Source organism: Pholcus phalangioides, unplaced genomic scaffold, assembly GCF_987345545.1.
Source record: "Pholcus phalangioides strain wild (caught in Gottingen) unplaced genomic scaffold, Ppha-v1.0 ptg000027l_1, whole genome shotgun sequence".
In the NCBI taxonomy this organism is placed as follows: Eukaryota; Metazoa; Arthropoda; class Arachnida; order Araneae; family Pholcidae; genus Pholcus; species Pholcus phalangioides.
In genome coordinates, this window is record NW_028301617.1 from 710,123 (window position 1) to 854,301 (window position 144,179).

Consider the following 144,179-nt stretch of genomic DNA (forward strand, 5'->3'; position numbering starts at 1 on the left):
TTCCGAGTTCACACCTTGGCATCAAATCCAGGAAAAATATCTGTTTCCTTGATAAAATCGATTATATTCGTTCGTTCATTCGATGTGGGTGGGGGAGGTGGGTGAGAGAAGAGATTCGGTTATCACTGTGTAGGAAATTGTGAATTAAGGAGCGTTTATAAAATGCTGAAGTAACAATTGTACAATAATTTGCAAATTTTATTTTTAATTTGTAAATTGTTACATACTCAGAAGTATGGCTAAAAGTTATGGCTAAATATGGTTGAAAGTATGGCTTAAAACAGTGCAGTGCAGCTTAAAACAATATACAATGGAACTTGAATAATTCAAATTTTAGGAATTTCCCGTGAGTTTTCTATTCAATTTATAGCTGAAATCACCTGTTTAATTCGATTTTTTCCCTAATATTTTGAATACAGTCCCGGCGGAAACCAGATGATTTTTCTTTGCGAGTTCACCTCAGCATAATATCCAGAAAATATCTGTAATCTTCATCTCCACAAATAACCAGTCTTTCAATGAATCTTGTATTGTGAAGAAGGACATTTCTATATGCATGTGTCCATCTGGTTGGCCTATGTCATTCACGAGCTATTAGTTGATTGTTAAAGCCGTCCATGTACGGTGTCTTTTATACGCTCCAAGGTTGAAATGTTCCATCTGCTTCCACAGCCTAGATGGTAGAGCACTCGTCCGGCAAGCGTGAGACCGGGGGTCGAGTCCCCGTGGGGGCAGTGATGAATTTTCTTCCTTGTAATCTTCATCTCCACAAATAGCCAGTCTTTCAATGAATCTTGTACAGGAAATATCTGTTTTCTTGACTTCGTCAAATGTTTGTACTTGGGTAGAAGTGATTGTTTACGGATTCACATGCTTAATTTCGAAAATCTTAACGATATCTCATTATAATGAGAGCCATTAGTCTGCACACTCGAGGATCCCGGGCCGTGCCAACACATTCTATATCAGAAAGACTCCGCGAAGCTTTGACGTCACTGAAGTCGTCCATTAGTTCGACGAAATCTTTACCTTTTTTACAGTATATCCAGACTAAAGGTGTGAATGGATGTCTTCAGTGACGTCACGAGCTTCGCGCGGAGGTTTTCTACTATAGAAGGTGTTGGCCGTGCCAGAGTGAGCCCATGCTTCAAGGGGGGTTGGAGTACACAAATTTTCCAAAAACACATTTTCCATTTTTTTAAAATGTTCAAATATTATGACATTTTCTGCGTCTAACTGTGTTTGCAATTTTTATTCTACCGGTACTAAAAATATTTTTAAAATATTTTAATATAAACTGCTGGCAGGCGTTAAACATGCTAATGTTTTTCACTGAAATGCCAATGTTTTTCATGTTTTTCACTAAAATGCTTTTTTTCTCAAAACTAAGTTTCTTGTTGGATAAGGAACATTTTTTCGAACACCACCCCTTCAAATGTCTTGAAACTTTGTGTGTCTCTCAACACTACGGCGCTACATACTTTAACACGAGGATGTTTTGTCAAAATTTGTGGTCGGCTGAAGTTGGTTTTCTGTGGTTCCCAACTTCAAGGTGCGAATGCGAGCCGATCTCCCCGTTAAAAAGTCTCGCCACAGAGAGCAACAGTCCTACAACGATAAATCATTCAATCATAACACTTCACTCATAGTTAGAAAAAAACTGGTGGCAGATGGCAGCACTACACATAACAAGCATTACAGAGAAACAAAAAAAAACTTCACGTCAGGTTTCACAACACGTCACGCACATTCCCGCATGTACCAATTCGTTGGGGGTTCCACGGGGGAGGTGTGGGCGGGGTGCATGTGTGGTGTAGCAGTAGTAGGTAGGGCCTCAAAAAATGGCTCGGGGATCCATGATGTTCTTAACTCAGCCACCTCGCTGGGCAATTTGCCTGTTGTGGCGTTGTATTTGTATTTGTATTTAAAAAACTTATATGGCACAAAATGTGGGTAAATTTTGGTGATTTTTGAAAAAGCTGCATGTTGCTAAAGTTAAAATTCAAGAAAACAATAACCTACAATTAAAATCCTAATAGCTTGTGTTAAAGTGTGTGTAACACCATAGTGTTGAGAGACACACAAAGTTTCAAGACATTTTGAATGAGTGGTTGTTCGAAAAAATTTTCCTTAGGGGCTCGTATTACGTCATCATCGATGGGGGGGGGGGGGGAAAGGGGGTTTCCGATTTGCTGACTTTTGATGACTGGGGGAGGGGGGGGGGTTTGGAAAATGCTTACGTCATCAACCACACTTTATGAAAATATGAGTTGGATTCAGGGGGGCAGAGCTGATGACGAAATTTTGCTGAGGGGGGGGGGGGGGAGGGGGGCCAGCGTTTTGCTGACTTTTGCTGACAGGGGGTCAAAAATGGCTAAAAATTTGCTTTACTTGAATGGCCCCTTATTTAAAAAAAACTTAGTTTTGAGAGAAACCGCATTTTAGTGAAAAACATTAGCACGTGCAATGCCTGCCACCAATTTATGTTAAAATATTTAAAAAATATTTCTAGTACGGGGGGGGGGGTGGAATAAAAACTTGAAAACAGTTAGACGCAGAAAATTTCATGATATTTAAAAATGTGTTTTTTTTTAAATTTGCGTGAACCAACTCCCTGATGGTACTGATGGAGGGTCGGGGGGAAGAATGCTTTCAGTTCAAAAAGAACGAAATAAATGTTTTTGTATGGCTCTGTACCGTCTCTTTCAACCACGCAAAACACCAGAGGCAAAAATGCTTTCGATCCACTTTAATAAAGAAAAAATATACATACTGAAAATAAAGAGGAACAATGTTCTTAAGGCCGCTACACACCACTCTGACGTGACATGGGACCACGTCACGTCAGAGTGGTGTGTAGCGGCCTTCAGTCGCAGCTTGTTTTTAGGCTGGGCACACACACCGGTTAGACACGACAAGACAAGATAGTTTTAGATAAGCTTAGTCGTTTTTGTTCACATTGATTTGTATGACGAAACGTTTCAATTTGTCTCTGTGTGCGCTGTACCATAGAGATAAACGTGAACAACAGTGACTGAGCTTGTCTAAAGCCATTTTGTTTTGTCGTGTCTAACCGGTGTGCGCCCAGCCTTAGACTCCTGAAAAAATTTGTTTTATGGACTGAAAGCGTCCTTTCCCAGGCCCTTCGAATGGAAATCACACATTTACAAATGAAATAGTTTTCGCGATCGTTTACGTTTAAACAAACATTGGTTGCAACAACTACCTATAGTAGGGTCGGCTTTCTGTGAAAATTCTCATCGAAAGCAAAGGAGAACATGAATACATGTCGCACTCCTCAGTGCCGTCTTAACGCATGGGCCCACCCGGTCACGGCCCGGGGGCCTCAAGAAAAGAGGGATCTTACAAAAATGAGAACCGCTTAGAATTTTCGAGAATTTGCCAAGTAGGGCCTCAGGAAAATCACTTGGTCCGGGGGCCCCCCATGATGCTCTTAAGACAGCCTGCCGGTCAAAGCAAAGATAATGCATACCAACACCAATGTCTCAGATCACTTGGTTGCGTCTAAATGGGATTGGAGGGGGGGGGGGAAGCTTTCCGATGATAATTAATACTGAGTGTTGGAAAATTTTAAAAAGAGCAATTCTTTTGGAGTTCTCAATGCTCGAAATATTCACGTTTTATAGATTATGGCTTCTGAAATTCACTAATAAACTTAAAACTATACTAAAATAGGCATTTATGGCAAAAAAATTATGACCGAAAATTTCAAAAAAGGCAGTTTTACCAAAAGAGTTTGAAATAGGAAGAAAAGGCATTTATGGCATTTTGCCTGAACTTCCGGCTCTAGAGATGACTAATACAGAACCCGGGAAGAAGCAAGAATAAAGTGGGAATTTCCACGGTTCTAATACACAGTTTTTGTTGTCAAAAAGGAAGATGACTCAAATCGTGATAATGAATTTCGGATCAAGAAGCAGCAATTTCATTCAGCGTAGTTCCCTACGAGAAAAGCCCACAAACTGAACTGAATGGCAAGCTCACTTCTTTCTTCAGAGCATAAGGAGACATCAAAAACAAAGTACCTAGAATGAAGCAGACGACAGCAGAATTTTTCGTTCACGACAGCTCCCTACGATCCAAGCCCACAAACTGAACTGAATGACAAGTTCAGTTCTTTCTTCGGAGTGTAAAGAGCCGTCAAAAACAAAGAACCTAGAAATGAAGCAGACGACAGGTGAAATGAGAATTTCCACTCTATTTGATTTCGTGTGATACAACTCAAGGAGGTTATAATAATACTACGGAGGTGACATCACGCACGAAAATTAAAGCTGTTGTGGCAACCCTATGGGCTGACACCCAGTAAGCCCAAACATAAACCGCTCTTTTCTCTATACTTAACATGTGTTTTGCCGAATCGAATTCTTTATTATAAAATATTAATAACTAAATATACTTAAGCACCATGACTGTTTGATGCGTCTTCAGGTAATCTACATGGTCCAATAACAGTGCCGTCCTAAGGCATGGGCCCACCCGGGCACGGGGCCTAAAGAGAAAAATGGCCTCACAAAAATGATAACTGGTTGAAATTTACGAGAATTTGCCTGGTAGGGCCTCAGAAAAATCATTTGGCCCGGAGGCCCATGATGCTCTTAAGACGGCCCCGGCACTCCTTACAAAATACATTAAAAAGCAAAAATTTACATCTACAGCGATGATGGAAGTCGGTACCTCTATTGATAGCTAGCCACATTGTCTTCAGGGCCACGACCAGGAGGGGGGAGGGGCTTAGATGAATCTTTTCCCCCCAGACCAGAGAGAGCGATGATCGGCTTGTTGATCACACACTGATCGAAAGTTGGTACTACAGTACGCAATGCCATCAAAATCGAAAGCCCGCTGCAGAACAATCCGTAACAATGATAATATCAGTCGAGATTGAAATCGGATCAGCATAGATAGTGAGGCTTAGCGATGACATCTTGTAGGAGCGCGATCTATCTGCAGTCAGCTCAAGTGAATAGATCTCTTATTGCGCAGTGATTCTCTGGGATCCAACCTGTGCAAATGAGGGATTTAAGTATACAATACCATCAAAATCGAAAGCCCTTCACAGAATAATCCATGAAAATGATGATGAGTCAAGATTAAAATTCGATCAGCGTGGATTGTGGGATTTATCGATGGCATCGGAAGGCCTATCTGCGGTCGGCTCAGAGTTCAAACGAGTAGATTCCTTTCCATCGTCGAGCTCTGCGGACCTTAACGCAATAAAAGATAATAACATTGTAATTAAATCTGTACTTTCTTTATTTGATCACATCATTGACCTCGTGTAACAACGTCCCAGAAATCCCCGTTCGTCAGCTGAAGAAGGAAACAGCCCAGAAGCTCCATCTATATTTAATTGAAGACACAAATGACGGATCACAGACAAGTTTCCCCCGTTGAAAATAACGAGTCAATATCTGAACGTCACATTGCTCGAAAAGTTCATCTATTGACACGTTCGATCCATTTAAACGTTTCTGTTCTGGATGAACACCTTTTTTTTTTTTTTTTTGAAAAGAAACAAGCAAACAGGCGGGGAGAGAGACGACAACAATAAGAAAGACATCGATTCTGCGGAATCATTCTTCTTTTTTTTTTTCTTTCCCGTAATAATAGCAATGGTAATAGTAATCGCCTTCGGCAGTGTCACACTCACACGGTTAATGGTAATAACGGGAAAAAGAAAGAACCATCTTCATATTCAGCCTTAAAGGTTGTTATTATACGGTCTTCACTCAGGTCACCATTTCTTTCTTTAATCCCAACACACCTTAAGGCTAACCTGATAGATCTTTTAATGGGAGAAGAGTCTGATGGTTGTGTGTTATACGTAGTAAAAGGTGGATCCTCTTTTTTTGCCGTTGGAAACAGCCTTGACATCGCTTTTCTTACTCCTATGGTGTGTGTGTGTGTTCGCGTGGTTTTTTTTTTTTTTTTTTTGCTGATGGACCGGCTTTTCTTGAACTTGGAGAAGGAAAAGAAAATGAGGGGAATAAAGTATGTGTAAGGGAATTTCTTGTTTCTTTTTCGGTATGGGGCTGGTATCCGTTAGGTTAGTTTAGGTGTAAGGAGTTACTTGACGCATGTCTCGTCGTTACTCTAACCTAATATGCACGATGAGGTGTGGAATACTTTACACTGGGTGAGTGTTAATTTGCGTATTTTATAATTATTGCATTTTGGTTGATTTTAGACTATATACTAATTAGCTTTTTTTGAGAATGGGAACCGCCGGTGTTTTAGCTGTATAGAGGCAAAAGGATATTTTTAATCCATTTCTCCAAGCTCTACATCGAAAAAGTCAAGTCAATCATGCGGTGTGATATATCTTCGTTTTCATCTGTGCTGTCATATACGCCGTCGTTTCTTTCGAGGAGGATGTCGTCTCCAGGTTCCGTCCGTTACTGATACGTACGACACTTTTTTTTTTAAGGGATTTCATGGTGATTTTGGTGGAAACAACGCTTCGTATGGCGCACTAGGCCAATGCCGGGTTTCTTTAAGGCACCGCTTTTTTGCTTTTTCGTCATTTTCGAAACGCATCTCCATTCGGTTTAGAAGTTCTTTGAATAATCTTTAAAACACTGTTGATACTCATATATATATATAAAAGGCTGTAAAATCGACGAATTAGTCCAGAGGGTGTCAAAGCCAACGACGTTTTTGATTTTTTTTTGCCTTGGCAAATTTTTCCATGCAATATCATTCGGCTCTTTGTAGGGGCGATCATACCTATCACCCCCCACTCCCCGGAGTCGTGCCTGAGCGAAGGCAGACATCTTCAGCTACGAATGATGCAGAGATTGGTCCAGATTCAAATGGAGGAGAGGCAGTCAATCTTCGGATCCAAATGGAGCGGAGACAGATATCTTCAGCTGTGAATAGAGCGAAAACAGACACCTTCAGCTGTGAATGGAGCGAAGGCAGACATATTCAGCTGTGCTTAGCGAAGGCAGACATATTCAGCTGTGCTTAGCGAAGGCAGACATATTCAACTGTGAATGGAGCGGAGGCAGGCATATTCAGTTTCGAATGGCGTGAACGCAGGCATCTTAAGCTGCCTTTCGAATGGCGTGAACGCAGGCATGTTAAGCTGCGAATGGAATGGAGGCAGACATCTTCAGCTGTGAATGGAGCGGAGGCAGACATCTTCAGCTGCGAGTGGAGCGAAGCCAAGTGAATCTAGGGTGATTTGTCGGAGAAGCGATTTATTGCGTAGGTGCATTGGATCATCCCGTATTTTACGAGACAGACAAATTTCGCCCATATAAATAAACTCTTGGAAGGGGCAATCACCCCCATCGACCCCCCCACCCCTGGATCCGCGATTGTTTCCATGTGCTTAGAGAATTTATATCATGAGGTCTTTAAATTTGAACCGAACTTCAGTTTCTGTTTGAAGTCTTTTCTTCCATTACTAACACTTAGCCTGCGTCATAAGCTAATGGGCTCAGGTTTGGAAAGTTTCGAAAAATAACCTCGCTTTTTTTGGATATGAGGATGCAGCATCACGTTTTGCCTTTTATGGTAACCAACCTTTGAAGTTCCAGGACAACAGTTTCAGTTTCAACTTAAGATACTGTAAATAGATTCAAGATATGTGGAAACCGGAACATCCCGGAGCCCAAGGTTAACAAATTTCATTAATTTAATATTTAAGAGTAATGGGCTTAAAAGATGGCGTTGTTGAGCTGAATTAAGATTGATTCGCCTGGCAGTCGAGTGGTTAGGGAACTAGCTTCTCACGGTGCAGGTCTGGGTTCGAATCCCGGTTCGGGCATGGATGTTTACTAACACTAACAAATTCCCTGGACGGATCATGCTGATCCCTTGGGAATACGTGAGGATCACGTTATTATTATTATTATTATTCTCCAGTTCCGCAGCACATATTTTTAAAAAATGGCGTCAAACAGTGCTCTTAATATCAGAGAGCAGCAAGCCTACAACGGTACAACTCTTCAATCATTACACTTCACTCGTAGCTCGAAAAAATAGATGGCAGCCAGGCGGCACTATAAAAAGCATTACACGGAAACAAACTTCATGTTAGTTTCACTACATGTACACGCGCATTCCAGCATGCACCAATTCGTTGGAAGTTCCGCAGGGAAATATGGACGAGGTGCGTGTGTAGTGTTAAGTGGTAGTAGTCAGGGCCGCAACTAGATGCTTGATCATTCAGGGCAAGCGCGCATTTTGACGCTCCCTCGTAGTGTTGAAGGAGAGGTTTCAGAATGAAATTTGCGCCCTCTCGGGTCTAGCGCTCGGGGCACGAGACCCACCTGCTCCCCCCTAGTTTCGGCCCTGGTAGTAGTAGTCCTCTCTTTATTCAAAAGACTCATTGGTCTGATGTCAGGTTTGCATATTTCTGTTTAGGGGCGGCTCGGGAAAAAAAAAATCTCTACCCGTGACGGACATATTTTTGACAACTCAGATTTGACATCCCTCCTAGTGCGGTGCCCCGCGCGGCCGCACGGGTCGCATGGTCCAGTTTTTGAATGCACATTTTTTGAGCCGCGGTGTTTCGTTATTTTGAATCTAGTTGGTCGGAGCAGGGCAGTCTTAGGAGCATTGGGGGGGGGGGGGCCCTAGCCAACTGATTTTCCCTCCCTGGTAAACTCTCGAGAATGTCAACCAGTTATAATTTTTGTGAAGGCCTTCTTCTCTTGAGGCCCCCCCCCCGGGCCGTGCCATGCGTTAAGACGGCACTGGGTCGGAATTGAAGTGTCTTGAAGGTGAAGAACCTAACAAGTTACTTTCCACGTCTGTGACTACCAAAAAATATCCATAGTGAGAGATTTGATGAGAAAATTGGCTTAACAAACACAAAAAAAAAATAGACATTGACTATTGACTACATTGACAACCATCGGCAGGAATGAATTTTTACACTCTAATATCATTTTCTGCAAGTCGATGGGTGCCAAAACTTTCCGAATCGAAGGACCGGTAAAAAACGAGGTGAGGGTGGATTCATGTAATTCATGGGAATGAAATTTTTTTTGAAAAGGGTGCTTTGAAACGTGTCCGGAGCATCATCGCGGTTAAAAAAACTCAAATGCATCCATAAGATCCATTGACAATAAAAGTAGTTCCGAGTTTGGCTCTTTCCGAACGACGAGGAACCTAAGAAAGCCAATTGCTTTAGAAGCCTAGGCCGGTAAAGGTCCCCTACACGCACACACACTCGGTTATACTTGACAGGTATGCCTATACAGGTATAACTGAACGTGTGTAGGGGCCATCAGGAACACTTGTGAAGTTTTTGTTTTTTTTTTAGACCTGAACGGAATGGTTCCTTCATTCCGCGTGTAAGTAAAAATCTAGGGAATAAGTTTTTTCCACCCCATAAAAGAGTGATCCTAATCAGGGTCATGTTTACGAGTTCGGAGGCTCTCCCCCTGAACCTTTTTGGAGGCCGCCCCCTTTTCTACTTCTCATTCGTTTCTGTAAGAAATGCATTTTTTCGTGATAAAACACTGAATGGAATTTCACTATAAATTACTATCAGGATTACAGAAATGTCGAGAAAAACTCTTTGGCGTTTCAAGACAATTTTTCGCGGTACTTTTATCATTGTGAGACTTTTTTTTTGTTTTGCGGTACATTCAAATTACATTTGTTTCGAATATTTTCCAACGACACACTCTCTTTCAAGATTTAAAAAATTTTACCAATGACATTCTCGAAATTCTCAAATTTCATTTCAGGCATATTTAGCCTGTGTGTCTAGTAGGAGGGGGGGGGGGGAGGTTTAAATGGTTTTACACCCACTCTCGACATTTTTAGATCTTTTCTAAAGCATCCTCAGCATTTCAAGATCTTTTCCAAGGTATTTTCAGGATTTCAAGACCTTTTTCAAGGGCATCAGCGTTTCAATATCCCTTCCAATACATCCACAGTATTTCAAAAGATCCTTTCCAAGGCTTAATCAACATTTAAACCTGTTTCGGTCGGTGGACTCGGCATAGTACTGCATCAGGAAACAACGTTACTTCATTGTTGCAACGACCCCTTACGATAATAGGAAGGACCCCCCCCCCCTTCCCCCGTGAATTCGGCTTCTTAGCAGAACTCATAAGCCATACAAAAACTGCGAAGGGACCTTTGTAGGGATGGCGCTATGAAGTACGTACGAACTGTACCACCGAAAGTGCCGGGAAAAACCTCTGGACCACTGAGGTTCAAGATCTTTTCAAGGCATCCTCAGCATTGGAAGATATTTTTCGAGGTATCCTCAGCATTTTAAGATCTTTCCCAAGGCATCCTCATTATTTCAAGATCTTTTCCAAGTCATCCAGAGCATTTCAAGATTTTTTTCGAGGTATCCTCGGCATTTCAAGATCTTTTTTCGAGGCATCCTTAGGATTTCAAGATCTTTTCAAGTCATTCTCAGCATTTCAAGATATTTTCCAAGGCATCCTCAGCATTGGAAGATATTTTTCGAGGTATCCTCAGAATTTCAAGATCTCTTCCAAGGCATCCTCATTATTTCAAGATCTTTCCCAAAGCATCCTCTTTATTTCAAGATCTTTTCCAAGTCATCCAGAGCATTTCAAGATTTCTTTTCGAGGTATCCTCGGCATTTCAAGATCTTTTTTCGAGGCATCCTCAGATTTTCACGATCTTTTCGAGGTATCATCAGCATTTCGAGATCTTTCCCAAGGCATCCTCGTCATTTCAAGATCTTTTTTAATGACTCTCTCGAGATTTGCGAATTTTTTTACGATATTCAGCTTTTCAAGATTTTTAGCTCCCAGGTTTCGGGTTTTTAATGTCGGTATTCTGTTAGTGTTATCATATATTTTTCGATAGCATTCTCAAATTTCTTTCATGGCCCTCTCTGGGTTCTCTTCGAGTTTTCTCCCCGGCTCACTCTTAGTTCTCCTAAGATTTTTTTCTTTTGATGCAGTTACTGGCGTGCCAAAAAATGTTTTTTCTCTGTGAATCAGAGACTTGCTGTTCATTTATTTAACTGTTGCAATTTTTCAGGGATTTCTAACGAACCGGTATAATGTTGTAGCTACAGCGGGAATTCACTTAACTCTCATGTTCGTGGAAATCTTGGGGCACTTTGGTGGCCCTCCTCGCCACAGTGCGGGAGTGCATAGTCGGTGGGTGAGTGAGTGCCTTGTTCACTGACTCAAGCATTTGCTTGCCCACTCATTCACTTTCTCACCAACTTTCTTGCTCGCTCAATTACTTGCTCACTAACTTGCTAACGGACTCGCTCATCGCTGACTTGTTGACTGACTGTAACTCGCTCATTCACTCATTCACTAGTTCTTTGACTCGGTCACTCAGTTACTTGCTCAATCTCTCCCTCAATTGTTCCTTAACTCAGTCACTAACCCTATCTCTCGGTTGGGAACAGTTGTCGGGGGAAATTTCCGTTCGGTGAATCTTTCGAGATAAATTAATTAATTGTTTGTCGAATTGGTGATTTTTCCGTGAATCAGTGCAAATAGGGTCTAAACCAGAGTCTTCCGAACTTATATTTGTATCATCATCTCCCTTCCCTCAACGGCGGCTCCAGAGTTATGCGACCTCCCTTCCTTCAGGGTGGCTACACCAGTTGGAGGGATGCCAAATCAGGGGTAAGAATAAATTTTTCTTGGATAAATTTAGAAATATGTTTTGTCGGTAAAATTAAAACTACGAATGTAAATTTTATGGAATAATTTACAGAGGAAATCTGTTATTTTTTTTTACGAAGGGGCATGGCCTATAGCAAATTTGCGTCTTCTGAGCCATTTTACTTGTGCGGTGTATCCGCACAATCATCCAGAGGGTCACCGAAAAGGTATGTCTCGAGCCCCCCCCCCCCATTCCCAGAAATAAAATTTTCCCATTGCTCTCCTTTCTAAACAAACCTATAAGATTTCATACAGAACTTTTACCGCCCTCATTCCCCCTCCCCGCAAGGGGACGATATTGCCAACTTTGAGAAACACTGGTCTAAACTGCTAACATTTCAAAATATTGATAAACTTGAAGTATTGCCCGAGGGTCACTGAAAAGGTTACCCAATATAATGTCGTTTCTTGTACTAGGGGTTCTGGAAATATTTTCATCGATTCTACAAATACAGTTAAACTCAGTTATACACAATATCGAAGATTCAGCAAAATTTTGTCGTTATAACCGAGGTTGACGTTTTTGAGACTCTTTTTTGACGAAAAATTTTCACCAGATTAAATCAAATAGTGTGTATGAAGTTTTTATTTCTTTATGTTTAGTGTGACCATATAGGATCGGAAAAAAAAACGGGGAATACGGGACATCGTCGACTCTTGCCAAACATGTTGCCAAATGTCGGCGATTTGCCAAAGATTGCTTATAAATAGCCCTTGGCGAGAGATACAGTGCTACAGCAAATCTGCTAAAACTTTCTCATGGGAAGGAAATAAACATGGCAAATATTGAAGATGAATATTTATTCCTCATGTTAATCGTAACGCAATTTATAAATCATGCAAATTGTCTTCATTCCTAATCATTGGAATTGCTTCGGAAAACGTTTTTTTTTGGTGGAAACACAAAAGTGAAGAAAAATTTGTCGTTATATAAGATGTGGTTGCTTTTCATCAACGTTATAAGCAAGGTACATTGACATTATCACCGATGGGAATCGGTCCATTATTAAACCAAACACGCCCCCCCACCCCATGTTGATATTCCTGAGGAACTTCTAACGTATAAGGGACGCGCTGGACAGCGATGGGAATCAGTTCGGACCAACAACTATTGATGTTGCATCAGAAGTGCCGTCACAACAATGCTCGTTATAACTAGGGTGACCATACGTCCTGTATATCCCCGGACAGTCCCGGTATTTTCTGTATTTTTGGCCGTCCCTACTTTTCGGCAAAAGTGTCCCGGTTTTTCCCCGTATTTTACACGAAGTTTACTCGAATTGTTATTCTTTATTGAAGTTAAAGATTGAAATTATTTTTCAACTCATAAATTATATTGTGATAATTACAACTATAAATGAGAATATTAATCTTTCACATTTGTCTTGGAGAACGTATCGTTTTTCGTGGAATTCATTTTAATCCACTGCACTTTTCAGTAATGCTTCATTTCCCCGCCATTGTGATTTTTTTTGTAATTTCAACAATATTTGGCAACTTTGTTCGGATTTGGCGTTATTTTTGGCAATAATTAGCGATGTCCCATATTTGGAATTCCAATTTCCCGTATTTCTCTCGAGGAAATATTGTCACCCTAGTTATAACCGAGTTAGACTGTTCTTATCTCGAGTGGCTTTCTAGAATTCTTTAATATGGTTTACGACATTTTGTGGTTCTTCTTGAAACGGGAGAGAAAAAGATGGTGACCACTATGTGCTACTATAAGACCTGCCATACATTAATTTTTTTTCTTAACGAATAAGTTGAAACATAAACTTCACAATGGTGTCTCGAAGCCGGACTTCTCAAGCCCTAATTCACTTCTAAAGAATACTTTACAATACGGTATATTCGTATACGAGTTTGCATTTCCGTGATGTTTGGAGATTTCCAAAGAAACGCGTTGACCCACCAAATGGTCATGACATTAAATAGGTCAGCTCTGACCACAAGTCTCATCTTCGAAATTAATGGAAGCTGGAAAAAAAAAATTAATGGGGGGGAAAAAAAGACCAAACCGCAAATCTCCCGAGTTTTATTTTGCTTAATAACATTACGGAAGATTTAAGAGAAATGAATAGGCTCTATTTTTCTATTGCTGAACAGGATGCTCGACGCCAAGAAAGAAAACCGATTGGCACTTTTATGCATTGTTCGGCGGCTGAACTTGACCGGTTCATCCACGGGTAAGGGGCGGATAGGAGGAATCAGAAATGATACTTGAGGTCAATCAATCAATGGAGATTGTACGAATGTTCTCAATGTTCATAATAGCGAACGTCCATCAAAAAACTGTCTCGAATCAATGTCTGATTCTTCAGGCGGATTCCGTGAGAACATATCAAAAATGATGGCTATTTACTGGAAAAACACAATCATGATTCTCAATGCTCAATCAAAGCCTAGACGTGATGCTCTTATTATACAATTCCATCGAGAGGTTAAACCGTGTATGTGTATTGATCTGGAGCTGCTCGAAATTGACATTTTGATGGATTAACGTCAATTCGACCATGAATCCCATTTATTTACACACTCGCGGGTACATCCCGATGTATTGGCAACCTTTAAGACAGACGGAATTGATCCCAGCGCATGCACAGTTCTAGTCGGCTGAAGTCCCTGACGATAATTACCCAAGTGATAAGCTCCACAGCTGGCATAAAGTGAACCAACATCGTGGGGGCCTATTGGTACAGTATATTATCCAGGTATGTATGATGGACCTATATCCAGGGTCTTGTTGTAAAATCTTTAAGCTAGCGTTTGAAGGAGTTTTGCCGAGATTCGTTGACGTCTTGAAGGAAACGTCTTCTCAATTGTCTATTACGAAATCTACAGAGCATTGTTGACGTTTTAACAGATTCTGTTCAATTAAAATTTGCAGTTCTCTTGTCCTTGTTTGACGACATTGCCACTAGAGGTCCTATTGATGGTTTCTTATATTCTGATGATTTTAGGAACGTCTCCCCCTCAAACTTTTATTCCGTATTTAACGACAATGCCACTTGAGCTCCATTGACATCTCGACTTATTCTGATAATTTGGTAACGTCTCCTGAAGTTAAGTTTCTATTCCGAGTTTAATGGCATTGCTGCTTGAGCTCTGTTGACGTGGTGACAGAAACACGCTCTCAACTATTTATTCTGCGTTTAGGTACGGACATTCTCTAAAGAGTTTCGCTTACACTTAACATCTTGATAGATATGGTAAAATATCTCAACTATCTAATCGCTTGTAACGACACTGCGAAAAGAGTTTCGTTAACGTTTAACCAGATTTCGGTCATTTAACTACTAGGACGTAATATTGCGTCCGAACGCCAAAGAAATAAATTGAAAAAGTTCTCTCTGTTTTCTTTCCTCTATCCTCATCACTGCGAAGCTTTTCTGCAACCCTACACAAAAAAAGTAGGTCTTTTTTTTGCAGAAATAAACACGAAATACATATAAAAGACAGAACAAAAACCACATAGAAAGAACAACACATGAACACAATAGTCATATTGGGCCCCAAAGGACATATATACCTCCATAATGTATCCTTCTACTGTATACATCTAAGGGTGAAAGAGAACAGGTTGGTGAGAGTGAAAAGAGAAATCTATACTTCGTGTGCCTACTCTATTATCTGTAAGTATTACAGATAAGGGAGAGGGAGAGATAAGAGTATAATAGATAAGTACACATGTATCTCTCTTATACTTATGTCTTATACTTATGTCTTATACTGTTTCCCTCTTTCATTTGTTTTTTTCCCCTTATTTTTCTACTTTTTCTTTCCTTCCTTTTTCTAACATGCGGTTAGGTTAGGACAAGGTTACCATATTTATCACCGATTCGTCAAATAGAGGACCAACCGAATTTTTTGCCAATCGCTTGCAAGCGAAGCGGTTAAAAATGTTTCTTAAACTATCTATTCCATATTTGATGGCGTTGCTCGAGCTTCATTACGTCTTGATAGAAACGTCCTCTCAATCATCTATTCCGCAATTGAAGCAACATCGTTGACGTTCAAATGGATTCTGGTCATTTTAAAATATATCTGCGCCCCCCCCCCTCTTCATTTGACGACATTGTCGCTAGAGCTTCGTCGACGTCTCGGCGTAGTCTGGTAATTTTAAAACGTCCCCTGAAGCTTCTAATCTGTATTTAACGACATTGCTGTTTGAGCTCCTTGACATGTTGGAACATTTTTTGAACTATTTATTTCCCATTCACGGGCATTGAGCTCTGCTCAGATACTAGACGACTTCTAGTTTCTCAAAAACATCTCCTGAACCATCAATTCCACGTGTAACCACACTGATACGAGAGTTACGTTGATGCCTTGGTGGATTTCGGTCATTCACAAATATTCTTTCTACCATCTCTCCCATATTTAACACCCATATTTGATACTGTTGCTCAAGCATCGTTGATGTCTCGGCAGAACAATATCCTCTCAACCATTTATTTTGCATTTATCGGCATTGCTAAAAGTGCTCTGCTCAAAATCAATATCTCGACAGTTTTAAGCTATTCGAAGTTCTTTCAGCCATCCATTCCGCATGTAACGACACTGCCACGACAGCTCCGTTGACATCTTGGTAGATTCCGTCATTTATAATCTCGTTCCTACAATCATTATTAAACACTAGGGATACGTAAATTTCGCAAAAAAACATTAAAGAATCAAATTTTTTCGCATTTATTCGCAAGAAAAAAAAAAAATCAGAATCAGAAAAATTCGCATTTTTTCACAAAAAAAATTAAATAAATAAATAAAATAATTAAAAAAATAGCATATCATAGGCTCTCGGCTAAAATGATGAAACGGCTAAAAACTCTGAAGCCTATCCCCCAACCTTGCTAGAAATGCTTACTTTCGATAATTTGAACCAGATCTCATTTTCATGAGCCCCCCCCCCCCCCTCTGCACTTGAGGTTTCTGGGCCGTACTCGGTCGGACCCATGCATTAAGACGGCACTGGTTCGAGGGAGGTCATGTGTAAAGTCAATTTATTTTAACTCTTTTCTGCTGCTGTGTCTTCAGCAGAATATCATGCCGTTCATCAGTTCCAACATACAGTAGAGTCTCGTTTATCCGACCTTCCGTATTATCCGACGCCATACTTCTAAAAAAAAGAAAAAAGAGAGAGAGAGAGAGAGACCAAGCACCAACTGTTGAGCTTCTCAGAATTTCACAACCCGACGGAGTTAGGGCTCTAGAAACTGCGATTAAATACATTGAGCAACAAGAACAAGCTACAGGAATCGACATAATGATGCTGCAAAGATGGCAAGATTTGGCAGCGAAAGAAACGGCACTCGGAAGGAGAAAGCAGACCACGATCAAAAATTTGTTTAAATCATCACAGGACTGAGCTTTTTCAAGTACTATATTTAACCTCAAAATATTCTGTAACTGCAAGTTAATTTTCTCACTTTTTCTGTTGTTTTGCTGTAAACATGATTATTAGGTTTCGTAATGTGCAAAATTATAACACAGTTTGACGTTTAGTAGGCTGTCCCTGAACACCTCCGTATTATCCGACGTTCTACCTGCCCGTTTATATCGGATAAGACAAACACTACTGCACTCATTTGTCAATTTTTTGTCCTCGTAAAAATGCCCTTGAAATTTGAGCCCCAAAGATTTCTTACTCCACAAAACATGTGCGAATGGAAAGTTTGATCCTTTCGAAATTGCCGATTAGCATAATTTTCCTACAGAACTCGGAAACGAAAGTCAACTGAACCCGTATTTTAGCAGCTAGAATTTCATTGTCAAAACTTATTTTTAAGAAACTTATGCTGGACTAATCGTCTTCATATTTATTGAGAAAAGCAGCAAATATATGATATTCGCTCAGATGAATGACACCATTCAACCACGAATTCTGCCTGGTTACTTACAGGCGTCGGGAAGAATTTGGCTACCAGTAATAGCCTACTTATACAGTGATACTTTTTTGGTTGCTTAAAATACGCACTGTTCATTATTCTTGAGTGCAAAAAAAGTAATTTTCGTCTTGGCCGCAACAGAATTAAATTCTTTGAATTCTTTAAAATTATCGAGATTTCGCAGAAAAGTAGTAGAAATTCCAATTTTTGCATTTACTCGTCAAAATTGGCAAATTTCGCATTTATCGCATTTATTTCGCGAATTTCGCATTAATCGCGGTTATTTCGCGAATTTCGCATTTATAGCGGTTATTCCGTGAATTTCGCATTTATCCAGCACCTTCTAGAGATAGAGGGCCTCCGCACTCTGCTTGTGACGTCAGCAAGTAGTCCATTTTCCCTGAGAATATTCAGGGAAAAAAATTCCCTGCTCTCATCGTTGTGCGGAAAAGAAATGATCGGGCTCAGAATTGGCGATTTCTATGCCCCACATCCAATCACTCTGCGGTATTTGTGAGCCAATCAAGAAGAAACGAAATAGGATGCTGCGTTTCAAAAATGTGGCAAACTTGCTGGGTTGTCTGAATGACGTTTATGGCAATCAGTGCGGAGGCCTTCTATCTCTAGGAGGTGCTGATTTATAGCGGTTATTTCTCAAATATGAAATTTACGTATCTCTATTGAACACCCATATTTGACACTTTTTGTTTAAGCATCGATGACGTGTTGGCAGAAATATTCCTGTCATCCATTTATTCTGCATTTACGAACATTGCTATGGAAGCTTTGCTTACAATCATCTTGAAAGTTTTTAGCTATCGAAAGTTCTTTCAGCCATCTATGTATTCCGCATGTAACGATACTACTACAAGACATCCGTTGACGTCTTCGAGGATTCCATTCATTAGAAAAGTTCCCCTTCAACAATCTATTTCATTTATAACGACACTTTTGCTTGAGCATCGTTGACGTCTTGACTGAAACATTTTTCAATCATTTATTACGCTTGCTACGAGAGTCATGCAGACGTCCTGACAGACTTTTGTCATTCAAAATCATTTTCTAAGCCCCCCGTCATGGCCCCCACATCCTGAAGCAGAGCCCCTAGGCTGAGATCTTTTACGGGCCCCCTGACCAGACTTTCGGCCCCCCCCCTTTTATGATGAATTTATAGCGTGAAAAAACAAAAAAATGATTAAAATCACACCGGGCCCCAGGGCTGGAGCCTTGTCAGCCCACCCCTTGTGAGGGCCATGTCCCCCGTATTTCATATTTAACATTGTTGCTGGAGTTCCGTTAAAGATTTGACAGTTCTGATCATTTCAAGCTCCCCAAGCATTTCTTTTACATTTAGCGGCATTGCTAGAGTTCCGTTGAGATCTTGGTAGATTCTAGTCATTCAGAGACGGCCTTTTTGAACCATCTATTCCGCCTTCAATGACATTGCTAAGAGAATTCCATTAAAACGTCTAAGGGGCCGTTCAAGTATTACGTAAGGAAATTTTTAGCCATTTTTGACCCCCCTCCCTTGTCAGCAAAAGTCAGCAAAACGCTGACCCCCTCCCCTCCCCCCTCTTGTCAGCAAAATTTCGTCATCAGCTCTGCCCCTCTGAATCCTAACGCATATTGGTGGGATCAGAGACGTACACAGGGGGAGGGGCATAGGGAGTCTCGGACTCCCCCCCCCCGACGATTGAAAATTTATGTAATTCTTAAAATTACAGATGTAAATAAAAGTTCTCGCCCTGAAAACACACCCTCTAAGTCATATATAGTGAATCGCATAAAGGCTCTTGGTCCGCGGACCAAATATGGCCCTGGGGGTTATCTGATGCGGCCTGCCCTCTTCAAACTTAATTTTGTAAAAATGAGCACATTTACAGATCACTTAAGTATCCCGTGGTACAATTGCAGAACATTTAAGCTTCCCGTGGCATATTTTCAGATCACTTAAATGACCCGGGACACAGTTCCAGAAAATTTAAGCGATCCGTGATAAATTTAGAGATCCTTTGAGTGACATGTGACGTAGTTTTAGAGCACTTAAGCTTCCCTCAGTGCGGTTCTACACCACTCAAGTTACCCGCGGCACATTCTCAGATTATTTAAGTGATGCGTGGCACAGTTCCAGAGCACTTAAGCTGCCCGGACACATTTCCAGAGTACTTAAGCGGCCTGGAAACATTTCTAGATCATTTGGATCCGCGAAACATTTAGAGATCACTAAAGTGGCTCTGTAGGGCACTTATCAATAGGGGGGGGGGGATGTTATTTCATGTGCCCACAAACTATCGAAAACGGTTTTTCACGTTTTTGGCGCAACGAGTGAGCCATTAAAAATATTTCATATTTTCATAAAGGGTTGTTGATGACGTAAGCATTATCCAAACCCCCCCCCCCCTTGTCATCAAAAGTCAGAAACCCCCTCCCCCCATCGATGATGACGTAATACTTGAACGGCTCCTAATATCGCCATTTTTTGGAGAATGTATTCATAACCCAATCCGTCAGAGATCCGCTGTAAAAGTCTTACAAGCTAGTTTCGAATTCGTTAAAGCATTTACCAGGTTCTTTACCGAACGAACGGCGATGCTGTCAAAAAAGCTCGCTTTCCTCGATAAACATCTCAAAGGTGTCAAGTGCCTCCAAGCGTTCCCTGTTATACGTCGTCACCACGTAACATTATCAATCACTTTGGAGTAATTAAATGACGTAAAAACTAATCTTTTGAAAATTCACAACACGTTCTCTGGATGCGTTGAAGAGTCCAATCAGAGACGACTATGGAGGTAAAACAAAGTAGAAATCGTTCGACATTCGGGACATGATTTAATTGATCTGCTCTCTAAAAAGATTTCATTAATATATCCTATTATATTCACGAAACATTTATAAATATCCATTTATTTCCGCAGGCGCTGTGAAGTAATGAGCCGATACCAGCGATGAAGAAAAGGCACACGGAGATCAGTCACACTATCGTTGTTTCTTCGTGTCTGGTGGTACAGCTCCTGGTGACGACGAACTATGCGAACGCGGAGAGTCTGTACCTCATTGGCACCACCACTTCGACGAGCCCCTTGTCGAACGCGACGTACGAGTCCAAGGCACCGGTTAAAGTTCCTGGAGGCAACACCCTCCGCAATTCGAGCCACGAGACTGTCCACGGATCGAGTCTCACAGAAGAACAAAGTCACCGGGACATTGTCGAACCTTACAACGTCCACAAAGTGTCATTCAACTTGACGGTTTACGTCGACAGAAAACCAAACAATGGCAGCGAAGATGGCAACCCGTACGACGTGTCTTTATTCGACGGTCACGAGATCATACATCGGGGTTACGTGCCGAAACCCCACGAACTATCCATATATGCGGACGAACTTTCAATGGCTGGTAGCCAAGACGTCCCGGTTAGAGTGAGGCTGGAGCAAGACAATGATACTGCAACTCAAACAGTTGTGGATCTAGAGCATAGAAACGAGTCGTACAGTAGAGAAGACAAATATCCTGATGGACCCTTGGATGAGGGCAGTGATGTACTGAGAATCACGAGTGAAGTGCTGGTTCGCTTGAAGTCGGAGAAGGAAGGCGCTACCAGCCGTTCGGAAGGGGATCAACCCCAGCACCGAGCCGGGAAGTATCTGTCATTGTTCAAGACATTCCACGGCGACAAAGACAAAGATAAAGACAAGATAACATTCCACGATCCCTACCACGAGAAAGTTTTCAAGTTCGTCAAGAGCCTGGTCGAAGACGCCGCCTGGGAGCAGCTGTTCATGCGCATGGTGAGGATGGTCGTCGACGAGTTCGTCGACAAGATCATCCAGCACCTGTTTTCCAAGCACAAGGAAAGGTCCCTGGACGACATCGGTTTCGTGTCGCTTCCAGGTGCCTCCGACCGGGCCGTCGTGCCACTGTCCATCTTGCCCATAACCCAGATTGTGAGGATGAAACGGTCAGAAGCCGCCTCTGAGCGACGCATGTCCAGGATAGGGCAGAGATTCCCGAGGTTCATTTCGGCCGTTTCTGAGATGATGTCTGAGATTGAGAACAACCCCAACCTTGATCTCCAGCGAATCCTTGGAAAAGGGACATTGCAAAATCTCGTTGGTGCCAATCAAGTTGGAGAACGGATCCTTACCTTAGAAGATAATCCTGTCGAAGAGTCGGAGATGGCTCCACGTGATGTAAGAGTTGATAGGTCAGAACTAACTAATGACATTGCTGTTTTGAATGCGATGGTTCTGAAGCGTCTACGGAGTTTACTATCTGCAAAATTGGGAAACGGTGTGGCGGATTCGCACAATTCTGAACTGACTGATTCAAAGACAGATAGACATAAGACAGATAGTAAGACTGAAGATAAGACAGGTGTCATGCAGAGAAATACAGTCAGTGACGTCGAAATACAAGAAAGATCGACGTCTCCTGAATCAGGAGAAAAATATACAGCGTCTCACCCGGAGGACCATCCCATACGCGAAATGTTGAGAAGCGTTCTAGGGCATTACGCATCTTCCTACATGATAGCTCACGCGTTGGCCGGGAACGTCACGAACGTGTCGCCAGATCCCGAGGCGGGTTTACACGCCATCCGAGACCATGTCCACCGACGATTCGCGAGGTCGTTGAAGCTGCACAACAACCACCGTTCGCGCGAGAACCGGAACGGATCGAACGGCTCGTCGGACTTCTTCGAGGACGTCATCAGCGACGGCAACTTCGTTGACAACCACCGCCGAAGGGCCAACAAGGGACCGGCCTCTACTTCCCTCGGTGGGAAACTCTGGTACGACGCCGCTCCTCCGAAGCCACCGAATCAGTTGAGGAGGAACGAGTGCAGCCTGAGAAGCGTTTGCAATGCCGGTCGCCTACTGTCCAGGTTGCCTTCTGTTCACGAGGTCACTAAGCAACTCAAGTAAGTATGCGATTCCTGCCATTCCGTCTACCCAAAACCATTATTCGGGTCTGAACCCGCTTACAACGAGCAGTGTCTCAGAAGAACCCTACCAACACAGTGATTCCCTAGCCATTCATGCTTCAAATGCTTCTTGCAAATGTGTCGAAAAGCCTTAAAAAATATGCAAATATGCACTTAAAATGCAAAAATATGCACTTAAAAATGCAAAAATATGCACTTAAAAATGCAAAAATATGCACTTAAAAATGCAAAAATATGCAAATATGCACTTAAAATTCAAAAATATGCAAATATGCACTAAAAAATGCAAAAATATGCACTAAAAATGCAAAAATATGCACTTAAAATTCAAAAATGTGCACTAAAAATATGCAAATATGCACTTAAAATGCAAAAATATGCACTAAAAATATGCAAATATGCACTTAAAAAGGCAAAATATGCACTAAAAATATGCAAAATATGCACTAAAAATATGCAAATATGCACTTAAAAAGGCAAAATATGCACTAAAAATATGCAAATATGTACAAAAAATGAGAAAATATGCATAAAAAAAATTACCATGTAAAAAAAAGCAGATGTGTTTTTAAAATGCAACTTTTCTATTTCTTCGTGCATATGTATTCATTTACAAAAAAAAAAAATATTTTTTTTGTAAATGATAAATTTTGTAAAAAATTTTTAAATTTATATATATATATATATATATATATATATATAGTTGAATCCCGTTATAACGAACTCCAAGAGACAGAAGAAATCACTTCGTTAAAAGGAAATTTCGCTATAAAGGAATTCCAACTCTTTGCACATTGTTCCTGTGCAAACTTGTCTGGGGGAGTTAGAAAAGTGTTCGTTAAAACGAGATTTTCGCCATAACAGTATTCGTTAAAACGGGTTTCGACTGTATATATATATACCACATATTCAGGCATTTTTTAATTTTCAGTTTGTTGTAGCTGCTCGCACAATAACGAAAATACCAGTAACAAAAGAATTTCGACACTATTTCTATAAAAATTTCAACACTTTGACATATCTCTAGAAATAGCCTTACAATAAAACGCTAAATATTCGTAAAATACTTTACAAATATGTATTTAATTCACTAAATTTCACCTGCGGCAAAAAATACCGATGTTATGAAAATATTATGAACAATATTTATTTGAAAAATTATAAAAGAAATCGAGTGAGAGCTTAAATAAGCCTTCAAAAATATGCACTTATACTGAAAATTCTTTGATTTTATGCATTTATATGCATTTAATGCCAAAATATGCAAATTCTTATAATCCGGGCTCTATTGATCTTTATGTATTAATAATATTAAGTTTATTAATGATTTACACATTTCGCACAGTTTCAATGTGATTTGTCTGCTGCTTATGGCATGAGCGGATCTGGAGAGCGCTATTGGGAGGAGGGATTTTACAAAAAAAAATAAATAAAAATAATAATAAATAAATAAAATGAGTTAGTCACACACTGTGAATAAGGTGACCATACGTCCCGTATTTTCCAGGATAGAAAAATCTTTCGAAACCACAAAATTATTTTGAATAGATCGATTCATAACATAATAAGTAGTAAACACACGGACGCACTGTATGCACCTTCCCTCAAAAAATTAATTGAAGGTAAACAAATTGTGCCACATTTTAGCAAAAAAAGTGTTGATTTGGCTAAAAAAAAATTTCAAACAGATCTATCTCGTTTGGCTAACACTTTACAAATCTGGTGATAAATTTGCCAAAATAGGAAACGAAGCGGATACGTAAGTTATACGTAATATCAACGTTATAATATCACACTACATGGAGAGAAAAAAACGCCAATCGCGTGAAGGAAGAAGGCAGAGCTTGGCTTCTATAATGGGATTGAATATTTCAGTTAATTTTCAAGAAGTGACAACCCGCTGTTGGCGGAGAAATGTACTTTCGTTCGCAGTTTGGCGCATAACTGACGGTTAGAAAAATGACACGTCACAAAATTTCAAAACCTTATAACTCACTTGATATTCGTCCGATCCAAAAACGGAAAACACTTTTCCGTATTATTTTTTCACAAGGAATCACGTGTATAGTTATTGGGCGGTCGATAGTTGCCACCCTGTGTATAATATATTTTCAATATTTATTTTTTTTTATAGCATAACGTAATGCACACACGCGTAAAAAGTGTGTGTGTGTGCCCCCTTAAAATTCGAAAAGGCTACCATAGCCTTAGAAATGGCTTTTCACAGTGGAAATGCGTAGGAGGCTTTCATATCTTTAGAAATAAGTTAGAGATTCTTTTATTCGTAGATGTGAGTAGGAGGCATACTTACCGTCTCTAAGATTATGCACACGCAAAATACATAGAGAGTGAGGTTACCTTCTTGAAATCCATATAGGTCTTTCATATTCTTAGAACTGCTTAAATGGCTCCCGTATCCCTAGGAATGCACGGGAGTCTTCTATATCCTCCGAGAAATGCGTACGCCTAGAAAATAGATAACGTGTGCGTACTATCTCATAATTCATAAACGGCTCTCCATGTCCTTAGAAATGCTAATCAGTCTTCCTCATTATGGAAAAGGATTGAGGGAGTGCGTATCCTTCGAAATGCGTTGAAGCATAGCGTACGAAGAAAAGGATGGAGGGAGCGCGTACCTTTCGGAATTTCAGAAGGATAGCATACAAAGAAAAGCATCAACGGAGCCTGTACCCTCCGCAATGTGTTGAAGGATACCATACGGAGAAAAGGATTGAGGGAGATAGCATACGAAGAAAAGCATTGAGGAAGCGCGTACCCTTCGGAATTCGTTGAAGTACAGCATACGAAGAAAAGCATTGAGGGAGCGCGTACCCTTCGGAATTCGTTGAAGTACAGCATACGAAGAAAAGCATTGAGGGAGCGCGTACCCTTCGGAATTCGTTGAAGTACAGCATACGAAGAAAAGCATTGAGGGAGCGCGTACCCTTCGGAATTCGTTGAAGTACAGCATACGAAGAAAAGCATTGAGGGAGAGCGTTCCCTTCGGAATTCGTTGAAGTACAGCATACGAAGAAAAGCATTGAGGGAGCGCGTACCCTTCGGAATTCGTTGAAGTACAGCATACGAAGAAAAGCATTGAGGGAGCGCGTACCCTTCGGAATTCGTTGAAGTACAGCATACGAAGAAAAGCATTGAGGGAGAGCGTTCCCTTCGGAATTCGTTGAAGTACAGCATACGAAGAAAAGCATTGAGGGAGCGCGTACCCTTCGGAATTCGTTGAAGTACAGCATACGAAGAAAAGCATTGAGGGAGCGCGTACCCTTCGGAATTCGTTGAAGTACAGCATACGAAGAAAAGCATTGAGGGAGAGCGTTCCCTTCGGAATTCGTTGAAGTACAGCATACGAAGAAAAGCATTGAGGGAGAGCGTTCCCTTCGGAATTCGTTGAAGTACAGCATACGAAGAAAAGCATTGAGGGAGCGCGTACCCTTCGGAATTCGTTGAAGTACAGCATACGAAGAAAAGCATTGAGGGAGCGCGTACCCTTCGGAATTCGTTGAAGTACAGCATACGAAGAAAAGCATTGAGGGAGAGCGTTCCCTTCGGAATGCGAATGCGTTGTAGGATAGCATAAGAAGAAAAGCATTGAGGGAGCGACCTTTGAAATGCACAAAAGCAGGGAGCGACCTTTGAAACGCACAAAAGCAGGGAGCGGCGACCTTTGAAACGCACAAGAGCAGGGAGCGACCCTTGAAATGCACAAAAGCAAGGAGCGACATTTGAAATGCGCAAAAGCAGGGAGCGACCTTTCTTTGAAATGCGCAAAAGGGCTTATATAAGGAAGTGCATAGGACACATTCAACACTTTTTAAGTTGCTTTACTCGTTTCTTCGGTCTTTTTTTTTTTTTTTTTCGTTTACTCCTGAATGGCCCATATCCCAATGGGTACGCGTACAACAGGTTGGTGGCCACTATTATATTGTATGTATTTTCTGTCGTTTTTTCCAGGTCACCGGGACACGAACCGCACTGGGAAGCCTTACTATGGGGAATGCAACGAAAGAAATGCTCCAAGATAATGTGCAAGAGGTTTCGGGCCCGTAAGGGCTACAAGTACCAGAGGCGGATACGTCCGATCAAGAAATCGACCCGTTTCAGTCGACGGGGGATTCGACGTCGGGTATAATTCATCCGATCATTGAATGGTCAGGTTTTTCTTTTGGTTTTTTTTTTTTTGAAGAAGGACGTCGTGGTTGACAAAGACTGACTCACTGTTCAGCTGCAATCGCATATAGCAGTGGTGTAGACGAAGAACTTATCCAGGAACTATATTCGAAGATGGCACCGATCTATCTATGATGTAACCTACTTTTATTTTCGGAACTTTTTAAAAAATAAAATGCACTGTGTGTGACAACCAAAATTAAAAGGACGGTTATATATATCCATTATTTCTGTGCTGGTGTAGGAGAAAGTTGACTGTTTTTTGTTGATGAGTTAGTCTCATGCGTTTGAATATTGTCGGAAAGAGTGCGGGGGGGGGGGGTTGCAGAAATTCAGGATATGGTCTAAAGGGGGAGGGTGTTGAAATTAAGGAAAAGGAGAAAATAGTGAGTGGTGGGGGAGGGGGGGGGCAGAAATTAAAATATGGCCGAAGGGGAGAAGAAGTTCAAAAATAAAAGTTTAGGGGAAAAAAGGGTAAATAAGATATTCATATTCAAAATAATCGATTATCACATATCTTCAGCAGAAATTGTTATTTTGTATTGCGAACCCATTGATCTAATCCTGTTTCCCATATATCGATCTCATTCTTTTCATACCGATGTTTTTAATACTGAAATGCAGCAAATTTTACTTCTGATCAAAAATGAAAATGTTCTCATAGTCGGTGATATTATTATTGACATCCTGAACCCATCAAACGCTGGTATTGACTATTTGGCCCTCCTACATGAATATGGGTTCTCGCCCCCCCTAATAAATGACATTACTAGAAATCAGTCTAACACATGCGTTGACCACATGTTCTTAAGGAATTCAACTTATACCATACACAGTATACATGCAGCTCGATTAATTAATGGAATAACACTGATCATTTTCCTATAGTTTGTAAGATCATCCTATCACATAATTCCGAAACACTGTCAAAGAAGGAAAATTCATATTTTAAAACTATACAATACGACGAAATAGAAATGTTTTTGATCTGATTACAAATTTATACTTTGTGGAAAAGATGCAAACTCTAAATTCTCGGATTTTCATGAAAAAAGTGATTGCAATCAAAAATAACTTCAGTTGCTGGAGGAAACGAAAAACTAGAAAAAACAAAAATGGATGGATTATGCCGGAAATCCTAAACATCGTGAAATCGGAAGAGCGATTATATAAAAAATACATTCGATTTCCGGGAGATCGATTCTATTGCACAGCTTATAAAACAACCGTAAATGTATTAAAAAAAACAAAGTAAAAAAAGCAAAGAATGATTATTATGCTAAACGTTTCAACGAATGTGTGAACAGCCAAGAACAGTGGAGATTAGTGAATGAAATCTTGAACAAAAACATAAAAAAATCCGTGTATCCTGACACCGAGCCATCACATTCAGCCAACCTTTTTAACCAGTATTTCACCTCTGTAAATCACCCTAGAAACATAATTAGTGATAATTTTATGACATATATTAGAACGAATACACATTCCTTTTATTGCACGGAAATCGAATCTCGTGAAGTATATGATACTATTCTCGCACTAAACGATAAAAAGAGTTCTGGCATGGATAGAATTGATGCAAAATTGATAAAAATTCTTGCAAAAACGCACACTCCTGTACTGACATGTCTCTTCAATGAACTTATAAATGAAGGTACTTTTCCTAACTGTCTCAAAATTTCTATCGTTACTCCTATTCACAAGAACGGAAATATAAATGAATTGAATAATTATAGACCTATATCTGTTCTACCTTTACTTTCCAAAATCTTTGAAAATATTTTAAAAAACCGCCTACTAACTTATTTAAATAAAATTAATTTCTTCTCTGAAAACCAGTATGGTTTTCTGCCCAACTCTAATACTGAAAATGCCTTAATATCATTCGCCAAATTTACTTACAACAGTATTGATAACAATAATGAGACAATAGCCATTTTCTTAGATATCTCAAAAGCTTTTGACACCGTTAATCATGCCGCTGTGGTGGTCGAGTGGTTATAGTGACGGACTCGCGATGCGAGGATCCGGGTTCGAACCCCACAGTGGTCGGCTGAAGTTGGTTTTCTGTGGTTCCCAACTTCAAGACGCAAATGCGAGCCGATCTCCCCGTTAAAAAGTCTCGCCACAGAGAGCAACAGTCCTACAACGATAAATCAACTATATATATATATATATATATATAGTTGAATCCCGTTATAACGAACTCCAAGAGACAGAAGAAATCACTTCGTTAAAAGGAAATTTCGCTATAAAGGAATTCCAACTCTTTGCACATTGTTCCTGTGCAAACTTGTCTGGGGGAGTTAGAAAAGTGTTCGTTAAAACGAGATTTTCGCCATAACAGTATTCGTTAAAACGGGTTTCGACTGTATATATATATACCACATATTCAGGCATTTTTTAATTTTCAGTTTGTTGTAGCTGCTCGCACAATAACGAAAATACCAGTAACAAAAGAATTTCGACACTATTTCTATAAAAATTTCAACACTTTGACATATCTCTAGAAATAGCCTTACAATAAAACGCTAAATATTCGTAAAATACTTTACAAATATGTATTTAATTCACTAAATTTCACCTGCGGCAAAAAATACCGATGTTATGAAAATATTATGAACAATATTTATTTGAAAAATTATAAAAGAAATCGAGTGAGAGCTTAAATAAGCCTTCAAAAATATGCACTTATACTGAAAATTCTTTGATTTTATGCATTTATATGCATTTAATGCCAAAATATGCAAATTCTTATAATCCGGGCTCTATTGATCTTTATGTATTAATAATATTAAGTTTATTAATGATTTACACATTTCGCACAGTTTCAATGTGATTTGTCTGCTGCTTATGGCATGAGCGGATCTGGAGAGCGCTATTGGGAGGAGGGATTTTACAAAAAAAAATAAATAAAAATAATAATAAATAAATAAAATGAGTTAGTCACACACTGTGAATAAGGTGACCATACGTCCCGTATTTTCCAGGATAGAAAAATCTTTCGAAACCACAAAATTATTTTGAATAGATCGATTCATAACATAATAAGTAGTAAACACACGGACGCACTGTATGCACCTTCCCTCAAAAAATTAATTGAAGGTAAACAAATTGTGCCACATTTTAGCAAAAAAAGTGTTGATTTGGCTAAAAAAGCAAAGAATGATTATTATGCTAAACGTTTCAACGAATGTGTGAACAGCCAAGAACAGTGGAGATTAGTGAATGAAATCTTGAACAAAAACATAAAAAAATCCGTGTATCCTGACACCGAGCCATCACATTCAGCCAACCTTTTTAACCAGTATTTCACCTCTGTAAATCACCCTAGAAACATAATTAGTGATAATTTTATGACATATATTAGAACGAATACACATTCCTTTTATTGCACGGAAATCGAATCTCGTGAAGTATATGATACTATTCTCGCACTAAACGATAAAAAGAGTTCTGGCATGGATAGAATTGATGCAAAATTGATAAAAATTCTTGCAAAAACGCACACTCCTGTACTGACATGTCTCTTCAATGAACTTATAAATGAAGGTACTTTTCCTAACTGTCTCAAAATTTCTATCGTTACTCCTATTCACAAGAACGGAAATATAAATGAATTGAATAATTATAGACCTATATCTGTTCTACCTTTACTTTCCAAAATCTTTGAAAATATTTTAAAAAACCGCCTACTAACTTATTTAAATAAAATTAATTTCTTCTCTGAAAACCAGTATGGTTTTCTGCCCAACTCTAATACTGAAAATGCCTTAATATCATTCGCCAAATTTACTTACAACAGTATTGATAACAATAATGAGACAATAGCCATTTTCTTAGATATCTCAAAAGCTTTTGACACCGTTAATCATGCCGCTGTGGTGGTCGAGTGGTTATAGTGACGGACTCGCGATGCGAGGATCCGGGTTCGAACCCCACAGTGGTCGGCTGAAGTTGGTTTTCTGTGGTTCCCAACTTCAAGACGCAAATGCGAGCCGATCTCCCCGTTAAAAAGTCTCGCCACAGAGAGCAACAGTCCTACAACGATAAATCATTCAATCATAGCACTTCACTCATAGTTAGAAAAACTGGTGGCAGATGGCAGCACTACACATAACAAACATTACACAGAAACAAACTTTACGTCAGGTTGCACTACACGTACGCGCACATTCCCGCATGTACTCATTCGTTGGGGGGTGCATTTGTGGTGTAGCAGTAGTAGGTAGGGCCTCCAAAAATGGCTCGGGGATCCATGATGTTCTTAAGTCAGCCACCTCGCTGGGCAATTTGCCTGTTGTGGCGTTGTAGTTGTATTTGTAAATTCTACTAACGAAATTGCATTCGATTGGAATAAGAGGTAATATTTTTGACCTGTTTAAATCATATCTTTCGAATCGTTATCAATACGTTAAAATCAACGATATAATAAGCAAGAGTTTACCCATTAAAGGTGGTGTATTTCAGGGCTCTAGTTTGGGCCCCTTACTTTTCCTTATCTATATAAATGATCTGTGTAATCTTGACATGAAAGGAGAATTAATTAGTTTCGCCGATGATACCGTGCTTTTATATTCATCAAAGAATTTAAATACTTTACATACTAATATAAATGATGACTTTTTAAAAATACGTAACTGGTTTCTGGCAAACGACATGAATATTAATGTTAACAAAACTAAATATATGCGTTTCAAATTAAAAGAGACTGGCAATATTATAACTCCGGACATATTCTCTCTAATATATCACGATAATTCCTGTAATGTACTAACAAATCGTAACTGCCAACACTTAGAGGAAGTCTCATCTATTAAATACCTTGGAATTTACATTGACTCTAACCTAAAATGGAAAACCCATATAAAAAATGTTTCAAATAAATTAAGATTCTTTCTAAGCAAATTTTTTTATCTAAAATTCGAAGTAAATAATTATTTTTTACACACACTGTATAATGCCGCCTGGATTCAATATCAAATAAATTATGTCCTCATTGTATGGGGTAGGAGATTATATCACTAACGAAGTTTTACGAATGCAAAATAAATTTATCGAAATTTTATCTAATTTTAATGGAAGTATAACTTTGATTAACTACACTAACCTTAATATCTTATCCATCAGACACTTGTATTTCTATAAAATCTGCATTGCCGTTCACAGAAATCGAGTTCGGTGCAATAGACGTAATGTTATCATTCCCAGAAGACCAAATCAAATTTTAGTAATTCCTAAACCGAATAAAAATATTCTATGTAAAAACTTCATTTACTTAGCTCCAAAACAATACAATAGACTACCTATCGATATTCAAAATGAAAAAAAATGAACACTCTTTCAAAAAATTTGTACTTTCCATTACTGATATTGAACAATATTTTTAAAATATCGTATCTGACGTCTTGTGCCTATTTGTAACCTATTTTTCACTCTAATGTCGAGATAACACTATAACGACTGAAATTTTTTTTATTAAAACTGACACTCCTGTTTGCCACAATGATGTACTAACATTGTATACTATACTCATTTATTTTCATTGGTGTTTTTTTCTCTTCAAAAATTGCCATGATAAATCTAATGAATTATAACAGTATTATTAGAAACCGTTTCATTCATATACATGGTGAATTATATTCATATACTTGTGATGATAATACACGAAATGAATCGTACATTTTTACCTATGATCACCAGTATGGATCGCATGATCCCTTGGTGATTTTATTTGTTTTCTGAAATGTATATGATGTATGAATAATGAATAAAAAAAAAAAAGGACGAAAATTTGGAAAGCACAAAAAAATAGTGCGGGGCAGAAACACATGAATATGGCTAAAGGATTAGAAGTTTAGAAAAAGGGCAGAAGAGGGAAACGGAAATTCAAAAAGAAGGTGAGAAAGGACAGAAAACTGGAAAATGGCAAAAGAAAAAAGGGGGGGGGGCAAGAACAAACGAGTAAGGACAGAAATCCTTAAAAGGGCTGGGGAGTGGCAGTTAGGAAAAGAGAAGAAGCAAAAGTTTAATCCTCAAAGCAGTTTTTAAAACTTTCCTGGTCTGCATTGTAAATGCCACATTTAAAATCGTGAAACCTTCGCGAATTGTCACCTATTTTCAAGAAGAATCGTTCTTTTTCTTCCGATTGCGAGCTGATAGCTACCTTCCCCCCCCCCCCATCCCTTCCAACAGAAAAATGTACTCCGCCCATCGCTTTTATTCCCCTCACAATGATACAAAAGCACCTGCTATGACGTGTGTTGCGTTCTGGGAAGAGAAACTGAGCGTATATTTCTTTACTGTGATGAAAGAAAGTGGAAAAAATACAGTCTTTTTCTCTCTCCTTCTGTTATCTAACTTTGAGCAAGAGCTGACTCCACCCACTGCCAGTTGATAAGGCTTTTTGGATCACGTGATATTTCCCTCTTTCTTGAGGGTCATACAAGGTAAGCAGTATGGCGACTTCCTGTGCGACTCAAGTACGAAACAAATCTAAAGTTGATCAAAGCTGCGGAATTTGTTCAGTGTAATTTATATGGGCCCCACATAATTAATTTCAAAACATCCTAAACTATATGGATTGATGCAATTGGATAATATAAGACAATACGGAGACATTAATTCTCATTTTCGTGCTTGAGAAGATATAAATAAAAAGCTGAAATTAATGTTATTGCATGGATATCCACCTCAAAAGTGGGTATGGCTCATTATTTTATATTTAATTTTCTGGGCTTCGTATCTCTAGGCGAGCTCAATATTTCGAAAACCAATGATTTAATTCAAATTTTAAAATTATTGATACCCACTAAATTTCCACATTTCTACGCTAAAATCGGCAATTTTAACATTGATCTCTATGGGGATTATCTAGTGTTTGTCCAGGGATGATTGTCATCCCTTTCTGGGATTCCAGAAAGGGATCCCAGATTTACCTGGAGTGACCATACGTCCCGTATTTCCCGGGACAATCCCGGTATTTTCTGTTTTTTTGGCTGTCCCGACTTTTTAGCAAAAGTGTCCCGATTTTTCCCGTATTTTGCACGAAGCCTACTTGAATTTTTATTCTCCACTGAAGTCAAAGATTAAAATTGTTTTCAACTTATAAATTATATTATGATAATTACAACTATAAATTGTGTGCCCTCAGAGTGATGCTGATAATGATTATGACGTCTATTCGAAAAGCCTCATTGGTTGGGGGGGGGGATGGAAAATGTGTTTTACCGGAGAAAATACCTTCAACGTGCTTTTAGAAGACGAAATATTTCAGTGGTGGATGAAATATATAAAGCAGATCAAGTTCGACGAGATATCTCGGGACTGCAGATGAAAGGGTTCAAAAAAAAGTCAAGTAAGGGCAGAAATCCAGAAAAGAGCAAAGAAGAGCCCACGAAATTTCGGAAAAAAAGCTAAAGAAAAGGCATTCATACAGAACATAGGCGGAGATAGACTTGGAAGTCTGGGGGGGGGGGACAAGGTCATTATTTCTGGGGGGGCTCTCCCAAATAATACAGATCGTGATTATTACAAACGGTCATCATTGTTATCATAATTCTACAGAAGCAAAATTTTTTTTTTATCATCACTACTTGAATAGTTTTTAGTTGCAAAGTTAGATGGCAGCATCAACATATCGAATCGAGTCAAACATAGGTTTACCAAACGTCCCGTATTTCCCGGGACAATCCCGGTATTTTCTGTTTCTTTGGCTGTCCCGACTTTTTAGCAAAAGTGTCCCGATTTTTCCCGTATTTTGCACGAAGCCTACTTGAATTTTTATTCTCTATTCAAGTCAAAGATTGAAATTATTTTGAACTTATAAACTGTGATAATTACAACTGTAAATGAGAATATCAATCTCCCACATTTGTCTTAGTGAACGTTTTGTTTTTCGTGGAATTCATTTTAATCCACTGCAATTAGCAGTACTGCAGCATTTACAGCCATTGTGATTTTTCCGTTATTTCAACATAATTTGACAACTTTGTTCGGTTTTGGCGTCATTTTCGTTGATGGCGATAATTGGCGATGTCCCGTATTTCTCTAGAGGAAATATGGCCACCCTTGGTTCACCAGATTCAAAATCCAAGAAAGAAGGATGCCTACGTGACCATACCTCTTGTATTTCGTGGACAGTCCCGGTTTTTCCCGTATTTTTAACGAAGCCAACTTTACTATTCATTCTTAAAATCAACGATTGAAATTATCTTCCCACCTCAGAAATGTCATTACAATACGATTGTAAATAAAAATATTCATCTAGCAAATTTGTCATACTTTTTTTTTTTTTGCTAATTCACTGCAATTTGCTTTGGGCTTTCCCTTTTCCTCGATTGGCGACTTTTCTGTGATTTTAGCAATAGTTGGCAACCTTTCTTACTTTTGCCATCGTTTTTGGCAAACATTGGCCATGTGACACGCCATCAGATGTGGCACGCGAACGCTTTTCAAAAATTATAGGCTACCAAACCTATATTGTATGTAGCAAGCCCCTTTTAAAATAATAACTATATCATGACTTTCTATTCAACACGTTTTCTAATCGGTTTTTCATAGGCTGACCATATTTCCTCGAGAAAAATACGGGACATTGGGATTGCAAATACGGGAAAATACGGGACATCGCCAATTACCGCCAAAAATGACGCCAAAACCGAACAATGTCGCCAAATATTGTTGAAATAACGGAGAAATCATAATGGCGGGAAATGCAGCATTACTGCTAATTGCAGTGGATTAAAATGAATTCCACGAAAAAAAAATTTCACTAAGACAAATGTGGGAGATTCATATATTCATTTATAGTTGTAGTTATCATAATATAATTTATAAGTTGAAAATAATTTCAATCTTTGACTTCAATAAAGAATAAAAATTCAAGTAGGCTTCTCGCAAAATACGGGAGAAACCGGGACACTTTTGCTAAAAAGTCGGGACAGCCAAAAAAACAGAAAATACTGGGACTGTCCCGGGAAATATGGGACATATGATCACCCTAGTTTTTCATCTTTAACTAAAATTTAATAAAATAAAAAATCTTTTGATTAAATAGGATAGAATTTAAATTATTCATTCTAAAAAAATTTAGAACTCGAAAGAGTGGAGTGGCACACTGGAATTTTTAGGGAAATAGAAGACAGTCGAACCGTAAGAATGCTCCGTGTCCCGTAAAAGCATGACGTATGGTCTGAGTGTTAAAATGCGTAGAATAACACGAGCGTCGTAAATAATTATGATTGTGGCACGGCTTTGTGGGCTAAAAGAATAATTTTTTCCAACAATAGTTTCTCAGAGCCCCTAAAAGGGCAGAAACAGAAAATATTCTGGGAATTTCAACGGTTATTGGTGAATGGGGCGGGGGTACACGAAAACACATATCAATGAAGAAATGTGTTTCAAAGTGGGGAAAAAATTTTCCCCTAGAAAAAAAAAGAAGAGAAAAATAACTCCGTTAACCTGAAAAGTAAACGAATTTTCCGAAACGTAGGAAGACGCTTGAAATGATATCAAAAGAAGGACGGTTGGTAAGTCTTGTCAAATGACTAAAAAACACTCACTTTTTTTTTCTGTCGTCTGCTTCTTTGAAAGTTACTTGTTTTGGACGTCTCCTCATTGTGGCGGAAAAAGAACTGAACTTCGCATGCAGTTCAGTTTACGGGCTTCGCCAGCAGGGAACCGAATTGAATGAGGGAAAACAGCAAAAATTTCCTTTCACTTGTGGTCTGCTTGGATATGGCCATCGATGCATATAACCCTGAATAAAATTCAAGTCAAGTCAAGTCAAGTCGTCTGCTTCTTCGCAGGTTCTTTTGAACGTCTTTATGTGCCGGGAAAATAAAACTAACGCCGGGTTTTCCCAGGAATAGGTTTTCTCCGCCGCGTGAACTGAATTAGACCATTTCGCGCCTTCAGAAACGTGTTACATAATCACGCTACAATACAGAAAAAACGGGACATTGAAACGTTTATAATGTATATCTGGCAACACTGCAAGAAAAACATGTAAGCTCTAGCGAAGGAAAATCTCTATCTCCTCTGTAGCTTAGTGGTCAGAGCACTCGTCCGGCAATCGACTCCCGGTAGAGGCAGAGATGAGCTTTTTCCTTCCTTAAAAAATTAACATCTCAAATAATAAATATCTTCACAACATCCAGTCTTGTGTATATCTTGTAAAAACATGTAAGTAACTCATAATCACGCTACGCGTTTGTGTTTGCCTAGCGTATATGGCCTTTTCATCAGTTACTTTGTTGTCTTCATGCTCCGGTTTGAAGGGAAAGAAAACACACAAGGGTGAAGGGAACATCGGCAAAACGCGCGACGCATTTGACTCCTCCAGAAGCAGTCGGCCAATCACGCCCGACGTAAAGCGCTGTCGCCAGGCGTATTGCGCTCAGTAGGAAAACAGTCATGCTGTTTTTCTCATTGGTGAGTGGACGGCGTGTCGCGCTGGGGCGAATCACGTTGCGCGCGGCACAGGAAACCTGCTCCTAGGAAAAAACCCGGCTTTACTTCCTATTTCCCTCCGGCTCAGTTTACGGGAATTATTCGTGAGGAACTGAGCTGATTGAAAAATTCTGCAATTCCCTATAACCACTGCTGTATATACAGGGTATCCCAAAGTTAACATGCCCCGTTTGAAAAATGAATTAAAAAAAAGAAGTGATAGTGATGCACCGGTTGGTGCACAGTGTTTGGGAAAACAATAAATTTCCGAGCAGATAGAATTTCGAGATTAGTTACAAATTTTTCTTGAAGATGACGTTGAAGTCTTGCAAAAAAATAAATTAAAATACGGTATTTTTTTAAAATATTCACTATTTGCAGTAGCAACAACATGGTGAAGTGTCAGAGCCAAATTCGCAAAAACCACTTATAAAAATGCAAACGATTGCATTTCGATTTCCTGTAGGCTGCAGCGTCATTTACAGCGAAATTTGTAACTAATTTAGAAAATTCTGTATATGAATTCTGTAGAGGCCATAATTTCCCAAACATTTTGCTCCATCGCCATCTTTTATTTTGTTTCATCAGCAATTTCTTTCCTCTCATCACCCGCGAACTCAAGTGAACCCATAGGATCCTATGTGAAGTCCGTAGCTTCAATCGCCCTCCTGGAACATTCCATCGCCCACCAGGGGGTGATATTGCCCACTTCGGAAAACACTGATCCAGTCCAACCCGGCTGAGAACTTCACTCGAGTTTCTGTAAATTTTGTTCTGAGACTGTATTGTTCTGTGTTGCTGCTGAAAACTGTACTGGTACCGTAATTTAGTTTTGTTTTCCCCTCACACACTGCTGCAGCACCATCTGTTGCAAAAATGTGAAACCAATTCTGGAACTCTACCTGACTGAAAACTTTTAATGCTTTCGCAAGCACAATGCAGTAAATGGCGCATTAATGTTTTTTTTAAAAATTCTTTTCTCAAATGGGTCCATCAATTTTGGGACACCCTGTGTACAGGGCCTCAACTAGGGAGAAGCAGGTGGATCTGGTGGTCATGCGCTGGACTAGTAGGGGTGCCGAATTCATCCTGAAACCTCTCCTACATTATACGAGTCACCAAAATGCGTGCTTGCTCCGGCTGATTGCCGCCCTGGGTGGACAACAGTGATGGTATCTTCCATCAAAATTTCCCTCAAAAATTTCCCTTTTGACTAAATTTTTCCCCACACATTCAGAAAAATGTGCTGCCATCTAGCGGGGGATATACGTAATCAAGAATTTTACAATAGAAATGTATTGCACTGCATTAATTTTTTTATTTTTTGCAAAAATTCTTTTGTTTGATGAACTCTCAAAATTTCCCACAAATGACAAGAAATTTCCCACTTGGGTGAATTTTGTCCAATTTTTCCCACGAATATGGGAAATTTCCCACGAGTTACCATCACTGGTGGCCAATAAACTAGGTATTTTTGAGTAGTGAACGTCTTACTGTAGCAGCCCATATAATGTGATGAATGATGAAGAATGATGCCGCCATCTGTGTGTGCGTGAACGAATGAGATTCAAACCGGAATGGATGATAAAGTTTGTAAATGCGTGAACGGTGCTGTCATCTAGTGAGACTATCGATTTATTTTCAGTCTTAGAACTCGGTGGTTCTTAACCAGGGGCCATATGCCACTCCCGCGGTCCTGGAATAATCTAAAGAGGCCACGGGTAAGGATCAAATTAAAGGAGAGCCATGATGTGTTGCGGTAACTGGACCACACAGAACTGGAGAGCAGTGAAAAAAATCACACCCCATTGGGGCAACCAGCTTATGTCTCCCATGGAGGCAGAGCGGGAGTATGTTCGGTGATGGAGTGAAAAAATGCCCCAGATTTGTAGAAATAAATAGTATCTTTTCAGAATCCAGCAGAATTTCCCATTGAACCAGGGCCATCTAGACATATCAGGCCTATTCGGGCGCCTCATGCTCATGTTCATATCCTGGAGCACGGTCCCAAGGTTTATATTTTAGGCGTTCCCCCCCCCCCCCCGAGGCAGACTTTCCACAAACCCTTCTATAGCGAATTTATAGCATGGAAAAAAACAAAAAAATTGTGGTAACTGTCCCGGGCATCAGGACTAGAGCCCTGTTAGTCCCACCTTTGTGGGAGCCCCATGTAAACTTGCTTACTGTTTTAGGCTCTCGTTTGATTCCCTTTTTTTTCATGCTATAAATTCACTACTGATAGGGCCCGGGAAAAGTCTGGCTTTAGGACCCACCAAAAACCCCAGCCTAGTGGCACTGTTCCAGGATATGGGTGCAATAAGCATTCACATGTTTTCACACACTGCAGGTCACTCTTTTGATCCTTCACTAACATGGTCCCTTGCCCTCCAGGTCACTCGTTCGGTCATTCACAGAATCACCTAGAGCGTGCCTGACTCTTTTTGTTACTCACGTACTTCTGGTCATTCACTTACTTACACAAGCTCTTGGTCAATCTTTTGATCACTCCCATGCTTTAAACTCTCTAGGTCACTCATTTCGTCACTCACTGACCTAGTCCCTCACTCTCTAGGCGGAGACAGATTTAAGGTTTACTGCCTGTGGTCTATACAGATTTTGTCACCCTCCTCCAGTCCTACTAATTTTCTTGACCACTCAATCCTCAAACTTGCCGCTCTGGGATATAGCCTATTAAGCCCCTCCCGTAAATATGCCCCTGCCCATGGGCCAGAACCTCCTCCAATATTTGCCACCGTCCCCATATTACCTATAGAAATATCGGGTTTGAGCACCCTCTCCCATCCTCCTCTAATATTTTTCAGTCCTCCCAATATTTCAAATTAATCCTTAAGTGATATGTGCGTCCCTGGAAGCATGGTCATCATATTTGCTTATCAATTGGTTAATGTTATCAGAAACCCCCGAGTACCGATGTGATTGCATTAAGTGTCGCGCGCTGTATAAACTTATGCGCCCAGACATGCATATTTTCTTCAGCGGCTTGAAGACAAAAACGCCAGGATGGGCTGGATTATCTACAGTCTACTGTAATTCTGAATACAATGAACGCCGCCAACTTTATTCCAAAGAATTTCGTTCTCCCTGCTCTAATATAATTAGCATACGAGGTGTAGATGGCGCCTCCGTGAACGGACACAAGTACAAAATACCGGTGAGTTTACTTTTGTTTATTTCACACAAATAAAAAAAAACAACAATAATCAATATGAACATCGAGATCACACGAAACAAACACGTGACAGCACACATGTGACACATAAATACAATAAATACAGTCCTCTATCAAAAAACTCAACTAATGAGTGGAAAAAATATACTCATAAATTAAAATGGCATCATTAGATGCCATGTACAAAAATATATCTTTCAGAACAGGACAAAGAGAAGCACCCTGAGGAAGGCCAATCGTTTAAGAAAGCCAATGGGAAAGGATGGTAACATAAGGTATGTCTCGCGGACGTCCCTGGAAGTATTTATGAAGGTATGGATTGGCTTCCTGTTGATTGACGACCACCGAATTGATATTTAAACAGGTTTTGGAACCTGTCTCGCATCCGTAGACACTCGTGGATCCTTTCAGGACGATTCGAAAGACACCTATATGGGGGGGGGGGGAGAATTGGTCCAGCCAAAATGTTCGGTGCGAATGCAGTCCCGCTACACTAGAGGTTGGCTTTAAATAGGGGTGGATATAGGGTTGATAGAATGTTGCGGGATGAAACTTGTTGAGGCACCAAACTATGTACTGCTTATGAAATTCGGAGACTGGTGCTCAGTTCAGGCCGACGCTTCTCAGGAGCGTCTGCCCCAACGTGAACGGGCAGGAGGCGTAGGCGAATGAGCAGTCCTCGTTACTGAGTCCACGGTATGCAGCGTCCAGGTACTTCTCCATTCCCGTGATCTTCTTGCTGGAAATGCAAAAATGCAGACAAAAATTTAGCAAACATTGGCTATATTTGACATGATACGCAAAAATTTTCCCCTGAAACCGCGATTTTAAAATGGTATCCGGTCACATGGCCCCCACATCCTGGAGTGGGCCCCCCCCCGCCCCGTCCAGACTTTCACGGGGCCCCTTTATCATGGATTTATAGCGTGAAAATACAAAAATAATGAAAATCGTCCCCGGCCCCACCCCACCCCTTGTGGGAGCAATGTACTCGGTTCCAGAAAACTGATAAGAACAGCTAATATTTCTTCAGAAAACTTTTGGGACTTAGAAGTGATTTTTTGAGTCACTAGATGACGCCACAAGCACCAGAAAGTTTTCGCCTCTTTTTCTGGTCACTAGATGGCAATAAGATCGCCAGGGAAAAAAAAATCTCGGTATTTCAGATCGCTGGACGGCTTTAGTTTCGATTTTCAATGAGGCTTTTTGGATCACTGTGATATTTCCCATGGAGGAAAGAATGGAGGTGACATCAGGAACGAAAATTGAAGCCGTTGTGGCAACCCTATGGGCTGACGAGTAAGCCCAAACAAACCGCTCGTTTCCCTATACTTAACAACATGTGTTTTGCCGGATCGAATTCTTTTAAAATATTAATAACTAAATAAATTTAAGCACCATGACCATTTAATGCGTCTTCAGGTAATCTACATGATCTAATAAAGGGGGAAAATAAAATCTTTTCCTTATATAAGGGGTTGTTATATTTTTAATTTATTTTTGAAAAAGGGGAAGATCACTTTTCACTCTCGACTCGTCATAAGTTTTTAGTTCAGTGCCTTCAATTTATTTTAAAAATTCGATGCATCACATTAATGTCTATGGGAATATGATTAATTAAAATAATATGAAGCTCCAATAAAATGCAATTTTCATAATTTTTTTCTTTTAACTGTTTATCTTGCTTTTTTGTTTCGTTCATCATTATCATAGATCCGGGACATTTCGAAAGTGTTTCAGGCCCGTGGGCGCTCGTCTTAAGCTTTACATGAGGAATTTTGATTTCTGAATCAGTTCTGAGCTGCTCGAGTACCTTCTGGCAGGGCCGTAGCTAGGATTTTTGCCACCCGGGGCAAACAGCATTTTGCCGCCCCCGTGCCTCAAAGTACTGGAAGTGCTCGAGCGTCCTCCGCCACTGTGTATTTATGGTTTTGCTGCCTGTAGGCTGTACAGATTTCGCAACCCTTCTTCCGTTCCACTCTCATATTCTTGAATACGTATTACCGGAAATATATGCCGCCCATCCGAACTTTCCGCTATGTAGATGTATTGAGAAAAAAATATTACAAAACAAAAACCTTTTTTTTACGAGCCGCGATAAGTCCTCTCTCTGGCCTATAGCCCATAGTATTTAGGAAAATAATCACTTGGGCTGTATTTTTCCAATCTTCATTTTGTACCAATTACTTTGCTTTTGAAGTGACATGTGTACGAAAATTTGACAAAAAAGTTTCGAATTGAATCTGAAATCTAAAATTGTGTCTGTGTTCATCGTGTTTTTGCCTGGACTGGAAAGTATTTCTACAATATTTTAATATAAACAGCTGAAAGGCATTATATATGCTGATGTTTTGTATATATGATGCTTTTCGCAAACAAGTCAGATTTTTTCAAACACCGCGCGCTTGTTCAAGTGTCTTTAAATTAACATTGTCTTTTTCTCAGCACTGAGGTGTTACATACTTTGGCATAATTTTTTTAAAATTAAAATGCCGAGAAGGAATTTTGTGGCACAAGATATGGGTAAATTTTGGTTATTTTTGCAAAAGGTTCCATGTTGTTGAAGTTAATATTCGAAAACAAATAACAACTAAAATTGTAAAAGCTCTCGTTCAATTGTATAAATATATCGAAAGAATTCGAGGGGACAAAATCGAGTTCCTGAAGTGAATAGTAAATTTTTAAATGATTTTTAAAAACGGGGATGTTTCTCATAGGAAAGCATGGGAAGCCACGGTTTGTTTGGGCTTAATTGGTCCCTTTAATAGAGCGATCACTGGCTTCATCTGGCAACCCTCATTCCCCCATGCTTTCTCAACGGAGGCGCTGATCGCGTCACCTCCTGTTATTCTTTCCTCCATGGATATTTCCCCATTTTTTTTGAGGGACATACAAGGTAACCAATATGGCGACTTCCTGTGCGACTCATGCAAGAAACAAATCTGAATTAAAGAAACATAGAAATGAATCGTTTTCTTCTTCTTTTTAATGGGAACTAGAAATTTAGAATTTCTTTTTGTAACATCAAGTTATCGATCTGCCTGTTTTTCCTTCAAAAAATGCTTGATAAATGGTGCGGAATTTCTTCAATGGGTCATAATAATAAATGGGTCCATAATTAATTTAAAAATATCCTAAACTGTATCGATTGATGCAATTGGACGATATAAGACAATACGGAGACGTTAATTCTCATTTTCCCGCTTGAGAAGATGCAAATAAAAAGTTGAAATTAATGTTATTGCATGGATATCCACCTCAAAAGAGGGTCTCACTGGTTATTTTATATTTCATTTTCTAGGCTTCGTATCTGTGAACGAGCTCAATATTTCGAAAACCAAAGATTCAATTTAATTTTTAGAATTACTGATGTGGCGGAAAACCCCGCTAAATTTCCGCATTTCTACGCTAAAACCGGCAATTTTAACATTGATCTCTATGGGGATCATCCAGTGTATGTCCCTCAGGAGTGATGCTGACGATGATTATGACGTCTATTCGAAAAGCCTCATTAAATGTTTTTCATTTTCTGCAGTTACTAGATGGCAATACAATCGCCAAAAACAATCATCTCAGCATTTCGGATTGCTAGTGGCTTATTATTATTATAATTATTAATTATTATTATTATTATTATTTCATTAAACGAAATCCTCTTCTTACGGTTACTAGATGGCACGACACGATCATCAGAAGAAAAAAAAAATTATCTCCGTATTTCTTTCTGATCGTCACACAGATGGCGATTTAATATTTTTTTTCTTTTTCTGTATTGTCGCATGTTTCTGCCAGTGTAAGGATTTGGCGAAAGGAAAAAGTCGTGAATTTATTAGAAAGTATGCCAAGCACCTTCAATCTACTGCTTTCGAGTACCAAGGTGCTCACTGAAGCACCTGAAAAAGTTCGAATGACCAATTTCACACTCGCAAGGTCTCTGTTGGTTCCCCAAGTTACATTCAATGATGCAGATTTGAAATTAATTAATGCTAATAGTTGCTCTAATGACTTTCTTTGTCCTGAAAAGGTTTCAAGACCCCTAGAATATAACATTCAGAACACTCACCTGACACCTTTGAGTATGACTGAAGCGACCCCTTTCTTTGCCAGGAACTTCTCCAGCTCGCAGACTGCCCTGTGCTTGCATATCTCGTCCTTGATCCTCAGCAACTTGAACGACGCCTCGGGGTAGTTGAAGTTCACCACTGATTGATACATCTTGGACAGGTCCATCGATCCGAAGTGAAGACCACCTCCTCCTCCGTTTGAATGCCTCCTGTACGGTCCTCCTTGCTCGTTGCCATTGGGACCCGCTTGCACGGGACCATATCCCGGCGGGACTTGAGCGTATAAATGAGCGTGGTTCGAGGATTGAGCTTGAGCTGGCCCGAAGTAAGCCTCGTTCGCGTACTGCCCCTGCGGGTCGAGCATATTTCCGAAAAGCGCCACCATGCTCACGTAAGTCAAGTATCCACCACCGACAGCTGCCAGGAGACCCGTCAGGGTTGCCATCGTGTCCGAAACCCCCCTGAAGGAGAACGGCAATCGGACGACGCTACTGAAGCTGGACATGAGCTTCTGTATCGTCTGTATACCCTTTAGTCCCTGCTGAAGGACCTGGAGTCCACCGCCGCCGCCGCCGCCGCCGCTGCCTCCTGACGAACTTCCGGAGGAGCCGGAACCGCCTATGAGCCCGGCCAAGCTCATCAGGCCCCTGCTCCCGCTGACTTTGGAGAGTATCTTCCTGGTTTCCATGATTTCTGAAGACGACGAGGACGACGTCGTGTTGGACTTGTCCTTCTTATCTGCCATAGCCGTGCCCAGTATCATGGAAACGAACAGGAGGGCTATGGTACTCCTTTGCGACATCATCTTGAACCTATCCAAAGAAAGAGATAACAAACAGATCAAGATTTATTTGACAGGAAAAATAGTAGACATTTCTTCTACTGTTCAAGAGCCACTCTTAGATGGTGTGCGACAGGTCCGGTCGCACTGGGGCCCTCAAGCTTTGTGGAAGCCCCCGCATTCACGGTAATTTATAGGAGGCTTTTCATCAACTCTTAAAATATTTCTTGCTTTAATTCTTAGTTTTCAACAATTCCGGAATTCTTTTATACCGTTAATTCTTATGAATTTTCATAAATTGCGGAATTATTTCTTTCATTAATTCTGACATATAAATAAATTAATAATTAAATTAAATAAATATAATTATTTCATTAATTATAGTGACGGACTCGCGATGCGAGGATCCGGGTTCGAACCCCACAGTGGTGGTCGGCTGAAGTTGGTTTTCTGTGGTTCCCAACTTCAAGGCGCAAATGCGAGCCGATCTCCCCGTTAAAAAGTCTCGCCACAGAGAGCAACAGTCCTACAACGATAAATCATTCAATCATAACACTTCACTCATAGTTAGAAAAACTGGTGGCAGATGGCAGCACTACACATAACAAGCATTACAGAGAAACAAAAAAACTTCACGTCAGGTTTCGCTACATGTACACGCACATTCCCGCATGTACCGATTCATTGGGGGGGGGGGGTTCCGCGGGGTGGGAGGTGTGGGCGGGGTGCACGTGTGGTGTAGCAGTAGTAGGTAGGGCCTCCAAAAAAAATGGCTCGGAGATCCATGATGCTCTTAAGTCAGCCACCTCGTTGGGCAATTTGCCTGTTGTGGCGTGGTATTTGTATTTGTATTTGTATTAATATTCATCAATTCTGAAATTATTTCTTTCATTGGTTATGAATTTTTATCAATTTTGGAATTTTTCCTCCAGTTAATTTTGAATTTTCTTCAATTCCAAAAACAAAATTTCTTCCATTAGTTCTAAATTTTCATCAAAAGTCTGGAAATATTTCTTTATTTATTTTTAATTCATCAATTCTAAAATTTTCATCAATTTCGGCGACCGTTTCTTCCGCTAGTTTAAAATTAGCTTCAGTAATGCAATTTTCATCAATTTCTGTGTTAATTTACATTTAATTGTGCGTTCAAAAAATTTTTTATGTGGATATTTTTTAGCATCGGTATCTATTTATTATAAAACAATAGACACCGATTCTCCTCCCCTTCTCAAAAATATATAAAGTCAGGGCAAAGGGGTCCTAAACATGTTTTAATGCCCCGAAATTGTTGAGACGCACCTCACCCCACTATTGTTTCCGCACCGGGTCCCGCGTCTGGTAAATGCTGCCCTGTACGGTTAAAAAAGTTCAAAGATGACTCGTCGTGTTCACAATGACACCATGGGTCACACAGCGAACCACCGCTGGCAGCTAATTACGCATGCACACTCGCTATTGATAGTTCGAATCTCTCGCGCCTTCCATTTCCTTGTTTCTGAACGCAGACGCCATTGAACTTCTGGCAAAAGACTATCGACCTTCCCTACCCAAGGTCGCGACCTGCAAGTTGACTCTTCAACGCCCTGCGAAGTATAGCTACATTAACGTTTTTTCGATCCCACGCGAAATGCTCATTTGCATAACGTCATGCAGAGGAGTGTGAGGAAATGTCGTTCAGTGGTACATATTGAATGGCATCATTCACTATCGGGAATGGTAGGGAGAAGGGCAGAGTCTGCATTTGTGAATGGTCTAACCCTACTCAGTCTGAATTATGCATGTTTTCCATGAGCGCGTGATATTTGTGTTTGTAAGAGATTATTTTTGAGTGCAGGCTAATTACAGATTTGCATAACTGTGCGTGTGTAAGCTGAGTCAGGGACGTAGTCAGACATTTCTTTCGGAGGGTGGGGGTGGGGACAACTGGTATTTCGGTGAATGGAGATGTAGTACAGTACACCTAAAACAGAAATTTGCAAAACCGTGTGCACTAGCCAAGTGCAGTTTTTGCGGAAATGTGTGCATCAGCCGTATGGGAGAATTTGCAGGGTCATTAGCTGTGAGCAGGATTTGCAAAACTGTTTTTAGGAATTTATTGAGCTGAATATTTTGGCTATGTGCAGGATTTTCAGAACTGCGTGCGACGTGCAAGGTTTTCAGAATCGTGTGCGGGAGCTGTATGCGAAAAATGTGAAGAACTATATCTATTATAGTATGGGCAGAATTTAAAAAATTGCGTGCAATGGTCAAGTGCGGGATTTTCACACCTGTGTGCAATATTTTTAGAAATGTGTGCACTGGCTATAGGAATGATTTTGGGAAGTGTGTGCAAGATTTGTTGAACTTGGCTAATTGCGGGATTCGAAGAACTAGGGGCAGGGGTTGTGCGCAAAATTTGTTAAGCGCATTAGCTGCGAGCAGAATTTGCAGGACTATGACAATTGGCTGCGTGGAAGGTTAGCAGAGCTGTGAAAATTTTCATTGTTGACGATTAGCAACACTGTGAACATTGGCTGCGTGGAAGATCAGCAGCACTGTGAACATCGGTTGCGTGGAAGATTAGCAGCACTGTGAAAATTGGCTTCGTTTGAGATCAGCAGAGCTGTGGACATCGGCTGCGTGGAAAAGTAGCAGCACTGTGAAAACTGGCTTCGTTTAAGATTAGCAACACTGTGAACATCGGCTGCGTTGAAGATTAGGTGAAATGTGCGCAAAATTTAAAGAACTCCGTGCATTGGCTGCGTGCATTGTTTTCAGAACTGTGTGCAAGATTTGCAAGGAATGCATGCTTTGACTATGAGCAGGATTTTCAATGCTGTGTGCAAGAATTTTAGAAATGTGCGCATTGGCTAAATGCAGGATCTGAAAGACTGTGTGTAGAATTTGTAGAACTTTGCCCATTAGCTGTGAGCAGGATTTTCAAAACTGTATACATTGACCCGAAGTGCAGGATTTGCTGTGAGCGGTGGGACCCCCAGTGTCTTTCTGTACCATCACTTAATCTTACCAAAATAATAGCCATTCGAGTGGGTTCGAATCATGGAAAGAGACGACAAGTAAACATAGACTTGGGCTCATGTTAGATTCTTACGTTACCTTATCTTAGATACAAGTACTCAAGATACTTAGATATATGAACATCCCGTCTTAACACACGCACATCATTATTGTGTACAAGCTAATTTGCGCAGTTTTGTGAAGGCTTTGCAAAGTAGAGGGCGTTAAAATGTGTGTTTCTATGCCACATAGTGGCCTTAAAAAGAAGGGCAAATGCATTTCGCGAGTGGGATGGAATTACAACGAATGGCGTGGAAGCATGAACCCGAGTCAATATTCTACCATCCATCGATCAGCTTGGTCTCGGAAATCATTTGAACTGGAAACGTCTCGTTCTAAACACAGGCGCATCAACTGCGAAAGCATTTAGCACTGCGCGTACATGCGTATGCGATAAGCATGTTCCTCCTGACACGCGTGACGACGTCCATTAAGATTCCAAATCTTCTGGAGCAGCAGCAGCAGCAGCGGATGCGGGATTCCAACGTCTTAACGGTAATTTGAGTTGAGTTCAATGATTTCCAACGCCTTCTAGAGTTCGACAGACATAATTACCAGCTTCATGGGACATTGGTTGCCAACACTTCCAAACACAGGAAAGACACACTGTCTCTTGGATATAATCTTCATGGGACCCGATCATTTGGTGAAACAGGCTCCAAAAGTCGGTGCCCTTTTTAGAGTCTAGACATTTCTAGAAAAATACTTGGCAAATCTTTCTGAAATTGCGGCCACGTGAACCCTGTGCTTGCACTCACAATTTCCAGTGAAAATTTAGTCACGTGAGCATTCAGGGCACCGACAAGAAATTAAACAGTAAGAAAGGTATTTTTTGATTAACCTGGTACCAGAAAAAACTGAAACTGATTTATAACTGTCACAAAATATTTCACTAACTTTGTGCGTATTTTCACTAGAATAGCACTTATATTCGCGAACAGGGCCGCAACTGGGGGAAGCCGGCGGGTCTCGTACCCCGGGCGCTGGACCATAGGGGGGGGGGGTGCAAATTTCATTCTCGAACCTTATCTTCAACATTACAAGTTGCCGCCAGAATGCGCACTTGCCCCGGGTGACCAAGCATCTAGTTGCGGCCCTGTTCGCGAAGATACAAATGTTTTCCATAAAAATTCCAGTTTTAAATGCATGTAACGAGCTCATTACTTATAACAAGCGGAGTTTTTGACTAATTTTGACGAAATTTACAAAAAAAAAAAAAAAAAAAATTGCAATACACGTGAAAAACCCTGTGTGAAAATTCAGAATGACAAAATTTGACAATTTTTTATTTAATGATATATATAAGCATTTTGTTACTAAATAATTTTTTTTATCGCGCATGCGCAGAACATATCCATTTTATTTTGTTCATGATTTGTTTGCCAAATATATAATGCAACTTATGTAAAAGTTCCTGTTGAGTGTCGTGAAAATTCAGAAAGGTATACGTGATATCGTGAGTTGTAATTTAAGTTACTGACTGAGGGTACCTGGATGTTGAGGGATTTTTCACGCAGTTCTTTGACGCATTATTTTGATTATTTCATGCCATTATTTCGTTTAGTTTTTTTTCTTCATTTTAACATCATACACGTGTACTATGTTGAAGAATTTCTCTTATGTAGCATCAGACCCATGTCTACGCTCATTCGCATGAAGTCTGTGGGCTTATTTTCGAAATAATCAAATGACAGAAAATTATCGAAATACCAAATTGCGTGTAAAATCCCCTTAACATCCAGGTACCCTCAGTCAGTAACCTAAATTACAACTCACGATATCACGTATACCTTTCTGAATTTTCACGACATTTTCAACTGGAATTTTTACATAAGTTCCATTGTATATCTGGTAAACAAAGTACGAAAAAAATGAAATAAATACTTCTGAACATGCGCGATTAAAAGTTGTCATATTCTAAATTTTCACACATATGATGTTTCATGTACATGACCACTTTTTCCGCGAATTTCATAAATATTACTTGAAAACTCTACTTGAGGCCCACCCGGGCCGACCGGGGGGGGGGGCTCACAAAAATTAGATATTTTCTAGGATTTACCAGGTAGGGCCTCCGAAAAACCACTTGCCTCGGAGGGGGGGGGGCACCTATGATACTCTTAAGACGGCCCTGCCCTCAGTTAGTTTTCTGGTATAGCTGTCGAGCAAAAACAGGGGAAACAGGCAGTGGCGGATTAAAGTCGGTTGAGACCCCGGGCGCAAAAGAAAATATTGAGCCCCCCCCCCCTCAAATTAGAAAAGAGTGTAAAGTTTGGGTTTTTCGACGCCCCGGGCGCGCGCTCGGTGCACCCGTCGTTAAATCCGCCTCTGCAAACAGGGTATTCTCCAGAATCTGCTTCCGCAAAACGACCAAATCCGGTCCTGATCGTTTATAAGAATACTTATCTAAATATTGGACCAGACGGCTGTTCAAGCGTTTCCCATGCCTAAGCCGGGAATTTGAACCTAGGGCTTGAGTATAGGCATGCTGACACTTGATTGATGTGCCCCCAACATTGAAATCTGTAATGATTTGATACAGATGTCCACCGTCCGTAATGGTACAGTTTGTTGAACTAGTTAAGGAGATTCTTCTTGCTAGTATTCATATGTTTCGTACACTTTCGCAAATTTATAGAAAGGTTTTTAAGTGGATTGAATGTTTTAGAAATGTGGATCTGGGGATGGTTGTCTTATGTGTCAACTTACCCCTAAGGGAATTTCTAGTGTGTGCGTTAGTTTGTCTTCACTTGGTTGATATTTTTTAACATGTATGTATATGTCTGATCATATTTCCTCGTCGAGAGAAATACGGGAAATTATGATTCCAAAAACGGGAAATCACCAATTATCGCCAAGAATGACGCCAAAAGTGGAAAGTTGCCAAATATTGCTGATTTTACGGAAAAATTGCAATGGCGGGAAAGGAAGCATTACAGCAAATTGCAGTGGATTAAAATGAATTCCACGAAATAACTTGAATTCGCCAAAACAAATGTGGGAGATTAATATGTTCTTATTTATATTTGTAAATTATCATGATACAATTTATGAGTTGAAAAATAATTTCAATCTTTGGCTTCGATAAAGAATAAAAATCCAAGTTGGTGTCATGTAAAAAACGGGAAAAACCGGGAAAAACTTTTGCAAAAAAGTCGGGACGTCCAGAAAAAGAAAAAAAAACCGGGACATCCTAACCGAACGGTGGCCCAGTCCATATTTCAAGGAATTTCTAACTGAAAGGTCACCGTCGGATTACGAGATCATCTTTCCCCGCGGGCCCCCCAAGATCGGCCACACAGGCAAACAAAGGACTGGACCCCTGCCCGCCAAACACAAACCCCCCCCCCCCCAGTGCGACCACGAGCACTCCCGAGCGCCCATCAACCAGAGGACTGTGTGCTAGAGAAACGAATACAAGCAGGATTCAGCCTTGTGGAAGCCGAATATCTGTCGAGACTTCACAGGTCCTGAGAGACGGTATTGTAATGTTAATATGCCAATTCGAGAAAAGACAAACAGGGAAACATAACTACACATCAATACGTTATCGAAGCATAGTTAACATTGGAAAACATTACAACCGTGTCGCTAAGATGTTGGGGAGGGGGGGGGGGGACATTCCGGTTATCCTTGCACCCCTTATATGGGTGGTAAGCAGGGCCGTCTTAAGAGTATCATGGGCCCCCGGGCCAATTGATTTTTCCGAGGCCCTACCAAACGACTTCTCGAAAATTTGAACCAGATCTCATTTTTGTGAGGCCCCCGGGCAGTGCCTTAAGACGGCACTGGTAGTAAGTCAAACCAAAACAACATCCCGCGGGGTCCTGGTGGATCACCACCAGATTTTGCATATATAACAAACAGAGCTCGACTTGAACGTTGGGCTACTTTAAAAGTACTTCAGAGCTGAGCCAATGTCCGTAATGGACGGAAAAAGTGCCGGGCAACAATGGTTTTTGGGCCTCATCAGCGACTTTTGAAACATTTATATTCTGGCTACCGTAGTTCCTGTACTAATGCGTTTCAGACATGTTTACTCCTTTACAATGGTTTTTAACTTATTAAATGTTTTCGTTATAAGGAGGAAACCCCGGCAGAGAACTAGGTATTTTTGCTAGTTTACCATAAAAAAGCGACAGAAAGATTCGACATTAGCGTGGTATCGACGACTTATACTCGCTAATGGTGGATTTCGGCTTGGAGGGCGACGTGCGTACCTCGCAGGAAAGAGTAAAAATAAGAATCCTCCCAAATAAGCCCGAGGTGAGCTTCACATGCAATTTTGAGAGGATGATTATGCTTTAAGCGCTAGAGCTACCCTGAAAGACGTTGTCATCAAGCATAACGGAATTCGCGGCTGCCAGCTTACAGAATGTGTTGTACTGTGTGTGTGTGTGTGTGTGTGTGTTTGCATTTCACGCCCCAGAGAGCTAACAGTTCGTCCAGAAATAAGAACTGCCATCGGCAGTAGGAAGGAAATAACAAATTACACACAAATACACAAAAAAAAATGTATTGTTTTTTCTGATACTCAGTGACTTTTGGAGGGGTGGGGGGAATGTGAGGAGAGACTGTGGCCACAGGGCCGCAACTAGATGCTTGGTCACCCGGGGCAAGGAGGCATTTTGACGCCCGCTTGTAATGTTGAAGGAGAGGTTTCAGAATGAAATTTGCACCCCCCCCCCTCGGGTCTAGCGCCCGGGGGTACGAGACCCGCCTGCTCCCCCCACCTTCCTAGTTGTGTCCCTGACTGTGGACCCTGTCAAAAAACACCATCGTGATACCTAGTCCTGAAGTCCTATTATGAATTTTTACGAACAGTCGAATTTGGTTAATCTATACATTTTATTAATATAAAATGTATAAATCAAATTTTAACTTCAGCAACAGCTTTTCCAAAAATCACAAAATTTATCCATATTTTATGCCATAATTTTTTTAAATAGCTAATGATAGAGTTCGAACTTCTTTTCAATCACTTTAGACTTCGAATTAACCAAATTCGACTGTTCGTAAAAATTCATAATAGGACTTCAGGACTAGGTATCACGATGGTGTTTTTTGACAGGGTCCACAGTCAGGGACACAACTAGGAAGGTGGGGGGGGGGAGCAGGCGGGTCTCGTACCCCCGGGAGCTAGACCTGAGGGGGGGGGTGCAAATTTCATTCTGAAAAGCGACATCTATACATTTTATATTAATAAAATGTATAGATTGCGAAAGAAAAAATAATAGCAATTTTTTACTGTATTACAATTTTACTGTATTTCGATTTTCACAGCATCTCTGTATGAAACTTCATCCCACAGTGTTCCTCTTCATTGACGACATTTAATTTCTTCTAAAATTTTTAATGAGGTGGGGGGGGGGCGTCAATATCTGTCGTGTCGGGTTCAGCTTGTACATTGTCGTCTATGTTTATGTAATCATCAGGGCCGTACGTAACTCGGATTTTTGTGAGGAATTGTGGGGGGGGGGGGGGAAGAGGAGCATGATTTTGGTGCAACAAACACTGTAAAATTCGATGATTTTATAACTGTGGTTTTATTCCCACCTAAAATTAACCACTCCCCCCTAAATTTTGGCGTTTGGGCAATCGTCACTTTTGCCCAACTCAGCCGGTGCCCCCCCCCCCTCCCCAAACTCAAACTCAGAACTGCGATCACGGAAAGCAGCTTGCATGCAATATTGTGTCTTGCATATCATTTGAATATCCATCCAACCCTTACACTGATTTCTCCCGTAGAAAAATTTTGTTGCAATTTTAGAAAGTGAGAAAATTAGCAGAGGCCCACTAACTGGACCACACACACACAACACACACACACACAGGGGAAAAGAGGCACGGTGCCCACCAGTCAGCCCAATAAAAGAGTTGGCAAGACCACGCGACATAACAGCAAAAGAAGCTGAGAGCCCATGATCCGCTCACACCACTCGATGAAAAGGGAAAAAGAGCCTGAAAGCCCACTAGTTGCACAAGAAAAGAGGCCAAGAGCCAACAGCTGGCTGGACTTTCTTTCAAACTGATCCCAACTCAGGTCTATCACCATTTATGGTCGATTTACTACCTAGTGAGCTGCGCCGGAAGCGTAACTGTGCGTGTACCTAACAGTCCGAGTGCGTATGTAGCGTTGTGTTTGATTTTTTTTTTTAAAGTGCTGCCATCTATATTTCAGAAGTGAAGTGGCTGATGGGCTATGATTGAATTACAATTAGTACTGTTTGTAGGTCTGTTGCTCTCTCTCTGTGGTGAGATCGGCTCGCATTCGTGCCTTGAAGCTGGGAACCACGGAAAACCAACTTCAGCCGGCCATCACTATGGCGACGGTGGGGTTCGAACCCGGGACCTCGCGACGCGAGTCAGTCACTATCACCACTGGACCAGGGGCGTAGCCAGAAATTTCGTTCGGGGGGGGGGGGGACCAAAGTGATAGAACAATCGATTTGGTCATCTTTTTCCCTTGTTTCGGTCATTTTCCCACATTTCGGGTGGGGGGGGGGACCAGACCCCCAGCCCCCCACCCCCACCCCCACTCGCTACGTCCTTGCACTCGACCACCACAGCGGCAGCTGGCTGGACTACCAGCTGAAGTTTTTCCAGCACGACCGCACTCTCCGAGGGTACAGACCTTATATAGCTAGAACCGCACCCACCTCTACGACGAACGATTGATGAGATAAAGGCCAAATTAGGGCTTGCGGGATACCCTGTACACAGTTTCTATTGGAGTTCCTATCTCCAGTTTCTAAATGATTCCAGAGAATCATCGATCAACATCAAAATATCGAATCAATAACTTTGGTGATCCCTATACCCATTTGAGGCGTCCCGTCTTTTTAAACCACCCATGTCCAACCTTTGAATGTGTGCGTAGGCGTACGCAGAATTTTCTCAAGGGAGGGGAGTTGCGTCTTTTCCAGAAAAATAACACTATAATCTCGACTTGAGGAGGGGTGGTTAGCACCCGAACCCCCCCCCCCCCCGCGTACGCCAATGTGGGTACATATCACAAGTTATACCGGAATGTCCAATATTATATGATGGATAAGCATTTAAAAAGAACAAAGGATAGTATCGTTAGTTTCTTCATTTAGATCCTGACCTAACGCTTGTTAATTAGAAATTAACAAGCATTTTATGACATGTTGGATACTACAAGTGCTATAATTTTCCAATTCAGGAAATTTAGGTACTCGGCAAAAAAAAAACGGAGACAATCGACTCGGTACAAGTAGAATTTTCAAAAATGATCTGCCTAATTTATACAAACAATCTTAGCTCTAGAATTTTCTGGCTAAAATTTTGAAATTTTTAACATAAAAATTTCCTGCCGTTATATTTTTGTCTGGAAAACTTTACCTCTCTGTAAATTTTTCGAATAATCTTAGCTAGATAAATTTATACAAACACAATCGTGACTCGAAAAAGTTCTACAGACAATGAAATTTTCACAAAAAAATATTAATTCTATGTATCTACTTGGAAAATCGTAATTCTATATACGAATAATTTTAGCTCGACAATGTTCTAGAAACAATCTTAGCTCGACAAAGTTCTTCAAACAATCTTAGCACGGAAAACAATCTACAGACAATCTTAGCTCGAAAAACCATCGACAGACAATCTTAGCTGGAAAACAATCTACAATCTTAGCTCGAAAAACAATCTACAATCTTAGCTCGAAAAAACAATATATAGACAATCTTAGTTCAAAAAACTTCTGCAACGAATCTTACTCGAGAAGTTTTTGCAAGAAAGTTTCAGCTTCATAAAACCTGCCCGAAAACCTAATCTCCACAAATTTATGCGAACAATCTTAGCTCGACAAGGTCCTAGAAACAAAATTTTACCTCTGAAAAAAAATCTACAGGCAATCTTAGTTCGAGAAATTTTTCATAAAAAAACCTTAGACCACTAAACGCAGGCTTTGCTTTGCCAGGGAACCAAAAATTCAACATCCTAAACCTGAAGAACAACACGTATAACCGTTTCTATCAGTATTTCTATCTCCAGTTTTTACATGATTCCAAAGAATCATCGATTGAATCAAGACTTGTGGTGATTCCCCCTACATCCATGTGAGGCATACTGGATACAAAAAGGGCAGTTTAGTTTATCATTTATAGCCCTGACCTATAATTGCCATTGAAATTAGTGGTCATTATCAAGTGTCATTATCATTATAGATTACAAACGCAGAAATTTCCACCTTGAGAAATTGGAGCGCTCACCTCTCTGGTGAAAAACAAACACAACCGATTTTGTTCGAGTAAAATTTTCAAAAACGATCGGTGAACAATTTCAGCTTGCCCAGGTTTTAAAAACAATCTTAGCTCGAAAAACAAAACAAAACTACAGACAATCTTAGTTTGAAAAGTTCTACAAAGAATCTTAGCTCAAGAAATCTTTGTAAATAAATCTTAGCTCGATATATGTGCCTAAAGAATCTCATCAGGATAAATATGTGCGGAAAATCTCAGCTCGACAAAGTTCTAGTAACAACCTTAGCTCGAAAATAATCTACAATGTCAGTTCGAGAAAATTTTCAAAAAGAATCTCAGACTCACTAAAACCCACTAAACTTTGGCTTTACTCACAGAGGAACCAAAAATTCAACACCCCTAAACCAGTGTTTCTCGAAGTGTGCGTCGCGGCTCCCATACGCGTCGTGGTGAACTGGAGATATTTATTTATTTGTGTGGCTAGGTTTGAAAAATGTTAGCTCTAACTAGTTGCATGAAAATGTTAGCTCTAAATAGTTGCATGAAAATGTTAGCTCTAAATAGTTGCATGAAAATGTTAGCTCTAAATAGCTGCCTGAGAAATGTTAGCTCTAAATAGCTGCCTGAGAAATCTTAGTTCTTTATATTTGCCTGACAAATGTAAATTCAAAAATAGTTGAATGAAAAATGAAGCTCTGAATAATTGCGTGAAAAATGAAGCTCTGAATAATTGCGTGAAAAATGTTAGCTCTGAATAGTTAAATGAAAAATGAAGCTCTGAATAGTTAAATGAAAAATGAAGCTCTGAATAGTTAAATGAAAAATGAAGCTCTGAATAGTTAAATGAAAAATGAAGCTCTGAATAGTTAAATGAAAAATGAAGCTCTGAATAGTTAAATGAAAAATGAAGCTCTGAATAGTTAAATGAAAAATGAAGCTCTGAATAGTTGAATGAAGAATGTTAGCTCTCAATTTATGCTTTAAGTGGTTATTTTATATGGGAAAACATCTACCACAAACTATTCTGGGGAGCCTCAGAAGACCCATGAATTAGGTAAGAGAGCCGCGGGTGACAAAAGTTAGAGAACCACTACCCTAAATCTAAAAGAAAACACATCTATTGGAGTTTCTATCTACAGTTTTGACATGATTCCAAAGAATCATCGATAGAATTAATACTCTATTTGTGGCATCCTGGGTACGAAAAGGATAGTTTCTCATGTAGAGCCTGGCCTAACTGCCACTAGTGTGACACAATTAGTGGTCATTATAAAAATGTTTGAGTTTACAAACGCAGTAATTTCCGACTTAAGAAATCAAGAGTACTCACCCCGGCTGAAAAAAACAAAGACAACCGATTGCGTTCAAGTAAAATTTCCAAAGTTATCGGCCTGTAGAGAAACAAGAAGAGATTCCTTTTCCTATCGATACAAGAAAAGCGTATGCCTGCCCGTCTGTCTGTGTGAGCAATTTTATTTTTTCGGTGCTTCCCGTGACGAAGTTTAAGTAAAAACAGAGCTGTTCTTCAAGGTCAAACCGGGTATATATATGAGGTAACGTCACGCCCATTTGGGTTCCTACGCTCCACCAGAGATCAGTTTTAAAAGTGTCTTCCATCTCTCTCTCTCTTCTTCCCTTCGGGACAGTTTCTTGCTTGCTTCCTTCCTTCCTTTATGGCCCATGTCCCCTCGATATTTGCCCCCGTTATGGGATGGCAAAAAGAACACTGCAATTTGTTCTTTTTTTTCTTTCCCGTGTTAGTGTTTATTATGATTCGCTCACGCTCCGATGGTGTCCATGTCTTCCTTTGACTGAGGGTGAGAAGAAAGAAAGAACAAAAAAAAAAAAAAATGGGGCGAATCCCAATAATGGCGTATGTAGAACAGACCCCGATCTTCTTTGTCATTTTTTTTTTCACCACCTACGGACCGTTGAAGGGAAGAAGACGTAAAGAAATATTGTCTTTTCGAGACTGTGCTTTCACGATTGTCGATGGATGGTGATTCGATGGTTTCGGGATTCATTGGCTTCTTTTTCCTTTTTTGAAAGGGATGAAATTTGGAACATGGACTGGCGATATACATCCAGAAAAGATGATACGCATACTTTATTTCAACTGGATTGTTCTGCAAACAACGAAGTTCCATAACTAATCTCTTGTAGTTGCCTGAAAAATGTTGGCTCTAAATAGCTGACTGAGAAATCTCAGTTCTTTATATTTGCCTGACAAAATGCCAGCTTTAAATACTTGCCTGACAAATGTTAGAATAGTTGAATGAAAAATGTTAGCTCTGAATAGTTGCATGAAAAATGTTTGCTCTGAATAGTTGCATGAAAAATGTTTGCTCTGAATAGTTGCATGAAAAATGTTAGCTCTAAATAGCTGCCTGGGAAATCTTAGTTCTTTATATTTGCCTGACAAATGTTAGTTCAAAAATAGTTGAATGAAAAATGTTAGCTCTGAATAGTTAAATGAAAAATGAAGCTCTGAATAGTTGCATGAAAAATGTTAGCTCTGAATAGTTGCATGAAAAATGAAGCTCTGAATAGTTGCATGAAAAATGTTTGCTCTGAATAGTTGCATTAAAAATGTTTGCTCTAAATAGTTGCATGAATAATGTTTGCTCTGAATAGTTGAATGAAAAATGTTTGCTCTGAATAGTTGAATGAAAAATGTTAGCTCTGAATAGTTAAATGAAAAATGTTAGCTCTGAATAGTTGCATGAAAAATGTTTGCTCTGAATAGTTGCATGAAAAATGAAGCTCTGAATAGTTGCATGAAAAATGTTAGCTCTGAATAGTTGCATGAAAAATGAAGCTCTGAATAGTTGCATGAAAAATGTTTGCTCTAAATAGTTGCATGAATAATGTTTGCTCTGAATAGTTTCATGAAAAATGTTTGCTCTGAATAGTTGAATGAAAAATGTTAGCTCTGAATAGTTAAATGAAAAATGTTAGCTCTGAATAGTTGCATGAAAAATGTTTGCTCTGAATAGTTGCATGAAAAATGTTAGCTCTAAATAGCTGCCTGGGAAATCTTAGTTCTTTATATTTGCCTGACAAATGTAAGTTCAAAAATAGTTGAATGAAAAACGTCAGCTCTAAAGAGCTCAATGAATAATGATATCGCAATTCTGATTGAAATTCTTGAAAAAAATGATATGAAAATTCTGAATAGTTGCAAGAAAAATATTAACTCTGAATAGTTAAATGAAAAATGAAGCTCTGAATAGTTGCATGAAAAATGTTAGCTCTGAACAGTTGTATGAAAAAGGTTAGCTCTAGAAAGTTGCCTGATTAATCTTAGCTCTACATAGTTGTTTGAAGAAAAAAAATGTTAAGTCTAAATAATTGTCTGAATACCTTTTCTACGTTGTTACCTGAAAATATTAGCTCTATATAATTGCTTGAAAATCTTAATTCCACATAGATGCTTTAAAAGTATTAACTATACATAGTTACCTAAAAATGTACGTTCAACATGGTTGCTCAGAAATATTAGCTCTACATAATTACCTGAAAAATGTTAGCGTTACATAATTGTCTGTGAAAAATGTTAGCTTTACATAACTGTCTGTGAAAAATGTTAGCTTTACATAATTATCTGTGAAAACTGTTGCTCTACATAGTTCCAAAAAAATAATCTTTGCTCTACATAATTGCTTGAAAATCTCGGTTTTGCATACGTGTCTGAAGAAACAGCTTCACAAAATTCTACCGACAATCTTAGCTCTAGTTGGTTAGGAACAATTTTAAATTTTAGAGCCTAGTAAGGAGTATTTTTGCGAACAGGATTGTGGGTAAACAGGATAGGTTTGTCCACAATCCCTTGCTTGCAATATGCTTCCTTCTTTTAATAATTCCGTAGACATTTTGATTTCGGAAAACAGACATGGTATTTACAGCGTGAAAAATCGTGAAGATATCGATTTCTCAGGTGATAGCCGTATTTCATGAGTAGCAAATTTTTGTTTTAATTAGGTTTTTTTAAATTATTATTAGAATTTTGGGTTGCGGTTTTATACGTGCGTGTAAATTTAATCCATATTTAGTTTATGAATTTTTTTTATATTCTTTTATTATTGTTATTTTCATTTCAGCCACTTCGTTGGGCAAATTGCTTATTGTACCTTTTGTGTTTGTATTTGTATACAGCATATTTGGAATAATTAATAGCGTAATTAAGTGAAAGAGTCCTCCCCCTCAACAGATTCATTCCGAACAATTTTAAGTTTCACAAAACTACACAAACAATCTTAGCTCTAAACAAGTTCTACAAACAATCTTGGCCTCACAAAGTTCTGCAAACAATCTTGGCCTCACAAAGTTCTGCAAACAATCTTGGTCTCACAAAGTTCTCCAAAAAGTCTTAGCCCTAGACAGTTATCTGAAATATCTTATTTCGACGAAGTTCTGCAAAAATCTTCGTTCGAAAAGTTCTATAAACAATCTTAACCCCATTGTATTTTCCCCAAGCAATCTTAGCTTCACATAGTTGCCGAAAAAACCCCAAACAATAAATTAAATACTCAAAAAATCTCACCTCGACAAAGTTTCTTAAACATTATTAGCTCCAAAAAGTTCTTAAAAAACCATTCTAGGTTTACCAAAATTGTCACAATATCTATTAAGCTGAAATTGTCGTAAATATCTATGAAATTAAAATTTTTCGCAAATATTTACTGAACTAAATTTTTTTTTGTAAATATTTGCTAAACTAAAATTGTTTGTGAAGATTCACCCAGTTAAAATTATTTGGTTTTTGTTCGTGGGGAAGCGAAATAGGAAAAAAGGCGCTTTTATTTGAAGCTTAGACTATTTGTAAACATCTGCAGAGCTTATTTGTAAATATCTGCAGAGCTTATTTGTAAATATTTGCAGAGCTTTGGCTATTTGTAAATATCTGCAGAGCTTTGGCTATTTGTAAGTACATTTGCAGAGCTTAGACTATTTGTAAGTATCTGCAGAGCTTAGACTATTTGTAAATATCTGCAGAGCTTAGACTATTTGTAAGTATCTGCAGAGCTTTTAGCCTATTTGTAAGTATCTGCAGAGCTTTTAGCCTATTTGTAAGTATCTGCAGAGCTTTTAGCCTATTTGTAAGTATCTGCAGAGCTTTTAGCCTATTTGTAAGTATCTGCAGAGCTTAAATTGTTTGTAAATGTTTGACAGGTAAAGATTGCCCTTAAATACTTGCCAAGTGAAAACGTTTTTTAAATATCTGCTAACTAAAAATGTTTGTAAATTTATTGATACCTATTAAGCTGAAATCACTTGCTAATATCTATTTTGAGTCTTTAACAGTTTTTAAATATCGACTATGAGTTAATATATATATTTTTAAATATCCACTGAAATAAAGTTGTTATTGAATCTGCAGATCTTAGATTGTTTGTAAATATCTACCTGAGCTAAATTTTTTTCCCCAAATGTCAACTGAAATGCAATTGTTTGTGACATTCACCACTGCACTAAGCATTTAGCAAATATCTACAGAACTAAAATTGCTTTCAACACTTGCAATATTCGACGAATATTACGTCATATTGAAATGTTCACAATTACAAAACTTTTGTGGTATCTTTTTTTTTTCTATCGCCAATTGTTTTCATCGATTTTTTTCACACGTATTGGTCCAAATCCCACACATACACGAATATCGACTGCCCTTGACCCTTGAACGGTGTGACCTCTCCACCAAATTATTATTATTTTTACCTGAAACGGAGAAAAAGAAGTTACATACCACCCTAAAAAACGCAATGAAAACTAGTTCAAAGGTAAACGAACTACAGGCACTTGCACTGCTTGCGCAACAGTTAACCCCGGATGTAATTCTCTCTCTCCCTCTCTATCACTTCTTATTACATGTCATCTTAAACACTGCCATCAAAGGAGCCTGGAATATACATTATATAAGAGAAATGCTCTTCTTGTTCGTCTTTTTTTTGATAAATATGGGTCATCTTTGGGCCTCTGGAAGAAACTAGAAGAGGGAAAATCATTTTGACCAGAAGAGAAAAAAACCCATGAGAAAAAATAAATGGCTTCTCCCTGGATGAGAACAAGTTTTCGCTTCGAAAACGAATTCGTTTCTTTCCTTGTGAGGTTTGTGTGTGTGTGAAAAGATTTATTACATTCTTTTTTTTCTAAAAGGAAAAAGGAACAAAAATAAGTTTACTTTTGATAAGTAAATGGCAAAAGGAAAAGAAATAGCAGCTGTATAAAGATATCAGCTGTCTTCGCTGTATCGTTATTTATTTTTCCCGTGATTTCAGCAAGAAAGCTTACGAAGCTTCCAAAAATTACGAGTTTGTTACCGTTATGTGTAAAATTATTTATGTATATCTCAGCCTGACTAAACTCTCTTTTTAAACATTTTCAGCTCAATGGTGTTTACAAACGATCGAGTTTTTAAATCAGCAAATTAAGAGTTATACAAACAATCTCTCAGCTCAGTGAGGTACACAATCGGTCTCAGCTCAATGAAGTACCACAATCGGTCTCAGCTCAATGAAGTACACAATCGGTCTGAGCTCATTGAAGTACGTAAACAACGTCAGCTCAATGAAGTACGTAAACAACGTCAGCTCAATGAAGTACGTAAACAACGTCAGCTCAATGGAAGTACGTAAACAACGTCAGCCCAATGAAGTACGTAAACAACGTCAGCTCAATGAAGTACGCAATCTCAGCTCAATGAAATACTCTCATGAGAGCGTCCACTTTTTGGTAAAAATAGAACACGAGAGCGCTCATTTTTCTATACTACTCTCAGTTCAATGAAATACGCAAACAATCCCTAAATACCATCAGTAAATTAAGAGTTATACAAACAATCTCAGCTCAATGAAGAACGCAAACAATCGAAGCTCATTGAAGTACGCAAACAATCTCAGCTCAATGAAGAACGCAAACAATCTCAGATCAGTGAAGTATGCAAACAGTCTCAACTCATTGAAGTATGCAAACAGTCTCAACTCATTGAAGTACGCAAAAAACATCAGCTCAATGAAGTACGCAAAAAAACCTCAGCTCAATGAAGTACGCAATCTCAGCTCAATGAAATACGCAGACAATCCCTAAATACCATCAGTAAATTAAGAGTTATACAAACAATCTCAGCTCAATGAAGAACGCAAACAATCGAAGCTCAGTGAAGTACGCAAACAATCTCCGCTCAATGAAGAACGAATACAATCTCAGCGCAATGAAGTACGTAAACAATCCCCAAATACTATCAGTAAATTTAGAGTTATACAATCTCAGCTCAGTGAAGTACGCAAATCAACTCGGGTCAATGAGATACACAAATGATCGATGAAGCTCAATTGAGGCACGCAAAAAATATCGGCTCAATGAAGTACACAAACAATCAATGAAGTACGCAAAGAATCTAAACATGACTCCCACAAAAGAAAACCACCAGAGAACTTAACTTTCCCAACTCAATGATGAGAACAAACAATGAAGTTGAAAAACATTAAAAGAGAGAACGAGAGAGAGCAAATTGCAAGTTATGCAAACAGTCTCAGCTCCATGGCCTCCAGAAGGGTGAGGCTGGCAGCCCTCAAGCACGAGAAGATTCTTATCATTTTCTTTTTTTTTTTGTTTTTCACACTATAAAATTACTATAAATTTACTGGCCCCACCAAAGATCCCAGCCAAGGGCAGTCTGTCTTAAGCATGTCTTAAGAGCATCATGGACCCCCGGGTCAAGTGGTTTTCTGAGGCCCTACCAGGTAACTTCTAGAAAATTTCAACCAAATCTCATTTTTGTGAGGCCCCCGGGGCGTGCCCGGGTGGGCCCATGCGTTAAGACGGCACAGGCCAAAGGTCCCTGCCGCAAGATGTGGGGGCCATGCAGCTCCGTAAAGTACACAAACAATCTCAGCTCAATGAAGTACGTAAACAATTTCGACTCAATGAATTACATTCAAAGATCATTTAAGTGACCTGCGCCACATTCACAGACCATTTAGGTGACCTGCGCCACATTCACAAATCAATTAAGTGACCCGCGGCATACTTCCAGATCAGTTAAGTGACTCGCGGCATACTTCCAGATCAGTTAAGTGATCCGTTTGCATACCATTCAAGTGATTCGCCGTCCAATTGCATACCATTCAAGTGACCAGCCAAACATTTACAGATCATTTCAGTGACGCGCGGCATCAATTATGTTATCTGGAACACTGGCACTGTTCTAGATCAATTGCCGCTGTGGTGGTCGAGTGGTCATAGTGACGGACTCGCATCGCGAGGATCCGGGTTCAAACCCCACCGGCGCCACAGTGGTGGTCGGCTGAAGTTGGTTTTCTGTGGTTTCCAACTTCAAGGTGTGAATGCGAGCCGATCTCCCCATTAAAAAGTCTCGCCACAGAGAGCAACAAGCCTACAACGTAACAAATATTCAATCATTACACTTCACTCACAATTTGAAATATAGATGGCAGCACTGAAATATGAAGCACAACACTAGCTACACACTCAGACTGTTAGGTGCACTCACTTTGTTCCAGGCTCTGCCCCCATGGGCTGGAAGAGATCTCGGCAACGGGATAAGTCCGGTGGCAGAGCCCCTGGCATTCATTCATTGAAAAATATGAAGAGGGTGTCCCTGAACTCATGGACCAGACTTTAAGGGAAGGTAAAATACACATAAAGAAATACTTTTTGTATAGCAATGAAGGGTCAGGAATGGAATAAAATGGAAATTTTATGACCATTTCGAAGTGGAAGAATTGTATTTCGCGGTTTGTTTGCATTGGTACCTCGTGTTATTAGCATGTTGTGCTTAAATTCAAAACTGTCGTGAACATGACGCCGGAAAAACATCCAAAAAAATTTTAGTCAAAAAGTGTCGTCAAAGAAACATGAATTTATAGTTGTTTCGGCTGGAATCAATAAGTGAAGAACTAGTTAATGAATCTTTTTCCCCAAATGGTAACAGAAATTGTAACTTTTTTTTGTTTTCTAGTTGAGATCCAAGTGAAAAAAAAAATTATGTTTTATTAAGTTTGGCAATTATTGTTATTATTATTAATGACGCAATTATTATTATTGTTATTAATGATGCAATTATTATTATTGTTATTAATGACGTTTCGTGATGAGGTTTTCATTTGGAAACGTCAATCTCGAGATCTTACTTTATAAATTATCTAACGCTGGTGTTAGAGGTGAAACGTTACAATGGTTCAAGTCTTATCTAAACGTTAGAAAACAGAGAGTTAAAATAAATAACTCTTTTAGTGGATACACAACTGTAACAATAGGAGTTCCTCAGGGCTCTTTTTTAGGTCCGATTCCTTTTCATAAATTTTTATCAAGGATCTTTGTACGCTGAACCTCTTCGGTAAAATAGTAATAACATACGCGGATGATTCTGCGATTCTCTATTCCTGTACTGATGTACATTCGCTTAAAAGACAGGTTGAACACGATCTTCTAATAATCAATGATTGGAAAGGTAGATGGCTTTTTCCTCAGCCCAAGATATCAAGGAAACATTTTATTTTCTGGATATTATGCTGAGGTAAACTCGGAAAGGGAAGTCATCTTGATATCTTGGGCTGAGATAAAAGCCGTCTGTCTTTCCAAACCGTCCCACCTGGGGCCAATTCCTGAAGTTAAGAGAGGCTACCGATGTCTCTACTTCAGTGCCTCGCGTCACAGTGCGTGAAATAAGGAAGGCAGGGTCGTGTCTCCAGTGGTGTAGATGGTAGCGTGCTTGCCCGGTATGCAAGAGGGCCTGGGTTCGTGTCCCGGCGGAGACATGACAGTTCAGATATAGTACCAAATCACTTCTTACAGATTGCTCAAGAAATGATTGCAACTGTCCTAATGTAAATAGAGTTTTTTCTTGGAATCCAGTTAGACTCAAACTTGAAATGGAAATCTCACGTTGCTTATACTAACCAAAAAAACTTGGATATTTTCTCTGCAGGTTTTCTATCATCTTCATAAAATTGTTTATCCTTTCTTTTTACGAACATTATACTATTCATGGATACAATCTTCATTACAATATGGGGAATAATAACTTGGGGATGCGATTATAACACACCAACCTACTTCTCATCACAAGTACCTCTCAAAATAGATTTCTCAAACTTTTAGATCATTTGGTTTTGACTTCTGGTGCTACCGTCAAAGACGTCTTGGTGTTTACGACACTTGGTTGTCTGTAAATCGATATTGACACTTTGGAATTCATTCCTCTGAGGAGACCTGGTGAAATATTTGAAATCCCTTTACATAGAAAAGAGATATTTAAAAAACACTTCGTCTATTTAGTTCCAAAAATTTCCAATTCCTTGCCATTCGAATTGACAAATATAGCTTCATATTCTAAATTTAAAAAGGAATTATTTAGTTATATTGCTGCTATCACTAACATTGAAGACTATTTTTAAATGTATATAACGGGACTATGCGAATACGGTACTTGAATTAAAATTGTCGTTTTATACATGTTATGACTGTTATTAACATGTGTGGAAATTGTTTTGACTATGATCATTAATTTCATTGATTGGTTGTCAGTACGGATGTAATTACCCCCTGACAACTCATATGTATGTATGTCGGTACACTTGCATATGTTTAGATATATCGCATTATACATTATATTGCATTGTGGGGGTTTTTTTTTTTTCGAATTTGAATGTGAATTTGAATGAATAAAGGTAATTTAATTAATTTATCATATTAAATTGCTTGAAAAGCGGGCAGCCTTAATTTCTTAACGTATTCCTATATTCGTTTACATCTACCAAATAGATTACCAAAAAATTTTGGTTAAGACTAACCAGTTATCGATTCCCATCAAGAACCACTGATTCAAAGGTTGCCATGTGAAGTTTTTCGGACAGGTCTAAATACTTCTCATTGCGCATATAAATCCGCATCGATGATGACAAAACTCTGCATTTCCATTAGCAGGATGATAATCACCGGATTCCGAAACATCTATCCAATCCCTGTGTGTGCCATTTCCGTTTCCATTCCCAATTCGCATGGTCCCTTGAGCAAAAGGAATAAATACATGCATATATACAGAGCGAGAAAATACATAAATACGAAACGGAACAGCGCGTGTAATCACGTGTAACCGAGACGCGTATTCTAATTTATTTCCTTTTCAGATCTCTCCGAAGGAAGTATTTAGCCATTTTTTTTTTCTTTTCAGGGTCACGGTTAACGAACTCCTACTACTATTGACGCGGTTTCTACTCTGCTGAAGGTATGTATCGGTTGGGGGGAAAGAAAAACAAAATGGCTAAAGACAGACGCCACCGCAACCGGAATTAACCCTGAAAAAAAAAAAAAAATTGTAATGTCTTATTTTTTTGGCAATTTGAACACACACACACACTCATAAACGTCCACGTTATATTACATTTTCTTTCTTTCTTTCTATCTTTTGAAGTAAGAAAGAAGAAGGATCTGTCGCTGACCATCATCCGTTGAAATCGGGTTCGCAGAACCTTGAAAAATCGGTCACCGGGTTACCTTGTTTTACTTAACGTAACGAAAAAATATGGACGGATGGACGCCCCCGCCATAAAAAAAAAATAATAATAAACTGGTCTTATTATGGATTCTAAGCCGGTCAAGTAGGTCCGCCGATGTTGTTTGTTGATCGATGAAGCTGAATTCTATTTAGGAAAAAGTGGATTTTCCATTCATCGATGTGTTTTTGAATCGATTTTAAACGATCTTTGTTGTAGTTTATTTGAATGAATACTGGGGGGGGGGGGAGGGGGGGAGGGCAACAACTCTGTCATAAGGGATTTATACAGGGTGATTATACATTAGTTAATTAAAGTAATTAAAGCAGTGATTAAAATATCGATTACAAAACGCAACACACCTTCCGGCAAGTACAGGAGACCGGAGTTTAGTTGGCATAGTTTTCACTTTTGGATTTTTGCATTTTATTCCTGTAATACCGTAGCCGACCCCCCCTCCCCCCAAACCACAGTGAACCAACTTCCGACGATCACGACTGTGCCACAAACGGGGTTTTCGAACCTGGATCCTCACGATAAGAGGTCTGAAATGTACTACTGTTATTTAACCGCATATGCACCTCGTACACATTCATCTACGTAATTTCTATCCAAATGGTACATGCCGGAATGTGTTGTTGTCTGAGTATATGTGTGGCCCTAACGTATTTATGTTGCCAGAATTGTGATGTTCTTGCTATCTGGTGCTGCTATTCCTTAGATGTGGGACGGGGGGGGGGGGTGCATCACTAAGATCTGGTGCAGCCATGTGTCTTCCACGTTTCGGAGTAAAGATGATAAACGTGAATTTCCATTTTCCATGTTATGTGAGTATCGTGTTGTAGGTCTGCCTGCTCTCAGCGGAGAGACTTTTTTTGGAGCTTCAGCTGAGACATTTAGATCTTCAGCTGATCACCACTGTGCGTCGATGGGGTTCGAAGTTGGACTCTCACTACGAGAATCCGGGACGATGCCCACGCGACCGCATAGCGGCACTCTGCAATATACTGTCGGAATGTGCTGTTGTTATTGGCCTTGTCGACACCCGTGTGACTCACGGTAAATACACCAAAGCACAAATGACATTGAGTGCCAATCAGTTTCAAGAAAAGAAGAATACACCGACAACAGACAGTTTCACCAATGAGTGATCGATTCAGTGGAGTAAGCAAGGGAGCAGAGGCGGATTTATGGTTTTGCCGCGTAAAAATGGGAAATTAAAAATTACGCCACCCTTTATTATTTTCTTATTCTGATTTTCTTGTCCACTCGTCCCTGAAATTTGTTGCGCCCTGACCCGCGTCTCCAAGTTAATGCTCCTGTCACCAAGTTATTGTTTTGGTTTTTGTCGCTCTCACGTACCTTCACACCCTCTAGACAGAGGCGTACGCGGGGGTGGGGGGGAAGGTTGCTTAGGTGGGTCATTCTCCCTCCACCCAAGTGACCAAAAGTTAGAAAAGTAATATTGCTTAATACCACTCCATTCACAGCTGAAGATGTCTGCCGTCGCTCCATTCTAATCTGGAGATGTCTGCGCAGCACCGTCTTAACGCATGGGCCCACCCGGGCATGGTCCGGGGGGGGGGGGGCCTCATAAAAATGAGATTTCGTTGAAATTTACTAGAATTTACCTGGGAGGTCCTCAGGAAAACCACGTGGCCCTGGTACCCATGATGCTCTTAAGACGGCCCTGCGTCTGCCTCGTCTCCGTTCACAGCTGAAGATGTCTGCCTTCGCTCCATTCGCAGCTTAAGATATATGGTTCCACTTCGTTCTCAGCTGAAGATGCCACCTGCCTCTGCTTTATCCGCAGCCAGGGCCGTCTTAAGAGCATCATGGGCCCCCGGGCCAATGACTTTTCTGAGGCCCTACCAGGCAAATTCTCGAAAATCTGAACAATATCTCATTTTTGTGAGGCCCCTTTTCCTTTTGAGGCCCCCCCCGGGCCGTGCCCGGGTGGGCCCATGCCTTAAGACGGGACTGTCCGCGGCCGTATTCACCGATCTGCGATTGTAGTTAAACTGTCGGTGAATACGGCCGTTAGAAGATGGGGAAGGGGGGGGGGGGGTAGAGGTGATAGGAACGACCGCCCCCCCCCCCATAACGGGAAAACTTATATGTCCCGTAAAATACGGACGATTCCGTGAACTTTCACAATTCGCTCGAACTATACACAATCCTGGATCCGACTACGTATCAAACTTTCACAAGCCAATAGACCAGAGTGCAGCGGTTTCCAAATACTTTCAGCCGTGACCCCCCCCCCTCCTCCCACGGACGTCTTGGTGTGTGTGTGCGCCATGTACCCCCTCCCCCCCACTTTTAGTACCCTCCCCCGGAAATCTTGTCATCTTCGATCAGGGCCGTCATTTCATTTTTTCCGGGGGGGGGGGGGCAAAGAACATGTACTCAATGTATTTATATTATATATATATATATACTGGCCCCCCCTGCCACCTTTGGCGGCCACCCCCCCCCCCCAACTTCTCTTCACAGCATATCTTGTTTATTTCGTCCCACTTCATCAGCGTGCTATGGAAAGGGACGTGTGAAAGCACCAGCTTACTGAAGAAGCGAATTTTGCAATAATAAAGCAACAAAAAACAAACGTGATTCATCAAGTACCCCCTAGAAAACTTGCCCATGGGGTCACCAGACTCCAATTCGCTGAATTTACTGGGGCCCCTGACAAGATTTATCTCGGGCTACCGATGTGTTGCAAATTTTACAATGTTAAACAACAAAAATCAATGAGATTCATCAAGGGACACCCAAAATGAAACCTGTCAACATTTCCATGGGGGCTCCCGACCTGGAGGCTTGTCGGACATCTTCCCGGTGAGGGGCCACGAAAATTTTAAATTTTTATCAATTTTACAACGAATGAAATCCAGGGCCCCCATCCAGTAGCGGGGACCCAATACTCATATTTTTAGTGGGGAATCCAGACTAGTTTATCTCGGTATTCCGCTGTTGAAAATTCTGCAATGTTAAACAAAAAAAAAGAATCAGATTCATCCAGGGTACCCAAAATCAAACCTGTAAACATGGGGCCCCTGACTTGGAAGCTTGTCTGTCATCGCCCGCTGCGAGTGCCATGAAAAATTTTCGCTTGTATTCGTTTTACCAATGAATAAAATCCAGGGCCCCAACCAATTACCCGGGACACCAATTCGCATACTTTTAGGGGGCCTCAGACTTGCTTTATCTCGGGCTTCCGCTGTTGCAAATTCTACAACAGAATAGGATGATATTCATCCAGGGCCCCCAAAATGAAACCTGTAAACATGGGGACCCCGAATGGAAGCTTGTCAGTCATCCCCCGCTGCGAGTACCATGAAAAATTTTCATATTCATTCGTTTTTACAACGTTGATTGAACGTTGTTTTTGCGCGTTGATTTAACTTAAATTTTTACTTTAAACCAATTTATTTATATTATTTTTTTTAAATTTATCTTTAATTTGTTTTCTTTTACAATTCTACAATTGGGCCGTGGACCCCTGGGGGTTTAAACACCCCGAATTGGGAACCGCTGGACCAGTGATTCTCAAACTTTTGGCGCCCACGGCTTCCCTACCAAATTCATGGCTCATCTGTGGTTCCCCCACAAGAGTGTTGTAGACAACGATCTAAGAACTATTTCAAGTACACATTTTGCGAGGGGAAAGTGGATGAACTATGTAACAGTGCCATCTATCGACGATAAAAAGAACCATAAACACCATAGTAGTCACCATAGTAGTCACTTCTATATTCAGAGAACGGTAGAAACCGATATTTTGCAACGCCAAATTGTTATTTGTCAAATAAAACTAAATTACAATTAAATCGAACAAACAAACACGTATTACGTTTGACTATGTATTTAGTTGGGTCTCAGACTCACAGATGGCAGCACAGAATTTACTAGATTACAGTGAGACACTGATATAGGGTTATAAGTTCGAAAATTGAGATGGAAGGGCGTCTGCATTATAGCCACTAGAAAATAAGGGCTTATTATTATCCTTATCCTTATCTAGTAGCCTTAGTCCGTATGCGCACCCTCGATGATGTCACTTGCCCGAATTTCCACATCAGATGGCGCCACTTTTCTCAAAAAAAGAAACCCCCACACAAACAAATTCCCCATTTAAAACGGAACCGCTATATATGTATGTAACGAAAATTTGATGAATCCGATTATTATCCATAACAATCAACCATTTTTTTGTAAGTTTAACACAAATTGTGGTTTTCATTATTTATCTACAGTTACCAACCGTCCTCCGTTAGAACGACATGTCCCTTTTGATGTCATTTCAGGCGTCCTCCTACATTTCGGAAAATTGTCCCATTGTCCTACTTTTCAGGTTTCCAGAATTATAATTTTTTTCTGGGGAAAATATGTTTTTCTTCACGTATTCACTAATAGCCACAGAAATTCTCAGAAATTTTTCTGTTTCTGCTTCTTTTAGCAGTTCTACTTCAGGACCGGATAGGCTGACCATATTTCCTCGAGTAAAATACGGGAAAAATGAGTCATAGTCAATTATCGCCAAAAATTATGCCAAAAGTAAGTAAAGGCGCCAACTGATGCTAAAATCAGAAAAGTATCACAGAAATGAAGCGCCAGTTCAAATTTCAGTGAATTTAAAAAGAAAAAAAAATCAATCAATCAATCAATCAAAAAAAATCAAAATCAAAAAATCAATCGACCATACACCTCGCTATACTTCCATCTTGAATAAGGGACACCAAGTACATCAAAGAACAAAGTAAATATTTATATGATATTAAAAACACTTGAATATCTTTGGAAGTCAATATCCCCTAGTTAAAATCGAAATTAGCGGTTCCGAAAAGTGCTTTCGGGACAACACATTTACTGGCGAAAAATTGGAATGTCCCGGTTTTCCGGGACATGACATATGGTCAGCATATGAAGGGGTCGCCGATAAATTTTTTTGGTCAGAGTGGGGTCGCGCTTCAAAAAGTTCGCGCGCCACTGCACTAGACTACAAAGGCAACGAACATCGATCTTTTCTTGGAGCTCTTGTGCGCCGAACGAGACCGTACATGGACGGTCGGAATTAACTCGGGCCAGAGCTGACAATACTGGCATTGCCACCAGATGGCGACTTATCCAAGGATGATGTCACTCTCCGCTATTCATCCGAAAGGGAATTCAGGAAAAAATGCGCAGGGCAGATGGATTTTGTTTTCTTCGTTTTCTTAATCACTCGTTACATAGAGATTGTCGTTATAAGCCATACTCTCGTTACATCGAGATTATCGTTATAAACAATACTCATTACATCAAGATTATCGTTATAAGTCATACTCGTTATAACGGACTTTCACTGTGTAAAACCAACCGGGTAGTACAGGCAGGACCGACTTGAGAGCATCATGGGGGCCCTGACCAAGGTGATTTTTCAAAGGTATTCCTACCTGGCTAGAACTGCTCCCCTACAAATTCAAATGCCTTCTCTTGGAAATTTTAACAATATCTCATTTTCACGAGGCACCCTCCCCCGCCCCCCAGCCGGCCTGGGCAGCCTCATGCATTACGATAGCACTGGGAACGGGGGTATGGGAAGCCCACCCCCCCCCCCCCACACACACACACAGAATCTCTTGAACTGCGGGTTCATAGTGCCTTCCTCACCCCCGAGGGGGCTCTAGCCTCAGGGGCCCAGGATAAATTTGATTAGTTTTTCAGAAATCAATTCACTAGAAAGAGGTTAGTGGAAAATCCTGGATCGGAGATCTCCCCGTCCCAGGGGGGGGGGGGAGAGAGACAGATCCTCTTAAGATTAAGTGTTACGAGTGCACAGGTGGCGCTGTCATCATCGATGAGCCAGCCGTTCACATCGTATCTAGTATAGACGCAAACCCGGTTAACTTTGAAGGTCCCCTTTTATTAGTGTCGTGCCTAGTGTTATACATTACAGAGAAATCTAGCATTCCTGGAATTCACCAGTTGGGAAAAACTGTAAATTAGATCTAAAACACAGCAATGTTTTGCTCGTTGTTTGTGTTGTGTGCGTTCGTCAGATTTTCACAAGGTCGAGATGCCTCCGATGTCTCTGCCAACAACGATCATGTCGTTAGTGTGGATGCGTTATCTGGTGAGTAGGCCTAACCTGTTTAATGTAAATACAGTGAAATCTTGATATAACGATACTGTGCGGATCAAGAAAAAAAACATCGTCGTAGGGATTTATCGTTACGGGGGGGGGGGGGTTTACCGTAGATACTTTGAACCGATCAGTAGCCTACCATATTAATATACCTTTAGAACCTACCCTAGTGTGAAATTACCTCCGATTTAAATGATAGGCCGCTCTTAAGAACTGAACACTTTACATGGGAATTTGAAATTTGTGTCGGGGTTGGGAAGATGATACGATAGGGAAGCTTGTATGTGAGAGATGAGCTGCAGCTGTGAGAGATGAGTGTTGTTTATCAAAAATAAACGACAGATGAGCTACTTATCAAACTTCTGAAATGGATGAGCTGTTTATGAAAAATCCACGACCTTTCAGTCATCAACCATCTAAGACAGATGAGCGCTGTTTGTCAAATATTAACGATAGATGAGCTGTTTATTAAACTTCAGTGACAAATGCGTTTTTTGTCAACTACGACAGACGACCTGTTTATGAAAAAACCAACTGATCCGATGTTCATTGAACTTCTGTGGCAGATGCTTGTCAAACGTCTACGGCAGATGAGTTGTTTGTCAATCAACAACAGATGAAAATTCTATGTAAATTCTACAACAGATGAGCTGCCTGTTAGTCATTTACGACAGAAGAGCTCTTATTATAATACTATACATATTATAATTCTTAATCTACGACAGATGAGTTGTTTGCCAAACATCTAAGACAAATGAGCTGTTTGACAAACATCGACGTATGAGTTGCATGTCAAACGTCTACAACAGATGAGCTGTTTGTCAAGCATCAACGACAGATGAGCTGTTTGTCAATTTCCTACGATAGATGAGCTGTTTATGAAATAACGGTATGATCAGACGACACGGCAACCGTTTATAAATATTTATTAGGGGGCAGGACCACACTTGAGCAGATGCGAACAGGGCTGCCCTACTACATGGGCTCCCTACTGCGTAAAGGGGCCTGCAAGATAACAATCTGGCTCGGCGATTTTCGCGAATACGAATTAAAAATAAGTACGCGGTATATTTCCAGCCAGGTAAGGAAAGCCCCAGATTATCACTTTCCCTCGGCGGGCCGTGGAAGGTGCACTTGCACTGGGCAGCAGAATAATAAAAGAAATGATTTTCAACAACAAAAAAAATGTTTTTTTAGTAAATTTGATCGACGATGCAATATTTTTCTCCTGTCGTGATCGATGCTATGAAAGCCGATTATGATGCATCTAATTTGCGATCAGGCTGTATCGAGACCAGGGGCGTCGGGAGTGTTCTAGGCCTGTGGGTGCTCGGCTTGAGTATTATGGGGGATATTTTGATTTGTTTTAAGCATTTTGGGGTGGGAGGGGGTGGCGTGATCGGCTGAATATCCTGAACTACTCAATATCTCGAATCTGAATAAATTCGGGGCTCCTCGGAACTGTGCTGCACAGTACTTTTTGCTTGTGATTCATGCTGTGGGTGCTGGAGCACCCTCGCTCCAAGGCCATTGATGGACACCATTTTTGAAATGAAATATCTTTATTCGGACCCCCCCCCCTTCCCCGAGCACTTGAGACTTTTTAAGACGGCACTGCACATACCTTCCCAGAAAAAGTGAGTTTCTAACTGTATTTGACAATCGTGATCAAGAGCCCAACATAATATACCGAAGGGACCCCAAAAACGCGATATTAAAGAAGCTTGCAAGCATGTGAGTGACCTAGAGTGGGGGATCAGGTGGGTCAGCGACCAAAAGAGTGACCGAAAACAGATGACTATGTCAGTGAGCGGCCAAAAGAGTTATTAAGAAAATGTGTGCTCAACGGGAGTGACCAAAGGATATTTAAGCATGAGTGGGACCTAGAAAGCGAAGGACCAGGTCAGTCAAAAGATAGTGTGCACATGGAGTAACCAAACGAGTAACAGTGTGTAATCGTGAAGGACCAGGTCAGTGAGGACCGGCCAAAAGTGACCAAGAAAGCATGCCAGTAGGTACCAGGTCAGTGAGTGATCTAGAGAGCGAGGGATCAGCTCGGTGAGAGAGCTAAAGAATGACCAAGAACCGTGAACCAGGACAGTGAGAGCGTGTGAGTGACCAAAACATTTACCTAGAGAGGAAAGGATCACATGGTCAGAGAGTGACCAAAAAAGTGTGCAAACGTGTGTGCGACAAAACACGATGGCACATGCATGTTGACGGGGGGGGGGGGGGAGAGCCACACGGGTGGCAAATTTGGAGAATGAGTGGTGACGAAAATTAGACTAAAACGGGAGAAGGGCAGACAAACCATAAATCCGCCTCTGTCTAATTTGTGCTACTACTTTCAAGAGTAAGTATGGTATTTGTGGATTGGTACTTCTAGCCAGGCACGGGTCTCCGTAACATCACTTCTACCCGGGGCCCCAAAATATTGCTAAAAAGGGGTTCTGATGGTGATTATTCAGCGTGTTAACTCATATCGACAATAACTAACTGCGATATCTTTTTATTTCCCGGTCCATCTAGAGATTCAGCCAAGGGGCATTCCCGCGATGTTCTTCCTGAAGCTGCCTTACATCGTGCTGTCGGCTCTGACCTTCATGAGCAGCTCACTGCTGTCCACGTTCGTCGTCCAACCTCTGTCGGAGTTCGGCCTGAACGCTGTGACGGCCAGCTCTCTGTTCCAGAGCCTCCTGCTTCCCGTGGCCGAGCACAACTCCCTGGTGAAGGTGGTCGCCCGGGTGCTGGATTCCGTGAGGGCCTCGTCGTACCTGAAATCGTCGCTGTTCGGATACTCGAGTTCGATACCGGAGCTTTTCGACACCATTGAGGAACTCCTGAAGTACGCTGGGAAGATGCGGCTTTTCTCCAGGAAGCTCGGGTGAGTACCGGATTCTACGTGTTTCTGGATACGAAACTAGGGCTAAGGGTTCATTCAAGTATTACGTCAGTATCAATATAGGGCGGGGGGGGGGGGGGTTCAGGTTTGTTGACTTTTGATGACCAGGGGGTTTGGATAATGCTTACGTCACCCTTAATGGAAATATGAAATATTCTTAATGGCATCTTACTCGGTGGGCCAGAAACGGGAGAAACCTTTCGCTAGTTTGTGGGCACCTGAACTGACATTGTCCCTATTGATAAGACCCCTACAGAGACACTTTAGTGATCTCCAGATGTTTCACGGGTCCTTCAAGTGCTCAGGAAATGTGTCCAGGCCGCTTTAGTGCTCAGGAAATGTGTCCAGGCCGCTTTAGTGCTCTGGAACTGTGCCACGAATCACTCAAGTAATCCGTAATTATGACCCGTATTTGGCTCGCGAGTCAAGGGTTTACCATATATGACTTAAAGGGTGGGTCGCAATGAATATTTATGATTAATATTTTTTGCATTAAAACAAAAAAAATAAATTTTCGATCGTCTGGGGTGGGGGCACGAGCCCGCCCTCCCCATGTACGTACCTGATCCCACCAATATTCGTTAGGGGTCGTTCAAGTATTACGTACGCAAATTTTTAGCCAGCAAAATTTCGTCATCAGCTCTGGCCCCTCTGAATCCTCACGCATATTGGTGGGGTTACGGGGGGAGGAGGGGGGGGGGGTAGATCATGGGGAGCTCGTGTCCCGCTCCCCTCCCCCCGACGATCAAAAATATATTTTTTTAATTGAAATTCCGGAAGAAAATACCTTTTAAATGTTGTTATAATCAATTTCTGTTAATTTCAATGTTATTTGCGGGCTATGAGCTCAAAATTTATCTTTAATAAATTCATTGCGACCCCCACCCTCTAAGCCGTATAATGATAAATCGCATAAAGGCCCTTGGCCCGCGAACCAAATATGGCCTTGGGGGTTATCTGATGCGGCCTGCCCTCTTCAAACCTAATTTTGTAAAAATTTAACTAAGCGGAACATTTACAGATTGCTTAAGTGACCCGTGGTACAATTTCAGAGCATTTAAGTGACCCGTGGCATATTTTCAGATCATTTAAATGACCCGGGACACAGTTCCAGAACACCTAAACGATCCGTGACACATTTAGAGATCCCTTGAGTGACTCTGTAGGGCACTTATCAATAGGGAGATGTTACTTCAAGTGCCCGCAAACTATCGAAAGATTTTTCTCGTTTTTGGTGCACCGAGTAAGATACCATCAAGAATATTTCATATTTTCATAAAGGGTGGTTGATGACGTAAGCATTGTCATCCAAACCCCCTCCCCCACTTGCCATCAAAAGACAGCGAATCGGAAACCCCATCGATGCTGACACAATACTTGAATGACCTCTTTGGAGGGCAGAGCTGACGAAGGGGGGGTCAAAAATGGCTAAAAATTTGGTGGCGTAATATTTGAACGGCACCTAACAACTTAAATTTATACGGGATGTTTCAGAAAGAACTTTGAAATACCATATCTTGTGAAAACAGTTGTAGATAAAAAAGATTAAACAAGTGCGAGATTTCAAATAAGCCGGCTTGTAAAATTAGTTACTTTGGCTTATAGATGGCACCACAGTCGAGTACCCGTTGAAACAAGCCGATTTGCGAGATCTGGCAAAACTTTGGCTATGAGAAACTTTGTCCCCCCACAGTCGCGTGCCCATTGAAACAGGCGTGCGATTTCAAATAAGCCGTCTTGTAAAATTAGTTACTTTGGCTAATAGATGACACCACGGTCGCGTACTCGTTCCGAAATCGCAACGTCGGCTTAAAAGACGACGCCTGAGCCAGTTTCCGAAATTAGTCAAAACTCCAGCTAAAAGATGGCGCCACAGTCGCGTGTTCGTTGAAACAAGCGTGAGATTTTTCAAACAAGTATCAATTTTTTGTATTCTGCACAGTAACAGAATTACCGATTATTTTCCATCTTTTCAGAGAGACGCTGAGGAGTTTGCAATGATCGATTAACAGCCATTGGTTCGTCTAAGATCACGTGATTTGTGTTGTCATGTTTGTTTTTAGTGGCTTTATCCCATTCGTTTTGAGTAGAAAAAAAATATGTTTTAATTCCGTGCATGATATTCTTTTAAATAAACGATTGCATTCGTTTAAAAGCCATTTTGCATTGTCAATCACTTTTTCGATCTGAATTCAAATTCAATGCACCACATCCATCAAGTGAAGACGCCTACGACATCGAGCCTCCATTATGCAAACATACTCAACTAGATTTTATCATGGATGCGACCTATGGGCGTTGAACCAGCCAGGGGCGTAGCCAGAAATTTCATTCGGGGGGGGGGGGACCAAAGTGACAGAGCAATGGATTTGGCCATCTTTTTCCCTTTTTTCGGTCATTTTCTCACATTTCGGGGGTCTGGTCCCCCCCCCCCCGCTACGCCCTTGCGTTGAACCCCTGACCGTACCCATGTGAGTCAATCAATCTTTTTTGAGAGTGCAGGCCACTTAAATGTTCTGGAACAACGCCCCGGGTCGATTGAATGATTTCCTTGAGTCGCCGCGGAGCCCCTGAGAAGTGCACACGGAGTACCAGTTGAGAACCGCTGATCCAACCAAATGTGCTCAATATTTAATGATCTGGGGAATGTGTCTCAGACCACACTTACGTGAAATTAGAAGTTAGTGCCGCGGTCCGGGTCTTTTAATTTGCTAGTAAATTTGCTGCGGGGTCACTTGAGAGATTCTGGGAATGTGTCAGTTAATTTTTATGAAGTTAAGTTTGAGGTCACGGGGGTGGGGGCATGGATTAAGAATGCATGTATGTGTTGACCATTGGCAGTGCTGCTGGATATGGATATTAGTCTGTTCCCGGTGTATTCCTCTTAAGAGCCAACAAGCGAAGGAGGGAAGACGTGGTCCAGGACCTGGCCACAGAAATTATGCATTATTTATATATAATAAAGCACCCGAGACCGCACAGATCCCTCATCCGGGGCAATGCCTAAAATTGACTGGTCGATAGAGCCTGGGCGGTGCACGGTATGAAACGATAAAATGTGTATTTCACTTAAAACCCCTTTATTTTTCTTCACATCTGTATATCTTTTCCTAAGCTCCGTGCTGCTACCCACACAACCACCTGTCAGGGTGGTAACTTCCCACTCTATCTTCATTTCCGTGGGCCCCCTCGAATGTCTCGCGACCAGAAGGGGGGGGGGGGAGCTATATGGCCCATACGGGAATCCAAGGTATTTCGAGAGGGGACAGGCAAATTGTTATTCAGCTCTTGGGAGGGGCGATCGCCTTATTGAATCCTTTCATGTCCAGAAACTTTACCGACAACAATGTCCAAGAACGGATCACGCTATTCGTTTTAAATGAAATATACACTGAAGAGCCAAAAAAACTGGTACACCTGCCTAATGTCGTGTAGGGCCCCCGCGAGCACGCAGAAGTACCGCAACACGACGTGGCATGGACTCGACTAATGTCTGAAGTAGTGCTGGAGGTAATTGACACCATGAAATCCTGCAGGGCTGTCCATAAATCCGTAGGAGTAAGATGGGGTGGAGATCTCTTCTGAACAGCACGTTGCAAGGCATCCCAGATAAGTTCAATAATGTTCATGTTTGGGGATTTAGGTGGCCAGCGGAAGTGTCTAAAGTCAGAAGAGTGTTCCTGGAGCCACTTTGTAGCAATTCTGGACGTGTAGGGTCCTGCTGAAATTGTCCAAGTCCGTCGGAATGCACAATGGACATGAATGGGTGCAGTTGATCAGACATGATGCTTACGTACCTGTCAGAGTCGTATCTAGACGTATCAGGGGTCCCATTTCATGCCAACTGCACACGCCCCATACCATCACAGAGCCTCCACCAGCTTGAACAGTCCCCTGTTGACATGTAGGGTCCATGGATTCATGAGGTTGTCTCCATATCCGTACACGTCCATCAGCTCGAAGCAATTGGAACCGAGACTCGTCAGACCAGGCAACGTGTTTCCAGTCCTCAACAGTCCAATGTCGGGCCCAGGCGAGGCGTAAAGCTTTGTGTCGTGCAGTCATCAAGGGTACACGAGTGGGCCTTCGGCTCCGAAAGCCCATATCGATGATGTTTCGTTGAATGGTTCGCACGCTGACACTTGTTGATGGCCCAGCATTGAACTTTGCGGAAGGGTTGCACGTCTGTCACGTTTAATGATTCTCGTCAGTCCCGTTCTTGCATGATCTTTTTCCGGCCACAGCGATGTCGTAGATTTAATTTTTTTACCGGATTCCCGATATTCACGGTACACTCGTGAAATGGTCGTACGTGAAAATCCAAATTCATCGCTACCTCGGAGATGCTATGTCGTTCCCATCTCTCGTGAGCCGACTATAACACCACGTTCAAACTCACTTAAATCTCGATAACCTGCCATTGTAGCAGCAGTAACCGATGTAACAATGACTATGCCAGACACTTGTTGTGTTATACAGGCGTTGCCGACCGCAGCGCCGTACTCTGATTGGTTCCATATCTCTTTATTTGCATACGCATGCCTGTACCAGTTTTTTTGGCTCTTCAGTTTATATATATATATACTCCATCGCGAGACTAGGAGCGGCATTGTGTTGTTCCGCAATCTGATTTTAAACATAAATATTTAAAAGATCGAATTTTTTGATGATAAAACGCTTTTTATTGACCAGCAACGAACCTGTGACATTCATGTTAAACCTTAATTTATAATGTTGATACAATCGCATTGAAAATTGCAATATTTGAGCAGCCAGCTGTTCAAAAACGATGTCGTAAACGCTCGTCGCGCATTAATATATGGTCACGTGATCGCTCTACATTCCGCAATGCCTATTTGTACAAATGGAGCTCATGTTTTAGAGACCTTTTGTGATTTATCTCAGTTTCATACATTAATATACTAGCGAGAGATGCAACCGGTTTTTGTGCCTTCGAAACTCATTTACGCAGTCCACAGACATTTCATCCATAGGGGGAACGTTATCGGCTGAAATTTTAGGTTTGCTAGTTTTTGGCGATAATTGGCGCTAACATTTTTTCCATGGTGCCGCCAAATCAAATCGCGGCCAGTGAAACCAATTTCACTCAATGGTAGGGGTTATTAACTCTTATGGGTCGCTCAAATCCGCTTGCTGCCAGGGATTCTTGAGTTATGGTTCACGACGCAGGAGCTTCCTAGATGATTCGTCTACTTATAGTCCTGTTATAAATGCACTAGTTTCGGAAAACAAGCAGTCCCCTATGGGTCACGAAGCTGATTTTGGGAGGCGGCTGAAATAGGTTAAGAACCCTCTGCTCTATGGCATTAACCAATTACTAGACTAATCATCGAATATCATGACAGCTGAAGGACCAGCCATCCCTCGCATATACCGAGAGCTGAATAACAGATGTACAAAAAAAGAGCGATGTGTAGCCAAATCTTAACACGCCATGAATAAAACGTATGAAGACTTGACCTCGAAAGCACGCTATCTTGTGTGATGGTGGCGCTCGTGAGAAAATGTTCAAAGTTTTGAAGACGCACGCACTCAACGCATTCAGTGCCAGCAGAAACTCGTGTCTGGTCCGTTGTCCGTGGCGATACCACGGGTTAGTTCCCACGCCAATCGATTGTTCCAATGTCTCATCCAGGATGTCCCGCGCAAGAAACAGGAACGTGAATTTCTTCGTCTTTCAACTGGATGTTGTCCGGGGTGTCCAAAGACAGGCTGTCTGTAAAAACATGAAAACACATTGGATTAGGAGCCATTAGAGTACAGTAAAACGGACTGTCTTTTACGGACACCGGTGGGACAAAAAAAATTATGTCGCGGATCACTTAAGTAATCTGGGAAAATGTACTGCTTAGTTCATTTCTACAAAATTAGGTTTGAGGTGGCGGGCCAAGGGTTTAAGCCATACATGGCTTAGGCCGGTATTCACCGACATGGTTTAAGCTATAGTCACAATTTTTTGATAAGAGATCGGCACGGATTGGTTAAAGTCAGGTTTTTGACCAATCTATGTAGATCTCTTATCCAAAAATTGTGACTACAGTTTAAACCATGTCGGTGAATAAGGCCCTTAGAGAACCTTGGCTTTACATCCATGGCTATAACATGGCTTTACCATACATGGTCTTAGAGAAATTTTGAGTTCTTAGCTTGAAATAGCATCGAAATTAACAGAAATTGATTATAACAACATGTAGATATTTTCTTGGGAAATTGCAATTTTTTTCGAATATGTTTTGCATCAAATAAATTTTCGATCGTCTGGGGTTGGAGGGGCACAATTCCCTTATGTCCCCCCCCCCCCGCATACGTCTCTGATACCAATATGCGTTAGGAGAGGGGGGGGGGGCAAAGCTGGAGAAATTTTTCTGTGAAGGGACGAGGAGGTGACTTTTGCTGACGGAGGTGGGGGGTCAAAAATGGCTAAAACTCCGCTGACGTAAACTTGAACGGACCCTAATGACCTTCCGTCAGTATTTCGGCCTTTACAGTACAATCAAGCTCTACACACTATCCACGTCATGTCACAATACAAGTATTGCCCGTTGAGCGTCGTGAGATACAGTTTAACAATATTTTTATACGGATGCATTATGGGTGATGATTTCGGTATTGTCATCTGGAAGAACTAAAACTATAGTTACATTGGGAAAGCAATTGGTGATACGACATTTTTCAACTTACGTGACAGATATTCCTCGCGTTTCGTTCTCCCTGAGAACATTATTCATGTCCCGATCATGTTGTTGCACCAGGCGGTAATCAGTTGCGTAGACGTGATTGGTAGGACTCATCACTTGTGGTAATTTGTACCTGTATATCCACTTCTTCCATTTCTGCAAAAAAAAAAATGCTAGAGGTTAATAAGCAGGCACTACGTCACCATCTGGCGCCTTAAAAATTGGTATTGGCACCTAATATTTTTGCGTAATTACTAAATTGCAGGCTGAGAGCAGCACAAGATGTTTGGAATTTATAGCTGCATGTCTGCCAACATGAAAGAGGGTTGGTTCACTGTGTGCCCTAAAAAAGCCAAAAAAGAACTTTGAAACCTTTTCTTCTGGTTATAAAAGTTTTACGCGCCTAAAAAATTGTTCTGGCTCCTATATATTTTTTTTTTTGCACTTTGCCCAGCCCTGTTGATAAACATGTGTTAAACTGGCCGGGAGATGCCCAGACTGCCAGGACCGGATTTCCGAGTGAGGCATTTGCAAAGGGCCTCCCCCATAATTTTATGGCCCGAAAATTCGCACATATTCACTGGCTAACCGAATATCTTTGACCTTAGTCATCAGGGGAGGTGGACAACCACCCCCCCTCTCGTTTGAAGGGCATGTATCCGCTTATGCTTGAGAAGGGTGCAGGTTGCGCTCGAGCACCCAAGGAAATTTGTAGAACGGGCACCGAGCACTCCTAAAATTGATTCAGAAATCGAAATTCTCTACATAATACTGAAGATGTGCTCCAAAATGGCTCAATCCCGAATCTTCAGCTCAATATCTCCCCCCTCCGAGAATAACCATCGTGCACTCCTGGCCTTTAAAAGTCGAAATCTCTGTCTGTGACGCTACTGAATTCACAACTTCGCGAAAAAAATCAACCGTACGGCGCCTGCGGAGATAAGACAAGACACGTATGATCCCATTCGCTCCGGATTTTGTGGGTCGTCTGCTGCTGTCGCCGGAAAAAATCGTTTCTGGCGGACGACAGTCTCCTTTCTGTACAATAGGATCAGTCTTACGAATACCGACACAGCTGCGTGACCTGTTTATCGCTTCCACAGTGGATTATAAACAATCTCTACATGTCTAGCTTCATTGTTGAAATTTAGCGCCTCGTGATTGGCTGAAGAAATGAGTGATGAACCATTACGTCACTTATGGCGAAATGTTTGCTGGCGACGTTTAACAATAGATGCATTTAATCGTGCTTGAATCCGACATGCACCGTTGGAGTAATGGTTATAATACGAGACTCCTGTACACCGTAGGTTGTGTATTTGATTCAGTCTGAAACCCATCCAAATTTTTTTGCTGTCATTCGCTGATTTACTGAAAAATGTTTGCATTTTTGTTTCTGATTTAATCAAATGCGGTTCATGTGCATCGAGAAGATAATAATATAATAACGGCTCGCGAAGCCATCATTTACTGATTCAATAAGAAATGCTTTCATTTTTCGTTAATGAACTTTGAAATTTAGATTCGTAAGTAACCAGTTACCGGCTAATGCTTTCTGCGTTACTATGAAAGTAGGGATTGTAATTACGCGACCGGTACAATGCATTTTTTGAATACCTTGCACAGTGTGCACCATAAGGGGTCATTCAAGTATTACGTCATCATTGTGGGGGGGGGGGGTTTCGGATTCGCTGACTTTTGATGACGGGGGGAGGGGGTTTGAAGGTTGCTTACGTCATCAACCACCCCTTTTTGAAGATATGAAATATTCTAAGCTGATGACGAAATTTTGCTGACAACGGGGGGGAGGGGGTAAAAAATGGCTGAAAATCTGCTTACGTAATACTTGAATGGCTCCTAAGTAATAGCACAAAGTCTTGTTGTCCCTTAGAAAATTGTTACCCGTTTTTACTACTCCACCAAACCCAATCATATCGCTATATTGCAACTTACTGCACACCAACAAGTTTGGTGAAGGCGCCATGGGAGCTTGTTGGGGGCAAATATCTTATTTATATTCTTCCACCGGGTCGAACCTGGGACCTGAGGGCAAAACTTCACGGACGGGTAGACGAGCATCTTACCACCACGCCACTCAGGTGCTACTACCACTACTGCTTTCACTAGAACGAAAGAGAAGAATACTCACGAGCAAATTGAAATCCGGACGATGACCGACGTCGCCATACTCGGATGGTGACACCACGTTGTGATCGGGGACGTAGTGGAATTCCCACTGAGTCTTCTCGTGTCCCGGTTCCGGCAGGGCCAGCGGCGACAGGGGCGATTCGCGTAGCAGGTGGACCAGCATCCGCCCGATCGCCAACGACATCAGGAATGTCAGCTGCCGTTTGGTCGGCCACGGAAGAAACTCCTTCGTCAGACCTGGATCAGAGAGTCGTGTGTATATAACCAAGCTCTTCATACATGTTATACGACATGAACATGGCAATTTATTGTGCCCTTATTAACCAGGTTCCAGCAGGCTGATGTGTAGGAATGGGGCGTCGCGTATTTCATAGGAAGAAAGGCCGAATTCCATATTATTCAGCTCTAGAGAAAACAGGCGAATGCTGGGGAAGGGCGAAGGTGGCGATCGCCTTTTCTCACCCCGTTCACTAAAAAGAATTGTATTACACCGACATAGACCCACACAACCGTTCGAACAGCCGGTATTCGCTTATGCTTGAAAGGGGTGCCAGGGGTGTCCGAGGATCCACAGAAATATGTAGAACGAGTTCGAGCATTCCCAGAAACGATTCAGAAATCTAAATTTCCTACATCAAACTGAAGATGAGCACCCACACGCAGGGCCGTCTTAAGAGTATCATGGGCACCCGGGCCAAGTGGTGTTTCGGAGGCCCTACCTGGTAAATCCTAAATACTTTCAACCGAATCTCATTTTTGTGAGGCCCCCTCTTCTCTTGAGGTTGCCCGGGTGGGCCCATGCGTTAAGACGCCACTGCCCACACGTTCGAAACACTTCCGATGACCCTGGCGATCGTCCACCGGTGGATCCGCACCTTTATCCCGAAGGGGAATTGGAAAGATTTGAAGATAGTATGGCTCTCTCCAAAGAGGTGCAACACCTTCTATAGCGGAAAGCTTCCTCGCGAGCCCTTGACGTCACTGAAGTCGTCCATTTCACCTGTAGCCATTGGCAGACGTATGCGAAATCGTTACCCCTTTTTTGCAGTATATCCACGACGTCAGTGAAGTCGCGAGCTTCGCGCGGAGGCTTTCTGCTATAGAAGGTGTTGAACAGACCCATCCGACATGAGCGGAGGTGTATTGATCGGTAGTCGAGGGGGGGGGGGGGGGCTAAGTGGACTATGGCCCATGGCAGCAAATTTGAGGAATTTATGGTGAACAAAATTAAAATAGAATAGGAAAAGAGATTCAAAACCATGAAACGCCCCCGCTCCCTGCTCAGAGATCGAGGGTCAGTGAGCAACAGAAAGAGTGACCTGGAGAGTGTGAAGGCATATTAGTGACCACAAAAAGAGTGCAAACACGATATCACTAGTTCTCGGTCCCCTGAATTCACAGACTTCTTACCAATGCCGCATCAATAACATCCCACTCGCTATCGCGATGAAACTACAGCACAGTACGATCACCCCGACAGCGGCACCCGAAAGAGCTGGCCGAGACGGTTTCTCGGCCGGAATCGCATTCGTCTCGTTAATCATGAAGCCCAATGCCCATCCGAGATTCGTTCCTGAGATTTCGTCCATGAAGAATATGTTGCGCCAAGATCTCTCGTCGAAACCGTACACGTCGGTCAACCACTTCGCTATGAATACCGCGCCGAAACAATATTGTCCCAAGTGTTTGCAGTCTTCTTCCTGGGCCGCTGTGGTGGTCGAGTGGTCGTAGTGACGGACTCGCATCGCGGGGACCTGGGTTTTCTGTGGTTCCAAACTTCGAGGTGCGAAGTCGATCTCCCCGTTAAAAAGTCTCGCCACAGAGAGCAACAGGCCTACAAACAGTACAAATATACAGTCACTACACATCACTCACTTCACTTCTGAGATATAGATGGCAGCACTGAAAAATCATACACAACACTAGATACTCACTCAGACTGTTAGGTACACACACTTACAATTCCGGCACAACTCGCTAAGTAGTAAATTGCCTATGGCGATAGACCTGAGTTGTGTTCGGTATAAAAAAAAAAAAATCTTCTTCCTGGCAGGTACGGTTACCGACATCTCGCTGATGTTCCCGAACGCTTCCAGAGGGACACGTTGGTGGCGTTGAGGAATTTCGTGACGTAATAGAAACCGGAAAACGCCACGAATTCCATGTCCGTGCTCGGGACGCTGATCTCGTCTTCGACGCATATTTTGAAACGTTTCTTTCCGCACGTTGACCAAAAGATTGAAATAGGAAGCGAGGTCAGTGAGTGACCAAAAAAGTGTCACAGAATAATTGGAGCCAAATCACAGTGGGGAACCTAAAGAGTGTCCTATAGAGAAAATAGGTGGCTAAGGCTATTTCATTCCCCCCCCCCCCCCACAATAAATTTTGAGAGTGGGGCTGAGCCGCCCTCCAAAAAAAGAAAAAAATTAATGTATATACAATGTGCAGAGAATTCCTCTCCCTCTTTTACATACGGGCTTGAGTCCCTTTTATGCAGGACGATTGGCAACTTTCAAGCCCCCCTCAATGTTTACTTCATGTCGGCGCCTCTGCTAGAGAATGAGGGGCCAGGTCAAAAGGGTGACTTAATGAGCGAAGGTCGAAAGAGAGTGTGAAAGGTGAATGGAACCAAACAAAGCACTTACCCATCGCATGGAGAGCCTGCACCTTCGGATACCTCGCAGTAGATGGCATCCCATAAGCCGAACACGAAGACACTAACAGTGACAGGCAGACCGAAAAAGACAGCGAATTGCCGGTGCCACCCATAAAAAAAACCACACACACACACAAAGATGGCTACTATGTTATTATTAACGGCAGCGTCCTCACATTTCCGGGCAAAAATGACAGCCAAAATCACTCTGTTTGTACCCAAATAAAAAAATGCGCGACCTTCATCTTGGAAACCGATACGGCCTCAGTCAATCATCACCACTTCAGTGATTCGACACTGATCCTCACTCGGCAGGCCAGTATCTTAGCTGATTAGCCGTGAGAAATTGTGTCGCTGATCATCTTTTGATGGCGATTTTATGGGCTGAGCACGAGAGAGAGGATAATGAGGCTGAATCTCTCAGCTGGAAGTCATTGAAGCGTTATGGGGGAAACTGCCATTATATAATCCTTTGTGTGGATTAAAATGCGATATGATCTACTTCACTGGAATTACGGAAGCCATTTGGCGGAACTGTCGTGATATATGTCGGCTTATTCAGGGACATTTCTAGAATATTCCGATGGAAAATGGTTCTTTCGATTATACGCGGCTCTCCCCGTACCTTATATAGTACATTTATTATACAGGGTGTGTCCTGTAATGCGGCCTTTATCTCATCAACCGTCCGTTGTAGAGAGGCAGGGCTGTCTTAAGAGCATCATGCGGTCCCGGGCAAATTGATTTTCCTCAGGCCCTCCCTGGCATATTGTCGAAAATTTTAACTGATTCTCGTGCTTGTGAGGCAGGCCCCCTTGAGGTCCCTTCAAGCCGACGCTATCCTACTGTCACGCCTGAAATCACTAGATTGGCGACTGGACCATAAAGCGAGCAACATGTCGCTCCCGTAGATTTTTGTTTTGTCTTATCATGTTTCGTGAGTGAATTTTCGGTTTCCGGGATTCGACCTTTCGGGATATCCCTTTTCCTGGATTCTCAGCACCGGGGCCCATGCGTTAAGACGACACTGCGTAAAGGTATAGTTTCAACTTAAAAAAAACGTAATTGCTCAAAATTCGTTCAAAAATTACCCTGCACTAGTATTGAGGGTGAAAATACAGCGCTGCCCTGTCTCTCCTGAGGCGAACCAAAAAAAATAAAAATAAATCAAAGTTTCCAAGTGAGATATTCGAATTTAAAAATCTGAAAAATTGGGAAGAGACAACATGAATGCGGGAAAGGAGCGTTGTCCAGTAGTTTATGATTCTTTGAATCATACCCTCCGAGACAGACGGTTCATGAGATAAAGGCCGCATTAGTATTTACGGGGCACCCTGTATAAAAAACAACAAATGAGGAGTTTATTTTTCCCAAAAGGGGAAATTTTTCCACAATTAACTAAATTTGCAGTGAAAGACGTTTTTCTCCAAAATGAGCCGCTTCGCAAAAGTGGAAAATAGCCCAACGGGTAGCGGCATAAGGGAGTAGAGTATTTAAATACAGTCCGGGATCACATCGGGACTTAGGGTTTCTGGTAACAATAACCAAATGATAACTATATCCGAAAAAAAAGTGCCGTTTGCAAGTAAGGTGACCATCCATCTCGTTCCGTCGAACTGGGAGTAGGATAAACAGGTAAAACGGGAGAATTGCATTAGTTTCCAAACAGTTGGTTGCAAAATAATGGACATTTTGCAATAAAATTTACAGCGGCTATAACCTTAGGCATCATTTTTGACGACGATAAACAAATTTATGTAGAAAAATGTCCCCCCCCCCCCACTTGTTAATACAAGATTCGTCGAAAAACGGGCTACATCTTTGGAGATGATGATTAGAAGGAAGGAAATTCATCTCTGCTTCCACGGGAACTCGAGCCCCGATCTCTCGTTTGTCCAAGGGAGAAACATTGTTTCCATAGCTTAGTTGGCAGAGAACTCGTCCGGAAAACGAGAGACCGGGGTTCGAGTCCGTGTGGGGGCAGAGATGAATTTTCTTCCTAGATGGATAGAGCCGTACTTGGTCTATTTGGGGGTCCCAAATTGCGCTGCAGTAGCGCTTCATACCCCCTTCGCCATCTGCTAGCTTTTCTTCCTTGTAATCATCATCTCCAAAAATATAACCAGTCTTTCGAGGAATCATGATGGTAAACAAATTTTCCGTACTTTTTATCGAGAAAATATGGCCAGCTTATATTTTAGACGTCTGTAATTTGATGACGTTGTCCCTCATTTCTTGAAAAAGCGCATGCGTCGCAAACAATCACGTGACATTTTTTTTAACGTTTGCTTTTAGGCAAAGCTGTATTAAAGATCTCGAGCCGCTTTGGGACAGAGCATCAATTTCTTTCGGCATCTTATTGCATGTCATCGAACATGTCTCCTCCCAGTTGATCAACTGGACTTGAACCTCGTTTTGAAAAGCTGACGTGTTACATCATTTCGGTTTCGGAATGGCTAAACTGCGTCCAGCGACGGCCATGGGCACTCCAGGCCGCGGCGGAGGATCTTCATCACCCCTCCAAGGACGCCGCCATAGTAATAACAATTCCACCCGCCACATGACGCCGGCATCGCCACGCATCGCCATCGCCGCAAGCGTGTCCGCGGTCATCGCTATCGCGACGGCCATCGCGAGCGTCTCCACGTTCGCCAGCACCGGCGGCAGGGTCCCGTTCGATTACGGCGTAGTCGTGGACGCCGGCTCCACCCAAACCCAAGCCTCGCTGTTCAAGTGGACGGGCAGCAAACTGAACGGAACCGGCGACGTCGTCCAGCTGGCCCATTGCAAACACAGGCCAGGCATCACCTCCTTACCGGACCCCGTCATTGACGTCGCCGATTGTGTCCGGTACGTGACGGCGCTGGTCCCTGAGCAATCGCGACAATCCACGCCGCTTTACGTCGGAGCGACCGCTAAGATGCGCTTGAGGAACATGTCCCAATCCCAGGATGTCCGTCTTACACTCCTGCGCATGAAATGTGACTTGCAGCGGAGAACCCGCATCGATGTCCAAAGAGTGGACGTCATATCGGGATTCGAGGAAGGCATGTACGCCTGGATCGCAGTGAATTTCCTGATGAAGACGTTGCACGGACATGGTGAGACGTACGGTTCTTTGGACATGGGAGGTGCATCAACGCAAATCGCATTCGCTGTCCACCCGGCAACATCTAACGACGACACTAAAAACACTCACCTGAAGCTCTACGGACGTGAACACGTGCTATTTTCTACTTCGTTCCTATGTTTCGGCGCCGATAAAGCTCGCGACAGGCACAGGGCTTTACTGCTCGAGGATATGGATTCCCCGAAGGATATCGATGACCCTTGTTTGAACGAAGGAAACGTCGAGACCGTCAATGCGAAGGAGTTACTCGGACGACCATGCACAAGCACCAAAGCGTCCGATGACTGGCTACGTGTCGAATCGGCGCACGCGTCGAGAAACTTCACCTTCAGAGGCAGCGGCAACTACGCGGAATGCAAACGCAAGGTTCAGAATCTGATCGACGCGAGAACGTGCGGAAAGAAACGTTTCAAAATATGCGCCGAAGACGACATCAGCGTCCCGAGCACGGACATGGAATTCGTGGCGTTTTCCGGTTTCTATTACGTCACGAAGTTCCTCAACGCCACCAACGTGTCCCTGGAAGCGTTCGGGAACATCAGCGAGAAGTGGTGCGGCCTGCCCTGGCGAGATGTCCGGAACCGTACCTGCCAGGAAGAACACTGCAAACACTTGGGACAATATTGTTTCGGCGCGGTATTCATAGCGAAGTGGTTGACCGACGTGTACGGTTTCGACGAGAGATCTTGGCGCAACATATTCTTCATGGACGAAATCTCAGGAACGAATCTCGGATGGGCATTGGGCTTCATGATTAACGAGACGAATGCGATTCCGGCCGAGAAACCGTCTCGGCCAGCTCTTTCGGGTGCCGCTGTCGTGGTGATCGTACTGTGCTGTAGTTTCATCGCGATAGCGAGTGGGATGTTATTGATGCGGCATTGGTAAGAAGTCTGTGAATTTAGGGGACCGAGAACTAGGGGCATCGTGTGTTTAATGTACCTACACACGTAACTGCGAGCTGGACAAGCATGCGTGTGCAATCTATTTGTACAAGCGTCTGTATAAGAGTAAGCACAAATGAGTTGAGTGCATGAATCTCCGTGTAATTTTGTAGAAATGCAACTTGCCTTGCATACGTCGAACTGTGCCTAACGTAATAAAAAAAAAATTGAAATGTGTCTGGTATGCAAAACCCAAAGTACAACCTTCCCTTCCACAGAAAAAAAGCGATGCAACTCGCATTCAGTCACTCAATAGGTCATTCATACTCTCTCTAGGTCTCTCACTTGCTCATTGACTTGTTCATTCATTCACGCATGTGCTCACTTGACCAACCCATTTGCTCATTCCTCTTTCTTTACTCATTCATTTACTCACCGACTGAGTGCGCTCCCTAGGGCACTCATTTGCTCATTCTCTTGTTCATTCACTGCCTAGGCAACAACATTTATAGCAGAAGGCCTCCGCGCGAAGCTCGTGACGTCACTGAAGGTAATCTCACCTATAGCCATTGGATATAGCAGGCCGACGCATGCGCCATCTTTACCCTTTTTTGTAGTGCTATATCCAATGGCTATAGATGAGATGGCCTTCTTCAGTGACGTCAAGAGCTTCGCGCGGAGGCCTTCTGCTATAGTTTATATTGGCCTAGGGCACTTACTCATTCACTCTATCTTTGGTCATACATTCACTGTCTTGAGTGAACTCACCCATTTGCTCGCTCACTTGCTCATGCACTCATTCAATTGTGCCGCATTGTTTGTCGGTGAATTTGCCGTAAATTGGTTGTGTAAAAACTGATGCTTGTACCAAGGAGGCGAAAGGGAGGTTGTGCATGCTTGTCGAGCTTGCAGTTACGTGTGTTACCGCCTTTATATCCATATTAGCAAACCATACTGAAAACCTTTGCGAATGAAATACGTATATTTTGAACAAAAAAATATTTTCTTGATGATGGATTGTACTGTTCGGGTAATAACTTCGGATTCACAAATTGAACCGATCACGACAGGGCTCTGTCACTCGTGCGATGTTATTTTCGACTGGAGAACCAGCCAGAATAAGAAAATTTATTTCACGGGAGGGCCTTAACGATGAGTACAATGGGGGCCTAGTGGTGCGGTCACAAAGAAATATATAAAGACAAAGAAAAGCAAATAACTGTAAATGTGAAGGCGGGGGGGGGGGCCCTTATCGAGGGGTACAACTGAGTCTGAGTGATGAGCATGTGTGGTTAAAGGAAAAGAAACTGTATGTATGTATACAGGGTGGGCGAAAAGTACGTAGAAACTGGAAATTCATAAAAACCGGAAAAATAACCGAAATACGAAGCGGTTTGCAGGGTTAGCATCGCTAGGTCACGGGAAGACAGGAAAAAACCCCTCAAAAATAGCCGATAGGGGACGCTGACGTACACAAGTCAAAGAAAAGATACGCAAATAACGAACAGAATGCCTCCAAATCGTTTATTACAGCAGTATGTGTTCCACGTGACCACCACAGGGGGTAACACATTGCAGGCGAGTCACAAATCCAGTAACGGCAGAGTGCAGCAGGTCCGGATGTATACATGACACCTCTCGGCGGATCGCATCTTTCAGTTCCGACAGATTGGATGGACCCGATCGATGCACCCGGGATTTCAAATATCCCCATATATAACCAGAAGCCTGCCGGTGTCAAATCTGGAGGCCATGGGAACCTGCAACGCCTGCTAACGTCTGTATCAGGAATGCCTTGACCGGAGTAGCAGTGTGACTAGTTGCTCCATCTTGCATAAACGTGACGGTGGAAAGCGCATCTCTTTCACGCAAACATGGCACGCCCTTCTCGCTCAGAAGCGTTAAATAACGCTGCGCATTCACCGTAGCCGTTTTCCACCCATTTACTGGGCATTGCGTTTCAAAGAAGGGTCCTATGATGAACAAACCATTGTACCAGCGCCATCTATCGGCTGTTTTGAGTTTTCCCCCCTGTCTTAAAGAAAATTCCTGAGAATCTAGCGATGTGTTAACCCTGCAAACCGTTTTTTATTTCGATTATTTTTCCGGTTTTTATGAATTTTTAAAGTTTTTAGGGACTTTCTGCCCACCCTGTACATGCAAAAGACAAAGAAAAAAAAGCTGTACATATGTAAAGTGGGAGGGGGCTTAGGAAAGGAGTACAATAGGGGGAACCGAGATGAGCATTTGCGGTACATACGATTATGAATAAGCGTTCTGGCAAGGAAAGCAGTAATCTCTATAGGGGTTGTCGGAAGAAGGCCGTCTTCTCCGTCTAACGAAGGAGATGTTTCAGTGTAGCTCCACCTTGTTGCTAGTGCCGTGGTTCGTCCAGGAGCGACAATGACGTCTGACGAAGGCATGTCGTCTTGGGGACCCCATCAGTTTTGCTTTTTCAGGGTTGCTCCCCAACGGTTTGCCGGCACACTAAACACCTCCACTTTTGAGCGCAGGAAGAGCGACGAACAGCTGCCTGGATAAAGGGATCCTGGACAAACCAAGCCGGTCTGTGCAGACTAGTTGGTCACTACCCCCGCCATCTCCTCTATGCCAGGTTCAACAGGACTGGGATTGATGTTACGATAAAATGTTTCGCCCACTAATCATTAGGGACCATCCTCCCGGGTCGTGAAAGAGTGAGCGTTACAGCATATTTAGACATGACGTTTCCCGAACAGCCCTATTCTCTCTCTGCCAAAAAGCATAGTCAGTGTTAACTATAAATCGGTTGAAAAGTCCTCTCATTGGTTGAGTACGATCACCTGACAACCAACGTCGTTTTTTATTGCTTCAAACAGGCATGTGCAACAGTAGCGCGATGTTCCTTTGTTTGTGGAATGTGTTGACAGACAGTTATGCTGTAGAAAAGCTGTACGCACCTTATACATATAAAAAATGTGTACATCTTACAATTCCAAGCCAGGAAAGGAAAGAAACTGGAAGTGTTGTTTCCTGGTGTAAAAAGTGTGGTTTCTAAATATGTTGTGGGGAGGAAATGCAATCATGACAAAGGAGAGAATGGCTCGCATTCACACCTTGAAATTGGGAACCACACTGCATCCTCTTGATGATGAGAGTCTGTCACTATAACCACTTGACCGCAACTGGGCTGCTGTTAAGCATTCTAACTGAGCTAAGGCTGTCTTAATGAATCATTTTCCTGCATACCAGTAAGTAGAGCAATTGATTAAAGGGTACTCCCAGCTTGGTGGGGAGGGGGTCAGCAAAGACACAAATCTGAGCTAAAAGGGTGGAAAATGGTTTCTCAACCAGAAAAAACATGGTCGGGGAACCATAAATAGGCCGGCATGAGTAGATTTTTTTCTTTCAAGCTGCCCCTGGTGCCCAGAACATCACTTTGTCTGAGGGCGACAAGACTATGGAGTTGTTTAGGTAACCTTGCACTAAGCATCGCAGATATGATGACAAAAAGGGGAACTGAGAACAAAATCAAAGCTTTTATGCATTTAGGTTTGATCCATGGCATCCATCTTTATGAACTAGTGTTGGAATGCCTAAATATCAGTATAGGTGCTGTCGTAACCACCAAGAAACTGCTCCTGTTCGCTAAGAATGTGAAAAATTCACCAAATTTAGAGCGTCTGTGGTGTATCGAGTGCATCCCGGAAACACCCAATGCAGACAGATCCAGTGGAAGAAGCAGAAAAAAGAGATAAGAATCTAGCAACACAAGTAGTTGAACACTCGTCCAGACCATGTGGTTCTGAAAGCATGTTTTCTTCCGTCTGTCCACCTTTCTTAAAAATATGTAATCGTTCTTATATAACTATATTTAATTTTAAATGTTACAGTAGTTATTAAAAAGAACTTGCTCTAGTTATTCCAACGCTGACGAGACGAAACACATCTCTGACATGCGAAGATCATTGAGGAATGAATTTTGCGAGTGTGTATATAACAAAGAAACCACATCTGGAACTTGCAGTGACCATTGCAAGACATGGCTAATGTTGATTGGTTAAACTGGTTTGATTTCGATGACGTGATGTTTTAGGCAGCTTTTTTTATAACTGCCCTAATTATTACAGACGTTCTTTTATCCACTCTGATTCCCATTGACCACTATAAGAACCACATCAAATCTCTGGTCCAGCTCTGAGGATTTACGGAAAATTCACTCCCATTGAATGAGTGAGTGGCCTGGTGATTGAGTGACTGACATACTGAGAGAGTGATTGAGTGACATAATGAGCAACCCAGTGAGTGAATGATAGAATGAGCTACCAAGTAATTGAGTGAGTGACCTAGTGAGTTCTAATGACAGGCAGGTTTTGCGGTCTCCTTTAATTTTGCATCCAGCAAGTTGGACTAAATAAAGCTGTCGCTCTCTCGCCCTGATGGAGATATGCAACTCACTCGTTCACTTGCTCACTCGATCATTCACTCATGTTGAACTGTTGCCAGTGAATTTTCTGAACACGACTATGAGCTGCAGCACAGTTTGAGGCATAGAAAACCAGAGAAATGATACATTTCACATCCACACACTAGGGAAATGAAGAACTAGATTTGATAGAAAATCGTAGATATTACATGGCGATAAGATTTAAAAAATGCACAATCAATTTCACATCATGTACATATCGGATACCTCTTCTTCATTTTCGTCATCAGAGACCCATTCGTGCCTTTGATTGCTGCGAAAGTCTGTGAAGTCACCTTTCGTGGTGTAAGAGAACTCGGGACTGTCAGGTGATTCATCTGTCACCAGGTTTTCCTCTTCCGTTTCCTCAATGTCGGGAAGTTCGTCTTTTGGTATGAGGTCGACTGTACAACTGCTGTTGCGCTCGATAGCGTATATCAACAGGTGGATGAGATTGAAATGACCTTTCCATTCAGAAAATGGTTGGAACTCCTTATAATAAGGCATGTTGTTGAAATACTTCTCAATGGTTTCTAAGTCGTAGGCAACGATTCCCAATCCATTCCATAGCTGTTCTTTCGAAACCCCCCTGCTAAGCAAGAAGTCTATGACCTTCACGGCATTGAGAATTGACGTGCAACTCATGTTAGGATAATCCTTTACGTGGTTCTTGACTGACAGCTCATTGCACTGGAATATCTCAGTGAAATATCTCACCACGTCTTTGCCGTACGTGGAACCTTTGCTGAGTTTCATGCGCTTCTTGAAATTTACCGGCGATAGTAGGAACACAGATATAGAGCAAGGCACTCCGCTGCTTTTAAGAAACTTGAGCCTGTAGTTGAGCCATTTGTGGTGGATCGCCAGCCACAGGAAATCCTTATTGTTCTTAAGGAGCCTAAAGTCTTCGGATTCATGCAGCCCCCTGAGGCGCTCACGCAAAGTCGAAGGGTTCATCAACAGCACTTTCGGACAGGACAGCAGCTGCTCGGGCGAGGCGTAGAACTCGAGGAGCACTTCCTCTACTTTCTTCAAGCTTTCCGCTGTTTTGCCGATCACGGCCGGCAGTTTCTGTATGATCGCTTGGATGTCTACACCGAGGATGTCCTGGACGTTCCGGAACAGGCTGCCGAGTTTCCTGTTGTCTGACGCAAGAATGAAGAGGGAATGGCTGATCTGAAATGGACAAGATGACGTTAGTTTTTCTTGTGGTGGTTCATTGGATATATATATATACAGTAAAACCTCAATAAGTCGTCACCTCAAGTTATCGAAAAATTATGATGGCTTAAGCGGAGTGACGACTTAGGGCAGAGTTCCGTCAGATTTAATGTGCAATGTTATGAAAATCGTATAAATTGAAAGTAATATGACATTTATTAAAGTATGAATCAAAATAACAATATTAGTAAAATTTACAGATTGCGAAAGAAAAAATAATAGCAATTTTTTATCTCTTTTATCTCTTATTACTTAAATTATTGTGGTAAAATGTACTGTGCACTTAGATTTATACCAGTAATTTTTAATTTAGACTACCAGAGCAACTGTTTGAATAAGTAGCTTTTCTTCATAACAGAACTCTCTATTGCACATTAATTTTACATATACATCTGATTTAATTTTAGTGTTTTAACTCTTGGTCAGTAGTTCATGATGCAACTACAAAGTAATCTCGAACACTTTTGACTTGGTGGAGGGGGCCCTGGGCAGGGAAAAGTAAACAGAAGACCGCAACTTGGGATAGAATGCCTAATTTTCTTCAACAAAGATATTTTGTTTAAATTTCAAGCCCTAAATTAGGAGAGTCCATGCTTTCTATGATTATTTATTATCCGTGGCCGTTGTACTTTGACTTTAACTTGATTAATTTGATTCTTCGATTTACATAATTTTTTATTTTCTTGCACTATATGTAATCTTTGACATATCAATAAATTTGCCGCTGTGGTGGCCGAGTGGTCATAGTGACGGACTCGCATCGCGGGGACCCGGGTTCGAGCCCCACCGTCACCACAGTGGTGGTCGGCTGAAGTTTGTTTTCTGTGGTTCCCAACTTCGAGGCGCAAATGCGAACCGATCTCCCCGTTAAAAAGTCTCGCCACAGAGAGCAACAGGCCTGCAAACAGTACAAATATTCAGTCACTACACATCACTCACTTCACTTCTGAGATATAGATGGCAGCACTGAAAAATCTTACACAACACTAGATACACACTCAGACTGTTAGGTACACACACTTACAATTCCGGCACAACTCACTAGGTAGTAAATTGCCTATGGCGATAGACCTGAGTTGTGCACGGTTTGAAAAAATATATATATATCAATAAATTTAGATTTTGCCAGAGATCCCCTGCTCCTCCTGGGGGGGGGGGCGAAGTGCTTACGTTGCTTCTTGCGACAGAACTTGGGTGTCTTGTGGTTTGTCCAGTTTCTCCAATGCCCCAAAGCAGAATGTTTAGTACTGTTCTGCGACTAGCCCTTGGCTGACTGGAAATGTTCTCCGGTAAAAATCCCCATATATATAATAGTGTTTTTTTGCACTTTTTCTTAAAATTCTTCCGAATTGTTCTGCAGCAGCACTAATTGTTCTGTGACGTGCGTCACAGATTTTGGCACATTCTGCTTTGGGGCTCCAATGGAGTTCAGGCAGAAATGAGATCTAGCCTGAACCCCCAAAGCAGAATGTGCCAAAATCTGTGACGTACGCCGCAGAACAATTAACTCTACTGCAGAACAGTTTGGAAGAAATTTAAGAAAAAGTACAAAAAAAAACCACTATTACATGTATGGGGATTTTTACCACAGAACATGTCCAGTCAGCTGAGGGTTCATCGCAGAACAGTGCTAAACATTCTGCTTTGTGGGTCTGAACACTCCCCAATGTTCCAAAAACCTTAGTCGGCAAATGAACTTCCCCAGCATAACTTTCGTTACTTAAACTGTTCCGTTTGGGTATATAGGATTTTATGGTGACTTTTAAGCATATGGCAATGCTGTTAACAAGCTCTTTTTTTTTAATGGGAGCCATAAAAATAGTTTCTGTTCCACTTTCTCAAACTTTTTCATAGTGACGACTTAACCGAAATTAGCAACGAGTAAACGAGGGTTTAATAACATTGTGGTCTATGAGAGCTGGAAGGGTCTGAAGAAAAATGATGAATTAACCGGAGTGACGACTTAACGAGGTTTTACTGTATGTGTATATATAAGCATTAGGAATTAACACTTCCTGGGTTTTTCCCCCAGCCCCAGAAAATAGGGATTATAGTGCTTAATCCTGGGATTCGGTTATTGTAAACATATTTTGAAGTTTATTAACTAATACAATTAACAATGTATTTGTTAAATTTTTTTGAATAAATACGTTGATTTGGAGAAATAATTTGTTCTCTTCTCCCCAAGGGTTCAACTTTAAAACAGATCAGACAAATGTGTGTGGGAGGGGAAGAAGGGTCGAATGTATCTCGTGGATTGCCAATAGTGCTTTAACCCCTTAACTGTCTTGCCCCGTACAGTGTACGGGCATATATCAATATTTTCTCCTCCCCTTTTTTGGTTTTTGCCCGTATTTTTAATTCTTGCAAAAAGGCACTTTATCATCAATATTTTTCAACAAATGGCATAACTTGTCCATGTCACTGAAATACTCGTTTCATCTGGGTTTATCTCAAAAAAAATAAATATATATATATAAATGTGAATGTGCGAGGCCATTCAATGAAAAGCATCTTTCTCTATGGAAGCGGGAACTTTTGTTTCAGTAATTGAAGCACGACGAAAATATGTTCCTTGTTAGATGAACTGAATTCTGATACAGATCCAGAACTGTCTTCTAATTACATGGATTATTTTTCAGATGACTCGTCTAGTAGAGAACTTAGTTCTAGAATTTACCAGGTAGGGCCAGAAAAACCACTTGGCCCAGGGGACCCCATGACGCTCTTAAGACGGCCCTGATCCCAGGTGGTAGCCCACTGGGATCTTAACAGCTACCTGATGCAAAGCTGCTCTTTGGAGGTTTGTGACAGGTGCTGAGAAGCCCCAGGATCACGTCCAAAGCCTATTCATAATTATGTTGTGCTCTGTGTACAGCAATTGAATAAGTGCTATGCAGACATTAGTGCTCCATAACGATTAAACACCCTGTAATATAAATGCAATATGTACTTATACATTCATATGTGCATAAATTTGAATCAAAATTACTCACTTTTGACGGATCCAGTCCATAGTCTCTGATCAGTACATCGATAGTCGACTCGATTCCCCTGATGCTGACGGATTTGAGAGACGAATGTTTCTTCATGAATTTCTCGACCATTTCGTGGGAGCACTTCAGTCTCCAGGCGAGGAACTCAGCATTCAATTCAGCTTTGATGGTGGCGAGGGTGCTGTTCTTAGAATAGGCAGAAAGAATCTTTGACCTCATGGCGGACTGGAACTCAGCGGAGCCACTGACGAGATGATCCAGTTGTATCTGGGATTCGTCCTTGGGAAGCTTCAGGGCTTTGTACTGTCTCAGTTGATCGGGAGTTTGAGCCATGATGTAGTTGAAACTGAAACAATGAAAAGCAAAATATTTCAGCGAGATGACACACGTTACCAAACGAGCCAAAACACTTGTCACTTGCAGATAACTGTACAATTCATTGATCTTGTATTCGTGGTGTCTTTAGAGCCGTCCAGCTATTTAATTATAATTATTATATATATTATAGCAATAATTATTATTACAACAATTATTGGCACCTTTAATAAGTTCTGAATTTTTGTAAATTTATGATTATTGCTCATATACTTTTCCCCGCAGATGTTTTTGGTATTTGTTCCGCAATGATGCAGATCAGTGTTATTTCTTAACCCCCAGGCCCTGACATCAGTTAAATCGGGCCGTGAATGATTTACTGTCTCATTTTGCCCCATTTATTCCCTATTACAGTGGTGTGCAAACTTTTTGAAGCATGATCCCTCCCCTTATTTGACCAGAAAATTTTTCGGTGATCCCCAACATGGGCTTACCATATGTTCCGAGTTTCAGGACATCTCAATTTTTTGCCAGTAAACATGCTGTCCCGAAAGCCTCTTTTGGAATTTTTGTTTCGATTTTGATTAGACGATATTGACTTTCAAAATTTGTTTTTTGATATACTTGGTGTCCCTTATGCAAGATGGAAGTGTAGCGAGGTGTATGGTCCTTGATTTTTGTATACAGGGTCATTCAGAAAGAATCATTCCAGATCACTTTAGCAATTTGCAACACATTTGCAGTCACTTAAAAGTACCGCGGCACATTAAAAGATCACTTACAAGATCTGTATCACATTTACAGATCATTTTGGTGACCCCCCCCCCCCCCCACACACACATTTACAGATGAATCAAGTGGCTGTTGAGAACTTAAGTGGCCAGTGACATGGTTTCAAACCAATGAAGTGACCCGTACTTTTTTAAATGTTGAGAACCCTTGCCGAAGGTGTGCTCTTTGCTCAATAATATAGGCAGTGCTCACAATTTTGTTGTTTATTTGTTTTCTTTGGCAGTGAATGAGTAATTGAACTCTACTGTTTAGTGAGCGAGCGAGCAATTTAGTGACCATATTAGTGAATGGAAGAGTGACCGATTGAGCAAGCCTGTTACAGTGTGAGCCTTGGTTACCATGTGAGTGATCAAATGTTGGAGTTAGTTAGTGACAGAGTGAGCAATTGTGTGACTGTATAAGTGTACTAGTGAATGCAAGAGTGACCGATTGAGCAAGCTAGTTAACGTGTAAGTTACTGGCAGAGTGAGCAGTTCTATGAGTGACTACTCACTTGGTCGCTCACTTTCTCACTACCTCAAGGCTTGAGGAAATATTTCAAGGTCACTTATTTAAAGAAGCCATCCACAAAAAAACTCACTTGAGGATGTGCGTGGCCTGGATGTTCCTGAGCCCGAGCTCCATCAGGCAACTGAGCCTCTCGCTCAGAATCTTCGAGCTCATGGTCACGATGGCCGGGTTGTCGATGACGTCTCTCAGCCGGACGTTGGCCTCGCAGAACGCCAGCGTGTCCCGGAATTCCTCGATTCCCAGGGACGCGAGCTTCGAGAACTCGGCGCGGCGCCGCCTCCTGAAGATCGCCCTCGCCGTCAACAAGTTGCACCCGAACGCCGAGGACAGCTCCCGGGCGAAGAGGCTTAATATCTTGCTGCTACCGCCGTTTACCTCTTCCTCCGCGTCCGGGCTGAGGGTCGATGATTTACTGAGGAATTCATGGAGGAACGGCCTCGGCGTCCTTAAAAGCAATCTATTGGACGCGTGGCATGGTGAGAACATTGTTTTACGATCCGTACCTCTCGAGTTTTAGCGTCCTCCTCGGCACATGTTTGTTTACATGTTTACGATTTCCGCGAGGTCACTGTTCAGTTCAAGCTGAAAATCGAAGGAGACGCCACTGAGCTAGGTGTTAAGAAGGGAGCTGCTATCATCATGATCTATGAACTGAGCTGGATTTAATTTTTTTTTGTGAAAAAGAATGAAACGGACATTATAAAAATGATAAAATTAATATTTTTTCAAAATCGGATTACCTAAAAAACTTTTAAAGTTGATATGTCTATATTATCATATTTTTTTTTCAGTCTGTAGCAAAAGTAAGTAAACAAAAACATAATAATCTGACCATATTTTTTGAACGGAACAAGTGGGACATTGATGATTAATACCATAGGGGCCATTCAAGTATTACGTAAGCAGATTTTCAGCCATTTCTGGCCCTCTTCCTTGTCAGCAAAACACTGACCCCCTCCCCCCGTGTCATGTATCTGGCAACACCAGAAAATAAGCAGTATTATGTTGTACGAAGGTGGCAACACTTCAAAGGAATGAGAACATGCCGGGAATCAGTTGTAAATATTGTTCCGTAATAAATTAGTTAAGAATCATCGTTCAGCTCATTATTCACTACCGAAACGGCACATAAAAGACAAATAAACCCCGTCAGCAAAATTTTGTCAGCAGCTTAGAATATTTCATATCTTCAAAAAGGGGTGGTTGATCACATCTCAACAACCTTCAAACCCCCCCCCCCCCATTTGTCATTAAAAGTCAGCAAATCCGAAACCCCCTCGATGCTGACGTAATACTTGAATGACCCCATAGGCGGTGATACGGGGGGGGGCCCAGCGTCAAAAGTGGAGTCGACCGATCTAATGTACACTCATTGCCATAAAAATTTGCGCACCAAGAAATAATTGTGGGATCGAAACGAAAGTTGGCCTGAAGGTACATGCCGGGCAAATATGCAAATGATTAGAAATGCAGCGTGGTTGCGCAATGCCACTAGAGGGCGTTGAACTTCGTTCTCCTTGGAGTATAAAACAGGTAAGCAGAGCTTGCTGGAGTGTATTTAATCGTTTGCAAAGGAAATGCTGAGGTAGACATGCCGTTACGCCGCCGTCGAAGACCATATGAGCAGTTGTCAGAGTTCGATAGGGGAAGAATCATCGGGATGATGGAAGCTGTGTGGTCAGCTCGGCGAGTAGCTCGTCAACTAGGCAGTTCTGATTTTACTGTGAGGAGGTGTTGGGACCAGTGGACAGAAGAGACGTCATTTACACGGCGACCAGGTTCAGGACGCCCTCGACAAACCAGTCGTCGAGAAGACCGTCACATCATCCGAAACGCACGCGTAGAGCCAACTGCCTCATTGGCCGCTATCCAGACACAGGCAGCAGCTTTACTACGGGCCCCTGTGTCTTCCCGAACCATCGCAAGGCGCCTGGCTGAAGGACATCTGGTATCGCGGTGCCCATTACGTGTGCTGCCAATGACACCAACGCCTCCGTTTGGAGTGGTGTCGAGCACGACGGGATTGGACTGCAATGGAATGGAACCAGGTAGTCTTCAGCGACGAATCGAGATTTAACTTGAGCAGTGATGACAATCGTGTTCGTGTGTGGAGGCCCCGTGGTGAACGCTTCAATCCTGCCTTCACTTTACAGCGACACACCGCTCCCACAGCTGGTGTCATGGTATGGGGTGCCATTGCTTACGATACACGGTCACCCCTAATATTGATCGATGGCACAATGACAGCCCAGTCCATAACATCCTTCAGCCACATGTGTTGCCACTCATGGCACGGCTCCCAGGAGCCATTTTTCAACAAGACAATGCTAGGCCACACACAGCAAGGATGTCACAAGACTGCCTCCGCCACATTACCCCCCTTCCCTGGCCTGCTCTATCCCCAGATTTGTCACCAATCGAGCATATCTGGGATCATTTGGGACGGCAAGTTGGACACCCTACGAGGTTGGTCGAACTAGAGGCGTATTTACAGCAACTGTGGAACGAGATGTCTCAGGACATCATACGGAACTTGTATGCCTCAATGCCCGCTCGTATCGCATCGTGCATTCGCGCTAGAGGGGGTCCAACAGAGTACTAAAACTTCTGTTCATCTGTACTTTTTTCTGCAATAAATGATCCTTTTTCTTGGATTTTCTAATCACTTACTTATATCAACGTAGTACTTACATGTGTAAAATTTCGTTTCATTTTGACGACTTCTTCTGGGTGCGCAAATTTTATATGAATATAATATGGCAATGAGTGTATATATGAATTGACATCATCATCATCGTGCCCCCCAGACTTCCAGGTCTATCACTGCCTATGAGGGGGGGGGGGGCATGGATGGGCATTGCCACCCCCCAGCGTCGAAGGTGGAGGCGACTAATCTAATGTATACATTAGATTAGTCGCCGTACGCAGAATTTTCTCAAGGGGGGGGGGGGGTTTCACTTTTTTTTTTCTTCTCAAGGGGTGAAGTTTTACGTTTTTTCCTGCAAAATAACACTATAATCTAGGCTTGGAGCGGAAGGCCAAATCCCCCTTTGCGTACGCCAATGTGTGCATATATGAATTGAGATCATCAGGGCCGTCTTAAGATTATCATGGGCCCCAGGCCTATTGATTTTTCTGAGGCCCTACCAAACAATTTCTCGAAAATTTCAACCAGATTTCATTTTTGTGAGGCCCCCTTCGCTTGAGGCTCCCGGGCCGTGCCCGGGTGGGCCCATGCCTTAAGAGGGCACTGGACATCATCATCATCGTGCCCCCCTCCCCAGACTTCCAAGTCTATCTCGCCTATGATTAATACAGTACACACGCCACTTAACATGAGCATATCGGGACTCGAGCTTTCTGATAATTGTAACCGAATGATAACTTTATCAAAAAAAAGTCCTGTGTGAAAGTATGGTGACCAAACATTTCGTTATTCAGTCATTGTGAGGCATTGGAATGGAACTGTCTAATGCAGTGGTTCTCGACCTGGGGCCAATTACGATTCACCGACAATAGCCCCGGTAAATCGTCTAGGGACAATTTACTGCCGAATCCCTTTCGGGGGGTGGGGGGCTAATGCGGGTTTTTTATTGTTTATGAAAAAATATTTACAAAGCAAGACAAAAAATATGCACACGATATATACATTATATACATAAAGATCTCATGCCGCTATGTAAACCGACATTTTTTTTTTATGCACAACCATTCATAGCCCTGATCACAGTTTGTCCCGGGGGTCTCTTGGGCCGTGACTTGGTCGCTCACTTATTGTTCAATGTGCCGTGTTGCTGCCAGTCTGCTGGATCTTCTCGTTGGCTGCTCTGGTCTAGTTATATGTGGTTGCCTATGTCTATCCTTCTCCTGTGTAGTTTCTCGATGCCCTCTTTTTCGAGGTAGCGCACGAGATTCTCAAGTGTTCGTGATTCTTTTTCGAGCCGGCTGATCTTCCTAAACCACTCCTTCACCAGCTCTTGCCTTGGTTTGATCAGGTGGAAGTCTTTTGTGTAAGAACAGCTGGTGGCATAGTGGAGTGGTGTGCCGACTTCTCCGCACAAACATTTGTTGTTGTTAGATATTTTGAATCTCTCGAGGTAGCTGGGGAATGGTCCATGACCAGTAAAGAAAATGGCTTTCTCTCGGGACCATCCCACAGCCCTCCATCCGACTCGAGGTAGGATATCGTGAATCAGTCTGCCTGGGTGTTCAGGTTCGTCCCAGTCCTCCTGCCACATTTTCAATAAGTGGCTTTTGAGAAGTCTTTTGGCATGGGGGGGGGGGGGGGGGGGAAGGGAAAAAGCTTAATTATCATCGTGCTCTGAACAGATTTGGTGGTTTTCTTGGCGAGCTTATCCACCAACTCGTTGCCATGGATACCAGAATGACCTCGCACCCAGTGCAGGCTGACATTTCTGTTGGTGGCCAGGCAGTTGCGGATCTGTTTGGCATTGTGGCAACCTGGGGCCATATGGCCCCCTTGCGGTCTAGGGGGGGGGGCACGGGAGAAAATCAGAAGAAAGGTGATCCACGACAGGTGGTGAAGGGCGTCATAGAGAGCTGTGAAGAGAAAAACCTTTAAAAGTGAAACATATGGTTGAAAAATATTACTACTTTCAGAATTCATCAGATCCGTCCATAGAACCAGGGGTATCTTAACCCTTGGATCTATGTGGGCATGACCCGGGTCTTCATGTCTATAATGGAGGGAGGGGGACTGCACTATATGGGATCTGGTACTATGATTTTCATACGTAAGCTGTTACTTCCAGCTGAGTATGGAGGGCTGCCAGAGCAATGGAGGGCCGATTTATCGTGCATGTTCGTTGAATCATCCTGTATTTCACACAGACCGTTTTTTGCAATATAATTTGACTCCTGGGAGAGATGATAATCCACCATTTGAATCCGTGCCTAGCCAGGATTCCAGAGATTGATCTGATTTATTAAAATTTCATTCATAATAAAAAAAATAGAAAGTATCTCACTCTTACATGAGGGTAGAGGGGGCCCTGGATAGGACAGGGGGGCCACGAGAAAAAAATCTGATTCGTAGGGGGCCATGAGCTGAAAAAGGTTAAGAAACACTGGTCTAATGTAGTAGTTCCCCGCGGCCCAGTTTCATTTACTTTGGTTAGTGGAAGGGCCGTGATCCACAGCATATTTGTAGATGACTTGAGTGACCTGTGGCGCAGTTCCAAATCACACAATTGGCCAGCGGCACATTTAAAGATCTTTTAAGCAACCTGCATCATGGTTCCAACTCAAGTGGGCCACTCAAACGACAAAACCTTTCCCTAGTTTGTGGACTAACATTCCCTGAACTAACGTTCTTTCTATTGATAAGTCCTATACAGAGCCACTTTAGTGATCTCAAAATGTTCCGCGGATCCCTCAAGTGAACTGGAAATGTAATCGGACCGCCCAAGTGCTCTAGAAACGTGTAGCGGCCCGCTTAAGTGCTCTGGAACTGTGCCGCGTGTCACTCAGATGATCTGTGAGTATGCTCTGAATCACTTAAATAATCTGGAAATGTCCCGCGGTTAACTTGAGTGATGTAAAACTGCACTACGGGCCGCTTAAGTGCTCCAAAACTGTGTCACATGCCACATAAGGGATATCTATAAATGTGCCTCAGACTATTCAAGTGTTCTAGAAATGTACCGTGGGTCATTCAAGTGATCTGTGAATGTGCCACTTGAAAATATGCAACGTGCCGCTTAAATGTTCTGGAATTGTGCCACGGGTCACTCAAGCAATATGTAAATGCATAGGCGTACGCAGAATTTTCTCGGCGGCGGGGGTTCAGATTTTTTTTTCCTTCTGGAAGGGGGGGGGACTCTACCCCCCCCCCCCCGTTTACGTACGCCAATGCGTAAATGTGCCACTGTGTTCATTTTTACAAAATTAGGTTTGAGGTGGCGGGCCACATCAGAAGATCCCCCCCCCCCCCCACGGCCACATTTAGTCCACGGGCCACAGGTTTAGGATTGGGTCGCAATGAATTTGTTGAATAGAATTTTCTTGAAGAGAAATTTTGAGTGCTTTTTTTGCCTTCAGATAGCATTGAAATGAATAGAAATTGACAACAATAACATATAAGGGGCCGTTCAAGTATTACGTAAGCAAATTTTTAGCCATTTTTGACACCCTCCCCCCCCCCTCTTGTCAGCAAAACTCTGACCCCCCTCCTCTACCTTGTCAGCAAAATTTCGTCATCACTGCCCCTCTGATTCCTAACGCATATTGGCGGGATCAGAGACGTATATGGGGGGGGGGGAATAAAGGGGCTCGTGCGCCCCCCCCCCTCCCCGACGATCAAAAATTTATTTTTTTAATGCAAAACAATATTTTTTAATTGAAATTCCGGAAGAAAATACCTTTTAAATGTTGTTATAATCAATTTCTGTTAATTTCAATGTTATTTGAAGGCTATGAGCACAAAATTTATCTTTAATAAATTGATTGCGACCCCCACCCTCTAAGCCATATAATGATAAATCGCATAAAGGCCCTTGGCCCGTGGACCAAATATGGCCCTGGGGGGGTTATCTGATGCGGCCTGCCCCTCTTCAAACTTAATTTTGTAAAAATGAACTAAGCGGAACATTTACAGATTGCTTAAGTGACCCGTGGTACAATTTCAGAGCATTTAAGCTTCCCGTGGCATATTTTCAGATCACTTAAATGACCCGGGACACAGTTCCAGAAAATTTAAGCGATCCGTGACAAATTTAGAGATCCTTTGAGTGACGCGTGACGTAGTTTTAGAGCACTTAAGCTTCCCCCAGTGCGGTTCTACACCACTCAAGTTACCCGCGGCACATTCTCAGATTATTTAAGTGATGCGTTGCACAGTTCCAGAGCACTTAAGCGGCTCGGACACATTTCCAGATCACTTGGATCCGCCGCGAAACATTTAGAGATCACTAAAGTGGTTCTGTAGGGCACTTATCAATGGGGGGGGGGGGGGGGGGTTGTTACTTCAAGTGTCCACAAACTATCGAAAGGTTTTGCTCGTTCTTGGCGCACCGAGTAAGATGTCATTAAGAATATTTCATATTTTCATAAAGGGTGGTTGATGACGTAAGCATTATCCAAACCCCCCTCTTCCCCCTTGTCATCAATAGTCAGTAAATCGGAACCCATTTACCCTCCCCCTCATAGATGCTGACGTAATACTTGATTGACCCCTAAAGGAATTTTCTTTATCATCGAAAGAGGGTACAACGGGGCTCGTGCTCCCCCCCCCCCCACACAACGCACGTCTCTGATCCCGATATGCGTTAGGAGGTAGGGGAAATTGCTGACTAGGGGGGGGGGGTCGCTACCACTTCCTACATTTCTTCCGGTTTTCAGCTTGCACACTCTATTATAGATCACTCTTCTGGTCGCTCACTCACCTAGTCCCTTAATCTCTCGGCAGGGTTGAAGCGGATTTTGCCCCCTTCTCTCTCTTTCATTCTAGACTTATTTTCTTTTGTGCACTCATGCCCAAAATTTACCGCCCACCTGTAAATACACTATTGCGGAAAGGTCCATTCGACGTCATAGCGCCAGCAGGGCCGTCTTAAGAGTATCATGGGCCACCGGGCCAATTGATGTTTCTGAGGCCCTACCAAACAAATTTCGAAAATTTCAACCATATTTCATTTTTGTGAGGCCCCTCTTCGCTTGAGGCCCGCGGACCGTGCCCGGGTCGGCCCATGCCTTAAAACGGCACTGAGCGCCAGACATGGGCGGAGATACGGGGGGGGGGCACCAGCGTCAAAGGTAGAGTCGTCTGATCTAATGTATATGTGTATATACAAATAAACTGACATCATCGTGGCCCCCAGATTTTCAAGTCTATCTCCGCTTATGACTGCTCCAGGCCCATCATTTGGGGGGGGGGGGGGCGTTGCTTCCCTGGCTTTTGAAAACACACTAAAAATGGTATATATATACACACATACATTGAGTACATGTTCTTTGCCCCCCCCCCTCCTGGAAAAAAAGTTTAAATGACGTCGCTGGCATGGCCCCGCAAGTGGAGGGGGGGGGGCTGACAGGGCTCTAGCCCTGGGGCCCGTGATAGTCATCATTTTTATGATTTTTCATGATATAAATTAACTACAGAAGGGGCCCGTGAAAAGTCTGACCGGGGGGGGGGGGGGCCCTGCAAAAAATCCCAGCCTAGGGACTCCGCTCCACGATGTGGGGGCCTTCGTCCCTGGACTCATAAGCGGAGATAGACTTGGAAGTCTGGAGGGCTCGGGCCTTATTGGTGGCGGGTGGGGGCGGCGGCACGATGATGATGTAAATTCATATATACATATATACTTCAGATCAGTCGACTCCATCTTTGACGCTGGGGGAGGGGGCACGCCCCTCCGTACTCGGCCCATGCCTGGACTGCTTATAATAGACATAAATGATGGGAAAAATAATCCCCTGGAACCTAGAATTGCAGCTGCAGTCGTTTATCTCGCGTACAGATGGCGCTCGCACGGCGAGAAAAGGAAAACAAAACGAAATGATGGATGAAGGGAAGGAAAAGAGGAGTGAGAGATGACGTCATGAGTCACGCGGGTGAACGAGACACGGGTGCAGCGGCTTCTCTTTTGTCTCTTCCTGTCTTGTTAAAGGTCACTGAGTCGGTGTCACGGCGGTTGTTGTGATGGCGATTTTTTCGATTTTCTAAATTCCAAGTGTGCCATTCATGGGAATTCATCCTTCGTTTGAACGGATGCGGCAAGTGAAGAACATCCCCCCCCCCCCAAGCAGGGAAAACGTTACGGGTAAGCCATTTTGATTCTCTGGACGTCATAACAGCACACACACCTTTCTCAAGCGTGTGTGTTTTGGCACGATTTTTGGCGCTTTTATTATTATTATTTTTTTCCTGCGTGTGTAATGTGCATGTGCTTGTTTCTGTTGGGGGAGAGGGGGGGGGGATAGCTTTGGTATAAGGGACAGGTTGGCGATTTTTGGCGACTTTTTTACAATCGTCTAGATGGTTTTGAAATTCTCCCAGTTGATTTCCCTAACTAGTTCTAAAACTGAATTGAATACATCGAGTTTTTTTTGAATGCATGCATGTTCCGGAACATAAATTGAGCCAAATAAAATTTAAAATCCGCCTGCCTGTTGTATTCTGGCAACGTACTCTTGACGTGTCGCCAATTGCTATCTACGGTGTTCGTGTGAGCACCTGTTTCGGAATTTGTGAATTCAACGCTGTGGTTGACCGTCAAATGGGAGTACCCTTTCTCGTCTAAACGCTTGTAAGCCTTCCAGCAATCTGAATGAATTGTTGTGCCCTTCTCGATCCACGTTTCGATAAGGCCAACGAGTGTATCCGCGGACCTGTCATGAACAGCGACCAAAAAACACCTCCCTACCCCCCAAAAACCCACTGACCCTCTACCCTGCGGCTTTTATTATACTTCCGCTTCTCAAATTTTGCCTCATCGATCTTACCGATGCCGCCCATTTTCTCAGAATTGAGCTCGATGTGATCGAGAATAATCTCATTTATAAACTGCCGCCAGTCGGTCTAGGTGCTGGAAGAAAATGAATATTCCTGAATTATCCTGGCAGTGGTTTGGCATTGCAGGGTTTCGTAGGTGAACAAGAAAATTTCGGGAGTATTCAGTTTACTGAACCTGAACCATGAGCCAAACCGAATAGATTTCTTGGCTCTGCACGTACTGGCCATGCAGACCCAAATGAATCCATCGGAAACATACTTTTTTTGGTGTCACCTTCATGACAGTTCCACATTTCGGGCAACGCATAGATGATTTAATGAGCCCTGTTTCGCACAAAAATTCTAATAACAACGGCATATTTGGGCACAGGTAAGTTTGATAAAAAATGGTATTACCAACGCCCTCCTTACCCAACGTTGGGCGGTTGTTCGAAAATTTCAGAGTCAGTTTTTGACTGGAAATAATTATTTATTATTTATCGATATTTTCTCATCAAAAACTGACCAGAGTATAAGCCGACCCTCCTACTTCGGGAACAAATTTTTCCACAAAAAAACTTGGCTTATACACGAGTATATACGGTACATTCATTTCCCCCATTTTCCATTGAATATTCCAAGATGTGGAATTTATTTCGGAAGTAACTGTGTGTTAAAGCCCAGATTATATGCGCCAAAAACCTATACAAAATATGCATTAAAAAGTAAAGATGCTGTTGTTAAGAATGCCAAAATATCACATGAAATCAACAAAAAAATGTATTTGAAAGTGAAGGAAAACAAAAAAAACCATAACAAAATGTTAAAATACGTATTTAAAAATACCGAAATATACGTAAGATGGGGGGGGGGGGGGAAAAGAAGAAACGTGCTTTAAAGTTTCTTCTGCTGAAATTTCCATAAATTTGGTAAACATGTAAAAAAGAAGAAAAAAAAACTTGCATTTATAAAAATGCAGAAATATGACAAAAATTGCAAATGTTTACAAAAAAAATAATATTATAAAGAAATATATATATGCAGAAAGTAAGAAAACATGCATCTAAAAATGCAAAAATAATTGAAACAATTGCAAAACATTTGAAAATAAAAAAATTTCCATTTAAAAATGCAAATATATACTTTTAAAAACGGAAAAATATGCATTTAAAAATTTACAGAAATGTACTTTTAAACATGAAAAAAATATGGGTAAATTCGCAATATATGGTGTACCATGATTTGGTGATTCTTTTATTGCCAAACCCGTTTTGGCACTACGGTTACTGCCTGAATATCCAAAAACGAGTGGAAATGAAAAAAATTACATACATTAAATATATTAATAATAATTGTTTTTTAATCAATAAACACCTGTAGGCCATGCTTAGTACGGCGCATGCCTGTGGCACACAAACAGCTTTGCCGCCCCCCCCCCCCCCGCTACGCTCAAACATCACTTCACTTCGATAAGGACGCCCTGACCTGAAAATATCGACCTTGGACCTCCACAAATGCTATGGCAAGGCGCTAGTGTTACTGCTCTAACACAGGTCCATCTTCATACAGAAGTGAGTGTGGTCAGTCATATGGTTACTAAATTCATCACTCGCATGATCATGCAACCATACAGTTACTTGCACTTACTCATGCGGCCACTCATATGGTCACTCACTCACTCGGTCAATCATATGGTCATTCACTCCTTTGATCACTCGGTCATACATTCAATCACAAATTCACTTGATCACTGAGTCAGTCACATACTTGTTCACTCATACAGTTGCCCACTCACCCCAGTTACTCGCACACTCAGTTGCTCTTATCGCTATTCACGCTTTACTTATGATGTCACTCACCTACTCACTAGGCTACTCAAACAGTCACTTGATCACTCTCTAATACGGTCAATCACATGTTCATAGGTAACTCACTTCATTATTCACTCACAGTCAGTCACTTACTTGGTCACTTATACAGGCAGGAAAAGCGAAATGTACTGGAGATGAAGTGTACCAGAGGTGAAATTTCTGTATCCCAAAAAACATTTGACTGATTTTATGTTGAAGTTGCCCCATGTGGGTGCCTCCGACTGAGAATATGCATAGGCTACCCCTCCGTTCTGTTGGATCTCCCCCCCCCCCCATGGCCTACAACAGTGTCCCCTTTTTATTTTGCACCTGTGACCTGTCTAAATATCTCAAAGCCACAAAGGAGATGCAGGTTGAAGACCACTGTTTAAATTAGGGTGGTTCAATGACACAAAGAAGTAAGATACAGAAAACCCAGTGAAGTCTTGCAGAATGCCTCCCCCCCCCCCCCGGCTTAGCACCTCAAGTGCATTAGGATTCCGAACATCATATGAAATACTTGATCTAAAAAATAATTGTGCCAAATCTCATCAGCATGAGGCCACCGGGCTGTGCCCTGCTGGGCATATGTGCAGGATCCCAACTTTGACTTTATGCAAAGCAGGAATTCAGGAGACCACCCCCCCCCCCTTAACCAAGGATATCCTTTTTTTTTTTTAAATTTTGGGGCCCTGAACAGATATTTGCTCAGACGACCTTGCAGCAACTAGTACATTTTCTCACAAAGTCAAATGAGTACATGCCCCCACACACTTTACCCTCCTGCCCGAGGAGTTGCCCCAAAGTTAAGAGCAACCACAAGAAGGATTTTTGGCATTCCCCTCTGCAGAGAAGATCCATTTTCGATGCGGGGGAGAAAAGGAAGAAAATTTTATCCATGGTTTGTTAGTACATTGCCTTGGGGGGATCGGTTTTTTGTCGCCAAGTCGTTTCCAATGTTTCGTCAGTTGTAAACGTGCTGCTTGAAACTCAAATTCATTGTTCAAAAGAAATTCTTTGTGCATTCTTTTTTTTTTTTTTTTTTGTCATTTTCATAACACTTCAAGATGTTTTCAAGAGGATGGACTCTTCATCCTTAAGAAAGAAAGGCCACGGAGTCATAGACCATCAAGGGCGTAGCAGGGGGGGGGGGGACTTGTGGGTCTGGTCCCCCCCCCCCGAAATGTGAGAAAATGACCGGAAAAAGATGGCCAAATTCATTGTTCTGTCACTTTGGTCCCCCCCCCCCCGAACGAAATTTCTGGCTACGCCCCTGTAGACCATAATATCGCAAAGGTTTGTGAGAAGGGGGGGAAAAATTGATACCTTTTTCTCAAGCACAGAAACATGTTGCTGCTATCGCTGGGATTTTTGTGGTGCCTATATAATTCCTTATAATTTTATTTACTTCATTTGTAATTTTAATGAATAATTTTTCCTGCTCAATCGACTATTACGATTATCACGAAAACTGTTACTGTTAATATACTGGTTTGCAATTGATTAGCTTTTATTTTTAGTACGGCTCCACAATCTCTTGGCAGGATCACCAATAGATACATACATCAGATGTCGTGAAACCATGGAAGTATAGATAATGTTTGATATGGACATTGCCAAATTCTTCATCCAATCTTTGGCTTCCATCTTCAAACGAAGTCTTCAGCTTAAAATTAAAAAAAAAGAGAGACCAATGAATCGGAAGACTTCTCTGGATGAAATGTGTACACATTAGGCCAGTTTGATTCCAGAAGTTGAATTGAATTGACTTGAATTGAGATGGAAATTTCATTTGGCATGAAGATTTAGACTATTGCTATGGCGTCAATAGCCATTGCTCCGATATAACACTATGTCTAAAAAAAGCTATGTTGAATTCGCATAGGCAAAAAATCTTCGTATTCAGGCCAAATATTTGTGTAAGTACATCAAACGAATCTAAAATATATATATTAATTGAAATTTTTCCCATAAATTATAAATTTATTGATTATATTTTATTGCGTGGTGTATATTTGCTCCGTCATGTCGGAAGGGAATTTCTAGGATTAAGTTGAAACTGAAAATCAAATTTTACTGCTATAAGGTGGAAGTGAGCATGAATTATTTACACAAGTTTACTAACTGAAGAACTGAAGAAAATACAGAGACATGATACGTATTGAGCTCCCAAAAGGGGCAAAAATGCTTCACCTTGGGGACACCAGTTTCGATTAGATAAGGATAATTCAAGGTTATTGCGTCGCAGGGAGGTTTTCTCCAACAGGGTTGTAAATGCATGGAATAACTTACCCTCGGATATCGTGAATTCCCCGATAGACAGCTTTATGAGGAAATATGATAAGATATGTCGGAGTCATGGCTCCCACAAGAGGTGGGCTGACAAGGCTCCAGCCCTGGGGCCCGGGGTGATTTTAATCATTTTTTTGTTTTTCACGCTATAAATTCATCATAAAGGGGCCCCGTAAAAGATCCCAGCCTAGGGGCCCTGCTTCAGGATGTGCGGGCCATGGTCGAAGTAATATAGAGAAGCTATCTGTATTTAAAGAACGACACCCATTATTTCTGCGGGCAGATATTTTAATTGTTTAGTTACTTTTCCCAGCTTATTTTTGTGTAGCTGTATTTAGCCTGCGACATCCACAATTTTATGGGCGTTTTTCTCCAATACTGGTTATTTATATTTATTTCTCCTTTTACTTTTTCCAGGCACCTTATCGAGCACTTTGCCTGTTGTGGTTACCAATTTTTATTTTATTATTTGTTATTTATTTATATTAACCCCAGAAGGCATGAAATGCACTTACACTGTAAAAGTAATAAAAAATAATGAAATATAATAAAAAAAAATTGGGAATAATAGAAGGGAAAACACTTCCCATGCAAAACCAGGGCAAGATCCTCAATAGCGCGGAAGCAAATCTTGCACAGGAGACGCATACAAGTACATACTGTACCTATTCTCGCCACACGCCATCTGTATCCATAGGAAAGGCAATCTTTTCTGGCCTTTGGTATTCTTATTTGGAAGTGATGCCTCCGTATGTTAACTCATCTGTCCCTAATCTCAAAGAAAGGTAAATTAACCATTTGGTGGATTATTTTTAGCACATCTTTGGATCTGCAGCGATTCTACGCCATTACAGTGAGTGCAGGAATGGAAGCAGGAACCCAGGAATTGAAGCCTCTATCAATAACAGCAGCCGCTCATGCTAGCTATTCGTTTGCTAAAGGACCACTGTGGCTTTTTGAGAAGCTTTATGTCCTTAATTTTGCGTTAGAGCTCCATATATGCTCTCGTAATTTAGAGCTCCATACTTGCGGACAGAAATCCCAAGTCAGGCGAACGTACCAAGTATGTGCATCACATTTGCGGCATGCTATGATACGATCAGTAAAATCCAGGATTTGGCTCATTGCAATACCTAAACTCACGTGTGTATCTAATTGCTGTAGCACAGTGTTTTACAAAGTGGGGCAGTATTTTCCAAGTGGCGGGCAATAAAAGCCACGAGTATGATATAGGATCCTATGGGGTATGGGGGTCGCTTGAGTCGGGGGTGATGAGACAAAAAAATTTCTGAAGGAGGAGATAGAAAAAAAAGTTTGGAAAACTCTATGCTGTAACGTTTCATTACCTAGTTGATAATATTTAGGATCAGTGCATCTGCTTAAACGCATTGATCTGCTTTTTGATATTGAATTGGGGAGTTTATACTGACAACTCCACTGGAAAAGTTATTGGCATGCAATTTTAAGGCCCTGGTGTTTTCTGTTGGAGAGAATAACTTCACGTCATCAGCGAATTGCAATAGAGGGATGTGTTTTGTGTGTTACAGCCTGAGTGATATCGTAAGTGTATGAAGTAAATAAGACGGTGTGACTCTGGATGATTCCACTTAGCACCTGGCATTCTCTGGATGTGACGCTCGCTATTTGTATAAAATGTGCAAGGAACATCTAAAGAAAGAAAATGAAAAGATAAAAAAAAATTGCGATGATTAATAATTGAGAGTAAATAATGGTTGGCATTTTCTTAATTAGATATAAAATTGCAACAAGTGTTGAATAAAAAAGTTCATATTAAATACAATATACCTATGAGTAATATTAAAATACAATATACCGTCGTTAAATTTGGTTGTCACTCATGACAATAAAAGTCTTTTAATCATGGCCCCCACATCCTGAAGCAGGGACCCTAGGCTGGGATCTTTTACGGGCCCCCCTTTATGATGAATTTATAGCATGAAAAAACAAAAAAATGATTAAAATCCTCCTGGGCCCCTGGGCTGGAGTCTTGTCAGCCCACCCCTTGTAGGGGCCATGCTTTTAATTACGAGTTTTTAATATTTATTTAAATAATAAATTGCATAATTAAAATTTGATACCAATAATTTCATAAAAATGCCAATTTTATTTATATGTGATGCATTTTTTAAGAAATTGATGTTTGGCTGCCAAATACTCGGTTTTTGGTCAAATCTATATTTGTCTCATCCCTAGTTCTATTCTAACAAAATCAAAGGTGGAACATATAACATAAATAGTAGTGGTGTAAATAACATAACCCTTAATTTTTTTTTAATTTGGACATATCGCTTCAGAGCCCCATTCAGATTGGATAGTTCTGAACTGTCTTAAATTCTGGGCATTAAATGACGCTAACTCGAAAGCGAAACTTAATACTGCTGTGCATGTGTTTTACGTCATTACCTGAAGTTCTAGGAAAATCAATCACTGAAGTTTCTTTATGTGCACATAATCCTTCGAAAATTCCGAGGATGTTGACGTCATTATTTTTTCATTAACAGGTTCTCCTAGAGCCTCATCGGAATACGTTGTTCAAAGCAGCACATGATCTGGAGAAAAGTCTTTATCAGTCTTGTGAGCTTAAAATATGGCACATTCCATTGTGTATAGTCAGTTTCACTCTGACGATAAACCGTGTGAGTATGTGAAAGATTTTAAACGGAAATTGAAGAGTCGCATAAGAATGACTACTGGAGAAAGGCAATATGAATGTGACGTTTGTGGTAAAAGTTTTACGCTAAAGTGCAATTTAAAAAATCATTTCATGGTGCATACTGGAGAAAAACCATTTGAGTGTGACGTTTGTGGTAAACGTTTTACGCTGAAGGGCAATTTAAAAAGCCATTCTGTAGTGCACACCGGCGAAAAACCATTTGAGTGTGATGTTTGTGGTAAAAAGTTCACTCAGCTGATCAATTTAAAGACTCATACGATAATGCACTCTGGAGAAAAACTACATGAGTGTGATGTTTGTGGTAAAAGGTTTACGCTAAAGGGCAATTTAAAAAACCATTCCATTGTGCACTCGGGAGAAAAACCATTTGAATGTGACGTTTGTGGTAAAAAGTTCTCACAATTGATTAATTTAAAGACTCATACGACAATGCACACGGGAGAAAAACCATACGAGTGTGACGTTTGTGGTAAAAGCTTTACACTAAAGACAAATTTGAAGAATCATTTCATAGTGCACACCGGAGAAAAACCATACGAGTGTGATGTGTGTGGTGCGAAGTTTTCGCGATCCTATTCATTAAGCAATCATAAGAAAAATGTACACGCTGGAGAAAAACCATTTGAATGTGGCATTTGTAATAGAAAGTTTTCCAGAAAATGGCTCTTAAAGAGACACATGACAACGCATGCCGATGAAAAACCACATTCGTAATGCTCCCCCTGAGCGCTGTGCGTATTGTGCATGGGGGAATTTCTTCTGCTTATTCAAAATCATCACATACGCTTTTGGTCATCACCGCTGAAAATAATTATATATGCAAGTTTCTTGTAAAATGTGATTTTAAGAACGTTTTAACTGCTATAGTATTCACAACAAACATGGCAAGATATAGAGAGATAAATCTACGTCTTGCAAAATTAGAAATTAAACTTTGATAAATTATTACGTGGAAAAAACTGTATTTGTAAAGATTTGTGTGTTAATCGTGTTTTGTGTTTCTATAAATGCATAGAACTACTAAAAACTTGTAACAATGTGTCATCGTGCAATAATAAAGACATTCTTGGAATGAAAACTTATTTAAGAAAATATGAAGATAAATAAAATGCATGAAGGACTCCTTAAAACCAGATTCCAAAAATGAATCTTGTGCGGGAGGGGAGTAGGGGTTGAAAAATAGTCATATTCCAGAAGCAGATTTCGCAACTTCGAATTATTTCTTCATATTTTCGTAGATCGAGATTCGACGATAGGGGAAAAATTTGATGCCTGAACATGTAATTCTTTAGAACTATTCCCTGATATAACTCCCCCCATAAAATCCCTCTCAACTGGAATGGAAATATAGATCATGCAGACATGTTTTCGTGTGAGTTATTTGGGGAAGAACCCCTACTCCCTCTGAGATAAACTCAGTTATTTTCATGTATCAGACTATGATGACAATAGCTCTGATCCTCTCAATTCCTCAAAATAATTGAATAATGATTTTACCCACCCAGTGGGGAAATGCAGTCTGCAGTTTTGGTAAATCATCAGAAATTATTGCTAATATTTTCTGAACAGTTACTGGTAATTGTTTACCAAGTTTTTCTGGTTGTCTTCTAAAAACTAAACCCTGCAAAACAGCGTACTACATGATGAATTCGGGATTGGTACACTGAGATATCAACCGCTTTTTTAAAAATTGTGAATAGGTTTTTTTTGCGCAGGTGGATTTAATAAGATAGCCGATAGTTCTTGTCAGGGGCGTACGAAGGATCAACCTTTAGAGCAGGCACAAAAATTTTCTTTCAGAGAAATTTTGAGTTACCACCCTCAAAAAGCATTTAAATTAACAGAAATGGCTAATTTTAAAAAAAGCCTGTGAAAAATGTTGCCATCACGAAAGCTTCAAAAAGTGAGATCACATCAGCTTTAGTGGTAAGATATAACTGAAGTTTCAACTTTTGAATTTTGACGTAGCCATACAACATGGACGGAAAAGAAATAGCATCTTGCTTCAATTTAATGAGGGTCACCACTGTGAAACTGTAGTTTTTCATTAGATATGTCTCTTAGCAATGTTCGTATTACCCGTGGCTTCATGGTCAAGTGTTATTCGTAGGTTTAAATGAAATACTCTCCACATGCCCTGTATCCCTTGAATTGTTTGACATTTTACCGTTCGCAGAGTTCAAATAAGTAGCGTCTTTCTCACGTGCATTTGCGCAAGCTCTAGAACATATTTTATGGATGCAAATCTTAGACCAAGAAATACATTATCTTTGATGAAAATAGCATTTAATGTGAAAAAATTATATTTGAATTCTCATTCTACTTTGTGGCTTTAATTATTGATTGCATGATTTATCTGCGTACTTTCATGTGCCAAAATAAGATAAATATAAAAAATATTCCGATTCAATTCATGAATTATAATTTACAGTGTTTATAGGCAAATTGATTATAATTCCTGCAGAATTCATCTGATGTTGACATCACTATTTTTTCATTAACAGGTATTCATAGAGCGTCGAAAATAATGGACTGGAAAAAAAAAGAGCCTGTATGATCGTATAAGAAGCAATAACTTCTATTTTCTCCTTTTGAATCAATCTCACAGCTAATGATTTCAATATGGACATGTCTTTGAATGGAAGGTGTGTGAAATAGTATTCAAAAATCGCCTTTACACTCACGGAAATGTGTAGCCGGGGAAATATATCATGTGAATGTACCACAAACACACAAAAAATGTTTTTTTAGCATCTGTGTCACAAGATAATTTTTCTTCAAGTTGCGTTTGCAGCAAGAAATTCTCATTTAGTTACTCGTCTTCTGCTCCTAATAAATTTCATTTTGGCTAGAGAACAAAACCAAGTAACGGTGGTGTTTGAAGTGAAATGTTTCCCCGATGCCCACCGTCGAACATTCGCAAAAGTGCCCAAGCCTCAGGAAAATCACTCGAATGTGATGTATGTGGGAAAATATTCCCAAAGCGTGTGACTTTGGTTAACCATTACAGAATTCACACTGGAGAAAAGCCGTACGAGTGCGGTGTTTGTAAAAGAAGGTTTGCAATACTGTCTGGTTTACGAAGGCACATAAGAATTCACACTGGAGAAAAACGATATGGGTGTGATGTTTGCGGTAAAAGGTTCACAGATGTCTCAAACTTGAAAGAACACAAAATTGTCCACTCTGGAGAGAAACCATTCGCGTGTGATGTGTGCAGTAAAACATTTGCAGGCATGCAAAATTTGAAGAAGCATAAAATAATTCACAATGGAGAAAAATTGTACGAGTGTTATGTCTGTGTTAAGAAGTTTCTTCGACCATGTGAATTGAGAGGTCATATGAGAATACACACAGGAGAGAAACCATTCGAGTGTGACGTTTGTGGTAGGAGATTTCCAAAAATTAGCACTTTAAAACAACACATGAGAATACACACCGGTGAAAAACCATATGAATGTGATGTTTGTGGGAAAACGTTTTCACAAAACTCCAGCCTGAAGAGTCACTCGAAAATACACAACGGAGAAAAACCATATGATTGTACTGTTTGCGGTAAAAAATTTCTACGTAGGACTAATTTAAACTCTCACATGAAAATACACAATGAGGTAACTCGGTATGACTGTGATGTATGTGGTGGGAAGTTTGCGCAGTTCGAATCGTTGTTAGAGCATTACAGAAGTGTCCACGGTATGGAAAAAGCACATGTTTGCGAGTTTTGTGATAAAAGGTTCCCTCTAAGGAAAAAATTGGACAGTCACATGAAAATACATACTGGAGAAAAATCTATCGAGTGTGATATTTGCGGAGAAACATTTTCGAAAAAATCAAATTTAAACAGGCATACAAAAATCCACACTAGAGAGAAAACATACATAAGTGTAAGTTTGTGACAGAAAAATTTTGGAAAACTTTAGTAGGGACAGACTGTTGCTGTCAGAAATTTTGGGAATTTAACTCTGAAGAATTAAACCAGGAGCCTATTTTTTTCGGGGGGGGGGGGGTGAGACCAGATGAATATGATGGCCAAGCCTTTTCGGACGGAATTTTTTGTATAAGTGCAGAAGAATCCACATGGAAGAAAAAGCAAGCATGGAATTGTCTGGACGCAATATTACGTCCTTGATCGTAAAGGAAGGGTTAATGCACTTAAAATATTGTTGGTTCATTATTTTAATTCAATTAAAGCTTCCGAAACTCATTTTCTGGACGCATATTTTTTGCTTGATGTTAATTTTTAATGAAACATTTGCTCAGTTCAATAACATTTATAAAACAAATCTCATGGAAATGTCCATAGTGGGGAATATGGCCAAGAAGTAGAATCTTTGAAGGGGAAATAAAAATGTTTTCATACTTTCTTCTATCATTTTTTTTAATGTAAAAATTTTTAGCATGAAAGAATGTGAAAATGTTAATTGAAAAAAAACGTGCTTTTACATTATATGTTTTACAGAATTCATCATACAGGTCTCAGCAAAAATCACTTGGTATGGTCATATTACCCTCACGAGCCTCATTCGTAATCGTATTGTTCATAACGATCTTTCAAAGAGTGTATCAACATGTGCGTTTTCAAAGAAGAGCTGACGGAAAATTTTCTCCCGCAAATGTCACATCCGTAGGGCATTTCCATAGCGTGGACCTCTTCGTGCGTGTTCAAATCAAAGCGTTGCGTGAACCTTTTACCACAAGTGTCACACGCGTACGGCTTCTCTCTGGTGTGGACTCTTTTATGTCTGTTCAGAGAGGAGTTTTGCGAAAACTTTATACCGCAGGTATCGCACTCGTACGGTTTTTCTCCGGTATGGACTCTCGTGTGGTTAATTAAAGTAGACATCCGAGAAAACGATTTGCCACAATAGTTACATGCATGCGTCTTCTTACCGATATCTACATAGTTTTCGGAATCTACTGTAGAGCTTTGATTGTTGAACTTTTTTCTGGAGTGAGCTACCTTGTATTGTACTGAAGTGTCCGAGGAAGACCTTTCGTTGCAGATATCCTTTTCGGAATGATCGTTGTCTTCTATTAATAATCGAAATAATAGTGGGAAATTTTCGTATCGCCTTAAATCAGCGTTGTTTCTCTGCACCATAGTTCCTGTTGCAGCGTGCTTCTCAGCAGGTGATATTGTCTCTGATGGGGGCCATGACGTCGATAACGGAAGAACAGAGTTCCCTTCACTTGCAACATACACCTCATGTGATATCACATAAGGCAATTGATCCATATTGCTATATTTACTGTTATTTGATCCAATCGAAAGCATTTTTCTTTGTGGATTCACTTTCCATTTTTACAGGATTTAAAAGAGGATCGTGCGAGATCTTCTGTAAATGAATGATAAATAAACATAATCAGAAATAATAATTTTCGTCTTCATTCCATTTTAAACTGTCACTACATGATTCTAAAACAATGATAAGGTGCAACTTGCTATTACGTACGATAAAGATTCCTAGAGATGAGCACTATTATAACTGCGTATTTGAGTTATCTGTCGGGCGCCACGTGACTGAAAACCTGATGGTTCGCTTTCCCTCACTACAAACAAGGTCGTCTTAACTGAGTGGTCGGCAAACTCATTAGTGAACAGAGCCAAATATCAACAGTACAATTATTGAAATTTCTTTTGAGAGCCAAATATTTTAATCTGAAACTATATCGTTTAGGTACATTGTTATTAACTTAATTAGGGTACTCCTAAGCGCTGGGCTTTGCTAAAAACGTCCTCGATTTGTTTGAGGTAAGTTCGCTGAGGTCGACTCTTTCCAACTCCCAACTCTCCCATCCACACTCGTCTTGTATACTTGTTTCGTCTATCTCCTTTCGTTCATCCTATACATTCCAAACCATTTCAACATACCTTTCTCAATCCTCGACACTACATCTTCTTTCACTCCACAACGCTCCCTGAAATTAACTTAATAAATTTTACTTAACATTTTAATTTAAACTATAGGTACGTTGAATAAAACTTGATATCATACTTAATAACGATATTATTTATTGGTAAAATTAAATTGTAAGGTATCCATATAAAATTAAATTATGACAATGACTGTAAGTCCAGGCATGGTCCACGCTCTGTCCCAAGAGGGATATAAGCGTTTTACCCCGAGAGGTTGGACCATGCTGGGGAGTATGACAATGACTGACAAACACTAATGTGAACAATGGCCTTGCATCTCTTTGAAAAGTTTGGGAAGTCGGGTTTGTATGATGTTGTTTTTAATTTAAGACACGATTCCAGGTTCTGATCAATAAGATGACTTCTCAATTTACTCTTGATAAGGTTCATGCTTGAAAATGATTGTTCGCATGAATATGTAGACCCGAATAAGGAAAGAACAGCAAACGCTAGTTTTTTCAGCTGATTATATGAGTTAGGAATACTATTCCAGATGTTAAAAATCAACATATCTTCCTTCTCCAGGTCTTTCAAAACAGACCACTTTTGCTGTAAACTAAGTTCAAATCTGTTTTTCTGCACAGAAACGTTCAAATTTCGAGCTCCACAATTCTTTGTTTTTTAAATCCAGCAATTGCATTCCAAAGTTGCCAATGCCAATATTAAAGAAGAAAAATTTAATTCTGTTACAGTTTAGAGCATTAAGAAGTCTTTACTAGTCTTTAACAAAGGCTAACGCGTCGCTTTGCTGTGTCGGAATTCCTGAAACCTGTTTAGAAAAGCTTCCCTTATATTTAAAAGTGTTGTTTTGAAATAGCAAATGTCAATATTAGAATTCTTTTCTTAACGATGTTTCAACAGGCTTGAAAAGCGAATCAAAATTTCTCTTTCAAAATCTTGAGCAAAAATAGAATTTGTTTTTGAATGTGTGAAATAACTTCTAACATCAAAAAAATGGTTTCCTTTCCTCTGTAGTTTATGATTAATTCAGCTGATTTAGATGAGACGTACCTTAGGAAGAATTCCCGTTTTCGACCACTTTTTCCCGAACTTTAAAGTTTCCACCCACCTGATTGGTCGTGGAAGTATCACGTGACAGAAATTTGTTATCCGTAGACTAATTTAGTTGTCGCAAAATAGAAAATTTTAAACGCCAATACTCATATTTCGGTTCCCATGGTGACCTCGCGCATGAGATTAGTGAATCCCTGATACTGTGTTATGGCAACCAGAGAAGCATGCAGGACTTTTTTAAGGAGTGGGAGGAGGAGGTCTCATATGTTTCTTCAGGAAAAAGGAAATATATTTTTTTCCATTTTTACTTCAATAAAAAAAATACCACTAGTATCTGGGATGGTATCCGGGTGGGGGGCTACAAACCTCGGTGCCGAACCAAAAAGGACACCGAATTCGTTCTTCTAGCCGTTGGCTACGTAAACAATCGGTGATATTTTCTGTAATCACAAGCGTATGATTTTCTCTCTGCAGAGAGATTGCGCCAAGATGACCACACGCGCACATGGCTATTACAAGTACGAGGTTGGTTGAAAAAGTATCCGACCGTCATTTTAATCGTTCGTGAACCAATGAAGATGGAGGAGCGGCGTTTGGTCCACGTATGTAAGCAATCCTAACATTCTGCGCATGCTTGAATTTTTTCCGGTTTTGTCGCCGGAAGACCATCGATGAGTGAGGAAAGTCAAGTGAGCACCGTCGGATTTTCGTTTTTGACACAGGTATTCACAAGTCAAGACGGGATTTCTTGACACTTACAGAAACGATTTGAGAACAAAAAAAAAAAAACAGTGCCGTCTCAAGAGCATCATGGGGGTCCCCCGGGCCAACTGATTTTCTGAGGCCCTACCTGGAAAATTCTGGAAAAATCCAACTACTTTTTTCGAGGCCCCTCTTCTATTGAGGTGCCCGGGTGGGCCTTAGACAAGAAATAATATATATTATTTCTTTAACGGGTGGGCCCATATATATATTCCGCTAAGAACAGGGAGTGACACCTACTTGAGCAAACCAGGCATCTGACCAGGGCCTAAATCCCCGCCTGGTCCCTGGAGTTGTTCTCCATCGCATCTTCCAATCCCCTCTTGCAATTTTTCCCCACGGGTTCGTTTTAAAAGCCATTTTCACCCTCGAACTACGGTAGTGGTTTTGAAACTTTTGTCCCCGCGGCTCCCTTGCCACACTCATGATACATATCCGGCTCCCCAGAATTTTAGTAGACGTTTTCACTTGTTAAAAACACACTTCAAAGCATAAATAGGCACACAGATCAATATGTCCAGCTCGCCGCGACGCAAACTTTAACAAACACTACTACTAAACCACACATGCACCTCATCTACAAAAACTGTTGGGGAAAGTCTGGCTGGCCCCCACCAACTCAAAATTCTTTGTTTCAAATTCAATCTTCGTGTTTTCAGTCAAACAGCCCATAAAACATACAACGTTGATTAAAAAAAAAGGGGAGAACGTGCTTACCATTGTTCGAGTTGAACGGGCTTGAATACGAATCCGTCGAAATTCTCGAATCCAGAAACGGAGAGCACGCTCTTTTCAATTCATCAGAATATTGTGGGGAAGATTTTAAACATCCAAGTCAAGAACAGGACCTCGACGTTAACGGGAGCATTCCTCCATTTTTCGTCCTGATGCTAACAACCTCTACTGGCTTGCGATTTCTTTGATTCTTTGCAAGGGACTCTCTTTCCATACAAAGAAACCTTGGTTCCCCCCCCCCCCCCAGCGCTATGCTTTGTTCACGTGACCTGACGTCAGTTGTCACCACCCCCCCCCCCACACTCCACGAACTAAAAGGAATCTGAAAAAGGGTATTTGAAGGGCATCCCCACCGGGAACGCGAAAGCTGATACCGAGCCATGAATATCCCCCTTTCCCTCAGCATCCACCAGCTTTCCGCATCCCACCCCATCCTCCTTGAGTGAATCTATTTTTGACGTAGACAGAGGTTTCGGTGGTTTCCCACCTGATCGGATCTTACAGAGTGATAAATGAAAATCGAAGATCGGTGATAATCGAAGTTGTGATTTCAAAATGACTTGAAAATTTGAAGAATTTGTACTTATGAACAGGGGAGGACTTGGGCAGGTGCAAAGGGAGCGGCCGATCGTTTCGCGAAACAGGATAAAAATACTTCGGCTACATTTTGTGTCTTGAACGCTCACAAAGCAAATTATCTTAAAATTCTGTCCAAGGCTTCTAACATTCAGGAATCAAACCTTCTGGCCGAGGGATTTCCCCAAGCCAAGAGAGGATCTAGTGGACCTCTATTAGTGTTTAGCAACCACCGGAGTGGGTGCTAAACACTGGTAATGTCGGGTAAATGACGGCCCTGGAATTTGCCTAATCCTGAGGGTCTAGTAATATTTATTTAAGACTTGATATCAATTTAATTTGGATAATAATGCAGTTATTATAAACTATAATTAAAACAATACGCGGATTAAATGCAGCCAATTTTTCAGCTAGTTTTTGGACCCTTAATACCTTTGTTTTTAGTTATTTATTCTTCCTTTCAAAAATTATAAATGTCTTTTTTAAGTGCCTATTTTAGGCATTTTAGTGCCTTTTTGAATGCCTATTTCGACCATTTTTAGTGGCCAAACTTCCGGGCTCTAATCATCACCCTTAGCGCTTATCTGTATTAATAAACCATTCTGCTTGACAAGTCTGAAAGGGCAAATTGAATCGATGTGGTGAGAGAATGGTGATACTAGAAATAACCGTCAATAGCATTCACTTCAGAAAGGTACCATGATTTCCAGTTTTATACCCAATGCATCTTGCATTATAGACGTTTTTCAAAATGGATAAACGAAAGAAGTCATTGATTTAATTTAAAAAAAAAGTTCAAGGAAATAAGCATACATTTGACGTCCGAAAAAATCGAATGCCGGATGCAAAAATTTTAATGTACTCTTGCGTCTTATCTGGTGAAAAACTGCATTTTCCTAAATTTCCCTTATACGCTCTCTTCTCTCACTCATGCGTCTTTTTTTTTTTTTCTTGTTCCCCTGCACCGACGCATAAGTGAGAGGTCACTGAAGGGCCGCCCTTATCAGACGCAGGGCCCGGTGCGAAAATAATTTCGGGGCTCCTTATTATTCGATTGTATTTATTTTGTGGTGGAGGATAATCGGCACATTCAAAGATCCCTACATTATTATAGAATATACAAAAATGTTGAAAAAATATCTGATCATTAATGAAAATTCAAAATTAATGAGAGAAAAAAATCCCAGAATAGATGAAAATTCCGAATTAATGAGAGGAAAATCCCGGAATAGATGAAAATTCCGAATTAATGAGAGGAAAATCCCGGAGTAGATGAAAATTCCGAAGTAATGAGAGAAAAATCCCGGAGTAGATGAAAATTCTGAAGTAATGAGAGAAAAATCCCAGAATAGATGAAAATTCCGAAGTAATGAGAGAAAAATCCCAGAATAGATGAAAATTCCGAATTAATGAGAGAAAAAACCCAGAATTTATAAAAATATAGAAGTAATGAGGGACAAAATCCCAGAATTTATAAAAATATAGAAGTAATGAGGGACAAGATCTCAGAATTGATGAGAGATAAAATCCCAGAATTCGTGAGATAAAATCGCAGAATAGATGAAAATTCCGAATTAATGAGAGAAAAAAATCGCAGAATAGATGAAAATTCCGAATTAATGAGAGAAAAAAATCGCAGAATAGATGAAAATTTCGAATTAATGAGAGAAAAAATCGCAGAATAGATGAAAATTCCGTATTAATGAGAGAAAAAATCCCAGAATAGATGAAAATTCCGAATTAATGAGAGAAAAAATCCCAGAATAGATGAAAATTCCGTATTAATGAGAGAAAAAAATCCCAGAATAGATGAAAATTCCGAATTAATGAGAGAAAAAATCCCAGAATTCGTGAAAGAAAATCCCGGAGTAGATGAAAATTCTGAAGTAATGAGAGAAAAATCCCAGAATAGAAGAAAATTCCGAAGTAATGAGAGAAAAATCCCAGAATAGATGAAAATTCCGAATTAATGAGAGAAAAAACCCAGAATTTATAAAAATATAGAAGTAATGAGGGACAAAATCCCAGAATTTATAAAAATATAGAAGTAATGAGGGACAAGATCTCAGAATTGATGAGAGATAAAATCCCAGAATTCGTGAGATAAAATCGCAGAATAGATGAAAATTCCGAATTAATGAGAGAAAAAAATCGCAGAATAGATGAAAATTCCGAATTAATGAGAGAAAAAAATCGCAGAATAGATGAAAATTTCGAATTAATGAGAGAAAAAATCGCAGAATAGATGAAAATTCCGTATTAATGAGAGAAAAAATCCCAGAATAGATGAAAATTCCGAATTAATGAGAGAAAAAATCCCAGAATAGATGAAAATTCCGTATTAATGAGAGAAAAAAATCCCAGAATAGATGAAAATTCCGAATTAATGAGAGAAAAAATCCCAGAATTCGTGAAAGAAAATCCCGGAGTAGATGAAAATTCTGAAGTAATGAGAGAAAAATCCCAGAATAGAAGAAAATTCCGAAGTAATGAGAGAAAAATCCCAGAATAGATGAAAATTCCGAATTAATGAGAGAAAAAACCCAGAATTTATAAAAATATAGAAGTAATGAGGGACAAAATCCCAGAATTTATAAAAATATAGAAGTAATGAGGGACAAGATCTCAGAATTGATGAGAGATAAAATCCCAGAATTCGTGAGATAAAATCGCAGAATAGATGAAAATTCCGAATTAATGAGAGAAAAAAATCGCAGAATAGATGAAAATTCCGAATTAATGAGAGAAAAAAATCGCAGAATAGATGAAAATTTCGAATTAATGAGAGAAAAAATCGCAGAATAGATGAAAATTCCGTATTAATGAGAGAAAAAATCCCAGAATAGATGAAAATTCCGAATTAATGAGAGAAAAAATCCCAGAATAGATGAAAATTCCGTATTAATGAGAGAAAAAAATCCCAGAATAGATGAAAATTCCGAATTAATGAGAGAAAAAATCCCAGAATTCGTGAAAGAAAATCCCGGAGTAGATGAAAATTCCGAAGTAATGAGAGAAAAATCCCGGAGTAGATGAAAATTCCGAAGTAATGAGAGAAAAATCCCAGAATAGATGAAAATTCCGAATTAATGAGAGAAAAAACCCAGAATTTATAAAAATATAGAAGTAATGAGGGACAAAATCCCAGAATTTATAAAAATATAGAAGTAATGAGGGACAAGATCTCAGAATTGATGAGAGATAAAATCCCAGAATTCGTGAGATAAAATCGCAGAATAGATGAAAATTCCGAATTAATGAGAGAAAAAAATCGCAGAATAGATGAAAATTCCGAATTAATGAGAGAAAAAAATCGCAGAATAGATGAAAATTTCGAATTAATGAGAGAAAAAATCGCAGAATAGATGAAAATTCCGTATTAATGAGAGAAAAAATCCCAGAATAGATGAAAATTCCGAATTAATGAGAGAAAAAATCCCAGAATAGATGAAAATTCCGTATTAATGAGAGAAAAAAATCCCAGAATAGATGAAAATTCCGAATTAATGAGAGAAAAAATCCCAGAATTCGTGAAAGAAAATCCCGGAGTAGATGAAAATTCTGAAGTAATGAGAGAAAAATCCCAGAATAGAAGAAAATTCCGAAGTAATGAGAGAAAAATCCCAGAATAGATGAAAATTCCGAATTAATGAGAGAAAAAACCCAGAATTTATAAAAATATAGAAGTAATGAGGGACAAAATCCCAGAATTTATAAAAATATAGAAGTAATGAGGGACAAGATCTCAGAATTGATGAGAGATAAAATCCCAGAATTCGTGAGATAAAATCGCAGAATAGATGAAAATTCCGAATTAATGAGAGAAAAAAATCGCAGAATAGATGAAAATTCCGAATTAATGAGAGAAAAAAATCGCAGAATAGATGAAAATTTCGAATTAATGAGAGAAAAAATCGCAGAATAGATGAAAATTCCGTATTAATGAGAGAAAAAATCCCAGAATAGATGAAAATTCCGAATTAATGAGAGAAAAAATCCCAGAATAGATGAAAATTCCGTATTAATGAGAGAAAAAAATCCCAGAATAGATGAAAATTCCGAATTAATGAGAGAAAAAATCCCAGAATTCGTGAAAGAAAATCCCGGAGTAGATGAAAATTCTGAAGTAATGAGAGAAAAATCCCAGAATAGAAGAAAATTCCGAAGTAATGAGAGAAAAATCCCAGAATAGATGAAAATTCCGAATTAATGAGAGAAAAAACCCAGAATTTATAAAAATATAGAAGTAATGAGGGACAAAATCCCAGAATTTATAAAAATATAGAAGTAATGAGGGACAAGATCTCAGAATTGATGAGAGATAAAATCCCAGAATTCGTGAGATAAAATCGCAGAATAGATGAAAATTCCGAATTAATGAGAGAAAAAAATCGCAGAATAGATGAAAATTCCGAATTAATGAGAGAAAAAAATCGCAGAATAGATGAAAATTTCGAATTAATGAGAGAAAAAATCGCAGAATAGATGAAAATTCCGTATTAATGAGAGAAAAAATCCCAGAATAGATGAAAATTCCGAATTAATGAGAGAAAAAATCCCAGAATAGATGAAAATTCCGTATTAATGAGAGAAAAAAATCCCAGAATAGATGAAAATTCCGAATTAATGAGAGAAAAAATCCCAGAATTCGTGAAAGAAAATCCCGGAGTAGATGAAAATTCCGAAGTAATGAGAGAAAAATCCCGGAGTAGATGAAAATTCCGAAGTAATGAGAGAAAAATCCCAGAATAGATGAAAATTCCGAATTAATGAGAGAAAAAACCCAGAATTTATAAAAATATAGAAGTAATGAGGGACAAAATCCCAGAATTTATAAAAATATAGAAGTAATGAGGGACAAGATCTCAGAATTGATGAGAGATAAAATCCCAGAATTCGTGAGATAAAATCGCAGAATAGATGAAAATTCCGAATTAATGAGAGAAAAAAATCGCAGAATAGATGAAAATTCCGAATTAATGAGAGAAAAAAATCGCAGAATAGATGAAAATTTCGAATTAATGAGAGAAAAAATCGCAGAATAGATGAAAATTCCGTATTAATGAGAGAAAAAATCCCAGAATAGATGAAAATTCCGAATTAATGAGAGAAAAAATCCCAGAATAGATGAAAATTCCGTATTAATGAGAGAAAAAAATCCCAGAATAGATGAAAATTCCGAATTAATGAGAGAAAAAATCCCAGAATTCGTGAAAGAAAATCCCGGAGTAGATGAAAATTCTGAAGTAATGAGAGAAAAATCCCAGAATAGAAGAAAATTCCGAAGTAATGAGAGAAAAATCCCAGAATAGATGAAAATTCCGAATTAATGAGAGAAAAAACCCAGAATTTATAAAAATATAGAAGTAATGAGGGACAAAATCCCAGAATTTATAAAAATATAGAAGTAATGAGGGACAAGATCTCAGAATTGATGAGAGATAAAATCCCAGAATTCGTGAGATAAAATCGCAGAATAGATGAAAATTCCGAATTAATGAGAGAAAAAAATCGCAGAATAGATGAAAATTCCGAATTAATGAGAGAAAAAAATCGCAGAATAGATGAAAATTTCGAATTAATGAGAGAAAAAATCGCAGAATAGATGAAAATTCCGTATTAATGAGAGAAAAAATCCCAGAATAGATGAAAATTCCGAATTAATGAGAGAAAAAATCCCAGAATAGATGAAAATTCCGTATTAATGAGAGAAAAAAATCCCAGAATAGATGAAAATTCCGAATTAATGAGAGAAAAAATCCCAGAATTCGTGAAAGAAAATCCCGGAGTAGATGAAAATTCCGAAGTAATGAGAGAAAAATCCCGGAGTAGATGAAAATTCCGAAGTAATGAGAGAAAAATCCCAGAATAGATGAAAATTCCGAATTAATGAGAGAAAAAATCCAGAATTTATAAAAATATAGAATGAGGGACAAAATCCCAGAATTTATAAAAATATAGAAGTAATGAGGGACAAGATCTCAGAATTGATGAGAGATAAAATCCCAGAATTCGTGAGATAAAATCCGAGAATAGATGAAAATTCCGAATTAATGAGAGAAAAAATCGCAGAATAGATGAAAATTCGAGAAATGAATTAACGAGCGAAAAAAAACCGGGATTGATAAAAATCCAGAATTAATGAGAGAGAAAAAAAAAGTCTCTGAACTGATGAAAATTCAGAATTAATTAGAGAAGAAAATCCCAGAATTGATTGCAATTCAGAATTAATGACGGAAAGAATCTCATAATTGATTTCCAGAAGAGTAGATATAGACAGATTTATTTGCAGCAAAGAGATGAATACAGAACACCAGAAATTTATACCTGAAATTCATGTCATACGTACAATGTTGGCAAAAATCATTTCAATCCAAAAAAAGAAATTAAATTCATGAAGGCGATTGGGAAATTACACATAAAGCAATGTTAATGAAAAAAATAAGATCGATTAATATTTTCATTATGTGAAGTGTCATTGAGAGAGAGAGAGAGAGAAAAAAATAACTTCAGAATTAGATTGGAATTCAGAATTAATGAAAGAAATAATTTTGAAAGTTATAGAGGAAATAATTGCAGAATTCATGAAAGAAATTCCAGAATCAAATCTCGGTTGAAGCTCAGAAACCTTGTTTACTGAGAAAAAAAATAACGTTTGATAGACAAGCAATGGGGGCCGTTCAAGTATTACGCCGGCAGATTTTTAGCCATTTGTGTGACCCCCCCTCTCCCCCTTGTCAGCTCTGCCCCCCCCCCTTACCTCCTAACGCATATTGAGATCTGAGACGTACGCAAGGGGGAGGGGGGAAGCACGAGCTCCCCATGCCCCCCGCCCCCAGATGATTAAAAATGCATTTTTTATGCAAAAAATATAAAAATAAAATATCTGGAGGTAAAATATCTTTGTGTTATTATGATCGATTTCTGTTCATTTCAATGCTATTTGAAGAGTGAGAAATTTTTCCTTTAAGGAATTCATTGCGACCCACCCACTGAGCCATATATGCCCAACTCGTGGTCCTCCGGATTATCTGATGTGACCGGCCCATGGCCCCCACAAGGGGTGGGCTGGCAAGGCTCCAGCCCTGGGGCCCGGGATGATTTTCATTATTTTTTGTTTTTTCACGCTATAAATCCACCATAAAAGGGCCCGTGAAAGTCTAGTCGGGGAGGGGGGGGGGGGGCATGGACCATACTCCATGATGTGGGGGCCATGGACCGGCCACCCCAAACCTAAATTTTGCAAAAATGAGCTAGGTGGCACATTTATAGATCACTTAAGTGACACGTAGCACAGTTACAGAACATTTGAGCGGCTCCAGCACATTTTCAGATCACTCAAGTGGGCTCGTGGCACATTCACCGATCACTTGAAAGCGATCCGTGGTACATTTAGAGATTCCTTAAATGACATGTCGTACAGTTTTAGAGCACTTTAGCGGTGCAGTTCTACATCGCTCAAGTTACCCGCAGCGTATTTACGGACCATTTGAGAGACGCGCGGCGCAGTTCCAGAGCTCTTAAGCGACCCGCGACACATTTCTAGAGTACACATTTTAGTATTTGTATCTCGGACACATTTCCAGGTCACTTGATGGACCATGGAATATTTAGGGACCATCAAAGTGGTTGTTTAGAGAACTTACCAAAAGGGGTAATATTAGTTCAGGTGCCCACAAACACTAGTAAAAGTATTTTTTCGTTTATGGATTCCCAGTAAAGATGTCATCAAGAATATTTCATATCTTTATAAAGGGTGGCTGATGGACGAATGTATCATTCAACCCCCCCCCCCACGTCATCAAAAGTTAGCAAATCCGAACTCCTCCCCATCGATGCTGACGTAATACTTGAATGACCTTCATGCATGTTATGTCGGCTATGCATATTTTCCCTCTCCTCCTAACACTGTAAGTACGAGGCTTCCCAAACTGCGGGGCCGGATGCGACCGAACCTGTCGTCGCCCAATCCCTAACAGTGGCTCTGGAACCAACAAAGTTCTGTTTCATAATTACTCAGTGCTATGGGTAAAATCTGTCCTTTCTCAAACATTGATGACATTTCTGTAGTCAAACGATTGAGTGCGTTAGCTGCAGATTATGCTGACTCAGGTGAGAGTAGAGAGATATTTGATAACGTTGTATTTGATTGGATTAGGGAAAAGTACAAGGAAGGTAACGATGTTAACAAAAATGATGAATGTGATATTGCTGATAATTTTGTTGAACTGTTCTCAGTGTATGTTATGCTTTTGGATACTGATAATAACGAGGAAAATTCGGTACATGATCTTTTGTTGTCCACAGCTCAAACCCTTTTTGATGGGTTAAATACCTCTTCTTGCAAGCATAGTATGAATCAAAAATTTCGAAGTGTGAAAAAGCCAATTGATACACCCTCCGCAGACCCTTCACCTGAAAAATCTCAAAGCAAAAGGGTCAAGAAACTGAAAAAAAAGAAAAAGAATCAGATACATGATTCAAGTGTTAGCAGCTCTGCTTCCTTGTTGGATAGTATTACCCCTTCAAAAGGTATTAAGCAGGTAAAGGGCGAACTTTATATGGCTGAAACACCATGTAAAAAGGCCAATAAAAGGACTAAAAAGAACAAGGTCCTTAACAAACAACTTGATAAGTTCCAAAATTCGGGATCAGCTGGGAAACATCAGCTAGATTGTGATAATAACAGCAGTTTTCATCTTGTACCCAATGAAGTGGAGGCTACCCCTCCCGTAGGAAAAAGTGATGGTGATCAAAGTAAGAATGACTGTAACGACACATCTTCTACTGACTCATCTTCTGATTGTGACACACATTCTTCACAAACATCAACTTTTTCAGTCGAAGGAAACGAATCTTCACATATAAATGCGACACAGCAAATTGAAAATAACACTAAACAGGAACAAACAGTAGAGCAACAATTGCCTAGTAGTGTTAACTCTGATTTGGCTAATCAGCCTAATGACAACAATGGCTTTACTGTTGTAAGTAGGAAAAAGAAAAAGACTAACATTCCACCGATTATTTTGACTTCATGGGGAAACAACTGGATTGTTGATTTCAGCGAAATTAAAGCTGTATGTGAGTTCCCCCCCCCCCCCCAACAAAAGCCAACGGACAACAAAATAACCTTCCAAGTTTTTTCAGAACTTGATCATAGGAAGGTAACAAAAATTTTTGATGACAAAAAATTCAGATATTATACTTATCAAACAAATAGCAACAGAACCTTAAAGTTTGTCATCAGAGGGTTACCTGCAAATGTTAACCCCCTTGACATTAAAGCAGACATTGAAAGGCAGGGTATACCAGTGGTCAAGGTTTGTAATATGAAAAATTATTCAAATGGGAGACCTTTCCCACTTTTTTTGGTAGAAGTTTTGATTGAACATAAGCATTTTGCTAATCTAACATGCATAGGTGACATCAACATTAGTATCGAAAGATACTAATGTTGTAATAGAGGAATACAGTCTCCCTTGCAGTGTAGGAACTGTCAAAAGTACGGGCACAGCAGTTATTTTTGTAGGGACCTCCCTGCGTGTGCATTTTGTTCAGGGTCTCATGAGACTCGGAATTGTACTCATAAAGGTGATAAATCTAAATTGAAGTGTCTTTTATGTGGTGGCCCTCACACGGCTACATATTCTGGATGTAGTGCTAGACCTGAAGTGCCAGGGAAAAAAGGCAGGATATTTGAATCTAAACTGCCTGTATCACTTAGGGGCCCTTCGATGGAAGAATTTCCAACTCTCCCTTGTCAAGATGAAGACAACTTTAACGTAGGACACAGCTCATTATTCATAAGATCTACTAATAACACAAACATTACACCTAATTCTGATAAAACACATGACAGAAACATGGAATCTGAAATTTCAGAACTGAGGAAAAAACAAGAATTTTTGCATTTTACTGTTAGGAAAGGGCAACATCCCTTAGGACGAGGTAAAGTGATTAAATCAATTGATGATATTTACCGAGAATTGCATCAAAAATTGTATAAAAATGTGATGAACCAGCTTATTATATACACAGAAGAGCTGGACATGAGTGACATCGACATGGTCAATGATGATAGCTATCATACCTCAAATGAGGAAGTGGACTTTTCTAATCAAAATGCTATCTCACTCGCTAAAAAAACACATGGTGATCATTCCAACTCTGATAACCTGTCTAAAAATTGTACGGACACTGAAAATTTAATCAACAATTTTGGAAAATTGTTGGAAGGGGCTAACATTGACAAAAACAAGATTCAACAAATACTCTCAGTTTTGATTACTATTCTAATATCGCCTAACAATATCTCAAACAATTGATGCTCCTCCCAGGCCACTCATTGTAATGGCCTGGAATGCTAATAGCCTTAGAGGCTCTAAACACTTATTTACTCAAATGCTTTTTGAGTATCAAGTAGATATTGCACTTATCAATGAAACTTGGTTCCTTCCCAGCACGGTTTTCAACATAGGTGGTTATCAATGCGTCCGACGGGATCGACTACATAACCGGGGGGGGAGGAGTCTGTATATTTATTAAAAATTGTATTCCCTATCAACAAATTATTCTTTCTGATTCTACTGATATTGAAGCTGTGGCGGTCTCTATTCATATAAATAGAGTATCAATGGACTTTTGTGCAATTTATAAACCGCCTAATAACAGCTTGGACTTAAATTTGTTAAAAGAAATATTCAACACCAGCTCACCTGTCCTAGTAGCAGGTGACTGGAACTGCAAGTCATCTCTGTTTTTCTCGAAGTCAACAAATAGAAATGGTAAAATTCTTAGGAAATTCTGTATTGACAATTTTCTTCAAGTAATCTCTTCCCCTCAGCCAACTCATTTCCCTGGCCAAAACAGAGGAACGCCTGATGTCATTGATTTTGGTCTAGCAAAAAATTTTTTGTACGATATACAAATGTATACTAAGGCAATTTTGTATTCTCCTCACAATCCCCTGTTCTTCAACATAGACTTTTTAATACCCAGAAAAAGGCTTTTGGTAAATCACATTGACTGGAATGCTTATAATGACAGACTTTCTTCAACCGCACTAAACACTGTTGATAACCCAAACAGTGATGACATTGACCAAGCTGTTGATAATTTGACCCATCTTATTAATGACTCAATTAAAGCCTCTTCTACTCAAAAAATCAAATCTGAGAATCAATTTGGCTTGCCTAAAGAAATTTTGGATAAAATTAGGCATAAAAACAAAGTTAGGAAAAAGTGGCAGAGGTACAGAGGTGCCTTAGACAGAATAATTTTAAACAGACTCCAAAAGGAGATCAAAAAAGAAGTTGCATCTCACATCAATGACCGTTTTTCTGACTTTGTGGGTAATGCTACAGCAGAAAACGGCAATTTATGGAAAGCTTGGCGGATATGTAAGCCCAAAACTACACGAATTAACAAAATTAAAAAGACAGACAACACAATTGTTTACACAGATCAGGAAATTGCTGAAGCATTCGCAACTACTTATGAAGGGCAATTTTCACCCAATAGGAATCAGCCTAACAATACTAAACTGCGGCTTCGTAGAAAAGTCGCACAATTTATTCACTTTCACACAAATAATTCTACATGTCACATGGATCTAACAACTAATGATGAAATCAGCTCAATCATCAACTCGTTGGATGTCAAAAAAGCACCAGGTGCTGATGAAATTAGCAATAAGGCCTTGAAGTGCCTGCCAGAAAATATCATTACTCACATAACAGAAATTTTCAACAGTGCTTTAACATTAAATTATTTTCCAAAACCTTGGAAACATTCTGTTATAAAAACAATTCACAAAGCTGGGACTGACCCACTTATGGCACAAAACTTCAGACCAATAAGTTTACTGAGCAACTGGAGTAAAATCTTTGAAAAGATTGTCGCAAATAGACTTACACAATTCATCAATGAAAATCATTTAATTAGACCCGAACAACACGGGTTTCGGCCTGATCACTCTTGTGTGACACAGCTGGTTAGAGTCTCAGAGTTCATAAATGAAGCTTTTAACAATTTTGATTTTGTGGCTGCATCATTCTTAGACATAGCAAAAGCATTTGACCGTTGTGATTATGCTACATTGCTTTCCAAACTCATTGACTTAAATATGCCTCCGTATATGATCATATTCTTCTATCACTATCTTTTAGGTCGAACTTTTCAAGTAAAAATTCAAAACACACTTTCTTCAATAAAACAAATTCATGCCTCTGTGCCTCAGGGCAGTGTGTTGGGGCCACAACTGTTCCTACTATACATTAATGACATACCTTGTCCCCAAAATGGCATAATATCTTTATTTGCAGACGACTGTGCAGTTTTGTGCAGTAGCAGGGATGCAAATCAGGCCTTCAACAATTTACAAGAAACCATGGATGAAATAGAATATTGGTGTGATGAATCTGCCATCCAACTGAATAGCGACAAATGCAAATTTTTATGGTTCACTAGACGTCGTAAAATACCGGACAGACGACTTCAAATTGGTACACAATCTTTAAGCCCTGTTAGACAAATAAAATACTTGGGCTGTATCCTCAACAAAAATCTATCTTTCTCTTCACACATTGATCATGTAATAAACAAATCTAATAGAATTATGGGTATGCTCAATCGCATCACATTTCCACAGGCAAAACTTTCATTAAAGAACAAAATTATTCTTTTTAAATCCATAATAAGACCTACTCTACTCTATGCTTCGCCAGCTTGGGCGCACGCTTGTAAAACGAATATCAAAAAACTACAGACTATGCAGAACAAAATACTCAGAAGATTTGTTGGAGCCCCTTGGTTTGTTCGTGGAATAAACATCAGACAAGACTTGGACATACCTCACATATTCACATACATCAAGAAATTAAACAATGATCAATTCGAGCGAATGTTTAGTTCCCAATTTGAACATCTGAGGGAAATTATTGACTATGATGCTGACTGCTTAAGGAAATATAGGAGGCCCAAACAAATTGGGCGCCTTACATGGGAGAATTTGTAAAGATGCTTTCTTCTACAAATCTCATTGTATACATACTATTTTAATACATGAATTCTCTCATTCAATTTTATATACTCACATTACTTGCATACTATGTATCTATCCACTTTTGACATTTATTCGCATCTATTCGATTTGTACCTTCTCATTATTGAATTTTGTATATACATATATATTTCCCAATTGAACTTGCATATTGAACTTTGACCTATATATGATGTACATATGAAAAAGGTGTAAAAAAAAAAAAAAAAAGAGCGAGAAGACTCTTTTTGAACTTGGGATTGTTTTGCTTACATAAAATTTGTCAATAGTAAATCCCCATTAATTTCTGATGCACTGAGTTGAAACAGAACTTTATTACCTGTATTGCATTTTTGATGTTACAGCTGGGGTTTTTGCGTCACGACTCCCATGTGATGTTTTTTCCCCCATTCCACTTCGAATATATGTTGCAAGCTGCAGATTGTGTGACCTGCTTCTGTGATGACATTTGCCTGCTTCTGTGAACTGTGATGACATTTGCCTGCTTCTGTGAACTGTGATGACATTTGCCTGCTTCTGTGAACTGTGATGACATTTGCCTGCTTCTGTGAACTGTGATGACATTTGCCTGCTTCTGTGAACTGTGATGACATTTGCCTGCTTATAGCCAGATCATGACTTTTCACCAATTTGACCAGTTCTTTTTACATACACTACACATTCATGCAAACACATATCTATCTACAAACATGTACACATTTTCTTCTTCACAGGCCTTCTTGGCCAGTTTTTATGCCGGCAGTTGGCCCTCGCGGGCTGGGAATCGGCTTAAAGTTCAATTCTGGTCTGGTCTGGTGAATTTTGAAGAGCAACCTACGATATCTGTAAATTTCTAGGGCTGTTGAGCATATTCACGTAGGCCCACCATGCGCCGGCAGATACTCATGGTGATGATGACGCAATTTACTTGCTCCTTAAGCTAAACTAATTCATCTCACCATGTACCTTAATATTTTCCCTAACCACTAGCAGTTTTTATCTTTCTTCGCGAACAAAAAGTCGAAATTCTAACCGCGATCGCGAAAACCTCAACGTCGCGCGTGCTAAAGAGCCTCTACGTTAAAACGCCGACTAAAGACATTCAAGTTCCAACTTCGTTGGCATCTCCCAACTGACTTCAAAGAAAAAATCGGCACGGGGAAAGAAAATCCCGTTTTGTAAAATTATTCTACCTAATGACCATACGTCCCGCCAAATCACCGATCTTAAAATGCTGAAATTCATCTCAGTAAGGCCGGGACCTGACTACGGCGCGGTTGCAAGCGGTTGAGGTTGGGGGGGGGGGAAGGCATCATCTATAGTTTTATTCTGTCAACGCACAGATACAACTGCAACCGCTGAGCGCCGTTTTTTCAACCGAGAAAATCCACATTTTTTTGGACGGTTGGGGTAACCGGAAAGCTGCCATCATGTATTGGAAAGGTTTGAACACCCTGATGACGGTTCGGCTGGACCTGCGGTTGCTGTCTTCCATTGTCTATTAAGTGGTTTGACAAGGAGGGTGATGGGATATCGGATGCACTGGACAAAGGAATTGCTCTCCTTCTCAGGTTTCCATAAAAATGAGGGGAAAAGACAAATTCGAAGAACTGTATGGTGAAGTTCTATTCGACAGAAACTAGGTAATTCTTTGTTTGGCGCTTTTGCACTGATAACAATAAAAAAAACCAATGAAGAAAAAATTAAATTTTTCTAACTAATGAAATTTTTTTGCTTTCCGACATGAGCATACATTGAAACTCGGTTATAATGACATTCATAAACTAACGTGATTACGCTAAAACCGAGATGTATATTTTAGAACACTTGAATGAAATGCATTGGATCCCGATTATAACGTGTTAGCAATAAACCAATTAGTTACCTCATCCAAAAAAGTACAAATTACCACGGAGCCCAATTGTGTGTTTTGCTTTCATTATTCTGTCTTTTTGGTATTTATTTTTGTATCGTATATGAATGTGGCTGTCTATCTGTTGTTTTTGCAATGAAAAAAAAACCATCTAGGCCAGCGGTTCTCAACCGGTGCTCCGTGTGAACTCCCAAGGGCTCCGCGGCCCTCGAGGAAAATAAAAAAAGAACCAGTAAATTTGAAAAAAATAATTACTAATATTTTTGAATAAAAGTAAATCAGTAGCTTTGATGAATACATAAAAAATAGGCCTACGGGGCTCCGCCATAGAAATTATATACTGGAAAGTGCTCCGTGGGTCAAAAATATTGAGAACCGCTGATCTAGGCAAAACGTTGTATGCGGGTAATATAGAAGAGTGCACTAAGACAATTTTCACACCTACCGTTCTTTTCAAGAAGTTTTTAATTTACATACACACACAAAGCCGCAACTAGGGAGAGCGGGTCCACTGTATCGAGTGCTGAACTAGAGGGGGCGCCGAATTGCCCCTTTAACACCACTCCTTCTAACCTTTCCTTACACGGGGACGCCAAAAGCTTGCTAGCTCCAGTTAAAAAAGTATCCAGCTGCGGCCCTGTATGTACCTTAAACCTTGCAACATACATACTGATGTACAGGGCCACAACGACATGCGTGGTCAGCCGGGGCAAGCACGCATTTTGGCACCCCCTTTTAATATTGAAGGAGAGATGAAGGGTTAACATTTGCGCTCCTGTCTGGATCGGAGTTCGGGGGCATCAGTCAGCGCCGTCTTAACGCATGGGCCCACCCGAGCACGGTCCGGGTGCCTCAAGAGAAGAGGGGCTTCCCAAAAATGAGATCCGATTGAAATTTTCAAGGATTTACCATGTAGGGCCTCCAAAAAACCACTTGGCCCGGGGGGGCCCATAATACTCTTAAGACGACCCTTCACAATGTTTTCTAAAATTTGATTTTTTACAGTTTTTAAAACATGAAAAACGTGCTAAATTCATGGCCAATTTTTTTAAACTTCAAAAATATGTTACTTAAATAGTTTTTTAATATATATGTTATTTAAATAAATTATGATGATTTCAGTCATGATATATAAAAAAATTTGTGCGATTTGGTCACGAATCGTAAAAGCATCAAAAATGGGTCAACT

General features: G+C 40.7%; 7 protein-coding genes across 7 annotated transcripts; 4 read left to right on the plus strand and 3 right to left on the minus strand.

Annotated features, from left to right (window-relative positions):
• Positions 1-6,032: 6,032 nt before the first annotated feature.
• Positions 6,033-26,892, plus strand: LOC149068008 (uncharacterized). Its single transcript, XM_089251708.1, has 3 exons — positions 6,033-6,160; positions 20,458-22,463; positions 26,457-26,892. The coding sequence occupies exons 2-3, from the start codon at positions 20,488-20,490 to the stop codon at positions 26,632-26,634; spliced, it is 2,154 nt and encodes a 717-aa protein (XP_089107834.1). The 5' UTR covers positions 6,033-6,160; positions 20,458-20,487; the 3' UTR covers positions 26,635-26,892.
• A 13,405-nt stretch (positions 26,893-40,297) lies between these two features.
• On the minus strand, positions 40,298-58,058 carry LOC149068009 (uncharacterized). Its single transcript, XM_089251763.1, has 3 exons — positions 57,775-58,058; positions 44,378-45,190; positions 40,298-41,053 (listed from the first exon to the last, which is right to left on the minus strand). The coding sequence occupies exons 2-3, from the start codon at positions 45,181-45,183 to the stop codon at positions 40,918-40,920; spliced, it is 942 nt and encodes a 313-aa protein (XP_089107889.1). The 5' UTR covers positions 45,184-45,190; positions 57,775-58,058; the 3' UTR covers positions 40,298-40,917.
• Positions 58,059-73,633: 15,575 nt separating this feature from the next.
• On the plus strand, positions 73,634-79,147 carry LOC149068010 (uncharacterized). The gene is made up of 3 exons (XM_089251614.1): positions 73,634-74,075; positions 76,617-76,971; positions 78,966-79,147. Exons 1-3 carry the CDS (start codon positions 73,964-73,966, stop codon positions 78,988-78,990), a joined length of 492 nt encoding a protein of 163 aa, XP_089107740.1. The 5' UTR covers positions 73,634-73,963; the 3' UTR covers positions 78,991-79,147.
• A 2,525-nt stretch (positions 79,148-81,672) lies between these two features.
• Positions 81,673-88,812, minus strand: LOC149068011 (uncharacterized). The gene is made up of 4 exons (XM_089251649.1): positions 88,481-88,812; positions 85,837-86,072; positions 83,692-83,843; positions 81,673-82,726 (listed from the first exon to the last, which is right to left on the minus strand). The coding sequence occupies exons 1-4, from the start codon at positions 88,602-88,604 to the stop codon at positions 82,552-82,554; spliced, it is 687 nt and encodes a 228-aa protein (XP_089107775.1). The 5' UTR covers positions 88,605-88,812; the 3' UTR covers positions 81,673-82,551.
• A 2,131-nt stretch (positions 88,813-90,943) lies between these two features.
• On the plus strand, positions 90,944-92,509 carry LOC149068012 (ectonucleoside triphosphate diphosphohydrolase 1-like). Its single transcript, XM_089251681.1, has one exon. The coding sequence runs from the start codon at positions 90,944-90,946 to the stop codon at positions 92,507-92,509; it is 1,566 nt and encodes a 521-aa protein (XP_089107807.1).
• A 4,562-nt stretch (positions 92,510-97,071) lies between these two features.
• mTerf5 (mitochondrial transcription termination factor 5) lies at positions 97,072-103,374 on the minus strand. The gene is made up of 3 exons (XM_089251663.1): positions 102,854-103,374; positions 101,167-101,512; positions 97,072-98,125 (listed from the first exon to the last, which is right to left on the minus strand). Exons 1-3 carry the CDS (start codon positions 103,267-103,269, stop codon positions 97,154-97,156), a joined length of 1,734 nt encoding a protein of 577 aa, XP_089107789.1. The 5' UTR covers positions 103,270-103,374; the 3' UTR covers positions 97,072-97,153.
• An 18,461-nt stretch (positions 103,375-121,835) lies between these two features.
• LOC149068014 (uncharacterized) lies at positions 121,836-124,433 on the plus strand. Its single transcript, XM_089251548.1, has one exon. The coding sequence runs from the start codon at positions 121,960-121,962 to the stop codon at positions 122,965-122,967; it is 1,008 nt and encodes a 335-aa protein (XP_089107674.1). The 5' UTR covers positions 121,836-121,959; the 3' UTR covers positions 122,968-124,433.
• Positions 124,434-144,179: the final 19,746 nt, after the last annotated feature.

Coding starts and splice junctions, on each gene's coding strand:
- LOC149068011 (XM_089251649.1), bottom strand. CDS start 88,604: ATGGGTGGCACCGGCAATTCGCTGTCTTTTTCGGTCTGCCTGTCACTG. Junction 86,073..88,480: donor GCAGGCTCTCCATGCGATGG/GTAAGTGCTTTG, acceptor TCTCTGATCCAG/GTCTGACGAAGGAGTTTCTT. Junction 82,727..83,691: donor ACGCGAGGAATATCTGTCAC/GTAAGTTGAAAA, acceptor ATGTTTTTACAG/ACAGCCTGTCTTTGGACACC.
- LOC149068010 (XM_089251614.1), top strand. CDS start 73,964: ATGTTTTGCTCGTTGTTTGTGTTGTGTGCGTTCGTCAGATTTTCACAA. Junction 74,076..76,616: donor TAGTGTGGATGCGTTATCTG/GTGAGTAGGCCT, acceptor CGGTCCATCTAG/AGATTCAGCCAAGGGGCATT. Junction 76,972..78,965: donor CTTTTCTCCAGGAAGCTCGG/GTGAGTACCGGA, acceptor CCATCTTTTCAG/AGAGACGCTGAGGAGTTTGC.
- LOC149068009 (XM_089251763.1), bottom strand. CDS start 45,183: ATGATGTCGCAAAGGAGTACCATAGCCCTCCTGTTCGTTTCCATGATA. Junction 41,054..44,377: donor GTCATACTCAAAGGTGTCAG/GTGAGTGTTCTG, acceptor TTGCATTTCCAG/CAAGAAGATCACGGGAATGG.
- LOC149068014 (XM_089251548.1), top strand. CDS start 121,960: ATGTTTCCCCGATGCCCACCGTCGAACATTCGCAAAAGTGCCCAAGCC.
- LOC149068008 (XM_089251708.1), top strand. CDS start 20,488: ATGAAGAAAAGGCACACGGAGATCAGTCACACTATCGTTGTTTCTTCG. Junction 22,464..26,456: donor GAGGTCACTAAGCAACTCAA/GTAAGTATGCGA, acceptor CGTTTTTTCCAG/GTCACCGGGACACGAACCGC.
- mTerf5 (XM_089251663.1), bottom strand. CDS start 103,269: ATGTTCTCACCATGCCACGCGTCCAATAGATTGCTTTTAAGGACGCCG. Junction 101,513..102,853: donor CAGGCCACGCACATCCTCAA/GTGAGTTTTTTT, acceptor TCATTGTTTCAG/TTTCAACTACATCATGGCTC. Junction 98,126..101,166: donor ATGGACTGGATCCGTCAAAA/GTGAGTAATTTT, acceptor TGTCCATTTCAG/ATCAGCCATTCCCTCTTCAT.
- LOC149068012 (XM_089251681.1), top strand. CDS start 90,944: ATGGCTAAACTGCGTCCAGCGACGGCCATGGGCACTCCAGGCCGCGGC.